Here is a 144,179-nt window from a genome sequence, read left to right as displayed (position 1 = left end):
ACTAATCTAAGATTAGCTTGAACAAATCCATAAATGGGGAAGGTTTCATTTCTGTTCAGCAATGTAAATGAATGATAGTGGACTATCTGGATTATTTAAATGTAGACCAATACATGTCACAAAGGCCTACCAAAGTACTGCCTGCAGAAAGGAGTTCATGGATTGATTTTGATTAATCAACTTTTCAAGACATTTTTTATGTGTACAAAGGAAATGCTTTCGAGCTAATATCTCTGCTTGGACAATTATCAAGAAGAACATGCTGTCATAGCAGATTTCACAATATTTATTTTCCTTGTTTCTTTTATTTATTCCCAGTGGCGTCGCCTGTCCTGGACATTCCTGGCTCTAGCCCCGAACATTTCTTATCAAACCCCGAATGATTTTCCACCTCAGAAGGAGTTTACATGAACTGAGCTGCCTTATGACATTGAAGAAGGTAGTTTTGTAATTTCCTGGCTTCAGTGAATGCAATACAGGTACAAAAATATGACCAACCAGAGAGGTATTTTATAGTAGCGGGAATCCTCCATGTTTTATTGGCTGACAGCTGTTTGCTTTATCCCTAATCTGAACTTTGCTCTGCTATTATTTTGAATTCGAGTAGACATCATCGGGGTTAAAATAGATATCAAATTATTTTATTTTCAAACAATTTTTATTTTATGTAAAGAAGATCTCTTCACTTGAGGTGGCTGCAAATGGGCAGCGAGTCTCTGGGCCAACACATGAAACAGGTAAATAAACAAGTAATTAAACCCCTGTATATCTTCAAAATGATATGAACAATAGGGAGATCATTTGTGACAGTACTTGATTCTACAAAGGTTAGGCTAGATATGCTAAACCGTTACCTATGGTCTTTTCCGTTATATACATTTGTAACAAATCTAGTGGTGATGTATGATTGAGACTGGAAAACATCTGGAATTTCCCCAAATCACTCAGGAGGAGGCGCAGGATTAGGGTTTTCCAACTATCCAGAAAGGATAAATGTATAACATTTCATCCTTTGAGTAGCATATTTTATAATTAAATTATATAATTGACCCAATCTCCCCTAACAAATTACACTTAAATGCTAATCATGTTGCAGAGTTCAGTTTCCTTTGAAGATGATCTTTTGATGTCATTAATTATGATCAAAACAAAATTAGCATATCTTACAGAGATTTGAGAAGACAGGACAGACTGGAGAGCTTAAATAAATAGCCATTTTTACTGTGCTGGTTCACTGAGCTGTGGGCTCAGCTTCAAATGTCCCCAGTTTATTCCTCACTAAATGTGTCAGTGTCATGTCTAAGTGTTCAGCTACTCCTAGACACTTCTATATGCCTTGTTATTTCGACTATTCAGGTTTTGAGTTTTGTGAAAGAAATCACTGAACTTTAGTAGTCATCCTGTTAATGAACTTTACATTTTATTTTCGACTTTGACCTGTCGAGGTCTTTGACTTTGCAGCAAGTTCTACATCTGATAAGGACTGAGTGAACATCAAATAGAATTCAAAGGACTCACTGTAATTTCCATGGTTTCTGTTGTCACAGCTGTTTTGATAGGGACTGTTGCAATGCCATTGGCTGAGGTCAAGCCAATGCTGTTACCAGGATCAACCACCACAGCAACACCTTGTACTGGACTGTTATCATGATTTACAACTTCAACCTGTCATAGAATAAATAACATCAAACCTATGATTCCTCTTTTTGTAAATAATTTACATTTTAAGACTATCTATCTATCCATCTATCTATCTAGAGAATCATGTAAAATCTTTTTTTTACCGTTACATCAAAGGTCATTCCTGGTTTAAAATATTTGGAAGATCTCTTAAAATGGATGGAATAGGGTGATGTGGTAATCTTGATGCTTCTTAATTCTGCCTCCACCATTTCCTCTCCTGTTTGTGAGATATACATGTTATTCATACCTGTACCATAAGTAATTCAAGTACTTACTTATACCTTAGAATAGTATTGATTAAAAAAAGTATTATTAAAACAAACACACAAAATCACAACCAGACAACCAGTACATGAAAAAAAAAAAAGGCCTCGTGTATGAGAGGAAGGGATCTAAATATCAAAACAAGGACTAAAGCCACGAAATTCTAAAAATCATGGACAAAATAAATCAAATAAAATTACAAGCTAAAAACTAAAAAAAAGACTAAACAGAAACTTAAACTACAATACAGTTTTTGCTTTCTTTATTCTTCGATGATAGAATACCTTGCATAATCTTTTCTCATTGAAGTGGATATTTAGTGGTTGCAGCCTATTTGAACCTCTTTATGGTCACCTATTAATATTGTTTTTGGTGGTATATGGTAGTCATAGTGACTTTAAAAAAAAAACATAAGGACATTTTTGTCCAGTACTGAAATAGGCCAAAAGTTCTGCTCAATGATTCATTTATTTAAATCAGGTGTGTTGAAACAGGAAAACATGTAAACCTGTAGGATTGCAGCTCTTGCGGGAAGGAGTTACCTACCACTGAATTGGACAAAGAAAAGACTGAATGGTGATTAGTATCTGTGACTCGTATGTGCAACGACAAGTTTGTACATCTTACCGCCCTTTGTCAGCACGCTGACTGCAACAAATATGGAGCTCCCAACCAGTGAATTTATGTTTGGAAAGGTTTGTGTGATGTGTTCCTTCAGCAATGTGACTGCTCCTTGACCTTCAACAATCTAAAATGATTTGATGCAAAAATAAGTCAGTTGTGGCTCCTTTTTCTTCCTAGAATATGTAAAGCAGTCATCTCAAGCATGGATCAATACATTACTGTTTAAAAAAAAAAAAATCTACAATGAAACTGCGATTTGTGAAAAATAAGCAAACTGCACATTTCAAAGTTTGATTGTTTTTATAATGTAGATAACAAAAAATGTTATTAAAAATAAAAAGAGTGAATTTGTTTTATTTGTATGGAACAAAGGGTCACATGCTCACCGGGACTGTCTGGGAAGAGTCCGGAAAGCTTTTTTTGAAGTGATCTTCTATCAATCCAAACACTGCATAAGCTGTCCCAACCACATGTTGGCCAAAGGAATAGCTAACACCAAAAGTTAATAGTACAATCAAAAAACTCTCAAAGCAATTAAACTTTTCATTATCTCTTACCATTAGAATTAAAATCAGGATCAAAACTCAGTCCCTTCATCCATGAAATAAAGACTTCACTTACGAAGTTTTGATGTTGACTGTCAATGCTTCTCTGTCCACATTGAAGAATAAGCTGGAAGGAGTCAGTTCAACTTTAAAACTGGGAGGCACTGTTGAAATAAAAAGAGAAATTTGTTTGCTTTTTTTGTCAATCCAGGTGAAATTGGACTTTTTCCGCGGTTTTACTTTTTTTAACAGGGATTTACCATATTCTTTGACCTCAAACTCTGCAGCAAAGGTCTCTTGTGGATTGCTCTGGAACATTGCCACCACTTTCCACAGTCCGTTGCTACATAAAATCACATGAGGAACATATTATTTCTGTAATACTGGATATAAAACACAATTTCTGTTACTGGGAAATAACTGTCTACAGGTTGTTCTTTTTAATGTTGTAGCTCCCTCAAAACATGCCTAAAATACCTTTTACAATGAAAAAACTCAGTAAAAGACTAACTGATCATAACATGCTGATATTTGATAGATATTGAACTGACTAAGCTAAACCACAGACTTTCTCTAAAAGACTATTACCTGACTATTTCGGGAATCTGAAAATCCCCGTGGCCAATTCTTGAACTCAGACTGATGGAATCAGATGCTAAAGTGATGCCCTCTGGACTCTAAAAAAATAAAATCAAATCCGATAAAAGTATATTCAGCATTTTGTACAGTTGCATTGCAAAGTGCTTTACGACATAAAAGCAATGTCACCCACACAGGATGCCCAAACACATAATCCCACCGCTCCCTCAACCCTCGTCCAACGAAAATAAAACTCTGCATTCGGGTTTCTTTCTCTATGTTTGGCTTGACACCACTACAATGAAAAGAACAAGTTTCTTTATTGAATCAACTTTAAACAAACTCTGCTTCCCGCTTCTCATCTTTTCAGACATCGACGTGAAGTTTGTGTTGTCTCTTTAGTTTCTTTATTTTGTTGTTTAGTTACCCTGTGTATTGTAGCCAATTTAGCTTCCTTTTTATTTGCTATACCGATACCAGTATCGGTATCGGCTCAATACCAAGTGTGTGTACTCGTACTTGGTATTAATAAAAGTGTACCAATACCACACTAGTCAAGGTAGCTCAGATATGTTTGATGACATGCTTCAGACATATTTTTAAAAAAATAAATGCCTTGAATGTTAAAATGTGACATTTTTCGTTACACTAAAACAGTGATCCTCATTCTTTAATTCAACAAGAGCTGCACTCAAGAAGAGACTTCCCACCCCCCAAAAAAAGCATTCCCATGCTACGTATCCTGCTACGTTGCCAAATCAGTAACATTCAACTTTTTAGCAAGGAATCGTTATCCTAAATATTGCACGGAGTAATGGCATTCTTATGCAGCAGTATATGGTGAAAATACAATAATACCTCTGGAATGTGGGTGTGTCTTTCTCAATGTATATACAGAGCTACTGATGGAGCAGCTCTGTATATACATTTTTGTGCAGCTGAAATGAAATTTCAGATATCGGATTGGAACTCCCAAAAGGTGGATCAGTGCATCCCTAGTCGTTTCCTTTAATTCAACGTCCTATCTTTCATTCAGTTAAAGTTTTTGGTTCTGTTGTGTTCATGCAAGTTGTCTGCCTCCTGGCTCTGTCCCACAGTTGGGTCCCCACACTTCCACGGTCCATGACACATAGCATGGATAACCACATAAGTGCCACTTTGGCTTTGATTATAATTTTGAAGTACCAGTTCGACACAAGCACACTTTACTTTTTTTCAGCAACTGATAATGAGAAGAAAGATAAAGTACCAGAGACAGGAGGCAGGAGAACATGTGGAATATGAGCATTATCGGAACCGGAGAAGGTAACGAGCATGCACAGAATGGTCGGCATTAACTTGGAGCTGATATAACATTTATATTGTTGAGGTATCAATCAATTCAGAAATAAAAATGGGACTAAACCTACCACTTTCTTCAGAATAAAGTTTTATGTAAACGTGGTCATTGAAGATGTGCTACGAGTGCAGCTTGTAAGTTTATGTACAGTAGATACCGATATGTATGTGATAAGATTTATAAATGAATTTATGTACTCATATATTTATAAAGGATTTACTACATTACCATCAGGTCAACTCTAATAAAAGAATTATCTTTTTCTGTCACCGGTTCCATATCAGGTGTCACAGCAAAGATCCTGTAGAGGACTGTCAGACAGAGAAGTTGGAATTATTTACATGTATTTGCTTCTTTTTTACGGTGGCTGACGGGTGCAAACACGCTTCATATAGAAAAACAGATACATAAAAGTTCAAACGTGCTTCATATAGAAAAACAGCTGCATTTAGGAATAGACATGCAAGCAAGACACACCGGCATTTATAGCAGAGCGCTGCAAATCCAAAAATGTATTGCTAAAAAAGAAAACCGCGCTGCAACTAAAGAAATGAACAGCGAAAACAGTATTCACAGTTCATTTCTTTATTTGCAGCGCGTTTTTCGTCTTTTCCATTACGTTTTTGAATTTCAGCGCTCTTCTATACATGCAGCGTTTCCCACTTGCATTTTTATTCCTAAATGCAGCGGTTTTTCTATATGAAGCGCGTTTGCACCCGTCGGCCACTGTACTTTTTTGCTTAAAAGCTCTTTTTCATAAGATGTGGTGCAACATATTTCATAAACAACATATAATGGCATTAAAATATTGATATGTATGCAATCTATATTACAGTGTGCACATCTGTTTTGAAAGATCCCAGAATCTGGAACACTACTTATCAAGAAACACAACCAAACAAGAGAAAGCAAAGAGCTCTCCAACAGATCAGGAGCATAGATGTGGAAAAGTACAAATAAAAAAAAAAAGTTGGTGGTTGTTTGATTTATGTGTGTTATTTAAAAAAAGAAAAAGGTCCTTATCATTTAGCTTTACACGTTGTAGCCATTTTTGAGAAGAAACTTTAAGGTTCTTGCGTCTCAGAAAAATTATATCCAGAACTCACCTTTGCTGTCCTGAGTATAGATGGTCTTGTCTGTCTGGATGAAAATGCTACCAGAATGGAAGGAAACTAGCACAATTTTTTCCAGCACTCGACCAGGGAAACGTGCTTGCAGGCAAACATAATGCTTCATGTCAGGATCTTTACTGAATTCTTCCACAGGGATCTGAGGATAAAGAAATCAGCAGATGTTAGGGCCAGAGTGGGACAAAACAAACAAACTAAAAAACTCAGGCTCATGTCATACATCCATCCACACCAACACATGTAATGCACTCATATGATGAAAAGTTAGTGCATGCATACACACACACAAACACACACACACACACGCGTGCGCGCGCACACACAGACACACACACATACACACACTTAGCATTTTACTCTCACTTTAAGATTTTATGTTCCAAAACAAATCCAGTTTGAAAATCCCAGTTCATCTGTGACAAACTACCAAAGAACAGAGGTGGTGGAGAAATGGTGTGCTGGTTGGCACTGCAATTTCATTGCAGGGGTCACTGGGTTGAATCTCCTTTATTATCCCTTTTTATTTGTTTGATTTTTCCTTTAAAATTTGGAACCCAATAATGTCCTGGAAGTTTTGCATTTTATTTATCGGTTGCTATGTAAAATTGAAGTATCTGTTTACCTAACATCAGTATTTATAATAGTCCATTCAGATATCAAGTCAACAGAGCTTGGAATAACGTAAGTTGGAGCATATTTTTGAAACCAAACAAAGAATTGTGATGAGTTCTAGAAATGGAGTAAATAATACCTTTATTCTCCCAAAACCTTGGTAGTTATTAGCCTTAGATAGTGCCAAAGATGTGACTGCCAGGAGTTTGTCTGTGGATGGATAATTCATAACGGCTATTTGCACAGCTATGTCATCTTCACGGTCGTAATCTTGAATCTCCACAAAGATGTTTTCGGCTGTTCCTGCTCGCAGCAAGCTGGGAGCAGACATCACCTCCCTGAAGAGAAATGACAGACAGTTTGTATGGATGCCTACATGGAAAAATCATTGTTAAATGATTTTTGGACTTGTAGATAAAACTAATGTGTCCATTGATGCCCATATTTATAAAATAGAATTGTTGTGTGTAAGATATGACTAAAGACACCACTTCCATCATGCATTTCCCATTGGCTGGAACACTGTTTAAACAATGAAAATGCATTAGTAAGTTTAACTAAAAATATGTTTATGAATTACCTGTCATTCCAACCAGTCAATCAAGTTTGTCAGAGCAATGTATTTTTTTTTATTAAGTTACTTAAAGTGCAGCACATTTTTATATAATAGAACAAACCATTAAACTATTTAATTTATTAATTTATTTCATGATTCCATACTGGAATATTTAACAAGTTTGTAAGAACAGTAAAACCAGAGCTGCAAAAAAGTCAATTTTCAACTCAGATAGGAGGGTTTTAGAAGAACATGTAGCTATGGTTAGAACAAGACAATGACATACTGCGCTAAAATGCATTTGAAGCATACATATTTCAAGCGTTTTCAATGATGGTGTTGTGTCAGAGTAACAAAAAAACAAACAAACAAAACAAAACATTAAATATCAAGCCAATAATAAAGGAGCACAAAAACGTTAGAGCTCTGTCAATCTAAAATATATTTTGAACTGGAAAAAAAGGAATTTGTAAGGCTCTACTTACAATGGAGATCCATCAGTCAAGGAATACAATGTAGAAAGTGCAACAAAGGTCTTCACCAACAGCTGGGTCCAACACATCCTCCTATCTGAACCCATAACTGCAGGATGTGGGACTCTGGCTCTGTGACACACTCTTATCTATTTTCTATTGCATGCTCCTCCTGATCCACCTGCCTCATCCAATTACAGAACAGTATGAAAAAGGCCTTTTGCAATAACTCCTTGTAAGTGGAGGTGGTGTGAACCAAAATGCAGGAACATGAGGCAGGATGCAGAACCAAGATGTTTTAATCCAAAAAAAAAAACCTCAAACAGGGGAAACCAGTGTAGCCTATTATCATTAACGTTAACCTGTGATCCAATGTCGGAGCGACAGTGGGTGTTTTCAGTTATTAATTTGCTGTGTCCTTAGACAAGCGGACGATCTCGGGGCACTACCCAGCCCTAAATTTGTTATACAGTCAGGCAGGGAATACTGTAATATGACAATGATATTTGTCTAATAACAGATAACCATCAGTCTCAGAATACGCTTAACATAAGTTCTCGTCAGAGGGAACAAATCACTTCTCAAAAATTGATCACGCTACCACGACTTCTTAAAATATAACACACTTTATTAAAAACCACACCAGTTAAAATCATCAGGCACAAATGAAATTAATGATGTAAACCAGAAATAGCGTCAGCAAGCCTCAAATACTGAATTAGCCATGATGAGAGAGAGAGAGAGAGAGAGAGAGTATGGAAGCTCAAGACGAGCCAACAACAAAAATGTAAAATAAAATTATTAAAGGTAAAGTTATGTAAGCAGCTTACATAACTTACACAACTAGGAAGGTTGGAAAGATGGCAAGTCTAAAGAAGTTAACTAAATATGTCAGGGTAGACTATCAGGCGGATACCGGGGGAATGGATTTAAAAGACACCAGCTGGATCGGAGACAGTGGAATAATGGGTCAGCCTTACTTCAGCGCCTTGGTGGTCGAGAACCCGAACCTTGGGTCCAGTGGGCAAGAATTCTGTGGTCGTTCTGATACTTGTCCAAAGGGGACCTCCGCAGAAATCAGGAGCTCACCGGGAACTGCCTGGTCCGACTCCGATTAGAATCCACGGGTCACGGGTGCCGGCAAAGTCCTGGGATCAGCTGGAGTAGTAACATTCGGGTCGTCTGTACGTTACTGGTCACAGTCTTTGTGGGCTGGGAGAGCAGCTTCGATGGCGTGTCAGAAGCAAAAATTGTTTAGCCAGAATTGGATGAGTTTCCTGGTGTTGAGCAGTCGAGCGAGCTTACTGTATTAAAAAATTTTTTAGGGCTTTCATTGAGCTCTGTTTTGGAGATGTGTGGATGGACTTCCTTTTGAAGTAGAAAGTCATGAGTCCTTATCCGATTCGGGAGTTAATTAAGCCTTGGGAGGTTGCTACACCAGGCTAGACCAGAAGACAAGCAAACACAAGCAACGTACCAGCCCTGAGAACATGAACCAAGGGCTCCAAGCTTCCATATAATGCCTTTTTCCCCCTCCTTTCTTTAATCTTTTACTGTATCCTTTAAACATGTTGTTGGTTTGTTCTTAAACCACTCTGCTGTAATGCTTTTATGTTTTTATGTAAAGTACTTTGAATTGTCTTATATACATATATATATATATATATATGTATATATATATATATATATATATATATATATATATATATATATATATATAAGGCCCCCGTACTCCGATGACTACGTCTACAACAAGGTGGTTTCCCCTTTCAGACCTTCTCCAGGTCTTCCTTGAGGGTTTGGTACTTCTCAAGTGCTCCATTTTCCTGATATTTTCATTGTTGGGGATGGATATATCGATCCCTACGGCCTTCCTCTGCTGCTTCTCCATGATCATTATGTCAGGTGTGTTGGCCACCATTATCTTGTCGGTCTGAACTTGAACTTGAACTTTGGACTTGGAAGAAAAAAAAAGTTTCTGATAAATATGGACAAAAAAGTGCCACTGAAGTATTCTGTGAACAATGTTTGCAGGGCTGCACTGTCAGCCTATTATTTTGCAGCCCTGTACAGTAAGTATACATTACTGAAGTCAGAAGAGTGTGAAACATGTTGAGATTACAATACTTTAAGCAGTGTGTTTATTTTGCGTTTGCTGAGTTTTGCATTTCAGTAGACTCTGCAAACAGAGAACTGAACATTGGTGAAATGTTTTGTTGACTTAATACTGGTATAAGGAACTTTGGTCAAGCAGATAAATCATTCAAACTTTGGAAAATCTGAGGTCATGAACTTTTTTTTCTACCAATTTGCTCAAATAACATATCTGACTATCACGGCCTGCTGATGTTAGTTCAACATTGGCTTGTCTTCCTTTTAATTCAAAATTAATAATTCATTATTGACCAGGACTCGTCTTTTGGCTCACATTTAAAACAGGTTTCTAAAACCGCCTTCTTCCACCTGCGTAATATTCCAAAAACAGGGGCATCTTGTCTCAGATAGATGAAGAAAAATTAGTCCATGCCTTTATTACTTCCAGACTGGATTACTGCAATTCCTTATTTATGGGTTGTCCCAAATATGCCCTAAAAAGTCTCTATCTGATCCAAAATGCAACAGCAAAGGTTCTGATGAGGACGAGCAGGAGAGATCATATTTCACCATTTTTAGCCTCTCTACACTGGCTCCCTGTTAAATCCAGGATAAAGTTTAAAATGATTCTCCTCACACATAAAGCTCTCCATGATCAAGCTCCATTGTACATATAATATCTTATAGTTCCATATATTCCAGATAGAGCACTTCGCTCTCAGACTGCAGGTTTACTTGTGGTTCCCAGAGTCTCAAAGAGTATGGGAGGAAGTGCCTGTGGGGATTCAGCTGAGGTCGCTAGCAGGATAAATGACGGGACACTTCGTCTTCCTTTGACTGTTTATTGACATATAGTCATCATTACAGCTTTACGTTGCATAGCCGTCTCATTCTAACTCAGCTATTCTTCTGCCCAGCTAACTAGAACTTCCTTCTTGCTTAGCATAAACATTGCTGCCACCATGTGGCCGGGAGTTGCCACAGCCCTATAACAAATTAACAAATTAACAAACACGCTGTAGTCTGCTTATCCATTTCAACTAATAAACAAACAATTAGTCTGAAACACACAACAGAGCCTTTAGCCTCTCTTATGGAACCAGCTCCCACTGTGGGTTTGGGAGGCAGACTCCATCCACACCTTTAAGATCAAGCTGAAAACCTTACCTTTCAATGATTCTTAGGATATGAGCATCTCTCCTAAATTGGAGTTTGCATGTACGGGACTCAACTCTCCAGGTTATGCTCATTGCTCTTATAGTTATGGGTAGTCTAGCCATCCATTACTTATATAGCAATGGGGATGTTACCTGATGCACTGAGAAGTACCTCGCTCTATTTCTCTAATATATTAATGTATATGTAGTGATCTTGGCCTTCCAGGATTAAAAGACATTCAAACTGGATTAAACAATAGTTGTCATTTCTTTCTCTGCAGTAAGATTGGTCCACACAGGACGAGAAGGGTGACCATTTGACCCAAGGGAGGACACCCAGAGATTTACACCCTTCTCTCTCTACAGAATGCGGCTGTATCAACAAAGAGCATTTCTAAGTGGAACGCAATTTATAGTTGCAGGTCGGGAGGATGCCGAGAGTCGCATCTGACCAAACCCTGGTTCTTGTCAAAAATGACACCTTTCATCAAAGTACCAGACTTCATGGCGCCAGAACAACCCCCTCCCCTGACTGAGAAGGAGACTGGAAAGACATTCAAACTTCTTTCCCCAATTGAAGGAAACTTTAGATGCTTAACCTCATTGATCTTATTTCACAAGTTGTCTAACCGATTTAACTTAGTCTAAATGACTGTGGTTAATTGTTTTGATTGAATTTCTTCTTTTCCATTATTTTATCTTGATTTGTGATTTAATTCTTTGAACTGATCACACATGCATATTAATCATAAACACTGTATTAAATATTGTTGATTATGTTTTCCAAGCTTCAGATCTCTCTTAAGCTACTAATGTGAATGAATAAAATGTGAGTTTTCCTTTTTAGGATTTATTGGCCGATGAGGACGAGTCATGACAATTAATTAATCCACCTTTAATAAAAATACATGTAGCCAATCTTTTCATGTGTGAAAGTAATACTATAAGTTAATGCTTTTCTCCCCAGCAAACGAGGAGTCTGCATAACTCTGAAAGAATGTGATTTGATGTGTATTGGAGTCAAACAAAGTAAAGAAATTTGAGTATCATGTTCACATTAATGAGATGCAGAGGGAAGGAACTAGAGCTGACCTGATTGGATAAGGTTGGTCAGCCTCTGACAGAAGCAACTCATGATTGGCTGGAAGTTCGAAAGGCGGGTCTGTTTAAATCAGACTGGCAGCCTGACTCCCTTAGTCTTCCTCTCAAGTTTTTGTCTTCCTCTCAGCTTTTTGTCTTCTGTTTAGTTTCTTTAGTCTTTGGTCTTTCGTCTTCTTTTTCCTTTTAGTGTTATTTCGTTATAAGCCTTTTACCTCTCCGTTCTTCCAAACGGGAGAAAGTACAACAAGTGTTTATTTGTAACCAGTCATTTTTCCCGAGATCAGTAATTAACTCGAACCGTAGCTCCAACTTTTCCCACTGTGTCTTTACACGTAAAATCTGGAACTATCTATTTTTGGGACAATCTGAATCATCATCACGCCGCTCTGGAACTCCGCTGAATGGACCCAGAAGCCCAGAGTAGCTGCGTAGACCTACTTCTTCTGACGACAGACGGTCCATTTCCTGGAGACTCGCAGTCCAGGAGAGAAACACCTGGCCCGCCAGCTCCGGAGATCCAGCTTCCAAGTAGGATCTGATAGCGCTCTGACATTTGTGATGTCCCAAACCAGTACATCAAATTCTAATTAAATAATTAAATTTAAATTCTTATCTAAATTTAGAATTATTGAACACGCTCTTATCAAAGATTTAAGTAAGATAATCATCCTGATTTATTTGCTTAATTCCAACCAGTTTCTTCCTGCTCCATCTCATTTAAGTAATTTCAGCGTTCCTTATTAATGTCATAAATGAAATTCCATGCAGACAAATTCATTATACCATCTCACCAATAACCTCTCCATCATTGCTCATTTTCACTGTTGTATGTTTACCATCATTGTAATAAATATGTATAATCAATTCATCCGTACTTGTCATAATTTCTGAATGCACAATTTCTGGTTCATTCGTTCTTAGAATTTACTCCTTTAAATTGAGACTTTTTATTGAAATGAGAGTATTTCAGGAGTCTCATCTGCCTGAATCTTAAGTTAATTAAAAGTGATGAGTGGTGCTCCAAGGTAATTAATAAATTAAGAATTAGTAGAGTCATATTCCGCTACATATAAATATATGCCAATATTGCCGTCTCTAAATTATTTCTCCTTTTTTCCATAGGTTTTCCTGATTGAGTGCAGTTGTACATGTTGATCTGTCTTTCCTGTCCTCTCCACCCCAACCAGTCGAGGCAGATGGCTGCCTTCCTGAGCCGGGTTCTGCCAGAGGTTTTCTTCCTGTGAAAAGGGAGTTTTTTCCTTCCCACTGTCGCCGCGTGCATGCTCAGGATGGGGGATTGGACCGAAGTCATGACTCGATGCAATCAGTTAGTTTCTATTATAGGATATGTATGAATTGGCTTGAAATGATGTGTATGTTGATTTGTGTAAGTAAAGTGCCCTGTGACAACATTGTTGTGAAGTGGCGCTATACAAATAAAGTTGAATTGAATTGAACTGAAAATTAAGAAGAACGTTTTCTGAGTAGCTGAATAATGCTAAAACTTCCTTGATCCTCCGAATCAGGGTGTGATATCTCAGCAATGTGTGAAGTTTTTATTTAAAAAGAAAAGAAGTCCAGTCCTGTCAAGTCCAGTCCAGGCCTTTGCAATGCCTGCTGGGGGGCATTGCGGTCTCTGGCATGACTGGCCTGCACTGGCCTGCAGCGGGCGGCTGTCTGGGCTGGCCCCACTCTCCCTGGTGCAATGCTGGGCTTTCCTGTGGAGGTGGGTGGCTCTTTGGCCTGTGGTGTCCTGGGTTCTGTCCCTGACTTACAGGGGAGTTCAGTGCCCGGTGGGGCTGGTGGGTTGCTGGCCATGGTCACCTGGGGCCTGCGTCCTGTGGTGCAGGAGGGGGCCCTGGCGGTGGGTGGCCTCAGCCCCGTTACCTGCATTGTTTGCTGGTTTCCTGGGGCTTGTTTATGACATTTTGTTCAGTTTTTCTTTTTCCTAATAATTTTTTTTCTGTCTCTTCATCATGTGGCCCTTTTTTTTTTCCTTTTTTCTCATCCTTTCCCTCTACTTTTTTTCTTTGCTCCTGTTTGGTCCAGCAGTTATAAGCTGAAATAACAGACTTATAAAATAAAGAATAAAGCTTAAGAATCAAGGGGAGCCTCATATTCATGGGCTATTCTTAGAAGAGTAAATATTTTTAGCATAACATGGCAGCCAGACCATCATTCTGCTGTCAGGATGCTGGACAGGACAAGTTAACAAAAAAAAAAAAAAAAGTGTGTGAGAATTGCTCTCATCTTGTACTTCACTAACTGAATGCAAACAACTGAGTATTGATTTCTGGTGCCTTGCTATTTAAGCACATTATTACCACGACAAAGAGTTACAAATATGAAAATGTCAACCACTGGCACAAGTTGGTGTCCAGTCAGATGATGAGGTGCAGAACCATACATAATTCTGTTTACTTATTGATGGGGATAAATTATAAGCATGCATTTGGTACCGAGCTGCTGCTAATAGCTAATGCCATGTTGTGAAATCACGTGACTAGAGGGAGTGTGTTCCGGATTGGTTCAACACATCAAGACTATTCATCCATCCATCTTCTGTCGTTTATCCAGGGTTGGGTCGCGGGGGCAGATACTTAAGCAGGTAAGCCCAGACGTCCCTCTCCCCAGCCACATTTGCCAAATCTGCGGGAGGGATCCCGAGGCGTTCCCAGGCCACCCTGCGGAGGAAACTCATTTCATCTGCCTGTATACAAGACCGGAACAGAGTCCGCATTACTGCAGATGCTGCACTGATCTGTCTGTCAATCTCATGCTCCATCCTTCCCTCACTTGTGAACAAGACCCCGAGATATTTAAACTCCTCCACTTGAGGCAGGACCTGACTCCCGACCGGGAGAGGGCAATCCACCCTATTCCGGCTGAGGACCATGGTCTCAGATTTGGAGGTGCTGATTCTCATCCCAGCCGCTTCACACTCGGCCACGAATCGCTCAAATGAAAGCTGGAGATCACGACCAGATGAAGCCAACAGGGCCAACTCATCAGCAAAAAGCAGAGACCCAATCCTGAGGCCACCAAGCCGGATCCCCTCAACACCTCAGCTGCACCTAGAAATTCTGTCCATATAAGTTATGAACAGAATCGGTGATAAAGGGCAGCCTTGGCGGAGTTCAACCCTCACTGGAAACGAATCTGACTTACTACCGGCAATGCGAACCAAGCTCTGACACCTGTCGTACAGGGACCGGACAGCTCGTACAAGGGGGTCCGGTACCCCATACTCCCGGAGTACCCCCCACAGGATCCCCCGGGGAACAAGGTCAAACGCCCTCTCCAGATCCACAAAGCAAAAGTGGAATGGTTGGGCAAACTCCCATGCCCCCTCCAGGACCTCAAAGAAGGTATAGAGCTGCTCCACTGTTCCGCGACCAGGACAAAAACCACACTGCTACTCCTCAATCCGAGATACTATCCGGCGGACCCTCCTCTCCAGGACCCCTGAATAGACCTTACCAGGGAGACTGAGGAGTGTGATTCCCCTGTAATTGGAACACACCCTCCAGTCCCCCTACTTAAAACGGGGGACCGCCACCCCAGTCTGCCAGTCCTGGGTCACTGTCCCCAATGTCTCTGCAGAGATGTGTCAGCCAGGACTCTGGGTGGATCTCATCTACCCCCGGGGCCTTGCTGCTAAGGAGCTTTTTAATCACCTCAGTGACTTCAGCCCCAGAGATAGGAGAGTCTACCCCTGAGTCCTTCTGCTCTGCTTCCTTATCGGAAGACGTGTTGGTAGGATTGAGGAGGTCTTTGAAGCATTCCCTCCACCAACCTACAACGTCCCGAGTTGAGGTCAGTAGCTCCCCATCTCCAGTGTACACAGTATTGACGGAGCACTGCTTTCCCCTCCTGAGTCGCCGGATGGTGAACCAGAATCACCTCGAAGTCTTTCTCCATGGCCTCGCCAAACCCCTACCATGCCCGAGTTTTTGCCTTGGTAACAGCCAAAGCCGCATGCCGCTTAGCCTGTCAGTACCAATTAGGTGCCACCAGAGTCCCACAGGCCCGATAGGACTTTTTTTTAAGCTTGACAGTGTCCCTCACTGCTGGTGTCCACCAACAAGTCCTGGGATTACCGCCACAACATTCACCAATGATCATATGGCCACACCTCTGGCTGGCCACCTCAACAATAAAGGCATGGAACACAGTCCATTCGGACTCAATGACCCCTGCCTCACTCTGGACATGGTGGAAGCTCTGCTGAAGTGGGAGTTGAAGCTAGTGCTGACGGGGGACTCTGCCAGATGTTCCCAGCAGACCCTCACAACACATTTGGTCCTGACAGATCTGACCAGCCTCCTCCTCAACCATCTGAGCCAACTCACCACCAGGTGGTGATCAGTTGACAGCTCCGCCCTCCTCTTCACCTGAGTGTCCAAGGTATGTGGCCATGATATGACTACAAAATTGATCATCTAACTGCGGCCCAGGGAGTCCTGATGCCAGGTGTACATATGGACACTCTTATATTCTAACATGGTGTTTGTTATGGACAATCCATGACGAGCACAGAAGTCCAATAACAAAATACCATCTGGGTTCAGAGGGGGGAACATGCCTCCCAATCACTCCACTCCAGGTCTCACTGTCATTGCCCACCTGAGCATTGAAGTCCCCCAGCAGAACAATGGAGTCCCCAGAAGGAGCACCCTCCAACACTCCCTCCAAGGACTCCAGAAAGGGTGGGTACAATGAATTGCCAATCGGTGCATAAGCACACACAACAGTCAGAACCCATCCCCCCATCCGAAGGCGGAGGGAAACTTCCCTTTCATCCAAAAACCCAAATGTACAGGAACCAAGTTGGGGGCTAAGGAGAATGCCCACACCTGCTCTGCACCTCTCACCATGAGCAAACTCCAGAGTGGAAGAAGGTCCAGCCCCTCTCGAGGGTACTGGTTCCAGAGCCCAAGCCATGCGTCAAGGTTAGTCCAACTATATCTAGCCAGAACCACTCAGCCTTGCACACAAGCTCAGGCTCCTTCCCTATCAAAGAGTTGACATTCTGCATCCCTAGAGCCAGTTTCTGCAGCTGGGGATCGAACCGTCAGGGTCCCCGCCTCTTGCTGCTGCCCAGCTCACATTGCACCCGACCCCTATGGCTCCTTCCTTAGACGGTGAGCCGCCATTTGTGCCATACCATCTACATGGGCCCCACCCATGGGAGGTGGGGCCCATGTAACCCTTTCGGGCTGAGCCCGACTGGGCCTCACGGGCAAAGGCCTGGCCACCAGATGCTCGCTCTCGTGCCCCACCCCCAGGCCTGGCTCCAGACAGGGGCCCCGGTGACCTGCATCTGGGCAAGGAAACATTTATGCCCATGGTTGTAATTATCATAGGGGTGTCTGAGCTGTACTTAGTCTGGTCCCTCCCCTAGACACCTGTTTGCCATGGGTGACCCTACCAGGGGCATAAACCCCCAACAACATAGCTGCTAGGATCTTTGGGACACACAAACCCCTCCACCACGATAAGGTGATGGCTCAGGGAGAGGACACATCAACACAAACTGTTTAAATAATTAACAAAATAAAACAGAAAATACAACAACCAGCAAAAATGTCTTTTTGGGCAAAATCTGTGCAGGTACCAGCCCCCTCCACTCTTCGCCTGTGTTATGGACAGTCATGGTTGCGAGACATCTGCACACGTCAGAAGACCGCATCTTTTAAAGATGTCTACTGCAGCTACCTGGTACATGTGTCCTCAAGTGAAAGATGTTTACAAGGCAAATTGTACATTGTGTCAGCCGAGCACGGTGGACTGTCCGAATCTAACAGTATGCATCAGGAGAGACTGATCATTTATTTGTATTCTGCATTTTCCAGTGTTGTATGATGACATGACTTCTCTTCAAGTCATGAGACAGGCAGCAAACAAATACAGTTCAATATGTAGGCTAAGGATTAAACAAGGGCATTTCATGCAGGACACGCAGCGTCCACACCCTGGTCCCACACAGTAATCATTTTATCACAAATGTAGGTGCTATCAGTGGCAGTTTAAGTTATTCAATTATTTGAGTTCTAAATTACAATATATGTTTGTTAAGAAGTAATTTCTTTTATGTTATGTAAATTGTAATAGTATTGAGCCATTTCATATGTCAGGGGGAACCAAAGTTTCAATGTTGTTGAAGTCAGGACATATTTTGGTGGTGCTCTTTAAGCAGCGACAAGAGGCTGCATGTGGTCCGGAGAGAGAGAGAGAGAGAGAAGAAGAAGAATGATTGATCAACAGCAAGTATCGCTTGGGATTTATGCACCCGAAGAGTTAGTTTAACCCCCCTTTTTGGTTTAATGCGGCCAATAAGTTCTCACGGCATGGTTTACGTCTGTGAAAATAAATGCCAGTAACAGAAGAACGCCTTGTGTCTGTGTTTAAACCGAGGGGTGTTACAACAAATGTTAATTTTTTTTCAAAACTGGCTGAATTTGCTAAAGTACAAACTATTTTATGTTGGCCTCGATTTATTTGTATAAACAACCTTTGTCAAGCTACAGAGCATTTCTCTCATTCACCTGTCAAAAGCAGCTGATCTGAGCCAGCTGATTATCGCATTGCTTTGGTGACACCCTTATATGACGGTAATGGAACTTGCCCAACTAGCAGTGACCACGGTATATGAATGTGTCATCCCACTCCTCCTCTCCTACCGCATGCAGATGAAGTGACACAAGTGTTATTTTTTATAAAGTTCAATGTTTGCACTCTACACAATGAAATCTTTAAGGTTAATTTATTACATAATATCTAACTATTGTGCAAATGGCACTTTATTATATAGCATTATATAGTATTTTCCTCATATGTTAGTAGAGATCCATGTAATCACAGCTTTATGAAGCCTAATTAGCAACACTTTAAGTCCAACAATGTTGCACAACAAATAATGCATTCATGTCTAATAAGCATTTCAATCTATAAGATTGATTAATTGCTTACTTGTCACTCCTTTACTTAAGACACTAGCACAAAACATACCACTGTTGTGGGTGCCCCACCCAACTGGATTGGGGTTGTGGTGGGTGTCCCTTATTTTAATTTCTGAAAGGTGGCAACCCTTTTACCAGTAGCTGTCCAGCAGAAAGCTGCAACCTTCTGTCAATTTTGAAGTTGTCGTCACTCATCACTTGTCTTCATCTGGTAAACAACATGGATGCAGACTCATTTTCTCCAGGTTATTCTTTCTTTTTTTTTCATTTGGCAATATTTTCCTGCATTTCAATGAAAGTAGAATGATCCAAAATTGTCTTTGCTTGTCTTTCTCCTCCTTCTCTCATGGCAAAACATGGGGGATCACAGATAAAACGGTTAAGTTAACAAGTTTGTCCCTTTTTTAAGATGGTGATACAATATGAAAGTCTTCTGTTGGGTGCACCACCTATGTATTTGTAAAAAACTTGTAGGAATACAGAGAATACTTCTCATTGCAGCTTGTCTCTTTGATTTTGGCATAAGTAACAATTGTCTACCACTTACCCACAAATTGCCATATGCAATTATATTTCAGTTTTAATCTTAAGATTAAGGATAAATTGGATAATAAATTTTGTAATCACTACATTAAAAAATAATTTAAAAGGAACGCAAACAAAAGCAGCAAAGTCCACAGTTTTGAATTAGTGTCTTTATTAAAATAATACATTATTACTTTGAAAATTTTAACCAAATTGAGAAGACTTTACAATTGATAACATTCTCTAGCAAATGTCTAAATGCTGTCACTTTAGTAGACTGATGAAGATGTTAACACTACTTATGACTCAAAAGGAATTATGACATATATTATGTATTATTTATGAGCTTGTAATCAGTGTTTACAATTGAATAAAGAAAAAAATTTAGAAAGATTCAATAAAACCCAGTTAAGGTTTTGTTTAGTTTCACTTCATTTGACATCCAAAGATGTCAAATTGCTGCTCCAGCTCCTCCATGCCCATGCAAGTAGGTCGGTGTGCGTCAGTCTGACACTCTTTGGTAACTTTGGGCCAGTACTCGATCCAGCTACTCTCACCAAGCACGTACTGGAATCTGTGCATAGAAAAGTGCAAAATCTGCTGTATGTTTTTGGCCACATATGTTTAATATAATCTAACATGCTGGAATTAAAATAGTTAAAAAAAAATACAGTAAATCAGAGTTTTAACAAAAATAAATGTGAAGAACTCTAATTTTTATAGCATTGTGCAAAACAGATATTTTTTAAACAATAATTTCCCTGTTTTGTTTTTGTTTACCCTGATAAATAGCTTGGTGCAGACTTTACATGTTATCTTCAGTCAGGGTTTCGTAAACATCACTCTACAGAAACTACATAACTGAAAGTGTCCAGTGACATAATATCGTCTGCTGATTCAGGGAGGTGTGCAGTATTGGTTCTGCTGGATCTGTCTTCAGCCTTTGACACCGTTGACCACCAGATCTTTATTGAAAGGCTGCGGGACCTGATTGGGATGTCTAGACCAGTTTTGAGGTGGTTAACCTTATTGCAAGGGGGTAGAAGCTTTAGTGCCACCCACATACTGACTATGCCAGGCAGCTTGTTCTGTGGTGTGCCCCAGGGCTCCGTTTTAGGACTGCTTCAGTTCTTATTGTACATTCTTCCTCTTGGTCAAATCATCCAGCAGTGTAAGGATGTTTCCTATCACTTATTTGCTGATGACCTCCAGTTCTACTACTCATTTATAGCATCTGAAACTCACAAATAGAGCTCTTTACTTAACTGTCTTTCAAAAGTAAAGCAGTGCTTAAGTGATAACAGCCTCGAACTTAACTCTGATAAGACTAAAATAATTATAAACTCTACAGACAGTGAAATCCCCAACATTAAGCAACATTTAGGCAACCTGAGTTCTTCAGCCAAATCCAAGCTGAGAAATCTAGGGGTAATATTTGATGAGGCCATGTCATTGGAACATCATTCAAGACAGTTGGTTAAAAATGGCTTTTTTCAACTGTGTAATATTGCAAAGCAGAGACAAATGATGTCTAAGCAAAAATTTGAAATGATTATTTGTGTCCTCACAGTTAGACTACTGCAACAACCTATTCACATGCCTTAACAACAAAACATTGGCTCATCTTCGTCTTCCTGAACAAAGTGGAGCTTAATTAGATGTTTTTTAAGAAAAATGGGTTGTTTATCCAATTATCAGTCATTTGAGCTAAAGCTGATGTTGTGAAGTGCCCTTTACAGTTTACATGCTGACTACTGACTTTGAATTTTCACTAAAATACTCATTCATTTGATCATAAATTATTTTCTTCATTATTGCACTCAAGACTGGAAAAATACTTATCAGCTGATTGTTCTTTCCAAAGATGGAAAGAACAAGCGCTTTTTTAGAATTTATTTTATTTCTTTATAGAGGCACTATATTAGCTATGTTTCAATCAGCAAGGTCAAATATCTTTTTAAACTGACATTAATTATGTAGCATGAAATTCATTAGTACATGTAGGTTTTCATTTAATAATGCATAATGTTGTTTGGTTGGTGGGGAGGGAGCTAAGTGGGTAGATAGATCTCTGATGGGCTCAGGGTTTTGCTTAAAAAAACACAGACAAAAACATTTAGAACGATACTGGGTGGTGGATGGTGTGTGGTAGGTGGGAAGGGTGATTGATGTGATCCAGAAGGTCCAAAAGCCACAAACATATCCTCTACAGACCCCTGCCAATACTGATAGGACCAGACTGCTCCAGACAAAACCACTCCAGTGCTTCCCCCAAAGCCAATGCCAGACACCCCAAAGACACTGACACATCCATCCCCACAGTTTATTTACAGTCCTGATAGGTGGTATATGTGTATGAGTAAAAGTGAGTGTCTACAGCGTGCATAGCTTTTATTTCTGTTTTAGTTTAATTTTTACGTGTCCTAAATCTAGTTGTATTCTTTTACAATAACAATGGATCTGAATCACAACAAACTTACGATGTGTCTTCTTTGTGAATATCAGATGATGATCCCATAATCAGGAAGTCTTTGCCCAGTCCCAGACTTAAAAACTCTCTGCAGTGCTGGTAACTGAGAAATGTGCGAAGTTTACCTGCCGGAGCTAAATCTTTGCTTCCTATAAGAGATAATACAAAGAAGAGAATATATTAGTAAACTTCATGGTAACAGGGCACATGAGGGATTATTACTGTTGCACACAAACACTTTTGTTCATGAAGTTGTTCATAAACAGTCAAACAAATAAACATATCTGGATTATAACACAACCAACAATGTTTTCACCAGTGGCAGCTGGTGACAAATAATTTGTGTTAGGTTGTAATGGTTTATTCTTTATTTTTCACGATTGTGTATTTGGGCCCGACACCAGGGGTGTGATTTTGATTGACAGGTGTAAAACTGATCCACTTGGATAAAAAAAAAAAAACAAATAACCCAAAAACAAAATGTTGACTGGCCAGCAACTGTCAGATTGACGATTTGCAGTCTTAACCTGCAAACTGTCAATCAAATGTAATGTGTGTGTTCAGTAATTTTTGGAATAACATTGCATATCTATCTATCTATCTATCTATCTATCTATCTATCTATCTATCTATCTATCTATCTAAAGGTAGACTTCTTGATGTGGGTGGCCCATTTAACAGGTCAGCGCTAGCTGTCACATTATTTTGATGCTACGACAGATAAAGAACAAATTGATATCTTAAACATTGTACTTGAGATAATTAATAAACAACAGCAAGAGGCAGGGTACACCCTGGACAGGTCACCAGTCCATTGCACAGCCCACACAGAGAGACAAACAACCATTTACGCTCCCACTCATTCCCAGGGAAAATTTAGAGTAACTTGCATGTCTTTGAACAGTGGAAGGAAGCTAGAGTACCCAAAGAGAAAACCTGCACATACACAGGGGAGAAAATGCAAACCTGCCCTGCACCAAGACTAAAACCAGCAACCTTCACACTGTGAGGTCACAGTGCTAACCACTACACCACCATGCAGCCCTGAAATTCACTTACTTCAACTTCAACTTTGAAAAAAAAAAACTTTAATTGTTTTTTAAGTTTGTCAGAACTGTAAAAACCATAGAAAAGAGATGAATGTACCCACCAACTTTAATAGCTTTCAGTACCCGCATGCTGTAAATGTCAGTGTTCAAACCATCCTGAAAATGTTCCACCCTCACTTTATAAACTGAAATGAAAGAAGTTGAAAATTAACTTAATGAATATCTTTCTCACTAACTCAGTCACGAAGTCATACTTAATCTTACCAAAGTCTATTTTGCTGGTACTTGTTGATTCACAGGCTTTTCTAGTGCGCATATCATTGCTGATGCCCTCCTTTTTTTGCTTGCTGCAGTTCTCTGGAGAGAAAGAGAGGTGAGAGAATAAATGCACACCTGATAATTAAATGTTTCAATAAATTTTGCACAAGTTGCTGTTCTCTAACAAGGAGCTTAACGGCAAAAATCACGGCAGGTGTGTGATCCTTGAATTGACCAATAAATGTCCTGGTTCAATTAGAGCTGGTGTTTAAACAGTTGTCCTCATCATGCTGTTCACATTTTGACATCATGAGACCAAGACGACGCCTAACAATGGAACAACAGTCCCTTGCCATTGCGATGCTTCAAACAGGACGTTCTCAGACAGAAGTGGCCACTGAGCTTGGAGTGTCACAGAGTGTCATCAGCAGGTTGCAACAGAGATATGGAGAGACTGGAAGAGTCACAGAAAGGCCTAGAAGTGGACGTCCTTTGGCCACATCCCGTGCTGATGACCACTACATTGTGAACACTGCCCTGAGAAACCGGATGATGAATGCCACTCAACTCCAGGCACGTTTAAGAGAGGTGAGAGGCACCCAAGTGTCACATCAGACCATTTGAAACGTTTACATCAGTGTGGTCTGCGTGCTAGACGACCTGCATGGGTACCTGACCACACCACGAGGCACAGGCATCATCGTCTTGCATGGGCCAGGGAGCATTTACGCTGGACGAGGAACCAGTGGGCCTCAGTGCTGTTCTCTGATGAAAGTCGATTCACACTGAGCAGAAATGATGGCCGGCAACGATGTTGGAGACGTCAGGGAGAGCGCTATGCATCAGCCACTGTTGTCACCAGGCGAGCTTTTGGTGGTGGCGGTGTTACAGTGTGGGCAGGGGTGTCCACTTGGTACAGAACTGCCCTACACTTTGTGAATGGTACAGTGACAAGCCCATACTACCTGAATAACATCATTAATCCAGTGATTGTGCCCCTACATGAACAGCACAGGCCTAATTTCATCTTCATGGACGACAATGCTCCTGCTCATCGAGGCCACATCATCAGGGAACGGCTGTTGGAGACTGGTCTACCTCAAATGGAATGGCCTGCACTCTCTCCAGACCTGAATCCCATTGAAAACCTGTGGGATCAGCTGAGCCGTCGTGTAGAGGCTCGAGACCCTGCACCCCAGAACCTCAATGACCTGAGGGCTGCCCTTCAAGAAGAGTGGGATGCCATGCCTCAGCAGGCAATAAGTTGCCTTGTGAACAGCATGAGACATCGTTGTCAAGCTGTAATTGATGATCAAGGGCACATGACGAGATATTGAGATGTTCAAATTTTTTGTTGTGGTGTAACTACCATTGTTGTTACCTTTTGTGTTGAATGAATTTTTTGAGATGAGGAAATCAGTCGTGCATCCTTCTACTTAAATGTCTTACTTTTATGATATTATATCACTGTAGCATGAACATATTGCATTTTCCATAAATTTCACCTGAAAGCCAAATATCCCTAACTTTTTGTGAGTAGTATATTTACATAGCAGCTTCTTAAACTATTTGTAATATTTCAGTCTTTTCAGCTGTATAAGCTAAACATAGTAAAGGATACACTGCACTAAAATGTCAAAGCTTAATTTCCAGTTAGACCATACCTTTATGTCTAGGTAACATTCTATGGGCCAGTAGCCCATTTAGGATATTCAGAAATACACAGGATTCTCACAACATTGTACCTTTTTTCACATAGACATGCATGTATAGTTTGAGCATGTGGTTGCTGTTAACCAGTGTAATAAACCAGATGGTTTTGTCGATGTTTAGATTCAAGGATATATCAATTCTAATTCGTCTGCATGATTCGGCATGCCCAGATGCAACCTCAACTTTCTGGACTCGGTTCTTCCAGACCAAGATTGTGTTTACACTCGACCACTCCAATGAATGAGACCTTTGAAATCACATTCTACTCTCCACCAAAGGCAGCACTGAACCCAGAATTACAGATGGAGAAGACAAGGGACATACAACGAAGAAGAGAACTCATTCTTCTGTTGGTGAATACTGAATAACTTTGGTTTCTTGGATATACCAGCTCAGCATGGAGCTGCATGAGATTCTAGAGGTCTTGGGTTGATCAGAATTCTATAAAGACTTTTTCTGGACTCTTTTGCATCTGGCTGCAAGCTATTTCATAAGCAAGTAGTCGTTCCTCATGGCCATAAGGTTTGATTGTGTTTACCTGCTAATCAACAATGCACTTTGTTTTGTTCTTGTATTTGGTCCACTTGAAACAGTCCAAGACCTGCAAACGCAGGTGCTTGCAGGTTTTTACAGCTTGTAGGTGCTTCTTTGATTAAAAAAAGCATTTATCTGCATGTTCAAAAGGTACCAAACAAAGCAAACTATCCAGGCAAACAAACAATTATTCTAAAGCATCACAAGACTGTTTATTTTCAATATGTAATTATGTGACTGACATCCAAAGTCATGAACTGCTTTGCAGGACACACTTCTGATTATTTCTCAGAGCCCAAAACAGAGATTGAAAGACTTAAAAAAATGTGTCAGGGATGTTTTTTCCTCTCTTTTTCAGCCCAGTCCCTTAACACACTATTAATACAACCTCCTACACTTTCAGTTTAGTGCTGTATCACAATGCATCACTCAGAATGGCAAACTTGCCACTTCTCCTGAACCAGTTTGGTTCACACCTCCAAGCCAAGGCTCAGGGCAAGGCATATTCCTAAGTACCTAGCAAACTCAGGTCTTGCTGATGCAAATGCTGCTTGTGAGTCTTCAGACATCATGGCTGTCAAATTAAATATTTTGGCTTTGACTTCCACCGATACACTGAACATCAAACCTGAGCAGTTTGACTAAATGCAATATATGTTTTCATGACAGATTCCTTATTCACATCTAGAACATTCCTTAAGTAATTAGTGTATGTTACCTTCCGCACATATACATTCATCGCTTGTGCAAAGCCTCAGGATCTCTCCTTTTATTCTTTCTGGGCGATAATATTTCACACAAGGCTTCCCTGTAACACAGAAAGGTAGGGTTTATTCATTTATTTTTATAATGCCAAGCCACATAATCATAACACACTTCTGACATCAAACATCTTAAAATACATTCTGTGTTTTCAAAAAAAAGGAGGAGCGTGGGGGGGGGGGGGGGGGGGGGCTTATTGAAAATGTTACATTTATTCTAAAATGCTCTTTTCTTTGGAAGAAGCAGAAACTTTCATTTGTTTATTTTTTTCTGAAGCTGCATACGTTTTCACACCAAATGAACTACACTGAAAGACTTACTGTTGTAATATTCATAAATGGACACAGCAGCTGGTTGCAAGACGCCTACTTTCATGTCCTGTTTGATCCTGAAAGAGATTTCGTCTCGTCGTGTGTTAGAGACCTGTGGAGCAGGACAATGACAGAAATGGGAATTATTTTGTGAGAGATGCCTGCAAGATCAACGTTCCCGTAATCTCTAAAGCCTGCTACATACTCCACGAGAAGCAAGAAATTTTTTTCTTGTTCTCAAGGCCCCAAGAAGAAAATGATTTGTTCTCGCGGATACGTTTGAAGACAGTTCTCAACACACTGGGCTGCAGAACTTTTTTTCTTGCGGGGCTCCAAGAAGTATTGTGTGATTGGTCGGACATTTGAGGTGGGCGTGCTTAACACGGAAAAAGCATGAAGCAGAGTTGCTGCTTCCGCGTTTTTGCTATTGCAGGTAAAACAGATTGTTTTGATAAAACAGCTGATCGAGGTGGTGAGAAAGTACAAAGATTTTTGCATGTGGCAATAAAACACACCCAGCCGCGTGCACAACCCGCCCTGACACAGACGAAGTTGCTCGTTATATATGAAACTAGAAAAGCACTCAGAGAGTGGAAACCTCTGCAAAGCACAATGTTAAAGAATCCTTTTAAAAAATTCCTGGATCCAAACGGTGATCCGGATCACCACCAAAATTTAATCAGTACTTCATTTTTACATTTACACTCTTGACATTTTTTGAAAAATACACCCGTAACCTGTTGAGTTATCTTGAACACAAAGACGCCGGGGAAAACAACACCTCCTTGATGGAGGTAACAGCCGGGTTCATTGCACATAAAAGCAGACATCGCCCCCCGCAGTGATCCCTCCCCGCTGCAGACGTGCTTCTTGTGGAGTATGTATGGACCTGACGACAAAGACTTTTTTCTTGTTCTTGCAGCCTTGAGAGCAAGAACTCAGTTCTTGCTTTTTGTGGAGTATGTAACAAGCATAAAACAGTCTCGGTTTGGGGCATCAGATATGCGTTTGAATGTAAGAAAGGAAGCTGTGGTGAAATGCTTACCGAATCCAGATAAATCATTAGAGAACTTTTGTCTGAGAGAAAGGTGTCTTTCTCATACTTTGAAATAATCGGGTATTTTCCTGAAGACAACTACAAGAGTTTAAAAGTATTGTTTAGTACAACAAGGTTTGATTTGGAAACAGAGTGAACCTGTAATTTATACAGGTTATATGTAATTGTGCAGCTCTTACTGCTTGCAAGTCCATCGGGTTATAAGTGTAGCCAGTCGGTAAACCAACATCCAAGATTATCATTGATCCATTGCTGTCCTTGCTCTTATACCTGCACAGAAACAAAAATGAAAGATAAAACAAAATCTGAATGATCTAAATAAAATCTAATAAAATTAAAAGGCCTGTTAAAAGTTCACACATATTTGATGCGTAATTTTAAGCAGTACGGACACAGATTTAACAATTTGGTTAATTTTTTATATAATCCAATACAAACAAAGTAAAAATAGATCAAAAGTATCGCAAAAGTCAAATAAAAAAAGATTAGAAATTAAATTATTTTGTGCTGTGACACAAAATGAAAATTCAATTCTTATACTTATTAATTTGTCTTTTCTAGACAAAATTATGATTATATTGTGCAAATTGTGGATTATATAGTCAATAATTAGTAAATTTGTACAGGGGCATAACTGAAAGGTCGGGTGCCTATAAGTGCTGCTAAAAAGCAGATTCTTGACAAAATTACCTTTAAAACTTTGGATTGTAAAATTTTTCACATTTTTATTCTAAAACATTATTTACTGACTCCATGTCTGACTGATTGATGAGAACACCAAAGCAGAGTACTGATATATCAAAGCTGACGAATGGACAGGATGGTGTGTGAACGCAAACTCAGTATAACAGTCACACATTCATACATCTACTTCTGACATAAACAGCAGGTGATATGTTGTTTATGTTCTACTGGGAACAAACATTGGTTTTATACTTTTTATTATTGCCATGACAAAACATTTCGATCTTTCTTTTCTGAAATAAAACTGTAAATTGAAATTGTAGCCTTGTAACAATCAGTCACCAGTATTTATAGTATTGAAAATGCTGTACAAACTATTGCAGGTTAAGACCCACGTCTTTTCTTGGTGACAGCTTCAGTAAGGTGGAAACTCAGATTAAGTGGATTGGCGTACAGAGAAAAAAACAAAGTTGTTCAAACAGACGTGAGATATGTCATGTGCACAGTATATTGTATATTGAGCCGCACTTAATATACAAAGACAGGAGGAGAGCCACCACTCCCTTAAAAAAAGTGTTCCCATGCTACGTATCCTGCTACGTCACCAAATCACTAACATTCAGCTTTTTGACAAGAAATTGTCATTCTTAAAATTGCACGGAGTAATGGCATTCTTATGCAGCAGTATATGGTGAAAATACAACAATGCCTCGGAATGTGGGTGTTTCTTTTTCAATATATATAAATATATACAGAGCTACCGACGAAGCAGCTCTTTGGGTGAGTCCGGCGCAGCTGAAATTAGCCAAAACTGGCAACTCTGATAGGGTCAGTTAGGGCCGTCACAACAGAAAAGTTTTAGCAAGCAGCCTGCAGCTCTTGTTTGTGGAGAGAACTGCACTGTTGATGATCATTATGACTTGTTTAGATAGCATTTTTAGAAAGCCAGTGGCTGCTTCACGAGCTGCAAGTCAAGAGTCAGGAAGCCGCATGCAATGAGGAACACTGCTCTAGAGCCTTGATTAACCACACCCACTCAAACATTTCTAACCAATCACAGAATTGTTCCCGGACAGAGAAAAAGTTGTGCTCAGCTTGTGTTGAGAACAAGCCACAAAAACTCCCAAACCAAGGTCACAAGAACAAAAATACATAATTATTTTTGCGGCCCTTGTTTTGAAGGTCTTAGCTGGGTTTCATTTGTTTTCTTGCAGTCTGTTATTGCCGAGTAATGACCTTAAAGGGCTTAGTGACTAAGCATTATTACATGTACACCTATATTAGTTGGTGATGGTACTTACAGAAACTCCATCTTCAGCTTGTATATTTTTTCATTTTGTTCCATTTTTTCTGCAGAGAAGAAAAACTAAATAAGTATGAGTATATAAACCAAAAAGAACATATGGGGCAAGTTTACCTGGGATAAGCTCCACATTCAGGTCAAACATCTCACAACCTGCATCCTGTTTGGTAGGCATAGCATAATAGAGTGACACCATCTAGCAAGACAAAAAGGCATCTGTCAAAATTCTCAAGGCTTCAGTGTGAAAAACCCTTTTACAATCACAAATGCGCAGTTTTAAAGATTCATTCATTCATTCATTTTCTGAACCGCTTAATCCAATTCAGGGTCGCGGGGAAGCTGGAGCCTATCCCAGCTGGCTTTGGGCGACAGGCAGGGTACACCCTGGACAGCTCGCCAGTCCATCGCAGGGCCATTTTTAAAGATATGAACTAAATTGAGTTAAATTGAGGAGCAACCTCCCTCAGAAAATAACAGCTGCACACATATTCTAACTTTAATAGACTGTGCTTTTTAAATATCTCAATTATATCTTCTCAATTTGATTACGATGACATTTCTGTTGACACTAGCAAAGGCTAAATAATATGCAGGAGTTGTGTTTACTCTTTAATTTTGCTTTCAGAGTTTTTCCTCTTTATTTCAAACTGCAAATAAATTAAAATAAAGTGAATATTTGTTACAATAAACAAAAAAAGCAAGCTTTCGAAGTTCAAATAGAATTTGGGAAGAAGTTGAGCACTTATCTGGTCCTAAATCCTTTTATCAAAAACAACTTAAAGTAATTTTACTTTCACAACATCTCTTAACTAATTTTAAACATTATATCCTTTCGCTTACAAAATACACAATGGTACACACAATAGATCATAACATACAATATACATTACTTTCAACAAATATCATTATTAGCCTCATATCGTTTAATCCATAAATATTTTATCTTTTGTTTATCTTCTGTTTTTATATCCTCTCCTGAAGCTGTTCTAGGATCAAACTCCTCTTGTGGAAATACAATATTGCATTTGTTCTCAAAGCTGTTTTTTTTTTTAACATGTATGTTTCTCTCAGGTTGAATTTACTCTCCCTCAAACTGGAAAAGCTTTTGGATACTGTTAGGCAGTTGATCATTTTTTTAACTTCGTACAAAATTTGAAGAATCTTGAATTTTAACAGATCGTTAACTTTTAATATATAATTTTTTTTTTTTTTTTAATTTTAATTTTTTTTTTTTTTGTCTTGTCCAGCATTTAGGCAAGCAGAATGATGGTCTGGATGCTGTGTTCTGCTGAGCAAATTTTCTCTGCCAAGGGAAGCTTTATAGATATAATGATCCCCTTGACTTTCTGAATTTTTATTTTATTTCTATGTTTATTTTGTATTGTTGTTTGAATTGTAGAGTTTGTACTGCTGGACCAGAGAGGACAGACAAAAGACAGAAAGAGAAAGGAGAAGAAACACCTCATAAGAAAAGGGAAAGAGATAAAGGGAGAGAAAAGGGAGAGAAAAAAACAACAACTAAAAAATAACCCAAAAACAAAAAGAAAGAAAACAACCTACAGATGTATACATACACACATACAGGCACACACATACATATACACACACATACACACGCATACATACACATACATATACACACACGTATACACACATAATATATATATATATATACACATATATATACATATGTACACATATACATATACACATACATACATATACACACACACCTCTATGCACACACATACACACACATACATACGTACAAACATATACGCACTTGCCAGTATTAACACATATACATACACATACAAGCCAACTTTAGATCATAGTAACTAAACTATGAATCTAAAAAGTTAAATATAAATGAGAAACAAACAGAAATGAGAAAACTAGCTGCTGTTAGTGAATAAAACTGCGTGACGACTCGGTGACTGTGTCACATGCAGAACATGCAGAGTGGAACGTGTTCCGGAAAAGGTGATCATGCCAGTGTGACCCTTCCCACACAAAGGCAAGAGGCACGCCAGGAGTACCCCCGAGACCAGGGCCATCGGCAGCCATCCCCAGGCGCAGACCCCAACCGCCCCACCCCGGAGCCAGCCATGCACCGACCCAGGAGGAGGCAGAGGGGGGTCCCAGCCAGAGTCCCCCGCAGTCAGGGGGAACAGGCCCCAGCAGGCCCGGACCAGCGAGGACCGGCCCCGCCGGGCACCGGCCACCCAGGGCAGACAGAGCGCGGGCCCCACGGCCCCAAGAACCCAGAAGCAACCCCCCACCCCCGCAGGCAGAGGGCCCAGCCCACACCGACGGAGGGCCGGGATCCCCAGACCGCCACCGAGCGGCAGCCAGGCCGCACCCCAGTGCACCAGCAGCGCTCCCCGAGCACCAAGACCCTCCATGCACCCACGCACACAAACACACACACACACACACACACGCACACACATGTGCACACACACACACACACACGCACACACATGTGCACACACACACACACACACACACACACACGCACACATGCACCCACCCACCTACCCCCACCCACACCCACACGCATCCACACTTCCTCCTTATATAATTATTTAATATATAATTTAACAAATAATGAATTATTTGGTTTTTTATAGGTTTAGTGTGTTAATATTCTTATGGTTTTTTTTAAAGGAGAAAAATATAATTTATATATAAAATAAACAATTTATTGTTGACTTGTATGTTTTTCCCCACATTTCAACATAACAAGTCATGTATGGCATTATGAAGGAACAATAAAAAATAAACAATGACGACTCATTTGAAAAATATTTCACTTTATGATAAACATACATTTTTGTACGTAATTTTTTGAGTTAATGCAGTGTATATGTTTCCTCCAACTTAGTTTCTCACCTATCAATAACCAAGATTTTTTATTTCTGACACTCTCAAGTTGTATTTTAGTTATCACAAGATTCTTGTGTTGATTGGTCTTTTCCCAAACATTGTATTTTTAGTTTTTATTAAAATTTAATGTTGCTTTATTTACACTTAACCAAGTCTTTAGTTTATTAGGTTCATATCCAACAGTCACCAATAGCGCCTCCAAATTGTAGTTACAAAGTGGTACCATCTGCAAACAAAATAGTTTTTAACAAACTGGTCAAAATAAATAATAATAATCCCAAGACTGAACCTTGTGGAACTCCGAACTTTATTTTAATTTATTTTTATTTAATTTGATTTATTTTAACATACTGTCCTCTGTCATTTAGATAGCTACCACGTCAGCTGGGGGCCACTCCTTTAACCCAATATATTTCTTTATCAATAATTCATGATCTAATGAATCAACAGGTTTTTTAATTCCACAGATATCCCAGTAGTGTATTGTGTCTTTTTTTTTTTTTTTTTTTTTTCTAATTGGAGCATTTCACTCTTCCACAAACTCTATGAGGGATAATGTGATGGTTTGGTTTTTCCTGCAGCCACATTGTTGATAATGTAAAATAATTTTCCTCCGCCAAGGTTTTATTCATCTGTTTGTTTGTTGGAAATGTGAAAAGGGAGAACAGGCCTTTTTACAGGCCTTGGCGGAGGTATGCACTCCTAAGTGCTTTTCTAGTTAGGTATGAAGTAGTCCAATCTGATAGAATTATTATTTCTAATATTTTAGAGAACTGAGGAAGTAAAGAAACTGGCTTGTTTCTAAAGTATCTAAAGTAAACCTTTGATATAATGGTTTACTTTTGAAACCTTTATCTAAAGTCTCTTTCTCATCAGTATATTTTAAGAACATTGTGTCCATTAGCGTTTCAGCTGTGTTTTTGTTTATTAATTTTGTCACAAGAGGACAGTATTTATCATAAAGGTTAATTATTACTGTTATAAAAGTATGGTAGGATTTATCAACATAATCCACGTATCAATTAATCCAATTAAAGATCTTTAGTTAATTTTTCAGTGCCTGTATTGATTGTTCTTTTACTTGTCTTATTATTTTGTACACATAGAGCATACTTTTTCCATTTTGAATCACAATTTGCTTTCTTTGCAACTTATCAACAACCCAAGCTCAGGTTGGTACATGTCATCAACAAGTAATGTCTAAACATGGCATTACTGATTAACACGGAAGGAAGCTTTTCGTGCCAACTTTCCTGTGATCCTGCCAATAATCAAGTGTAATTTGAGATCATCTAATGGTTTTATATAATTCATGACCATATTTCCCTTAACTACATATGCAGCTCCAGGTTTTAAACCTTTAACTGCCAATGTCAGCCAATTTTTAAACCAAACTGCATCATTTTACTTACCCTGAAAACAGCTTCTCCTGTTCCATTAGCACTCACTTGTATATCCTTGTTTATACCTTCAAACTGTTCAGATTTAAAACAGTAGAAAAAGTTAAAAACATGTCAAACCTTTGGTGTCTTCTTAAAGAAGAAGGAGGGACAGCATAGCATGCATGTCTGTATTTAAAGTTTTTGAAAAATTAATGATACAAATAGATAACCATTGAGGTATTGAACCAAGTCTGGCATTTTATAATAGCATTGGTAATGTCAGAGAAATTCAGTGTTAACTGCACAGCGTTTGAGTGCTCGATGCCTCTTACTTTCTTTAAACTGTGCTGACCAGACCTAAAGATGATAAATAGCTGCAAACTCATTTAAAGATTTATATTTAAAGCAAAAAGCCAGATTTTAGCATGTGGTAGTGAAAGATGTAAACCGTAACAGGGTTGTTTTCTTTTGCTTAGGAATGTTACAGTTCACTGATGTAACTTTTCATGCGGTACTGTTGTTTATAAATGTTCTCACCTTGGATGATCTTGTTTGATAGTGATTTTTCCTGTTAATTCTGTACTTGTTTGCCAGAGACCTGCCAGGTAGCAATATGTTTACATCCAGATTGTACGCTGGTTCTTTTGCATTGGTCCAGTACTCTGCTACAGCCTGGTACACCATTATTGTAGCCTGAAAATAAAAATGGAATCAAAGCATCAACTACATATTTCCTGTAAAAAAGTAAATAATTAGATAAATTAGGAAACAATTGTAAAAGCTTTGAATAAAAAACACATAGTAGCATTCCTAAGTAGAGAGTTACATTACTTGAGTTGATCCGTATCCTCCACCCGCCTTCTGCTGTTTACTGAGCCATCTCACAACATTTTTGGCATGTTCAAAGTCCTATGACAACAGCACGTAAACATTTTTCAATTATTTTACTGAATGTAGTTTGTGTGCGTTTTATTTTCAATTTCAACTTATTATTGACAGACTTATATTTTAATTAAATGGACATACTAATGTTTCTTTTTTTTTTTTTTTACGTTGGTGCTTTTTCTAAAAGTCTGTGAACAGCGCTTTCATAAACCTGGAGGATTAATAAGACTGAATGGAAAATGAGATTGCTGACCTGAGCCTTGACAAGTGCAAGAAGAGCATAAGCTGTGGCCTCCAGTGTGTAAATATTTCCCTTAGGTACTGGCCAGTGAGATTGATCTGCAGACAAGAAACTTTTCTTCATTTATTATTGTTTTCTGTTTTTTTTTTCCCCACATACCTCGCTTGAGACAAACTTAATTTTTAACCCCTGAAATTGAAAAAAATCCATTGCACATTTAATATAATGAAGTTAAGGGTTGGAGGTTGAATCACAACTCCACCACAGGGAGGGCAAACACAGAAACAAACAAATCTAGAATTACCTTTAAAATCAAAATGCATGTTATTTGAACTGTGGGAGGAAGTCAGACAACCATGCATGGAAGGGAGAGAATGTACAAACAGAAAGGCTCCAGCTGAGGTCCAAACCTCCAACCTAATTGCTCTTGTAAAAGTACTAACCATCATAACCAGCAGTTAATTACAAACCTGGGGAAGCATGCCTGAAGAGGATTTGCTTGTTCAATTCGTTTTCATTTGCCAGGGCGTATGATGTCATTGTAACTGCATAGGGATTGGTGAGCCTGGGAAGTCGCCTCTTAAGATACGCAACTGCTTTTTGTATACTATTTGGCAGACTCTGTAAAAGGTAAAGACTGCTTATTAAAATACTCACTTACTAAAAATACATTCATATAATGTTAAATACTATAAAGATACAACAATGATTTCAGTTCATATTCATCAATAGCTTTAGTCCAACCCAAACAATATTAGTAGTAAACTGAGAAAAGAGAAATGCATCAAGATAAAAAAGGTTGCAAAGAATACGCTGTTTAGTTTGTCTGCTTACATTAACTTTTGGAGAACATAGTGTTCGTGACTCCTGCATTGCAATCAGGCAGAATGCTGTCATTGAAGCATCTGAATCTACACCGCCTACATCACCCTATGCATACAAACAAACAAACACAGTCACATAAATATCCATATTTTCTGTCATTTTAAAAATGATTTTAATAGAGTTATGGAAACTACTTTACTTACAATCATGGATTTCTCATACACACTTCCAATCTCCACAAACATTCCATCAGGTTGCTGTGTGTTCAGAATGAGAAACTTGATGGCGCCGCAGATCACATTTGAATCAATCACCACAAGTTTATCGGACATTGTGAACACCTTGGCAACATATGCAGTCAGCCTTCAAGTTGAATGAATTATACAGAAAAGGACACTTAAGTTGGGGGGGAAAAGGTAGTTGGAACACTCCTTCCAAGTGTTGTTCTACTTGTACAGACAGTGAAATATTGCACTCAATAGCTTATCTTTTTCTCACAATAAAGAAGGAAAATATGCAAATATTTCAGTAAAAGACTGAGTTTTTGAGTTCCTCACCAGGTGGTGGACTTCCTCATTGGAAACATAGCAAAGGATCCATCATTTTTACGATACTTGAGTTCTTTCTCATAACCTGGATAAAACCAAATACCAATACATTTTCCTGCAGCAGTTCAACACTTTCATAAAAATAATAAAGGTGTAGTTCAGAAAAGTATGTTGTGCAATACATTCTTTTTAGCTAATAATGCCTTATTGTAAAAGCAAACAATTACTAATAACTCAACTAATTAACACATACCACCTTACCAGATTTTATATGTCCTAGAGCTTTGTTGCGCTTCTCAAAGCCCACATCTTCCCACATGTTGGTTTTGTCCAAATATGTAGTAGCAATAACGGGCAAGGTCATCCCAATCATGTTTTGCTCTCCACAGCCAGTGGGCTCTTTGATTAGAGAGCCCATAGACTCCCCACTGATGCTGCTCTCAAAAAATGAACTCATCTGCTCTATTCCTGTGTGAACACAGAACAGATAAAAGTCAACATGACCTTTGTAGACAGTTGAAACAAAAAACAGCAGCCAGCCAATCAGGTTAGTCTGTTCTGCAACTGGCAAAACACAAGATTTAAGCAATTATAAAGCTAGGTTTTTCATCAGGAATCTGGAAAAGAAAGAGGGGAAAGGAGGAAGAGGGAAAGAAAAACAAGAAAGTAGTATATGATAATCCCCACTGGATAAATTAGACCTAGTTGTAGAGTACATATAGGGCCGCCTTTACCGACTGTTGGGCCCCTGAGCTAAGAATTTCTGTAGGCCCTGTCCGGTCCCCCAAATGTACCAAGTCTCATTACAGGAAATAATATCCAGGTTTACACTGAGGTTTTCTTTATTTAGTTGTATAGACATTAATAACATGACCATAAAGAACAACATTGAATATTATAATGAATGAATAAATAACAGCAACAACAGATCAAACAACCTTGTGAAGCTTCCTTAACAAAAAGTAGCTTATCAACTTTACTTTTCAGACACTACAGCCACAACATGTGAAAACCTTTCACTAAACACTGTACTGTCCTTTTTAGAAGCACTTTCTTCTGGTCTCTCTGCACAGAAAGCTGTGATTATGTCCTTAAAATCCATATTATAAAGAATGTCAGTGATCATACTGACAATGTTTCCCAGTTTGAGGCTGAAATATGATCTTGAAAGAGAGTTTCTGCTGTTATGTGTGCTCCGATGCAGACATATCATCTTCATTTTTGAAAAGTCATCAGTGGCTATTGCTCTCCCACCCAGATCACAAGTGCAAGATACACCTAACTTTACATTAGTAAAAATATATAGTTTAGTATATAGTATATATGTAATTTGTCTATGTATTAATAAAGTGAGTGTCTACCTATCTGTTTAGTTTCTTTTGCCATTTTTCAAATTTTTTATATATTTTATGTTCTTCATCATACTGAAAAATATCTGAATAAAACATTGAGTGAATGTTTTTATTTTTATTTGATATTATTGTGTCATGGTTTACTATTTGAGTTTGTGTAGGTTGCCATGGGGAACTCGGGGCGCAGTCTGGAGCTTCAATTGCGACCACCTGGAGCCCATGTTCCGGGTTGATTATCCTGCTAGGACAGCCTGCTATTTAAGGACAAGCTGGAGCTCCAGTCTTCGCCAGATTGTCTCTCTTTACTGCGTGGTAATCAGGCCAGTTCTAGTGCTTATCATTTGACTCATAGCTCAAGATTTCATTTTTGTTTTTCTTTGCCTCCTCAGCCAAACTTCACCAACCTCTTGTGCCTGCCTGCTCGCCCTGCCTCAAACCAGGACCACCCACCACAACCAGCGATCACACCCTGGTAACCTCCACTCTCACCAGAACTCCAGTTATCTGAGAAGTTCATCCCTGGCCCTGGACCAGACCAACAGGAACTGGTTACTAAATAAATACTTCATTTACCTCTCCATCTGTGCGTTCTGCTTTTGGGTCCACCCCTCCACCCCGGTCTCTGACTGTGACATATTGGTGAATAACTACGGAAGCGTAGAGCTGTCATCCTAATAAAAAAAAGTTTATTGTAAAAACGTGAAACGTATCAAGTTATAATGTGATAGTTTATTGTAAAATTTTTGAAACATATCATGTTATGTAATGTGATAAGTTTACGTTTATTGTAAAAATGCACAACCACTTGAAAGCTGGAGGGATTATATCTCTCGGCTGGCCTCGGAACGCCTTGGGATCCCCTCTGCAGAGTTGGTAAATGTGGCTGGGGAGAGGGAAGTCTGGGCTTCCCTGTTTAGGCTGCTGCCCCCGCGACGCGACCCCGGATAAGCGGTAGAAGAGGGATGGATGGATGTCACTTGAATGCAGCTAAGATGATGTAGTTTGTATTCATAGTGATTCTCGTGCTGTTCAATATTCAATCAGAAATTATGCCACGTCATGGGGATTGGACCCGGACTCATTCTTTCTTCTGTACAGACCCATGCCTTTTAAAACTGTCCTTAAAGTATGTATACTTATTATAATGCCATCCAAAGTGTTCCAAAGCAGCAAAATTTCACAATGTCTCAACCCAAGTATGAAGAAAAACTCTATCAAGTCCTGTAAATGAGGGGACTTTCAAAATGGCGGAAAGGCGAGCGGTCGCATAAACCAACAGCTCCCAGTGGGTCTGGCTCCCCCTGTAAACTTCACAACATTTCAGAGACAAACGTAGATGGAAAATATGCCAGGAGGAAATAACAGAAGAAAGAAACGAGGAAAGACACAAGTACAACCCGAAGAAGACACTTTATCGCCGAGTGAAAGTGAGGATAGCAACACGGACGCTAGCAAGCTAACCGATGATGATAACATGGAGGCTATGAGGGTTAGCATCATTGCCGAAATACAAAAAGTACACACGGACATCGCCAAAGAGCTATCAGAAGCAACGGGGCAACTTAAGAAAGAGCTTAGTGACTTCAGAGGAGAAATTAATAACAGGCTGGGTGTTATCGAGATGGACATGAAGGAAGTGACAAATAAGATGGATGAAACTGAAGGCAGAGTTGCTGAAATGGAGGCTTTCAGCGCGGATGCAAGAGATGTATTATCCCACACACTTGAACTCAATGAACATCTTCAAGAGAGGCTGGCAGATCTAGAGGCACGCTCACGCCGAAATAACATTCGAATACACGGCGTAGAAGAAGGTGCCAAAAAAGATGACATGTTGGGATTTGTGGAAGGTTTTATTAAAGCTGAACTGGATCTCCCCGACCACCCACTTGGAATACAAAGATGCCATCGTTCACTCGCTGCTAAACCTCCTCAAGAAGCCAACCCAAGGTCTATAGTTCTCTGCTTTCTGGAGTTTAAGACTAAAGAGCTCGTGCTCCAAACCGCGTGGAAGAAGAAACAAATCCAGTACAATGGGAGACGTGTCTTCTTTGAACAAGACTACACTACCGATATACTGGCCAAGAGAAGAGCATATGCCCCCATCAGAAAAACGCTGAAAGAAAAAGGCGTGCGTTTCCAGACGCTTCACCCCTCACGACTCTGTGTTCACCTCCAAACCGGCCCAGTGATGTACAGCAACGCGCAGGACGCCGCAGCTGACCTACAGAGGAAAGGAGTGATTGATGCTGGAACTTTCACTCAAGTAACAAAGCCCAAAGAGCCTGCTGCTTGGAGGATGGCACAATCTGCGTGGCAAAACGCTGGCACCTCGCGTCGCAACCGAGAGAGGATTAAGCGCATTCAGGAAAAGTTAAAGGAATTCCGACACAACGATGACCATACAACCTGACATTTACTCCTTTCTGATCACCGGTGAGATATATTTTGTTTTTGCAAATCCTCAGATGTTTGTAAACTTTTGACCCTGCTACTGGGAAACGCTTGCCTGTTCTACTTCTTATGCGAGCTGCTCTGATATACTCAAGTCAGAGGTTATGGCCCGTATTGAGGGGGGCTCACTGGTCTTTTCAGGACTCCCCTCTCATTGTAGAAGTGAATAGTACACTTAATCTTTGGAAGTCCTCTTTGTTTTTGTTCCATTTTGTTATTTGTTCAACATGTTCTATTTTAGATGGACCTACATTTTTTGACTCATATCTTATCTATATAAGTTGTTTTATCTGCTGTAATAATTCAGTTTATTGGGAAAAAGGAAATGACTAGAGAGAAATATAATTTCATTACCCTTAATGTAAATGGATTGCACAGCCCTGTTAAAAGGAGTAAAGTTATAGCTAAGATGAAACGTGAAAAACAAGATGTCATATTCTGGCAAGAAACTCATTTGTCAGATATCGAACATGAAAAACTTAAAAAATGGTTTAAATACTCATACTTTTCTTCATTTAAAGGGGGTTGTGCAAGAGGAGTTTCAATTCTTATTTCAAACAGGGTTAATTTTCAGTTCAGCTCACAGGTGGCCGATGAGTAAGGCCGATATGTGTTAGTGAAAGGTTTTATTGATCACAAGAAGGTTACCTTACTAAATGTTTATCGACCTCCCAGAAGCGATAAAAAATTCATTAGGAAGATTTTTGATTTATTATGCAATGAGATGTCCGGGGTAGTGATATGTGGTGGAGACTGGAATTTGCACTTAAATCCTTCATTGGATGTCTCATCTAAAACAAAAAAGATACAACCAGAAGTACAAATTGCTAAAAAATTATTGAAAGAGTTAGGCATGATAGATATATGGAGAGACTTACATCCAGGTGAAAAAAGTTTTACTTTTTTTTCCCACTCTCATTCAATGTTTTCCAGAATAGATTATTTTTTCATGCCTAATTATGACAGACATAGGATTATTGATTGTCATATGGGTGTTCGGGATATATCTGACCACGCGGGGGTTTACTTAACAATACATTTAGATACTGAACAAAAAGAAAGAGTTTGGAGGCTGAATACGAGCTACCTTAACAATGAAGAATTCCAGAAATATACTCAAGAGGCTTTTGAAGATTACATGTATTATAATAATTAAGGAAAACACTTCTCCAAGTGTATTGTGGGATGGTGCTAAAGCAGTCCTCAGAGGTAAACTGATAATGTGGCCATCTATTAAAAAAAAAGATAAAGAGAAACAAATTGCTGATAAGGTCAAGGAGCTTAAGTTTTTAGAAGAGGAACATCTTAAATATAACAACGCAAACAGTTTAGAACAGTTAACTTTAACGAGACGGACTTTAAACGAACTGTACGAGAGCCAAGTAGCTAAGAAAGCAAAATTTATCAAACAAAACTACTATGAGAATGGACCCAAAGCTAAGAGGTTACTTGCTTGGAGGACACGCAAACAGGAAGCCAGTCGTTTTATACACAAAATTAAAAACCCTCAAACGAATGAAATACAATATGACCTAAAGAATATACAAGAATCTTTTGTCTCCTACTATTCAAACTTATACTCTCAACAACCCGCGGCAGACCAAAACTTAATGGAAAATTTCCTAGACTCATTAGATTTACCTTCTATAGGCACAGAACAAAATAAGAGACTTGCACAGAAAATAACAGAGGAAGAAATTAGTAAAACAATCTCAAACCTTAAAGGTAACAAAGTGTCCGGTCCAGATGGGTTTCCTTCGGAATGGTACAAGTGCTTTAGGCAAATGATCATACCAATATTAAAGGATTGTTTTAATTATGTTCTGGAAGGCGGAGAAATACCCATATCTTGGAATCAAGCCCTTATTACAGTAATACTCAAACCAGGGAAAGATGCTACTGAATGCAGCTCCTACAGACCTGTATCAGTTCTAAACATAGATTATAGAATATTTACAACAATATTAGCCAAACGATTAGAAAATATAATTCCTGAATTAGTAAATACAGATCAAACAGGATTTGTTAAGAATAAACAAACACACGATAATATACGCCGAGCATTTAAACTTATAAATCACATGAAATCCAAAGAATCTGTGCTCCTTAGCCTCGATGCAGAAAAGGCGTTTGATTCCGTAAGATGGGAATTTTTATATTCAGTCTGTAATGAAACACTTTTATTTATTTTGCAGGATCGTAGGAAGTCGGCAAATAATGAACACACAAACTCTCTGCCCAATGATTAACTCAGCGTTTTATTAACCTTGCAGCACGAGAGTAAGCACATTGGTTAAGGCAGTTCCCAGCTCTTACCGTAACACGGATAGGTTGGGGAGCCCACAACCCCGGTAGAGAGTGCCAAAACCAGCTGGGCATCCTGATCAGATAGACCCGCAGCAGACTCCACCGAAGTCTGGGACTTCCCCGCTTTAATACCCCTCACTCTGCAACATAACGTGGGAGCGCTAGGGAGGTGGCCAACCATCCCCACACACACACACACCATGAGACCATAACTTTTGTTGTTTCACATGCTCAGTTTACCTTCTTCAGTGATATAAGCAAGCAGCTCTGCAAAACAGGATACTCTTCCCACAACACCATTGAATGAGGGCACACAACATCACCAATAAAGTTTATACTTCACAGTCCTAAAACGTTTCGGTTTCAATAACCAGGTTGTTAAGTGTTTAAGATCCCTGTATAGCACACCCACAGCAAGAATTAAAATTAACGGAGACTTGTCAAATTCGGTTTCACTAAAAAGAGGGTGCAGACAGGGATGTGCAATGAGTGCGACGTTGTTTGTACTGTTTATTGAACCGTTGGCGCAGGCCATCAGGGAATCCAAAAATGTTGTAGGCGTTACCATGTACAACACAGAATATAAAATATGTCTCCATGCAGACGATATTTTAATGACCCTTTCTAAACCTGATACAAGTCTAACATCATTACTATCTTTACTCCGCACGTTTAGCTCATTTTCTGGCTACAAATTAAATCTTCATAAAACACAAATATTAACATTTAACTATAATCCAAATAGAAAAGTTCAAAAGCGGCTAAAATGCAATTGGAATAACAGCATAATTAAATATCTTGGGGTCCATATACCCAAGGATCTAACAGAAATGTATAAACATAACTATAGCCCCTTAACGTCCAGTATAAAAGCAGATATGAAACGATGGTTACTGCTACCAATGAATATGCACCACAGAATAGAACTGGTAAAAATGATTATATTACCCAGACTGCTTTATCTATTTTTGGCACTACCAGTTGAAGTGCCCTTCAAGCGATTTACTGAATGGAACAGAATGATTTCAAATTTTATTTGGGACAATCACAGACCAAGGATAAAATTTGAAACTTTACAGTTAACAAGAAATGAAGGTGGCAGGGCCCTTCCTTGTCTTCAGAGTTATTATAAGGCTGCACAACTTAGGGTTCTAATTGCATGGTGTGACCCGTTGTATGATGCCAGATGGAAGGAAATGGATCAGGCTGAGATCCAAATTCCTCTTCCCTCAATTTTAGGAGACAAACACTTGTTGCAGGCACTTTTGCCCAAAATATCTATTTGGATGAAAACTCCACTAAGCATATGGCTTAAAGAACTCAAAGATAAGACTGTTGAAGAGGAAGCAAAGATCCTACACTGGCCGGCATATGACGGATCATTCATACCCGCAAGAAATGATACCAGGTTTAAATATTGGTGCAGCAAAGGTATTACAGCATATTGGAAAATTGTTACAGGGAAGGGACTGATAACCTTTCAACAACTATCAGACAGGTATAACTTAGGGAAAGAGGACTTTTACAGATATCTCCAATTAAGACATCATTTTAAAGCTGATATTAAATCCAAAAGCTCAGAGAGCAACCCTCTAATTATGCTTGTTATAGATTCATGCAAAGGTAAACTTAATAAAAAACAAATCTCATCAATATATTCAGTATTACAATCTAATAAAAAACACTCTACCATGTATATCAAACAAAGATGGGAAATGGAAGTTGGAATTAATCTATCTGAGGATGACTGGTTAAACGTGTGTAGAAATATTGCAACCACTTCTTGCTCTGATTTATGGAGGGAATTCACTTGGAAGAACATATTAAGGTATTTCATTACGCCAAGGATTAAAGAATTACAAACTAAAAACTCTATACAGGGGAATTGTTGGAGAAAATGTGGACAAACATCAGCAGGCCATTATCAAATTTTTTGGGAATGTTCCAGGATTGCCCCCTATTGGACAGAGGTGATTAGACAAATTAAGATGATTACAGGATTGCAACTGGAGGAGACCTTTTCAGTGTTCTACCTTGGAAATATACCAACTGGACTACGAAAAGAAGATAGATATCTTTTGCTTTTTATGTTGGCTACAAGTAAAAAAGCTATTACGCGGAAATGGCTGAAAATGGATCCACCGACTGCTAAGGAATGGACAGAAGTGATAAACGAAATACACACAATGGAGACTCTGACATTTTCACTGAGACATACTTCAGAAAAAGGGGAGCGCTTTTGGAGAAAATGGGCAAACTCATTAGAAACTGAAAATATAAAAGAATAACTATGTAAGATAAGCTAAATGAAAGGGAAAACAAGGAAAAGGAGAAAAAGGTGTAAAGGGGGAAAAAAAAAACAAACAAAAAAAACACTTAAAATATACATACTTAAATATACATGTGTAACCTGTGACAGTGTGGCCTAAAACCTGTAAATTGTGGTTTGTATACGTCGGTCCATCTGTTGTTCTGTTCTTTTATGTTATGTTTGTATTATTTCTGTTTGAAAATTTGAAAATCTTTCAATAAAAACAAAGTTTAAAAAAAAAAAAGTCCTGTAAATGAGCCATTTGTGATCTCATGTTTACACAATTTCCTCAAAGTCGAAAATGACCAAGTTCAAATTTTTAGATACATGATATGTTTCAAGTTTTTACTCTAAACTTATCACCTTATAACGTGATAGAAACTTTTTTTTATTAGGATGACAGCTCTATGCTTGCGTAAAAACAATTTAGAAAAAAGAAAGTGCTCAAACAAGAGAGGAGCTCTAAAATGCTGATTGTGATTTGTTTTTCCACTCTTACTACAAAGACTCATATCTCCCCTTTATGTGGTTTCTACAGTTAATATGTGGATGTTTGGTAATTTCAAGAAGTAAAACTTGAAAACCAGTGAATTAGTCATGAGTTTGTATTAAAATGTAATTCAGTTGGAAGATAAATCTAAACAAATGTTAGGTTTTCTATTTGATTTAATAGATAGAAGGAATTATCCTGAAAATGTAGCTGTTGCAGTATCCATGTACAGTTGTACTTATAAAACAAAGAAAAGGAAACAGTATAAAATTAAAAATATCAACTAAATAACTTAATGAAGATGTATATAAATAAAATAAATATGTACATAAATATGTACAATATCAGTGTAATAATATGGTACAGTGCAATATATTCCTAAATAAAATTATTTGTGTGATACTGCATCACACTGTGTATAAGCAATGTAAGTATCACATAATAGGGGTTCTCATTTTTAGAAAATGTGTCCCTTGTTCTTACCTGTCACAGAGACATGTGTGTTCGTCGGTGTGTTAGGAATCATATATGACTCTGGAATTTCACTCTTGATAGTCACCTCCTGCTTACCATCTAAGAGGAAAAAGAGAGGGAAAAAGTATGCTCGTAAACAAAATCCCATACCTATTCCCTTTTGTTGTTTCTGCTTTTTCTTTTTGGCATATTCTAGTGGGGTGGGTTTGGGGGATATCTGGTGCTGAACAGTCAATCAAATTCCAAAAAGTATTCAGCTTTAACTGTCCTTGATAAGAGTAAACCACAAATACAGTGAATGCAGCATGCAAAATGCTTTTATATAACATTCTGCATTGGCACTACCATGTTCTTGCTAATAATGCAGCATTTATGAAGCATCATTTTCAAATATGTCTTTGTCAGTGCTAAAAATTTTCTGACCAAAATTTTATGAAGAACGTCTAAATCTGACAAGACCACAAGATGTGACAACAGTGCAAAGTTGAACAGCCAAGAATGCTGAAGAAACACTAATAAAACCAATGATTCGAACAGTGATAAAAGACATAAATGTAATGCAGGATCATCCTAAAAGAATGATTGTTGATAAAATAATATCATTGCTCTTCCAAACTTTGGTTTTGTTTTTACATTAGATGACTACTTTAGTTGTAGTTACCAGTACCTTATCTTGTAAAATCTAGATCTTTTAAAAATGTGGCGTTTACATGTGCCTGGTACCATTAGAATTTTAATAAAACTGCCCCCAATTGCAGCTTCTTGAACAGTAAACTTACTTTGACCTTTCTTGGCAGGATCAAGTGTGACACTAAATGACCTTTTCTCCAGCACACCTGGAGGCTGGAAAGAGAATATGTGAACAAACAAACCAGTAGTGAAACAATGTCTCTAAAGGTACACTGTGTAACTTATTTGTCTTTACCCTGTGAGAGGGACAACAAAATGGCCAACAAAAGAAAAAGGTATAAAAACCGGGATAAAACAAGAATCTACCTCGATGTAACGTTTACCAGATAGAGGCAGTTCATGAGTGATTGCGACTTCCACAATAACGTGGAGGTCACAGCTTTCTACAGGACAGGAAACTTAATTCAAATTAACTGGGATGACTTTTCTTTTCTCCCTCTTTTCTCACACTGACATTAGCTATTAGCAATCAGCTTGTGACTTATCAGCATCAATAACCAAACAGATCATTCTTACATTACTTAAAGTGGAACTATTTTGTGCATTTCAGGCTAATTTATTTTTATTTCTGAGCCCAGAAGGGCTGGGAATGATCGAGTTATTGTCACAAATTGCTTTATTTACTTCAGACTGACCCTCTCCGTAGGCTGTCAGATCAGCTTGTGGGCAAAACGAGTGGATTGAGACTTTTCCGCATTAAGCCCCGCCTCCCACCACTGCACTACATCGGGAGAGCACACCTGCTTTCGCCGTCATTGTAACATCTCATAAACAGAAAGATTAGGCTAATATGAGCTCAATAAAAAAAAACAAAATACAATGTCAAAACATAGCATACAGCCCTACATGTTGGAACCTGAATCAGACCCTGAAAACAAAGTGGAAAACAGCAACCCACAGCAACGAATGCAACAGGATGTCTCTCTTTGGTAAACTCACCAGCCATTGTTCGAAATAACTTTATCTGACGTTTTCCACCCGCCTGATGTATTTGTACATGCCCTTGTTAACCAGTAGAAGGTAACCAATCACCGAACCTTATCCCCCGGGAAGTCACAAGGATTTCCAAGTAAAAAAAAACTCTCTAAAACGACGCGTTTTTCATCACCATGGAAATCGAACGGAGAGAGTGCTGGAACTCAAACTCAAACTTTAACATGCATTTAGGTGATAAAACACAGTGTCGTTCACATGTCTGATGAGGATTCAACACTGTAACACTGTAGAAAGCTCAGAAAACTCTGAATACCATAATAGCACCCCTTTAAACTTAAATTGCACTGTGGCTTTCAGAAAGCATTCATGATGACTTTGCAAGGCTTGTATGCATGCATAGCATATATTTTAGTTCCTAGAACAAGATCAGTAATATTTATATATATAAAACACCCTAAGCTTCTGTAAGCGGAAAAAGGGATGGAAAATTATTTTAACAATCAAAGGAAGCATATCATCTTGTTATAGTATGGATGCACAAAGCTCACAATAAACAAGGCAGCTGCCTTGAAAAAAACAGAGGCAGATTTCTGAAGGTACTTAAAAAAAACAAAACCAAAAAATAAAACTTAAACAACTAAAACAACTAAAACAAGAACTGTTTTCCAGAGACAATACAAAGTTACAAAGTTATTTTGGAGGAATTTTGAGCAAATTACGGTACAAAAATTTACATTAAACTTTAATAGAATACTGTAACCTTGTTAGAAAAAAGAAAAAAAATTTTTTGTATTTATTACTAAGTTATTAGACTATTGTTTTCTACTTTTGTTTAAATCTGAATACAACTTTGTTACAAAAGAAAAAAAAAATTACAGTCTTTCTTACCACGACACGAAGAGTCTTTTCAACTCCGTCATTATGGTACGAGTTTTTAACAGCTCCTTTGACCTCAATTTTAACATCTCCTTCCTTCATAGGTATAATGATAAATGGCACAGATCGTGTGGTTCTTGCTCCAACTTGGACCTCCTGACGGAACCACCCTTTCTTATAAGCAGCACTGCAAGCACCAGGGTCTTCTTTTAGCTCCAAGCGTACCTTCAAATGAGTTAAGAGGAAATGATAAAAACAGATTGACAATGAGGCCACTACATGTTTTTAATGTGTCCTGTCCAGCGTCATGACAACACACTGTTGGCTGCTGTGTTGTGCTGAATATCCTTTTGGATATGAGCCTCCCTTTGATTCTTAAATTGTATTCTTTATTTTATCATTTATATAATTTTTTGTTATTTCTGATTATAACTGCTTGACTGGACAGGAGGGAAAGAGACAGTCAAGAAAAAGGATGAGAAAAGAGACAAAAATTTTCAACAAAAAAAACAACTACATTTTTAGAGAAACAGCAAGTGTCTAAAGCCCTAAAGAAAATACAACAGACATCATCACAGAGAAAATAAAATCATGGATAGCTACATACAGAGCAGCAACCAATATGTGCAGGGGTATGAGTTTGTGTTGGGTGTGTATGTCTACTACATGCATATGTGATATGCATTCTTAATAAAGCATAACTTTTTTTTTCAAAACACATGCAGTTTTTTTCAGAGTGGCTCATTACTCTGTATAAAATAGTTAAAAAGTTTCTGTGTAAATACAAATGCTCAAAATGTGATAATTTAACATGCATTATATCACCAGATAAATCTGGAGTGACTGTTCAGCACAAACAAAAGGACACTTTACAATATTTCTTAGCATTGTTGTATTCAGTCTTCTTTAACTACAATAAAACATATTGGTTGTTTGGTTACTTTTGAACAGGCTAAGTGTTTATTTATAACACTTTCCCATAATGGTTACACCGTGTCTCCTTGACAATCAGTTAGATGAAATGGCAGCAACTTACAGTGATAGGCGCATTATCATAGTTGTGGAGAATTGCTTTAATTTCCAGCTGTTCTCCTCGAACAGCTGAATATGGGAGTCTGAGGTCAATGAAGAATGGCTTCCAGACTTTGACCTGTAATGTCTCAGCCACACAGATTCCTTAAATAAAAAAATTAACACAGAAAAAAAATCCAGCTCTTACTAACAGGATACACCTTTTTTTTCTTTGTGACCTCAGTCAGACAGGCCTGTGAAAGTCCGCAGAAAGTCTCAACTTTATTGCACTGTACATATGTATCTTTATGCACAGCACTACTGGTATCACTGTCAAAAGATGAAAAATGAAACTTCTTCTTCACTTAAAGAAGATAAAAAGTCCTTACCATGAGTTTTTGACAGACTAATGCCAGTAAACTGCCAGGTGGTGATAGAGTCAGGTAAAGGCACACGCTGATTAATTTGTGTGGTTTTACTGAAAGAAAGTCAGTTTTCAGGGACAGAATTATATAAATTCTAAAAGCAATAATAGACATTTTGTTTTAATTTTTTTTCTGCTGACTTTACCAGTTTTTATCAGTGTCAGGGCACGGATCCAGTAGGACTTCAAGCCAGTGCCAACTTTCAGGAAAATTGGAACGGGACACTATTTCATTTCTGTCTGTGTAACCGTCATCAGCATCACCTGAGAAAGTATCAAAAAGATTAGTTTTCTTCATAGATGGCTTTTATTTTCTCATTTTCACATTTAATCAAAATATGGAATACAACTGCCCCCATTTTTTTTAATGCATTTCTTACTGCGAGCAAGTTGTAGGACTTCTCCTTTGTTCTCGTCCTGATATTTCTTCATCTCCAGGCAACAGTGAAGGAAGGCCTTTGCACATGCTGCATCGTCAACAATGTACTCGCTGCGCCTTTCACAGGTGTATGAGACTGGGACATCCCTCATACCATCCAAGCAGCATTCTTTGTCATTTTTTTCTTCAAAATAACTTACTGACAAGAAAAAGAGTTGTGACACAAGAGGAGAAATACAATATGGTTTAAATTAATATGTTAGCGGTGAAATTCGATTAAAATAAATAGAATAAATGAATGTCTTTATAATAAATCATCTCAAATAATCTAATTTTATTGGCATTTTCTCAACCACTCAGTCTAATTAGGTTCACGGGGAAGCTGGAGCCTATCCCAGCAATCCTTGGACAAGAGGCAGGGTACACCCTGGCTAGGTCACCAGTCCATCACAGGGCCAACGCAGAAAGACTAATAACCATTAATGTTCACTTCTTGGGACAATTTAGAGTAACCAACTAAACTAACATGCATGTCTTTGGACAGTGGGAGGAAGCCGGAGTACCCAGAGAAAACCTGTGCATACACGGGATGAACATGCAAACTACACACAGAGAAGGTCACCCCTCAAGCCTCCCTCCCAGATGAGGCTTGAACCAGCAACCGTCTTGCTGTGAGATCACAGTGCTAACCAGTGCCCCTAATTTTAACTGTATAACAATAATTGTGATGGAAAAATGTTTTCTTTTTAAATTTAATTGGATTTTAGTGGACGACGGAATCAATTATTTGTCACTGACATTTTATTTATAAACTCAAGCTGAAGAAAAGTCTGGAAATATGCATTTGATTGCATTTCAATTCAAAACTGTAGAAAAAGCAATAGAAAATATCCCTGTTCAAAACCAAACTTTAAGTAAACTATTATTAATAATTAAACTATTCTTTAATTCAGCATCGACAACATGTCACAATGACAGACATTTTGAGCCAGGACAGGATCATCCAGTGGTAACTGTACATGTTTAATTTTCAGACTGGTCATGGAGGTGTGCATGCAGCTGGGAGCTGCTGCTGCATGAGGACCTAAGCTGCAGTGAGCGTTTTTGGATGGAGGGGCTGCTCAGTACCTGCAGCTCACTGTGAAAAGTAAAGGCCAGTTTATACTTGTGCAGCATCTGCATCAGGTTGTTTACGCTACAACCCCCGTAGACCTGCAGATACATGATGCGTACCTCTTCAGATGCATCCCGCAGCCATATGGAAGTACTCCCTTGTGATTGGTCAGAGTCTGAAAGTATTTGCGGATGTCTGGGTCTTATAGCTGAATGTGTAAACATTAAACATGCATGCTTTCCTATCAGTTTCTAAAAAGTCGCTGCTCATTTAAAAAAAAAAAGAAAAAAAAGTAACGGTTGTTTGGCAAGTTCTGATGTTTGTATCACTATAATCGTTCATTCATTCATTCATTTTCTGAACCGCTAAATCCACTCCAGGGTCACGGGGAAGCTGGAGCCTATCCCAGCTGGCTTTGGGCGAAAGGCAGGGTACACCCTGGACAGCTCGCCAGTCCACCGCAGGGCCACACTCCCTATAATCGGTTTTACCAAGAAGTCATGCACTGACAAATGTTCAGCATTGTTTGAAACGCTAACTGAAATTTAATACCTTGATCAATTAATTATTTTAGTTGGAAATGTTAAAAAAAATCTTAAGAGCTCTTAAAGAACTTAAAGAAGCAAACATTTTGACATCTGATACTACACAATAACACACAATGTAGGAAAAGGACTTCATCTGCAAAACATAGTGAAGGTGGAGAGAATTTCCTTTTTCTCTGCTACTATTTGCATTCTAGCTAAACCATTTTGATGGGAGCCTATTTACATTTTCAGTGTTGTGTTATGCTTGTTTACTGTTGTTTACTGTTGTTTTCCTAATCTTCCTTTGTTTGAAATTATACGTAGCTGTCTTTAAACTTTGAACGTATCTGTATTCAACAAGGTTTGATAAGTGTGGTTTATGGGTAATTTGACCTATAATTCTTACACAGGCTGGTCCTGACATCCATTATAGTGATGGCTCGTTTTCTTCTGCTGGTTGAAGGACACCTATATTCTGGAAAAAGCAAAATTTCCTGATTCATTATACAGAATTTAGAAACATTAAATGGTATGCCATTGTTTTGTAAACATAAAGGATAAGTCATATTAACATAGCAGAATTAAAAAAAAACAAAAAAAAAAAAACCTATAGTTGTGATTACTTTATGTGCGAAATAGTGTTGAGGTCTCTTCACTGAGACCTGACAAACGGGCATTTGTTTTGTCCCTTAAACATCATATTATCTTTACATTAAATTTGATTTAATATTCATCATTTATTTACTTTAATGAGAATTAATTGTTATTGCATAATACATTGTAGAAAAGCTTTTTAGTGATATATTTCTTAAAGCACTATTTGTGTGCCATTCACTTAGTTGTTCATAAATTACAGAAAGAAAATCAGACTTAAAAAATGGTCACCTGTTCTGTCAGGGGTTCCAATGAGGTTGCCGGTCTGCAACATCAGCCCAGCATCATAGAAGACCCTCATGCTGTTTTGCCCTCCACCTGCTGTGCAGCCGGGCTCATATTTTTCCACTGTTTCCCAAATCTGAGCAGAAAGTCATTCACATACAAAAAGACAATCAAACAACAGTTAGTAACATGAAAGTTCCACATTAAACACCAGATTAATGATGGTTGGTTCTGGTGGCCTCTGTTTGCCAGTAAGTACCTTTAAATCAAGCATGACTTGTCAGAGCAAGTTTATTGTGCCATTATTCACTGATTGGAATAACATGACACAAAGGAAAAAACGAGACTCACAATAATTTATTAGTGAACTGGTTTATGAGTCGTGTGATTTTTGTCAGTAGAATCAATGGGCCACTTCCACCAACCATTCTTATAAATTATTTACAAAGATTGTGGAATTCAGAAAAATGTTTTTTTCTGGGATTTATGAATCTGTGAACACACAGAAATGCTCCTACCGTCACTTCACTGAAATACCACCCCCATCTTTGAAAAAAATTTACTCCATGAATGTCCCAGTCATCTGTGACTAGTAGATGCAACAGTGTCTTTTCTATTACAGAAAATATTTTGTAAATTAATTAGGAAATTCGGGGAATTCCCTGGTCATCATTTTCACGACACCGTTTGCCAATGTTCATTCTCACCTGGAGGTTTCATTCGATTTTATGGATTGAAAAATACTTAACTAATCCCAGAAGTAAATTGCAAATGCACGCATTTGCTTTACCATCAAAGGACCCACCTGAAAAATATATCACAGTCTACAGAAGGTAATGATGATGAAAATTGATTCTACAATGTCCCCCTTTCTTCTTGGCCTGTGCACAACAAGGATGTACGTCCACATGCACCAGAATTCTGTCCAACTCAGGAGTAATTAAAATCATTTAAAGGTCCCTGTGTGATTATTTATAGCTACTTATATAAGTTTAACACCTTAAAGTTCTTCAGTTTTCATGTAAAAAAAATATGAAGAATAAAAAATACTTAAGAACCAACTGTTTTGCAATTGGAAAATTTTACTAAGTCTGCAGGTTAGATTGTACACATTAATGGAATACATCACTCCAAGTTAAAGAATCTCAGCTTTGCAAATGTGTAGGTACTTGGAAGGGAGACTGAGGAAAATACATATTTACAAGTCATGTCCAGCCCACAGGACAGCTCATACCAACAGTTTGAAAATAGTTTTCAATCGGTTTGCAGGACAAAACTTTTTAATTTCTTTTTTGCTTTCATTCATTCTTTTGGCATTCTGCTTGTTTTTCTTCCTTATCTATCATACTGCTGTCTATCTGTTTGTGCACAGTCTGTCAGTTTATCGGCCTTTTCTAGGTTTTACTTGCAAATGCCCAGGTCAGTTAGCCTGAACTTTTAACTTTCAAGAGATTAGTTGGCTGTTAATCAATTTAAGACAAAAGATGAATACACAATACAAGTACAAGAACAAATTAGAGAAAATAATATCATTCACCAACATCGTCTTCATCATGAGAGGATATTGGGGAATGAGACCCAGTGACTCCATTCATTTATCACTCCCTTGTTTGGCATGTCGACAGATATTTTGTATTAGTACCAACAAATTAATAAGGCAGGTGTATATGTGACATTTACAGTACTGCTGTCTCCCAGATCTTTTGCACTTTTTGCCTTTCTGCCTTCCTTCGGCAGGAAGGAAAATTACACGTTTGCAGTTTAGTTTACTTTAAAAAAAATAGGTGAGTGGTGCATTTATTTTATATTCACACAAGGGAAAGATGTGTAAATTAGAAACATTTTCTACTTTTGCAAAGTTATTTAGAAGCTAAATAGATGACGTCAGAACAGCTGCTGGATATCTTCACTTGAAATAGTGAAAGAAGAACATTTGCTCAATTTTTCTGTGAAGTAATAAGTTCAGAAAATATATTTAGTACTTAATAAAATGAAAAAGAAATGACCTTTTTCTGTGTCAGGCGATGCTTGTTGTTTAAGACGTAGACGGCTTTGTCAACTGCCACGAGTCCCACTGTGGCCCCTGGATCTCCTGTGACGACCAGCTGCAAAAGCTTGCGAGGTTCGTAAGATGGAGCGGCTCCATCTACTTCCAGTTTCAGCTGAATGTGGAAGGAAGAACATTTTCTTTCTAAAAATGATGCACATGCCTACAGTTTCTCAGTTTGTATGAATTTGTTCTCTAACATGATGAAATGCTCCACATGAGTGTTGGGTCTCTCACCGTTCCCATGCAGACGTCTTTCACATCGACCCAAACAGAGTCAGATACCAGTTCATTAGTGCTCGTGTGGTAGTAGGCCACAACGCGGAATGATGGCAGCATATCTTTGGTAAACTGAATTGTCTGAGCAATCTGATTTTGACGATTGTTTTCATATCGCTTATACAGCACCAGCTGACCTCTGCTCAAGATCTGCGGAAACAGATTTATTCATCGTCCCAAAATTTTTCTCATTATGACGATGCTTAGTAACACGTTTCCAATCAAACATACAAGCAGCATCAAAGCATCTCTTACCAGATATGTAATGTCATTTTTTTCTGGCTTGCTGAGAAAAAATGTGACTTTGAAGTACTGGCCTATTTCCACCTCAGCTGTATCCACACCTGTTATAATATTACATAATCATCATCAAATGTCTAGGTGATTTTTATTTGCTATTGTTGTTGTTGTTGTTTTTGAGATTATAAACATTTAGGACATAACTTACTGATGTGGAGGTAACTTTGGCTCCCAGTTTCGTAAGGTCTAGCCACCATGTAAGCTGATGCTTGTCGTCTTTCTGGAAGGTCTGGCTGCTTAGTCCTTGCCTGTAGTTAAAACATCCAACACTAAATTGATTTTTTTTTTTTTTTAAAAGAGAAGTTCCTGACTGTTTTGAAGTCACTCTCCTGTCCAGCCATTATTGCACTTGACTTGTCTTGAAAATTTACCCTTACCAGCAAAATATTGTTTAAAATACACAAATTCAAACAAACAAATAGATTTGTGAAAGCTATCTTATAGTTTTAGTGGATAACTACATTTTTAAACAGAGAAATTAGCCATTTCATTATAAAACAAACAAGAAGAATCCTTATTAAAAGTTTGTTTGTTTTTTATAATTAATATTCTTGATGAATCCCTGCGGAATCATTGTGGCCTTACAGCCAGAAGGTTGCTGGTTTGTGCCTCAGTGGGGTGTTTGCCGAGGCGTGAGTGTAAAAAATTATTTATCTCTGTGTTGGCCCTGTGATGGACTGGTGCCCTGTCCAGGATGTACCCAGCTTCTCACCCAATAATTGCTAGGATAGGCTCCAGATCCCCATGACCATTAATTGGACTAAGAAGTTAGGAAAATGAATGAATTCCAGCGGGAAAAATTCCTTCTCCATATTCAATAGTTACATTAAAACCTGTCAAGTATTCTGTTTTGGCCAGGAAACTCCTGTTTTTTACCATTCTTTTCCGCAGAGTTATTTTCCCATAAATTTCCCGGACTATTATACGAGGAGAGAATAAACTGATACGAGAAGAATTGCTTGAGAATTTCCCTTATTTTTAAATCCAGACCTTGACAGGTATAAAAACATTGGCTGCCAGGCCAGATTCCAGTACCTAAGGAGCAGTTTGGGGTTACGGGCCTAACTCAGGGGCCACAGTCGTTCACTTCAGTTACCAACCTAGGGATGTCATCCCAGGTCCCCCAGATGCAGGTACATCATCCTAATCACTGGTCTCTTGGGGCTTAGCGGCCACATACGTGGACAGCACTTTTTTTTTAAGCTCCTATATCCACAAGTCTACATATATGGGCATCATTTTACTCTAAAAGTACATAAAATCAAAAAATGATCCCTTGATTTTTTTTTCTAATTGGGTTCAAACAAGCCCAATTTACAAGGTAAAACCAAAAAAATGCATGTAAAAAAAAAAAAAAAAGTCCTTGACGAGGACAACTGCCCATAGAGTTGCGAATAAAGCATACATTTACATTGGTGGAAAAGAAGAAAATAGAAAAAAACATACTGTAATTTGTAGGCTTCTTAAGTTTGCCATAGTATTAACGGTCATCCTTGCTAGTCCACTGGCTGTCGACTTGCCCTGAACCTTTCCAGGTTCAACCTCGATAGGAATGCCTGATGCTGGAGAGTTGTCAGGATTCAAAACTTCAACCTGACAGCAAAGAAACAAAGGTCCATGTCTTTTACTCTTGTATTTTGTCTCTTATTCAACTTAGTCTTTGAACTGCTGTTTAGTTAAATATGCTCTAAATTACGCACACTCATATTCACACACACACACACACACACACAAACATGTACAGGATATAGGTCAACATAGACAGATAGATATTTATGAATAAATGTTTAATCTTTACCAAGACATCAAATGACATTCCTGGTTTGAAAAATTTGGACGTCCTCTTAAAAGAGATGGTATAGGGGGATGTGACGATCTTGATGCCTCTCAGCTCTGCTTCCACCATCTCACCACCTGTTTGTCACACATTTATCACAGTCACATACCTGGATACCATCTCAACAGTTCTCCTCACTTTAGATAGGCCTATTTTAGGGGGCGTCTCCTAGGGGTGTGGGGGCGGTGGGCCCTTGGTCTGTCTCTCCTTCTCCCGCCCCTCCTCTTCTTTGCCCCCCCCCCCACTTTTGCATGTGGTTCGTTGGTACCTTCTGGGGCCGGTGGCGGCTCCTTTATTGGGGTTGCTGAGGGCCCTGGTTGTTGGGGCAGCTGCCCTTGGCCTGTCCTGGCCTTCGGGGGCCCCGGGAATGGGGGACGTGCCTCGTGCCGCAGGTGGCTCATCTTCTTGAGGGAGGCGCGCTTCCCTCGGGACCTAAATCCCCGGACCCCCCTCCTTCCCTTCTTCCACCACATACAGGCAGGGCGTTGGGAGGCGGACACGTTGATCTGGATGGTGAGTAAGGCCATCAAGGTGGTTTCGATCGCTGCACCCAACATCGGTTCACCTCCCAGTTTTAATTACACTTAGTCAACATAACACAAAAAACACACACTGACAACACATGGACATATTTTGGGGGGCGGGCCATGCAGTGTGCGGTGGGCGGGGCTGCTTTGGTGGTCCCGCTCCCAACATGAAGTGGTTACTTCTTCCCAATTTTAACTGCAAACAACACACACTTCACAATCATTCATAAGCTGGGAGGGAGGGGGTGACAATGGGGTCCTGCCACGCCCCTATTTCTGGGGCTGTGCCGGAGGAGTTTGGGCGGGGGAGTGGTGCTGTTCAGGGGGCCTGGGTCTGGGCTGGCCTGGCGGGGGTGGGACTGCTGCTGGCCCTGGGTGGTGCTGGATCGGCTGCATGTGTGGAGTGGTGGGGGGGCATTGACAGGGGTGGGGGGTAGTTGTGGGCCCTGATCGGGGCCCCCCTATCCCCTGCTCCCTCGGGGGTATCTCACAGGGGACACGTTGGGAAAGAAAGGTGAGGGCGTGCATGAGCCAATGGATGAAGTGGTGACTGAATGTTAGGGTAGAGGGGGGGGGGGGGATCAGGGTGAAAGAATTTAGGAAAGTGGATGGCTGCTGGGATAGGAGGAAGGGGGGGTGTATGCAGATGGGTGGGGGTGCGTATGTGGGGTTATGTTGGTGGTACAGGGAAGTGATGGGGTGGGTGTACAATGAGGAGTGTGAATGTGGATAGAGGGGTGTAGGGAGGTATGTGTGTGTGTAGAGTGGGGTATGCGTGTATGGAAGAATGGGTGATTATAGAGGGAGCAGGAATGTGTATGTGAGGGGGTGTGTGTGTATAAAGAACGGGGGTAGGAGAGTGTTAGTTTGAGCGTGTGTAAGAGAATGGGTGTATAGGGTGTGTTTAAGGAGGAAGTGTGGATGCGTGTGGGTGTGGGTGGGGGTAGGTGGGTGGGTGCATGTGTGCGTGTGTGTGTGTGTGTGTGTGTGTGTGCACATGTGTGTGCGTGTGTGCGCGTGTGTGTGCACATGTGTGTGTTTGTGTGCGTGGGTGCATGGAGGGTCTTGGTGCTCGGGGAGCGCTGCTGGTGCGCTGGGGTGCGGCCTGGCTGCCGCTCGGTGGCGGTCCGGGGATCCCGGCCCTCCGTCGGTGTGGGCTGGGCCCTCTGCCTGCGGGGGTGGGGGGTTGCTTCTGGGCTCTTGGGGCCGTGGGGCCCGCGCTCTGTCTGCCCTGGGTGGCCGGTGCCCGGCGGGGCCGGTCTTCGCTGGTCTGGGCCTGCTGGGGCCTGTTCCCCTGACTGCGGGGGACTCTGGCTGGGACCCCCGTCTTCCGCCTCCCGGGTCGATGCATGGCTGGCTCCGGGGTGGGGCGGTTGGGGTCGGCGCCTGGGGATGGCTGCCGATGGCCCTGGTCTCGGGGGTACTCCTGGCGTGCCTCTTGCCTTTGTGTGGGAGGGGTCACACTGGCATGATCACCTTTTCCGGAACACGTTCCACTCTGCATGTTCTGCATGTGACACAGTCACCGAGTCGTCACGCAGTTTTATTCACTAACAGCAGCTAGTTTTCTCATTTCTGTTTGTTTCTCATTTATATTTAACTTTTTAGATTCATAGTTTAGTTACTATGATCTAAAGTTGGCTTGTATGTGTATGTATATGTGTTAATACTGGCAAGTGTTTGTACGTATGTATGTGTGTGTATGTGTGTGCATAGAGGTGTGTGTGTATATGTATGTATGTGTATTTGTATATGTGTACATATGTATATATATGTGTATATATATATATATTATGTGTGTATACGTGTGTGTATATGTATGTGTATGTATGCGTGTGTATGTGTGTGTATATGTATGTGTGTGTGCCTGTATGTGTGTATGTATACATCTGTAGGTTGTTTTCTTTCTTTTTGTTTTTGGGTTATTTTTTAGTTGTTGTTTTTTCTCTCCCTTTTCTCTCCCTTTATCTCTTTCCCTTTTCTTATGAGGTGTTTCTTCTCCTTTCTCTTTCTGTCTTTTGTCTGTCCTCTCTGCTCCAGCAGTACAAACTCTACAATTCAAACAACAATACAAAATAAACATAGAAATAAAATAAAAATTCAGAAAGTCAAGGGGATCATTATATCTATAAAGCTTCCCTTGGCAGAGAAAATTTGCTCAGCAGAACACAGCATCCAGACCATCATTCTGCTTGCCTAAATGCTGGACAAGACAAAAAAAAAAAAAAAAAAAAAAAAGGTAGGCCTATTTTGCAAAACTAATTATTTCACTGTTTTCATCAATAGGTTCTTTTGTTCCCATTTTCACTCATTTTTCCACACCCAAAAGTTGGGTTGGGACTAATAAGAAAAAAATACAAGAAGATGAAATTCTATTTGGGAACACTTTTTGACATCAGGGGGCCATGTGAGCAGTTTTTTTTTTTTACAGGTAAACATGGCATTGTATGATTGGCTGGAGGAGGAAATGGAAATATTTTTCACAAATAAAGACAAAAATGTAACTGCCATCCTTGATAGCGAAAAAACAGCAGAATATAGAGTTTTATAAGAAGTTTGAAATGGAAATGACAGAGAATCAGTTCAAAAAGCCATGTCATCCAGTGGAAAACCTAGAAACAACACTACATGGCCAGCTGGCATAGACTGGATTTTACAAGAATTAATGATTTTTTTTTTTTTTTAATTTTAGAAATATAACCATTATTTAATCTGTCATGAAATGTGGTGACTGGCTCCAAGTAAGTTAAAGAATCTGGTGCTATGATCTAATCCAGTGTAATATTATCTCAGATGATGTGGTTGAAAAAAAGCAATTGTTATATGTAATACAAATTTCATATATAATCCATATTTTAATAAAAGCAACTTTCTATTGATTAATTCATTTATTTTTAATTTTCTACTATGAACACCAGCTGTGTTACTTACCACTCCCTGTCAGCACACTGACAGCAACATATATAGAGTTCCCCACCAGTTCATCAATTTTTGGGAAGGTGTGCATAATGTCCTCCTTTCTCAGGGTGACTTGTCCATGTCCTCTGTGTACCTATCAAAATAAAATACAAAAATTGGTAAGTTTATTATCATTTTCGGAATATGACCATTTCACACAAGTATTTCCTGGAACCAACTGAGTTTGAAGCTGTATCAATTTTAAAAGATTAAGCTGAACTATTGCACTTTCAGACTTAGTAACAAAAACAAGAAATTCCAGGATTGTCGTCATTTTCCATTTGTGTTTGTGGAAAAGAACTAATTGAATGACTACATAAATAATTTAAGCACTCACAGGGACTCTCCGAAGCGATTTTGGCAAGCTCCGTTTTTCAGCCCTATTGCCTTCTTTTGTAATGACCCCAAATACAACATAGGCTGTTCCATCCACCTCTTCACCAAACACATACCTGAAACCATAAGAAAAGGGTCAACTTGTGTTAAAAAAAAAAAAAATTATACCAATAAAATTGTTCCATTTATTATCAACTATGAATTTATTAATTAAATTTGGTTCAAAATGTTAAAAAACAAAAGCTTGTCACTTACATAGCTTTAATGGAGATGGTAAGCTCATCACTGTCCACATAGAAGAAGGGCTTCCCAGGTGGAGTTGACAATGTAACTTCAAAACTGGGGAGCACTGGGAATTGAGTCATATTTTATGGTGTGTCCAGTCATGTCAAAAGGCTTACACTGGTTTTAAAGTTTAAAATTGATTTACCATATTCTTTGACCTCAAACTCTGAAAAGAAGCTTTGCTGTGGGCTGCTTTGAAACTTTGCCACCACTCTCCATTGTCCCACACTGCACATGAGCACAAAGGGAACTCATATCAAAGATTTTGTGTAATGATACAGTTACATATATGCTCCAAACACTTCAAATACCTCACCTGACAACATCAGGAAGTGTATGGGTTTCAGATTTCATCCCTGAAGTCAGTGCGAGAGTCTGACTGTCCACTACAATGTCACCAGGGGCCTAAAAATAAACAGTGTTAAATCATCTTTTAATGACTATGATTTTAATTACTGAGGAATCTTGGATTGTTATATCAACCTCTTGCACTGAAATTATTATTGTTTTAGGCAGCTGTCCATTTCAAGAGTTGCTTTCTTTCTTTTAATAAATAAAAAAAATGTTACAATATGCTGTATAGGGACTGCCTTACAGAAGATCTGGGGGAGTGTAGATGGGTGCCCCTAAAACATGCTCATGAGCCTCTAATGAGAGCCTCTTATGTCTGGTTTCAGGTTATATTTTATTTTATTTTCCATAAGGTCCCTGATATTTCTCAAATGAAAAGAATAGCATTCATGTTCAGTGTTGTGTGTTTAGCTCATTAAATAGCTAATTTATCTCATTAAAATTTTCAAACTAGGATTGTTTGTTGCATGTTTGCTACACAAAGAGGGACCACTAAATTTGTTACTTACTGGTTGTTAAAAGAACTTTTTGTTCCTATATGAGATCATTTATTTTTTCAGCTTAGCAGAATATTCTTGATCACACCAGCAAGCACTAATCTCCACATGGAAGCACATAATGGTGATGCATACCTGAAAATGAAGCTCCCCCAAAATCCCTGTGTACGTTGAGCCATGGCTATAAGTGTTGGATTTTATTTTTCCCCCAGTTTGGTTGGCTATGTAAAAGTGCAAAGGTAACTTTTTCAAGACCATGAATACAACTCATGATGTCATCAACACTTCCAGGTAAACTATTTTCTGTTCATTTTCATTCAAATAAAAATGTAACAAGAAAGTTTGTCATTTGCAAACATGCACTGTTGCTTCAGCAACACCTTCACAATAAAATGAATTGTGGATTTATGAAATAATGAGTACAATACCAAAATTTCAATGACAACTGAAGATTCTGCTTTGCTCTCCACAGGCTCCATGCTGGGTCTCAGTCCAAAAATTCTGTAACGGACTGTTTTTGGAAATAAAAAGACAAGAATGGGATTATATTAGGTATTTCCTGCAAACTTTTGACTGTTGTATTTGCAGCATGTTTCCTAATACCTAAAGGACTGGAAAAAAGGCGTTTGCAATGTGTGCAGTTTGTTCCAATATTATGTTATGAACCTAGAGGATAAAAAAAAATGCCATAAACATTAATTGTCAGTTTGGGATGGATGGATGAATGGATGGAAAGACCAATGGACCCAAAGACATTTTTCCCAGTTAATTTATATACATGTATACATGTATATATATATATATATATATATATATATATATATATATATATATATATATATATATATATATATATATATATATATATATATATATATATATATATATATATATATAGATATAGATATCTCGCTTAATCCAATTTAAGGTTGCTATCTAACAGATACTTTTGGACAACAGATGGAGGAATATCTATCACTTATCAATACATCCAATTTTAATTCTATCAAGTCTGGCAAAGGCTGAAATTGCAAAATATCTCAGTGTTAAGTTTTACCATCAACCCTTCACAGTTACACATATAAATCACAACTGCAGCAGCACCCCACCTGTCATGGGGTCTTTTGTGATCAAAGAAATCGTGTTTAACACAGGAACCACTTACTTTTGAGCCCACCTAATCATCTTGTTGTCTCAAGAAAACAAACTTTAATCGAGATAACACAATAACTTATCCTGTGATCAAACAAAAACTGTCCTCTCTATCTCAAGATGATGAGAAAATTATTCTGTTTTCTTAAAATGACGACAGTAAAAGGATCATAGTGGAGCATGGCCACTTTTGGCTTCTGTAACATCTGTATTTCTTTGCTGTATTTTAAACTATGACCTGCATGGCCCAGACAGTATGAAGACAGAATAATAAAAAAAAAAGAGAGAGAAAAGTCTGTTTTCCAGGTGTGATGCAGGCTTAGACTCACCGGTGCTACCAGGAGTATAAATGGTCTTATCTGTCTGGATGAAAATGAAGCCAGACTGGAAGGTGACTAACACAACTTTTTCCAGGGTTCGACCAGGGAACATTGCTTGAAGGACAACATACTGCTTCGTTTCAGTGTCTTCACTGAATGCTTCAGCAGGAATCTGGCGATGGAGAAACAGTGTAACTTGAAAGTGGGAGTCATTTGTACAGGTTTAAAACTTGTAAAATGATTTCTTTGTCAGATTTGTCTAATTAGTGTCCCCCTTGTCTCCTTTCTTTAACATCCTGCTGCCTGTGACCTGGAAGTCAGTGTAAGCAAAATATTTTAAAGTATGTTTCAGTGCTTAAAATGCAGGTTCAGAGCAGACAAGCAAGCAAAGAGGATGCTTGTTGGAGGAATATAGGCTGTACATCAACATTGTGCTGTATGTCATATTATTGATGTTGGTTTACAATGACTTGGAACAAGGATGTCTCATTCTTATAAGTGTTTTTTGCTTCAAATCCTGCCTGAATCTAAAAATTTTATATTCTTTAGGCCTGAAGTTGCAGGAAGCTGCTTTGATATATAGAAGTAAAAGAGGTGGACGTGGTGGGCAGAACACATGGTAGGTGGGAAAACTTAAGTAATGTATTTGCAAGTTCGACAGCTCATTACCTTTACTTTAGCAAATCCCTGATATTTGCCCGTCTTAGTGAGAGCCACAGATGTGGATGCCAGAATTTTGGCTTTGGTTGGATGGTTCTTCACATGTACTGGAACATTTATGGTATTTTGACTACTACAATCTTGAATCTCTAAAAAGATGGTCACTGATGTTCCTATTTGCATCAGGTTGGGGGCAGACATCACTTCCCTAAAGAAAAAAAGATACAGACAATATTTGCTTTATCTAGTAAACAACGTTCAGAAGCTATGTTAAATAGAGAACCATTATTTTGTTCTGTGGGTGGCTGGTTTGTACTTTCTCAACAACTTTCTTATCAATCTTGAATTGAGCCAATGTTGAGAAAACATCAGCCCATGAAGATCAGATATGCTATTTGAGCAAAATCGTAAAAAGAAAAACATGACCTCTGAATTCCTGAATGAACTATCTGCTTGACCAAAGTTCATTATTCCAGTATTAAATCAACATAACATTTGACCGTCTTTCTGCTCTCTGTTTGCTTAGTCTGGTAAGATGCAAAAGTCAGCAAACTCAGAATAAACACTGCTGAGACTTCTGGGCAATTGCAAGTCCATAGCACTTTGACACAAAGTAAATGACACAAATAAACTCAATACGCAATTCATTTATTACTTAATAACCCTGAAGCTGAACATTTAAGTTAATGTTTCTTATATTTAGACTTTTATTCATTGCATTGCTTTTTCCAGCGTTTAAATTGAAATCTAAAACTAGAACAACTTTAATGACTTGTAAAATGCAAGACATTTATTATGAGATTATTATTCTATTTCACAGCATTTATTTTTAAGTTTTAGTCACTGACTTGGCAAACCATCTAGAGGTACACAAAATTATTCTCTGTATTTCACTTTTTTTTACTTAGAATAAAATCTGTTATGAGAATTTAAACTGCAGCTGCTTCAAAATGCATCCACTCAATATTTGTCACAGGTGCAAAATTGTGTCATAAAATAATATCAGTGTAAGTCTCACTGTATGTCACACTGGCTTCCTACTCTCCAAAAAGCTGATTTTAGTTTTATTGCTGGGTTTGAGCATTTCTCAGCAACTCAAAGTATTAAACAGAAGTGATACTTTTTTTTGGCTGGTACTTTTAATAAGTGGAGTGATGAGACTTACTAAGAACTAACCCGTCTTGTTGGAATCACTTTCCTATTTGATTTAATGAGGAAAATTATCCTAAATATTTGAGCTGTAGTTTATGTGAAGTATGTGTTTTATTCTGTTATGTTTTACATTATTCATGAAGTTTAGCTGTTTATGAATGTATTTAAAATAGAATACAACAATGTATTTATATACTGTATCCAACATTATCAGATATTTATGCAAAACCAGCGTTAAGTATTATCGCCAAAAATTTATAGAATCAGCAAGAACAGCTCATTTATGTACATGGAAACACAATTCAGTTGTGGTAACCTAAAACATTGATTCATAGAATAACATTTTACTTACAACTGAGCTCCAGCAGCTGGAGAATTGAGAGAGGAAAATGCCATCAAGGCCACCAGCAGCAGCTGGATCCCAGTCATCCTCCCTACTGATCCCATATCTGCTGTCAGTTCAGTCTGGCTTTGTGACACTCTTTTATCCACCTGCACTCACTGACTCCTCCTATGCTTCTTATCTCATCCAATTACAAGAAAGCTTCACGGTGCTTTACGTTTGTATTAGGTTTTAACCAGCAGGGGGCCCCAGTGAGAACCGTGAGGAAACGATATATTACTTCTGAAGTGTCTGAGAATTTTATTGACATTTTAAACCAAACACCTTCTGAGATCTTACCTGCTTCCTGCAATGCAATTGTTAATCAGTTTCATAATAGATTAAAAACAGCAACTGATACAGCAGCTCCACTTGCACTAAAAACCGTAAAAACCAAATTGAAGCCACTGTGGAGTACTAAAGAAACAAAAGAGCTGAAACAAAACTGCAGGATAGCAGAAAGAAGATGGAGAAAAAAATAAACTTGTGGTGCACTATGAAATCCTGCGTTATCACCTAAGAATCTATAATAACACAATAAAACAGGCAAGAACTGATCACTTCTCAAAACTCATAACTGTCAACAAAAGTAATCCAAAGTTCCTTTTTAAAACCATTGATATTTTAATAAACACTGGTTTTAATAAGTCCTCCATGCAACCATCACAAACATCATGTGAGGATTTTGCAGACCACTTCAGAAGTAAGATCAATGCTATCAGATCCAATCTTTTATCTCAATGCAGTGTTGGTTTTAACAGATCTGAAGCATTGTTTTTACCCGAGGAGAAGCTAGAGAATTTTGTTCTGGTTGATACGAAGATGCTTGGTCGAGTCTTCTCCCTGCTGAATCCAACAACCTGCCTTTTAAACCCCATCCCCACATCACTGTTCAAGACATTTTATGGCTTTTTTGAGTCTGAGTTTTTACTTATAATAAATTACTCTCTTCAGACGGGTGTCTTCCCCACAGCCTTTAAAACAGCGGTGGTGAAGCCCCTTCTGAAGAAGAGTAATCTGGATCTCACAGACCTGTATCCAACTTGCCGTTTCTTAGTAAAATGATAGAAAAAGTTGTTTTTATTCAGCTAAATGAGTTTTTAAACAGGAATAATATCTTAAAAAAGTGTCAGTCTGGTTTTAGGACAAACCACAGTACTGAGACTGCCCTTTTAAAGATTGTGAATGATCTAAGAGGCAATCTGGATACACACAAACTTTCTGTCCTGGTGCTGCTGGATCTCAGTGCCGCTTTCGATACAGTAGACCACCAGATTTTATTAAACAGACTCAGATGTCTGGTGGGCTTCTCAGGTACTGTTTTAAAATGGTTTAACTCCTATCTCACAGATCGACAGTTTTTTATAAGTATGGATACATGCTCCTCAAAGACCCATAAAATAAAATGTGGGGTTCCCCAAGGATCAATTTTAGGCCCATAACTTTTTAACCTGTACATGTTGCCACTTGGGGACGTCATCAGGAGACACGGCATTGATTTTCACAGCTACGCTGATGATACACAGCTTTACATCACCGTGTCTCCTAATGACCTGGAGCCAGTTAACACACTTTTAAACTGTATTTTTGATATAAAGTCATGGATGGCAGAGAACTTCCTACAGCTCAACCAGGAGAAGACTAAAGTTTTAATCATCGGTCCTAAAGACAAGAGAGAGATCATTTTATGCAAACTGCAGAGTTTTAAATCCTCTCAGTGTGTAAGAAATCTGGGTGTTATTTTTGACCCTGAGCTGAATTTTATACCACATATCAGAAAAATTACAAAGACAAGATTTTATCATCTTAAAAACATCGCCAGAGTCCGCCCATTTCTCTTTCTTGCCAGCACGGAGGTACTAATGCATGCTTTTATTTCTAGTAGACTAGACTACTGTAATGCTCTGCTCTCTGGTCTTCCCAAAAAGAGTATTTCTAGTTTACAACTACTGCAGAACTCGGCGGCATGAGTTCTGATGAGGATCAGGGGGCGGGACCACATTACACCTGTTTTCAAGCTGCATTGGCATTTCAGGATTAATTTTAGGGTTCTTTTAGTGGTTTATAAATGTCTTAATGGTCTTGGGCCTTCTTAGTTATCTGACCTGCTTTAAAGTTTGACCCTGAGGTCCTCAGGTACCGGCCTTTTAGTTGTTCCTAAAGTTCGTACCAAAACATATGGCGAGGCCACATTTACGGTTGCCGAAGTCCAGTAATTTCTGATAATGCAAACCTGGGAGGGCATTATCTGGCTTATACCATGGTCACTCACAAAGGAAATAATATAAGATCAATTACTAATGTTGTTTTTGCTGTTAAAATAATGTCTTTCACAAGAAAGGGCAGAGTGAACTATTTAATGTCTTTTGTTGTGGCATTTCCAAGGTAACAGGTAATTTCCAAGGTTTGAGAGCACCGGATGTGCCCACATTGAGGCGCATCATCGGGTATGATGATGTGCCTCAGTCTGCACACTGAAGTCAGGGGTAATTGTAGGGAACTCAGTGTGTATGAACGTGAGTGTGTGTGTGTGCACATGGCATGCCGTCAGGTGATCGAGTCTGTAAGATAAAAGAGTGTTGAACGGAAGTGCCGTCCCCCTCCTCTTAATGGATTCCAGTGAAAATATGATTGTTTTCTGCCTGAAATGCATATTTCTTCACAATATGAAGGAAATCGGGGAGGATGTTTGTCATGTTAATGTGATGTTTGACATTGTCAGTCCAGATATTCTTTCTGCCTGTTTGTTGCTAACGTTTCTGTTGCCACGGTTACCAACTACCATTTGAGCCAGTGCACTGATTTAGAACTATTGGGCTATTTGACAGAGCTTTTTTTAACTCACTGTCCATTATCACTTTTTAACGGACACCCTGCAACCAATCAGAATCGAGTATTCACCCAGACCATGGTATAAGTAAGGGATAAGAGGTGTCCATTATCAGAAATTAATTGATGATGTGGGGGCGTAAACTGTCCGATGCGAAGTGGTTCAACTCCGCGAAGTCATAAAAATATTCACGAGGGTGAAAGCGCTGTATCTCCTTGCTTTGTTTATTTAATGTCTCTATCCTGTGACAAACCATAGCTATGTGCACAAGTACGTGTGCAAAGTGACATAATACACATAATTTTGAAACATGTGAAAAGTAGGGGCAGGTTCTATTAACAAAATTGCTCTCCGGTTCAATAGACCATTGTGGATGCTTAATGAGTATTTTTACATTTTCTCCTTCCAACACACACAAAACAGCGTGTGAACACCCCATATTGCATATTCATTGTGGCAGACATACTAACTGGATGGAGATGTGCTATTTTGCACATTTGAAAGAAAGATGCTACCCTCAGTGCACACTGTTAGCGTATCAGTTTGTATTATTTTATTGCGTTTGCAGTGAGTTTGCACACAATTTAGTTCACACAAAACTTCAGTAGATCTGGGCCTCAGAGAGTAAAGCCATTATATCAAGATAATTTGTTTTGCTTTTTGTTATAAATTTTAATTGGTTTGCAATTATCAACCTATAGAAGAAGAACTCAGTGTTATTGATCAGCTGACACACACAATTTTTGAAATGGTATTAATGTGTTTTTTTATTTTTATGTATAAATATTATGCATTCTATGACTTGTTCTTTTCTGTTTGACAAAAATATACAAGGATCATTATAGTTCATGCATTTGGCTTGTTCTGTTAACCTAAGTGTCCAATGTTGAACCACAAAAAGTAATGAGTGTCCTTGGATTTGACTGGGTAATGTTGCAATGTTTTCTAGCAGTTTTTTTAAGTTTGGTAAAGTTTCTGTTTGGTTAAAAACAATAAATAAAACAAAGTCCAACACTGAATAAATATAACAGTTCATCATTAGTCTGCAATACTGTTTGCTGTTGCTGGCAAAAAGAATGGCAAACACCAAGATACTGGAAATTACATTGACTAATGTTGTGTAAATTACCAACTATCTTGCCATTCCTGGTTGTCTAAGATACATGATTGATTGATTGATTGAAGCATATTTGAAATATGAAAGAGAAAAAAACAAATCACATCACACATAATAAAACAGGAATGAGAAGTATAACTTGTAAACTTCCTACACTTCTCCTTAAAAACTCAACACGATCCCTAAGAGTGGAATTTTACATTCTTAAGATAATTTGATGATACACCAAAGGAAGTCAATGTCCATCAATGTCACAGGACAATAAAAATGTTGTACGCCTACAAAGAAAACATTTACTAAACAAAAGAAAGTCACATAATTATAGATATATTGTTGGCAAAATTCCTTTCTGAATAAGAAATAAATGTTGAAAGAAATATACGTTGAATAGTAGACCCTCTTGACTGCTTGATAGCACGTGTCCTGGTATAGACGGACAGAAAAGTGTCTGTCAATCCATGCCAACAGCAGTGCCATCTGAAAAGAGTTACAACAGTCATTGAACTCACCAACACCCAGTCATATGGTTCATGTGGCCCTCAGCGCTGTCAGTAGATTTGAATGGTTTCTGATGGGAGGAAGCACATACACATTTAAACACACATCCCAGTTTTCTCTTAATATTGCCCAATAATGTGTTTTGATTACTGTACAGTCAATGCAACATATGAAAGCTTTATTTTTTGAAGCAGCAGAGACAACTTTTATCAGTTTTACATTTTTAGCAGAAAGAAGACGGTGAACATAAATGTAAATTCATTTACAGATTATATGTAGTGATAAAAATGAAATTTTTTCTTATGTCAGTACCCTTAATATGTGTCTTTAATTTGACATGGGAAAACACAGAGGCACAACAGTCATTTCAAAGCTGTTTTCCTCTGCATGTTAGCATTGGAACGGTACACCTTGTCCTCTTAACAGTGTGCCAGAGGTTAAGGCCTGTTTGAATTTGCCTTCACAGCTACATTCTTCAACAAAGCCTGTGTTATTACTCTGTTCCCAGTATGTACTCTTTCCAAACACCTTGGCTGTGAAAGATGTTATTGAGTTTGTCTATTTTTTCTGGTGCCAGGTGGAAAATAAGATGAATGGCAGAAGTGGTCCCATTAAAATATGTTGAACAAGTTTTAAATAACTTGAAGAACAAGTGTCTGTAGATGCTTTGAATGGTGTTTGGGCTTAATTTTTCTAGTTCATTATTTTACCACAACAGAATATGTATCTCACTTTTTGTTATGAGAACTGAATAAATACATATGTAACCCTGTTTATTGTGGTTGTAGCCAGAAAACTATTGTAAAATAGTACAAAGCATTGTCTAGTTAAATCACATTCATTCATTCATTTTCCATCGCAGGGCCACACACAGAGAGATGAACAACCACACTCACTAGGGGCAATTTAGAGTGACCAATTAACCTATCATGCATGTCTTTGGATGGTGGGAGGAAGCTGGAGTACCTGGAGAGAACCCACGGGGAGAACATGCAAACTCCACACAGAAAGGCCACTGACTAAACCAGCCAAGGATTGAACCAGCAACCTTCTTGCTGTGAGGCCACAGTGCTAACCACTGCGCCACCGTGCAGCCCTAGTTAAAAATCACATTAAATCGCTAAATTAGTTTATCCTGTCTTGAAACAACAACTTTCCACCAAACAGAATACAATAGAAAGTTTTTATACAATGTAAATATTTTGAACAGTCTCACAGAAATGGGGAATTTGTGCAATCTGGATCAGAGGGTAATCGCACCAAGCGTAGAGTGACAGCAAGAAACTGGAAAGCTTTCTGAGGATGTGATATTGTTATGACATACTGGAGTAGCAACGAATTCATATGTTTCATGATGATACAAAGCACAAGATGTAAAAAATAAAAACAAACTCTAGAAAACTGCACCAGCTGCATTTTCCTGAGGAATCCTAGAGTTTCAGGCACAAACATCAGCTGAAAAATATTTGATTATACACTTTTACAATCAAATCTTTTTTTTTTTTTTTTTTTTTTATTCTTTCAACCAATAACATCCACATTTATCCTGCAGAATAGGCTGTATCTCTATTAATACTGCTGTTTCTGAAGCTTTATTTGCTAAATCACTCCAACTAAATCAGGGGTGCCCCGCTCCAGTCCTCGAGGACCACAATCCTTGATGTTTTTCAAGTATCCAACACACCTGACTCAACTTAATCATTCATTGTACAGAACCTCATTGGCTGTTGGATCCATTTAATAGAAGCCACAGACTGGGCACATGGGTGACTTGCTGCTCTTGAGGAGTGGTAAGCCAACTACACTATAGGAAAGTCACTGTCTTCTTTGTCATTTCTGAGCGGCCATCATACTTTAAATCATTCATTGTAGTAGCTCTGACTTGCTATCTTGATTGTTTTTAAAGTACAAAGTCTTCTCACATAGATATTACCTCAAATTAGTTTTTGGTTTTTTTGTTTTTTTTTTAAGATTTCATGCTGCTTCGGAGGGTGTGTTTCAAGGAAGATTTTTCTGCATATTTTTGCTCTTTCAAGGCTTGTTATGATGAGACTCCATGGCAGCGAAAGACTTGTTTACAATCGGGATCAACTGATTAACCTCCCCCATATCAGGATCATCAGCGAAACAACATATCAAATCCCGATGGAGTTGAAAAGAAAGAGAAGAGGATGCAGACCAGGAGTCAGAGAGCGAAGAAAGCAATGGAGATTTAAACCATTTCTCCCGACCATCGTCATGGGTAATGTGAGATCGCTAGCTGACAAAATGGACGAGCTCGAGATGCTAAGAATACAGAGAGTGCAGTATTATGTGCTTCACCAAGACATGGCTGCATGAACACATCCCTGACTGTAATGTGTCTGTACCAGGCTTTAAAACGGTCCGTGCAGACCGCAGTAGAGAACAAGCTAAAGGGTGGTGGAATTGCAGTGCTGGTTAACCAGTGTTGGTGTCATCCTGGACATGTTCCTGTCAAGGAAAAGATATGCACAAGGGACATCGAACTGTTAGCTGTGAGCTTCCGTCCATATTATTTACTCAGAGAGTTTACTTGCATTATTCTGGTAGCGGTTTATACAATACCCGGTACCGCGCCAGACACAGCCTGTGACGTCATCAGCTCCATCGTTGCCCGGCTACAAACAGCATCCAAACTCATTCATGGCGATCTCCAGAGACTTCAACAACATCTCCCCCTCTGCAACTCTACCAACATTCCAACAGTTTGTCAGCTGCTCCACCAGAGAAAATAAGATCTTGTACTTATTTTATGGAAATATGAATAATGGATACAGTTGTTCTGCCCTACCTCCTTTAGGAAGATCCGACCATAATCTGGTTCTTCTCACCTCCACCTACAAGCCCATCGTTCAGCAGCAACCATCACAGACTATCAAAATCTGGTCTGCTGAAGCTGAAGATCCTGTTAGAGGAGGCTTTGAGGCTACAGACTGGAACGTCCTCTGTGAACCTCATGGTGACGATATCAACGCCATGACTGAGTGTGTGACAGATTATATAAACTTATGTGTGGACAGCATCGTCCCAACAAGAACAGTGAGGTGCTTCCCCAATAACAAACCCTGGATCACCAGTGACCTGAAAAAGCTGCTGAACATCAAAAAGAAAGCCTTCAGGGATGGAGACAGGGAGTTATTGAGGGCAACACAAACACAATTTAAAATACAAACTAAGAAGTGCAAGGAGGACTACAGGAAGAAGTTAGAAAGTAAGCTCCAGCAGAATAACGTGAGGGATGTGTGGTCTGGAATGATGAAGATCACCAGCTATAAGTTAAAGGGGGACCAGCCTGATGGAGGTCTGGACAGAGCTAATGAGCTGAACATATTCTTCAACAGGTTCAGTCCACCCCTACCTCCAGCCCAACAGACCACACACCCTCCAAAAGCCCACTGCTTTCCTGTCACACCTCCTGTCATGGAGCAGAACACATCTTCATCTCCCTCCACATCAGGACATCCTGAGACCTCCACCTTGTTTGTGTCTTGCAATCAGGTTATGAAGCAACTTGAGAAACTGAACCAGAACAAGGCTGCAGGCCCAGATGGTGTCAATCCCAGAGTTCTCAAGACCTGGATCTATGACTACCTCACAAACAGACCACAGTTTGTGAGACTGAAAGGTTGTGTGTCTGAGATGGAGGTCAGCAGCACTGGTGCACCACAAGGAACTGTACTCACGCCATTCCTCTTTACACTGTACACCTCAGACTTCCAGTACAACTCTGAGTCCTATCATCTGCAGAAATACTCTGATGACTCTGCAGTTGTGGGTTGTATCAATGATGAACAGTGAAGCAGAGTACAGAGAACTGGTCAGTCAGTTTGTTAAATGGTGCGGTGACAATCATCTTAAATTAAATACCAGCAAAACAAAAGAGTTTTGCTGGTATGACTACATCTCCAAGAAAGGTCAGAGCAGACTGTACTTCTTAAGAAAGCTGAGATGGTTTAACGTCTGCACCAAGATGTTGCATATCTTCTATAAGTCTGTTGTGGAGAATGCAGTCAGCTTTGCAGCCATCTGCTGGGGTAGTAGCATCAGAACCAGAGACTTGAAGAGAATCAACAAACTGATCAAGAAAGCTGGTTCTGTGCTTGGAGTAACTCTGGAGCCGCTGGAGCTGATTGTCCAAAGAAGAATGCTGCACAAGCTGATGAAGATGATGGAGGATTCTTCACACCATCTCCACAACACAGTGATGAAACAACAAAGTGGGTTCAGTGAGAGGCTTCTTCAGGTCCGATGCAAGACTGAAAGATACAGAGGATCATTCCTGCCAGCAGCCATCAGCCTCTGGAATAAGACCTCCTCAAATTAATTATTATATACTACAATATTGAATTTTCCTTTGGGAAGTAAGCGTTTTCAGTATTTTCAAAATTTTTCATTTCATTTCACTCAAGGCTTTGTACAGAACCTGGAGTTTTGAGGCCCAGTGCTGAAGAAACTCTTTTCTTCTTCAGTTTCCTCTGAGTGTCATGGATTTGCGGAAGAAGAAGAACAAGAACAAAAACAAGAACAAGAACAAGAACAAGAACAAGAACCACCACCACGTAACGGCAGGTGGAACCAGGAAGCCAGGGCATGACACTGAGGTACTGATTTCCATGTCATTGTCCTTTCAGCTTCCTCACGTTCCTTTGAATCTCCGTGTCTGATTGTGTGGTTTTAGGCTGTTTACTACAAGCCAGCAGTGTTCTCTGTGCACATTTCCACAGACACATGTACTGTTGCATCAACAGCCTATCTCTTTACGAATATAAGGATTTTTCTTTTTTTTTGAAACCATAAACAGAATGAATGAATGTTAAGGAAATGATCTCTTGTATTTAAGTGGCAAATCTTATGGAAAAAAAAAAAAATAGCCTATATTACAGAACAACAGTTAGAAATAAAGTGTGTATCTTTTTTTTCTTTTTTTTAAATTATTTCTTAGTTTTGGTCTATTTTATAATTCATTCATTCATTTTCCGAACCGCTTATTCCATTCAGGGTCGCGGGGAAGCTGGAGCCTATCCCAGCCGGCTTAGGGTGACAGGCAGGGTACACCCTGGACAGCTCGCCAGTCCATCGCAGGGCCACACACAGAGAGACGAACAACCACACTCACGCTCACACTCACTCCTAGGGGCAATTTAGAGTGACCAATTAACCTATCATGCATGTCTTTGGATGGTGGGAGGAAGCCAGAGTACCCAGAGAGAACCCACGCATACACGGGGAGAACATGCAAACTCCACACAGAAAGGTCACTGACCAAACCAGCCAAGGATCAAACCAGTGACCTTCTTGCTGTGAGGCCACAGTGCTAACCACTGCGCCACCGTGCAGCCCCTATTTTATAATTATTTAATTTATTTCACCCATTGAGCTTTTGCTATTAGTCTTGAACTTCTAATGTACTGCCTGCACTAATTGTGATTGGCTTTAATATTACTTTTTTATTAAACCCCTACATCATTATTTACGTATTAATGCAAACTGTCCCACAGATGTATCATTACAACCAAGAAAAATTTGCATACCATCAAGGTGCTATCATTTTTCAACTATGTTCCTTTATAAAGGTATAATGAAAGTAAGACAAAGCTATTTACGAGTTCTAACTGCTTGGCAATTTAGAGAGGAAAATGTCACCAGAGCCATGAGCAACAAGTGGAGCCAACTCATCCTCTCTCTTAGCCTGTCTTGTTTTGAAGAAATGCACGGGTTCCTATACTACAAGTAAACTACTCCCACCTATTGTCTCAAAACTTGAAAAGTGTGTTTAAAAATTGCATCTTTGTGTATTTCTTTAGCTAACCTTGTCATCTGTATTCATAGAAACAATTGTCTGAAACAAAAAGTTGCAGTCCACAAAAAAAAAACTCAGAAACATCTTTGGTGTTATATTATGCCTTTATTTAAACAAAAAATTGTAAGTTCTTCAGTTATTTTATTCGAACTGTTTTGATATCTCCGTGCATATACACTGATATCCTGCTTTGAGATTCATTATTTTAAGTTTCATAGTGCTAAGCAGCTGCTGAGTGGGCCTGTTTCCTGATAGTTAGGAATAGTTTGCTGCAGCAGTTTTAATAAGTCTGGACTCAATGCATCACTTTCAACATGACACAAGTCATAACTGGAGTAGCATTTAAAGGTCAGACTGAAGCAGATGGCAGATGACAGTACTGTCAAAAGATTCTTATGCCGTGGATTCCCGCTGCAGTTTTGTTAAGCATTGGCAACATTTATTTATTGCTGCATTCATGGGATCACCCTTTCATTCAGCCATTCATTTATAGTGGTGGCTGTAGTTCAGGCAGAAGAGCTGATCGATCAGAAAATACCTGCTTGGGTCATGCCACATTATCTGCCCTCATACAAACTGCTAACAGATGTGAAGATAAAAACTAACTATAGTTAAAGTTATAACTTCACATTTTTTTGAAGAGTTATTACAACAATGACTGGTACTACGTGAAGCAATTTTTTTTTTTACTGAGTCCACCATTGTTTTAATATGATTGGTTACTTCTCATGATGCCTTGTCAGACAATTCTCATTGCATGAGGGCTTTGGTGCTTTACCTCACTTTGTATAATTTTCAATAGCAAATACTGATGCTCACATGGTGGCTCTCTCCATCACTTTCTCTGCTCTCAGTTCATTTCTGACAGGTAATGTATTCCAGTGATGCTAAATATTTCTTACCTAAAGACAGTTAATGACTTCTGTATGCTATGAGCTTGACATCAGTTTTCACCAAAGAAAAAAAAAAAAAAGACAACAAAATTGAAAAATTAAAATGAACTTAAAATCTAAATTAAACAAGTAAAAGTAAGATTTTATTCAGTTAAGTTTCATTTCTGTAGACAGCCATGGTCCTCTATCTGCTCTTCGAGGGCTTTCATGCCCAAGCAAATAGGTCGGTATTCAGCACTCAGTTGACACTCTGATCGTGTGGGCCAGTACTCAACCCAGGTATTCTGACCGAGCACATACCGCATCCTGTGCAGAAAACAAAAGAACATTTTTTTTTTAATGCAGGCTTTCTAGCATTCATTCGAAGGCAACAGTACAATGAAGATCAGCATAGAGCACTGTAAATAAAAGTAAATCCTCTGATGTGAATGAAAATTTGCTAATAGATGTTTTAGAATTTAACATACATGATTTGGTCATTTACAACATACAGTGCTGAGATAAAACACACAAAGAACTTACTGTTGGTTGATTAGATGAATATCTGATGATGATCCCATAATCAAGTAGGTTTTGCCGGTTTCCAGACCTAGAACTTCTCTGCAGTGCTGATAACTCAGGAATGCACGAAGCTGATTTCGAGAACCCCTGTCCTTACTTCCTGTAATTACAAAAAAAATAGTCCTTTTTGATGAAAGGAAAATAGAAGAAATAACCACACAACCAGATATACATCCTAACATTTATTGTATCAAACACAAAACCACTGAGGAATCTAAAAAATAAGTTGTCAAATTGTAACAAATGTGACCTAATTAATCCTCTTAAAATAGCTTCTTCCGCCAGGAAGGTTAGGTTGAATAAATCTTTAACAATACAACCAAACTTACAATAAAATAAATAAGTAAACATGTTTTGTAAAAATCATTCAACTGAACAAGAAATACAGAGAACATTAGATTATTCCCACCTTCCTTAAGGACCATCAGTATCCGCATGGTGTACAAGTCTGTGGTAGAACCATTCTGCACAAGGTCCACTTGCACTTTGTACACTGAAAGAACAGAAGTGTGAAATTGTTCACTCAGTGTGTTGCCTTCTCAGTTACTCTAAATTAAAATACACACACATACACACTAACCATAGTCTATCTTGCTGTTCCTAGTTTCACAAGCCTTTTTAAAGCGGTCGTTGTTGCTGACACCATGCTTCTTCTGATAGGTGCAGCCCTCTGGAAATGAAAGAGCGAAGAGGCAATATATGTTAAACGCTCCTAATAAATATCTGACAATAATAAAAAATAATAATACAACTGACCAAAAGAGCTTATTTAATCACTTTTTAAAAATGTTCAACACATAAATTTTCATATATGGATGTAATGGCACAAATATCCCGATTTAGATTTGTTGGATGTCAGCATGGAACGCAGAAAGCAGCATACTGCCTTACACCTCCATAAACAAACACTACAGCCCAGCCTCAGGCTGGATGTCATGGCTAGTGACAGATTTGAGGAGAAACCAGAGCTTGACCATCCTCTTCTGTGGTTCAGTTTCCTGCTTGGTAGCACTGATTTCCCATTGAAGTGTGTAAATAAAGAGAGAGAAGTGGATGAGATTAAAATCGTCTGCTGGCTTCTGCCAAGCTGTGTGTCCTTTCACATGTGGATGGTAATCCGCTCTTGCTGAAAACTCATTCTCCAACTTTTGGAGACTGACGTGTAAGCAGGTATCCTTTATTATGGTGTGTTCAGACCAAACACGTTTGGGCGTCAAAAACGTTCAAAATGCTGAATGTTCAACGCTAGTCACTAAACGGCCACTTTTGTGTCCGACGCCCAAAACGCTCCCACCGCTCATGCCGCTTGTCTGGAGCGAGCGGCAAACGCGGCGGAAAAGAGAGGGGGAAAGGCGGCTAGAGAACATTGTCATAGGGCAGTGATAGTCAATGTTAATGCAACTAGAGCCGCACTCAGCAGAGAGTCGCCGAGTTTTTTTTTCATTATTTTTACCCTTTTTTTTTCATTCACATTTACCCATTTGTATTATTGTATTAATCAGTTTATTTTTATACATGTGCAATATGTCTGTGAGCTTAATATGAGTTTCTCATCACAGTAAAGGATGCAAAATCCCGAGGAACACAAACTGACAGGTCAAACTGAAAATACTTAGCTTTTTTAATTAGCTTGACAAAAAGCCTTCTTTTTCAGCTCAACCAGCTGCACTCTTTTCTTCCTGAAGGTTGTGAAGTTGCTGCAAAACACAGCTGCATTTCAATTACAAATTTTCGCAATATAAAAGTGCTATTTGTAAGTTTCAACAAACAACAGATGCGATTTGCCGGCGTTTTCATTGAGCAGTGCTTCGTGCATTAGCCTCAGTTCTTGTAAATTTTGTATGTCTGATGAGATTTGCAGTTTATGCAAGGTAACCACGTAGGGGTTTTCTACTTGCTCCAGAGAATGTGCTGTGGCTTGGAAAAGCCACAGCACATTATGTCTTCCTCATTTCAGTTTGCCCAAATTTTTTGTTTGAATAAAACAATTTATTAAAGTTATTCAGACCAAGAGTGAATCTAGTGAGCACCATGTATACATACTTGCCATAAACATGGTAATATAAACATAGAAACAGCACAACCAGCTTCTGTTGTATCTGATTTGCATCTTATTTCCTTTTACTAATTTATTGTAAAACTCAAAAAATTTGCTGTTGTTTGTTCCATACCACATCTTTACTGGAAACGAACTGGTCACATGACTCCTTACATCTCGTCTGGGGACACATAAATGCAACTAAAGTGTTTCCATTCCACTTTAGTGATACATTTTTATACTGAAATGTCTGAAAACCATCTGAATGAAAACTTTTTACCGATAGTCTTTTTTCCAAGTGTAGGTGTTTCCATTCTGGTTTTGCGCAATTCTAACCCACGTGTCATTCACTCTATTACCCACCCCTGTCAATCCTCCCCCCTTTACTCCCTTTTACCTCTCGCCTACTTCTTTGCCCTCCTATAAATCAGCTGCAGGGAGGGAGTAAGCACAAACTAACCAACATTTTGCACATACTATGAAAGAGTTTAAGGGACATGTAGTCGAGGTTCAGTTCTGCTGTTTTTCTTCAAGTTGATTTCACCAAATGTTTAAGAGATTGCTTAACACACTCATGCAAGATGTTTTTCTGACCACATTTATTATTTGAAGACAATAGCTTCCCAGCATCCCCCCAGTTTATAATGTTTGGACATTTCTTAACCAAGTTTCAGAAGTTTCTGCATAACCTCAGATATTTTTTCTGCTTGATTGATGCCAGTGACTTGACCCTTCTTAAACATACTAACAACCACATGATGTGCCTTTCCATGGTTTTTTTTTTTAAAAGAAATAAGAAGATACTCATCAGATCAATATTTTTTTTTACAGCTGAAAGACAGTCACCCTTTCAGTAATTATCAAGTAGGAGCCCCCGTTGTTGGTCAGGCATTTTATAGGTTCATTTAGTTCTCAGATTATGGCTATGGATCTCCACTGAAACAGAAATCAGACAGACTGCAACTACTGATTTGGCTTCATAATTTTGTTGCAGAGTTGGAGAGTTTAAAATCGATGTTCATGGGACTTTGCAGTGCTAAGAAAGTAAGTTAAGATAATTACGTCACCTTCAGCACATAGGCATTCCACATTTTCCTTTGTACAAAGTGTCTCGAGCGCTCCACTGCTTCTCCCAGGGCGGTAGAATCTAACGCAATGTTTCCCTGCAACAAGAAAGCATTACATACTATTTAATATTTAGTACTGACTAACCATAGCAATAAGATATGGAAACTTAAATATCTTCAAACATACTATTGCTTTAAAACTACAAAAATGTACTCCTCAAGCCAGTAAAAAAAACAAAAAATATTTAAATGTTAGATTGCACAGAATCTCTTACAATATGTTTGTAATGCACTGCAAAGTCTTCTTCACTAAGTTCAACACATCAAGAACCTTACTGTTATAGTATTCATAGACTGAGACAGCAGCTGGCTGCAAAATGCCAACATTCATCATTTGATTGATCCGGAAAGAGATCTCATCTGGCCGTGAATTGGAAACCTGTGGAGGGCAGCAACAAAAGTACAGTATGTCATCTTTACACGTCAATCATTCATTCATTTTCCAAACTGCTCAATCCAATTCAGGGTCACAGGGAAGCTGAAGCCTATCCAAGCTGTCTTTGGGTGACAGGCAGGGTACACCCTGGACAGCTCGCCAGTCCATCTTAGGGCCACACAGAGACGAGAGAACCCACACAAACTGGGGAGAACATGCAAACTCCACACAGAAAGGCTACTGTCCAAGTCTGCGCAGCCAATAATTGAACCAGGGACCTTCTTGCTGTGAGGCCACAGTGCTAACCACCATGCCACTGTGCAGCCCAACTCAAAAGTTCAATTTAAAAAATATAGAAATGTTGATCAATCACCACTTTAGCAATAGATAGACAGACACAGAGCTGGCCCTCGTACTGAACATATTGGCACTTAACATAATAATAATAATAATAATAATAATTTCCCAAGTCATTAGATTTTTAGAACTTTGCCTTAAAGAAGAGATGATACGAGTATGATCAATAATGTCAAATAACAGCGTAATTCAGGAGTAAATTATCTGCTTTTTCAAATCCTCTTCTATGTTTTGAATGAATGCATGAGAACCACCACAGAGGTTTTGATTATATGATTTGGGATATCAGGGTTGTCAGACTTGTGCTTTCACTTCAACCCCCTTCCCCCTCTCACTAAGCAAAAAAAAAAAAAAAAAAAAAACCCAAAGAACTGACTTTGTTCAGGTAAATGATGAGGGAGCCTCTGTCGGAGAGAGCGTTAACTGTCTCATATTTTGAGATGACGCGGTCGCGACCTTTAGACAACTGCACACAGAAAGAGGTGAAAAACAACTTGTTAGTGCGACTATGATTGATATTTAAATAGCATTTGCCTGTTTGTTTTATGTTTTGTATGCAGCTCTTACCGACTCCAAGTCATTTTTGTCAAAAACGTAACCAGTTGGTAAACCAATATCCAAGATTGTCATGGCTGCATCACGTTCTTTGTTCTTGTATCTGCACATTCAATAAGTGATAGATAAAAAAAAGATGTTTAAAAATTTATTTTCCTTTTTTTGCACATTTTTACAAGGAAAACTTAGGTTAATATTAAGCTGTTAACAGGAAAGCAATAATTACTTAGTTCACATGGATGTTGGCAATCAAAAGGAACCTTAACTACTAATATGGCAGGAATAAACGAAAAAGTGTATGTATATATATATATATATATATATATATATATATATACACATATATATACACATACACATATATACATATATATGTGTATACATATATACATATATATGTGTATACATGTATACATATATATGTGTATACATGTATACATATATACATATACATGTATACATATATACATATACATGTATACATGTATGTGTATACATATATACATATATGTGTATACATATATACATATATATACATATATATACATATATATACACACATATATACACACACATATATACACATATACATATACACACATATACATATACACACACACACACACATATATATATATATATATATATATATATATGTGTGTGTGTGTGTGTGTGTGTATATATATATATATACACACACACGCACACACATCATATACACATACACACACACACACACACATATATAAATATATATATATATATATATATATATATATATATATATATATATATATATATATATATATATATATATATATATATATATATATATGGGCATGTCGAGAGGTGTACATGTGATGATATACATTGACAGGAAATTGATCAGCTTCAAAATTATTTCAGTTTGAGGTTTGAAATAAAACTGGAAACGGCGAGGTTTCATCTGCAGTACTTGCATTGTTTTATATTATATATATATATATATATATATATATATATATATATACACACACACACACACACATATATACACATATAATAATACAACACAGGGAATCAGTACCAAAAAGAAACCAAAACCAAACCTCTTGCCCTTTATTTTCACTGAACTTAAATCAATGAATAAGTTAGCTCAACACACAAAGATGCCGTTAGTGTGTACCTGAAGCAGGTCATATATAAAATACAGTTAAATATGTTGACAGTACTTACAGAACATCAATTCTCAGCTTGAATATTTTACCCCTTTCAGTAGCTTTCACTGCAAAAGGAAAATTGTTTGAGTGTTTAGCTCTTATTTTATTCCTCATAGAATGGTGAATGCAAGAAAAATAAACATTCAACTTATTTAGCTACAATATAAACCAACAACCCCAAAAAAAAGGGGAAAATTACCTTCTTCAAGTTGCACCTTTAGATTAAACATCTCACATTCTCTTTCCAAGTTTTCAGGCAGACTGTAATACAGTGACACCATCTGCAAAAACAAACAAATATGCATCTTACATCAAAACAAGGATATCCATAACCTCAAAGATGGCTTTATTGGATGTATTCCCTCATTCTCTGCATTATAAAAATGTAAATAGAACTGGCAGTAGGGGGAAAAAAACACTAAAATATCCAACCTTTCCATCAGCCACATTGCTAAGTTTGACAAAAACCCATTTCAACTGTTAAAATTGGGTTTGTTTTTCCGTTTCTTTGTCGCCAGTTCCAAGTGCTAGCAGGTAATAAAGAACAGGGCTAACAGTTGTTTTGTCTTCAGGTAGACTTTTAAGAGGCAAATGAGCAATGTTTTTTCTAAAATATTGTGTCAAAATTACCACCACCTCATCAAGGATTGAAAAGACATACCTATATGAGAAAATACTCCTTTTACCTACCTTAAAGACTCCTTCTCCGTTTCCAGTGGCAGTCAGGCGTAAATCTTTATTGACACCGTTGAACTGTTGAGATCAGATTAATTTAAAACAGTCATACACAGATAAATATATGTAACCCGGCTGAAATATTAAGATGTTAAAATTAAGATGTTAAGATGTTTTAAATAAATGGTTCATGACTGATTAAAAGTCTGATATTAAGAGGCTGTTAAAATCTGATAAGTCTGTTTTCATTGTTTTGAATAACTGTTTAATGTACATGTTCAGAAATGTTTATTTCAAGATATAAAAAAGGGGAAATATTGTGTATTTTCTTTTGTATGAAAACAAAAATCTGTTAAGTTGGGTTGTTTTGGTCATGTGACCTCACGTGAGCGCCGTGGGGGAGAAGGAAAAAAGAGAGAGGGCGAGAGACGAAGGGAAAAGTAAAAGACGCTTGCCAGAAAAAGGGTAAAAACAGTTCTTTTGTGGTGGAGACACAGCTTGTTGCGCTGGACATTGAGTGCTTGTTTTTCAGGTCGTCAGCCTGGCGATCTTTTACGAGACAAGTAGAGTAAGGACAGATGATTTCAGCACGGAGTTATTCCCTGTCTCTTACATACCGAGGCTGCCTCACTAGCTAAGCATAGGCTACAGGCGAAAAACGTGACTGAACTGAAAGCATGCAGCTGTTAGCTAAACCAGCTAGCCATGTAGCTGTTCGTCAGTTCGCGACTTGGAAACACGAGTACGGAAACCAGAGAGCGCTCTGAGCTGCCAGGTACTGCTCAGAGTTCCTCTGGCAATGTGGGACAGCCGTGATAGACTGGATGGAGATCAGTGTGGAGACCTGTATGCAACGTCATTCTCATCTGCACTGAGTGGACTGGACTGAGACATTGTTGGAGCAAGGCACTGTTCTGCTTCATTTTCTTTAGCTCTGTTGAGTGAACTGACGACTAAGTTTTGGGTCCCTATGATCACGCGCAACGACTCAGGTCTGCAACTGTTTTTTTCTTTTCTGTTTGTGTAAAAGGGGTGCCGGCTTTATTTTGAAAGGGCTACATACACATGAATCAGGATGGTTAAATGATTCCTGAAACTGAATAACAAACTGAGAAAGAAAGTGAGATAAAATGACATAAAATGAGATCTGTATTTTTGCAAATAAATATTTAATTGTTAGTGAAATAAGAAAGTAGTAATTTGAAGTGGGAAATACACAGATAACAAAAACAACTGCAGTTTATTATTTATAGCAGTCAGCTTTTTTCATTTTAGTTTGATTTAATTTTCTTTCATTTTCTCATCAATTAGTCAGAGGGCTTTCCAGTCAGTTTTACTACATAAATGTAAAGTGTACTAATCACATTATGTTTTTAATAATAATAATATCAAAATAATACCATTTTAATAATGAATAAAATAAAACGTAAACACTGTTAGGTGTGTTTGTTTAGACATGAAGAAAATACATACACTACTAGTTGAAAGTTTGGACACATATTTCCATTGGATTTAATGGTAGTGTGTTTCCATACTGGTAATGTGTGTATATGGTTTTGTACTTTTGTTTCTTAAGTCACTGGACCATCTAAGTCAGGACAAAAACAAGATTAGGTGATGAGTCTTTTGTTTTGTTTAATCACATGTATGGAATAAAACGTGTCGTGTCAGACAGCAGAGTAGTGATGAGGCTGTTTCCATACACGAGTTCTCACCTTGTCTGTTCTTGTTCTGTAGTGATTTTCATTGGTGAACACGTACTTGTCCAGCGATGTCTTGCCTGGTACCATCATGTCTATATTAAGAGTATATGCTGGTTCTTTGACAGTGGTCCAGTATTCTGCTACAGCCTGGTACACCATTATGGTAGCCTTAAAAGAGAAAAATTACCAAATGATTGAAATAAAATTTTCTGGGAAAGAAAAAAAAAAAGAAAAAGAAAAATTTAAATGTTTAAAAAATGTAAAGTATAGTGAGAGTTACTTTACCTGAGTTGAACCATAACCTCCATCTATCTTACTCTGTTTGCCGAGCCATCTCACCACAGGTTTAGCCTCTACGAAGGCCTTTAACAAGAGCAGGCAAGAAAGAAAAAACAAATTTTATTGATTGTGGATTAATTTCCAGATACCCTAAAGGATTAATTTAGTTGATTTAAAAAACGTATTGATTTAGCAGCATTTCCACAATCCCAGTGCTTTCATAAACCTTCACACGATATTGAACACACATTCACAATGGCACTTGTTGGTCCATTTGAAACAAACTTCAGAATAAAGCCAATGCACATTCATATTCTGGCGTGGACCAAAGAAGTGAAATCTGGTTCTTTTGAAAACTGGGGGTCTCACTTCACTTGTAATTGACACCAGATGCAGTTCTTCATCAGTGTGACAGCAAATGGACCATCCAGTCAACCAAAGAGAGAATGTGACCTACAACTTGTAGAGCAGCATGCTGCATAATTTACTTCTTTTCCTGATTCTTATAATGGAAAGTTTTGTGAAAACTATTTTAGGAGTAAAAACTAAAGTAAAGCGCTATGAATTTATCATTAGTTCATGTTCAGTGACAATGAATGAGCTGTTTTTGGTCATTGCAAATCATGAGCTAGATTTCCTTTTTTTTGTCTTCTTGGTCAGCAACAATTGTTTTGGGGAATATCTCCACAAGCAAGCAGTAGTTGAAACTGCGTCACATTCAGGCAGTTTGGTCCTCCTCAGTTAAAGTACAGTGTAAAAGCAAACCAAACCAAGCAAAGGTATGAAATATTTTTTGGAATTCCCCACCCAATCATACCAAATCCCCTGGTTTGTCCTGGTATGAATGATTTTACTGGAGACTGTGGAACTGAAATGCTGACCTGAGCCTTGACAAGTGCAAGAAGAGCATAAGCAGTGGCCTCCAGTGTGATAATGTGTGTCTTTTCTGCCTTCTCTACACGCCAGTGGGATCGGTCTGGATCAGAGGAAAACATGCACATATTAAATCTACTGGATACTTATATATACTTATAATTATATATATACTTATAATTATATATATATATATATATATATATATATATATATATAAATATAAATATATATATATATATATATAAATATATATATATATATATATATATATATATAAATTTAGTAATATTGTATCACAACCTGGGGCAGCAAACTTGAAGAGGATGCCCTTGTTCACTTCATTCAGTTTGTTTTCATTTGCCAAGGCATATGATGTCATTGCAACAGCATACGGATTGGTGAGCCTGGGAAGTCGCCTCTCCAGGTAGGTTACTGCTTTTTGTATGCTGTTTGGCAGACTCTGTAGGAAATACATATTATAAAAGGAAATGAGTGACAGCAAACTTTTAGAAACATAAAAAAACTGAAATATACTTCGTAATTTTATATTAATTGATGGTATCATATGATACTCATAGTTATTGCTAATTAATTTGCAATAGTAATTTGCGAGTAATTCCAAGAAACATCGTTTTTAAAATTGTCATTCATAAAAGAGGATATAAGAGAAAACACAGTGTTTAGGTTAAAAAACTTACTCCAACAGCATCAGTGCAGAGTCTTTTTGACTCCTGCATTGTAATTAGTGAGAAAGCGGTCATTGAAGCATCTGAATCAACTCCGCCGACATCCCCCTGCACACACACACACACACAAACAAACATTTATTTATATTTAACTTGTATGGATGCATCTTTTTGGATCAGATTTAGAAACGACATCAGCTGAAATCCCTCCACTTACAATCATTTCTTTGTGCCACACATTTCCAATTTCCACGAAAACGCCATCAGGTTGTTGTGTTTTTAGAATAAGAAACTTCACGGCGCTGCAGATCACGTTTTTGTCAATCGCAGTGAGCTCATATGACAGTGCAAACACCTTGGCAACGTAGGCAGTCAGCCTTAGAGAACAAAGAAAGTTGGAGTGCAGGGTATTGAGGTGAGGAAGAAACTGTGCATATATAGTATCTTTTCATTACACAGAATGAAGATATGTCATGTTATTTTCAAGTTAATGGTGCCTTACCAGGTGGTGCTTTTTTCTTTCATAAAAACAGTAAAAGAGCCATCATCTTTTCGAAACGAGAGTTCTTTATAATAGCCTGGACAAAACAAAAAGACAATCTTTTTGCTTGCAATTTAAAACATTTTTAATGAATATCAGTCACTGAAGAGTAAAGTTTAAGGAGAATATATGTATGTATCTAGCACCTTCCACATTATTGTGATAGCATCAAATTTCTCATATCATGCTTTTAATCTTTACAAGCTTACCAGTTTTTATATGTTGCAGGGCTGTGTTGCGCTTCTCAAAGCCCACTTCTTCCCACTTTTTGGTTTTATCTAAATATATGGTTGCAATGACAGGCAGGGTCATGCCTATCATGTTCTGCTCTCCACATCCATCAGGCTCTTTAATCAAAGTGCCCATAAACTTCCCACTGATGGCATTTTCTATTAGTGTACTCATCTGTTCTCTTCCTGTATGAACACAGTAAAAAAAAAAAAAGCCATGTGACGTTTGAGATAGTATTTGTGAAAAAGAAAAAGGTTTTGCAGGGGCATGTAAAACTTTGCCTCCTCCTGGTGAATGTGAAAGATATGCACACCTTGTGATTTCAGACATCTATGAGTTCTCTATCTATAAAACATGTATGATCTTAGCTGCAACATTCTGAATAATCTTTACAGACTACACATGAGGAGCAACTTAATCTATGTATTATTTTTTATGTAAATATGCCACTTCATAAGTGAGTAATATGGTTGAGGTTAGTGGGAACAGGGGGACAATGGAGTGCTTGTTCTATTAATGGTTATGTTTTTACAGGGGTTAAACATCCTTCCTCATTTTAACAATATTCTGTGTGAAAAACATGGGAGCAGTCAGGTAATTTACTGAGTACTGGTGAAATGAATGCCTGGTCAACCAGCTCCTGGAGGTTAGAAGGATTATGCCCAGTGAGCTTATCTGACTTTTGGATTTGACTTTTAGATTCCCAAACCAACCTGTGAAACTATACCCCAAACTGGACTATTGTAGCTGTGTTTTTTTTTTTTTTTTTTTTTTTTTAAAAAGGTCAATATGTTTTTTAAACAACAAAATAAACAGTCTGCACAAAGAGACACTTTTGGTGGATTCTGGTACACATGGTTGCAACCTGCGTCTGCCAGTTCAAGTCACTGTCAGTATAAACGTCAACGTATTTGACTGCGTGCAAACATCTTGGCATTCATGTCAGGTTTCGCCAAAAAACAACTTTGTTTTTACAGTTACAATACTAATTTATCTGGCACGTACTGGCACAATGTGATGAAATGAAGTAAAATGGGGAAAAAAAGGACTGTTTTTCTTGACTGTCTACCTTCTAAAAACTCTACAAAGAATTTGTTAATGCATGGCGTATGGATTACAGTTTTATTCATGTTTGAATATCTGTAAGTTTTTTTTTACAATGTGTGTCTTCATTCTGAAACTAAATTAATATTTCATGTTTGGCATCCTAGCAGATAGTTACAATTTTTCTCTGGGTTTGATGAGTTTTTTTTTTCTTCTTTTTTTTAAATTTAAAGGTCTGTGTCTTTTGGTAAACTCAAACTTGATTCTTAACAAAATCTCTTCCAAGGTTGCACTTTATCTTCATCCCTCATTTAAAGTAAAAAAAAAAAAAAAAAAAAAACATCTGTGTGTGCTTATCTGCACACATTTGTGCAGAACATTGCAGATAACAGAACAGGTTGGTGGAAGGAGACTGGCATTACTGGCATCCTTCTACACACCAAGAGTTTACGTCTGTTTTCCAAAGTATGATTATATTTAATTTCTATAATATATAAATGATAAACATTCACTGCTGCAGCACACAATTCACTTTCAGCTCTTGGGAGAATTAAAATGTCACCTGTCAGAGAGATTAATGTGCTCATGGGTGTGTCTGGAGCCAAAGCCGTTAGTTGAATTTGACTGTTGATCATTTCCTCTTGGGTTCCACCTAAGAGGAGAGACAGCAAAAAAGCATGTTCACGATCGGAAAACCAAGCGTGACAAGTGTTTGCTTGTTGTCAAATCTGACAAAACGAGCTCACCTGTCTTGCCAGGTTCTAGTAAAACAGTCTTTTCAACTTCAACTAGCACACCTTGAGGCTGGAAAAACAGTAAGAAATGATCAAATCCAGACAGGAAACATACAAACTCACAGCCAAGTTCAAATGAGAAATAATCACACATATTAGATTGAGATGTAAATACAACTCCTAAATGAGTATTACACTGAGTTGAACATTTTAGGGACATAAAATGGTTAAATGAAAGAGCTGCAATGTGTGGGTCTTACCACTACAGGAATCGTCTTCTCAATGCCATCCCCGTGGCGTGAGCCTTTAATCAGCCCTCTGACCACTATTGTAATTTTGCCGAGTTCCAAGGGTATGATGATAAATGGTACAGACCGTGTACTTTCTGCTGCGACCATGACTTCGTCCGTGAACCACCCTTTCTTATATGCTGCACTGCACACACCTTGTACCTCTTTTAGCTCCACACGCACCTTTAAATAGGTTGAGATTGAGAGATTCACACAAGAGGGTGATAGTCAGATTATGGAAAGTTAAATAATTAACAAAAAATAAAAAGCAAACATCTCTGTGGGACACTGTGTCTAAACAAGTGACTGAGTGCACAAAGTGATGGAAATCATCATCTTCAGACATATGCACATTAAGCACCCAAAACACAATATGATGTATTAGTTTATATTAAGTAATTTGTTGTTTATGTATAGAATGATCAAACACTTTCATCATTGTTCAGGTTAGTTGCTGGTTTCTGCAGAGATATAACCTCCTATTATAAATGTAATAGTAATAATTTTCACCTTATCACTGTGCTCTACCATGGAAGCTGCCTTGCTACCATAGCTTGTTCATACTGACTGACTCAGTTTTGTCAGGCCATATTTCTCCTCCTCTCTTTTGCTTGCTCACACACCTTCACACAAATAACCTTCAAAATGAAGTTGAGAAGCTTCCCAAAAAAAAAAAAAAAAAAGAGGGATGCTGATTGTATCAAATACTTAGGGGTAATTCTACAATGTGACTTTGCATTAAAACTGTGCTTTGCTTTGTGATCTAGACTCTGCGTCGACCGTTTCAACCAGGGGTGTCCAGGCCCGGTCCACAATCCTGCAGGTTTTCCACGTTTCCCTGCCTCAACACATCTGACTCAAATGAATCAGTCATTTTGAAGAACTTCATTGGCTGTTGGAGCCATTTAATGGGAAGCCAGGTGTGTTGGAACATGTTTACATCTATAACCTGCAGGACATCGGCCCTCGAGGACTGAGTTTGAACACCCCCAGTTTAAACCATGTAATGCATGGCTCTTTGTTGTTTGATCCTTACGGGACAATACCAAAGATAATTCTGAATACACACGATTACAAAGAATGGCTTTATTGTATCTCCTCTTAAATAACCTTTTTACAGTTCCTCAATGTTTTACACCCCAAGGTTTTATAATTACTGTTAAATATTTAGGCTGTTCATGTAATTTTGCACATAACTGGTTCAAACTTAAGCTTTTGCATAGTGATGGTAACTTGACAAACTGGTATGGCAGAAACTCACAGTGATCGGATCAGGGCTGTGGTTGTGGAGGATCGCCTTAATTTCCACCTGCTCTCCTCGGACAACAGAGTATGGATGCCTGAGATCAATGAAGAATGGCTTCATGACAACGACCTCCAGCGGTTTACTGACACATATTGCTTAAACAGAATGAAAACAGAACAAAAGAAGGAAGACAAGAAAACAGTCATTGCCATGTAAACTTAGATGTAGAACGATAAAGTTTTATTATTGCAGCCTACTTTAAGTGAATGTAGGGCTACTGTGTGAGAAGCTCTTGTCCGAGTTTGTGATACAATGTTTGACAGGTTTAATTTCTAAAATATGGTTTGTTGTCTACAGTATGTGCAAACTTAAATGGAAAATATTTAAAAAGCATCAACACAGCTGCAGTTTGTCAGGTTCATAAAACGCAAAAAGTACCTTTTGAGTAATTATTTCAAGACACAGACTTGCAACTGAGAGGAGTAAAGGCCTGTACAGAATGGACTCACAAAGACTGCAGTATTCTCTGTTTCAGTTCCTTTAACTATGGTATGGAAAGCCAAGACAGAAGTCAGTCGTGCAAACAAACCGTGAGTTTTTGATAGACTGATGCCAGTGAACTGCCAGGTTGTGATTGAGTCTGGTAATGGAACCTTTTGCTCAAGTGATTTGGTTTTACTGAAAGAAAAGACAAAAATGCAACCCCAAAAATTTTATTTATTTTGTGGAGGAAATTAGTTTTTTTTTTTTTTTTCCTTGTGTAACTAAGTTCATTACGTCTACTCAACATTCCTTTGACTGCCCTTACCAGTTAGGTTCAGTAGGAAGACAATCCTCCAACTGGGTATCCATCCACCACCAACTTTCAGGAAAATTGGAGCGAATTGTTATTTCAACATCTTCCTTGTAACCATCATCTTTCTCACCTGAAGAAGTTGAAAAGGACATCGGTATTTTTCCATGTGTGAAGGCTATAAATCAAATTCCTGTTTCCACTTACTTCCAGACCACCCCCCCCTTAGTTCCCATGTCTTACTGCGAGCAAGGTGTAGGACTTGGTCCTTGTTCTCATCTCGATGTTTTGCCATCTCTTCGCAACAGCGCAAGAAGGCTGTGGAGCACTCCGAATCATCAACGATGAACTCGCTGCGCCTCTGACAGGAGTATGAAACAGGGACTTCCCTCATTCCATCCAAACAGCATTCTTGTTGTGCTTTGTTGGTGGGATATTCACTTACTGGAAGTGCAAGAGAAGCAAGGTTTTATGCTTAAAGTGTAATTGCACTTGTTTAAAGGTGTTCAAATTATTCAACATAATTGTCAAATTAACTAAAAAAGAGACGAATGTCTGTCTAATGAATTTATATTTACAAAAGCACAGAGTGGATTAACCCTTGTAGGGAAACAGATCCAGATGTCATGTCAGATGTTACAGTAAAAACTCATGTGTAAAAACACTTGTGGCCTCACTAATAAATGAGAATGTAGTTCTTCAGCATTCAGTAAATGCATATGAATGCGAATGCTGTCCACTAACCTCCCTAGTGCTGATGCTGTCTTGGCATTTGTTTGCTCTCTTACTCTAAAGTAAGTTGTTAAAGAACCTCCATGTCATGTAGCAAAGTGATTTATGAATTATTTGAGCTGTGATTCTTACACAAACTGGTTCGGACATCCATTATAGTGCTGGCTCGCTTCTTCCTGCTTGAAGAGGGACACTTCACTTCTGGAAATGGGAAAACAAGAAACAATCAAACAGTCTGGCAAATATGTTTATAGACTATTAGGATATTTGGATAAAGAGGTAACACTGACAGTAAAAACAAAAAAAAAAGTCTTAACTTCAGTGATGTATGGAAGAAATGTCTTCTTGGGCAAAACAATGCAACTGAACTATACTTTAAGTGAGAACTGAAAGAAGTCTTGAGCTGTAGCATGTCTTATGCTGTACATGTACAAATGACATCAAACTCCCGACAAATCTGCTAATTAGCCATTGATTTGAATCAGATGTATTGCAGTAGGGAAACTCCTAACATTTGCAGGACTGTGGCGCTCGAGGACCGGAGTTGCCTACCCCTGAAACTAAATGCATAAAAAGCGCTTTGTTGTTTAGTTACTGTATACATTGTGTAATTGTTTTTATCATTTGAATATAGTGTACTATGGACTCAATGCATGTATGTATTGATATAATTGTTTTTTCATTTATTGATTGCTGTTTCAAGATTTTATTAATTTTCAAATTTCTTCTAGTACAGCTAGATTTATTTTCCATTAAACAATAATTATGAACAAGAGAAAAGCCCAGTGGTGATAAAGCGTGCTTCCTTCAAATCCTTTGCATCTCAGATTTTTACTGTGAAACAAGGAAAAGGGTTAACTTTTATTTTATTTAATCTTATTGTCCCCCAAATTGTTTTTTTTTAAATTTTTGTTAAATAAATTTAGAACATTTTTAGAACATGCCTTTTATGAATAATGTCTATGGGGGTGATATGACTACCTGTGAAATATAGCGAACTAAGAAGTAAATGCAATTTAAACATAAATGAGAATAATTTGGACTGACTCATTATTGGCTTGAAGCAGCATTACACTTTAAGCAAAACTTAAAGCTGATTAAAAATAACAGCAGCAAAACAATGTTCTAAAATCCCGCAAAGATTAAAGGATATTTCATGTCATTAAGTAATTAATGGATTGCTGGAGTACTGTTTAAAAATGGGCAGATTCTGAGTAAAAAAAACAAAAAAACGGCCATTTAATCAACAATTTGGTCCTTGCAAATAGTGGAAAAATATTATTTATATTTATTTAAAAAAATATATTTCCATTCTCCTAAACAAGGTTGACACTAATTTATAATAACATTAACTGTAATCCAACATGCATTTTTTTTGTGAAATCTCTTCTAAATAAGTTGTAGATAATAACAGAATTTCCAAGACATAATATTTGGCACCTCTAGATTTATTTTGTCCCTACAACTCACTTCAAATCCTGTGTGCCTCAGGTCTTCCATCGTTGTGCCTGTACCAAAAAAATCTGCTGCTCAGTTCAGCGCTAAACACTGTGATCCAGTAAAAACTAATCCTGAAACTCCATGAACTGGGACTGCCTACTGCTCTGTGTTTCTGGATCAGAGACTCCTATAGGCCTCAAGAGGTGAGATTTGAGGCTCTCACATCTTCCGGACTGACCCTGATCACAGACACAAGGGTGTGTGCTCACCCTGGCCCTCTTTACCCTGTTTACACATGACTGTTCTGTTATTCATTCCGCAAACACGGTTGTGAAGTTTGCAGACAACACCACAGTAGTGGGTCTCATATCAGACAATGATGAGACTCACTACACTGACTACAGAGAAGAGATCCAGCACTTGACAGGAACAACCTCATCCTAAACACCAGCAAGACCAAGGAGGTCATTGTGGATCCAGGTGAAAGGAACACACCCTTCTCCTCATTCATAGGGAACAGGTGGAGCATCCGCATTTACACATCCACATTATGCCTGACATCACTGGGTCAATGCTTACGTCCCACCTGGTGAAGAAGGCCCAACAAGGGCTCTTCTTCCTCAGGAATCTCAAAAGGACTGAAATTGCCACCATAGAAAGCATCCTCTGAGGGCAACAGTGGGGTATGGGAGCTGCACTGCACAAGGCAGGAAGAACTTGGCCTGGGTGGTGAAAATGGCACAGGGGATTGTGCACCTCTATCCCTCTGGAAAAAGGTGAAGAAACAGAAGAGCTCACACTGACAGACTGGAACACAGCTTCTTCCCCAGAGCTGTGACATCCATTACCCCATCCCTTCACACATTCACCCACAGACTACTACAGCGCTAATACTGTAAAGACAAACAGACACTCACACGACACTAGACTATAACACTGTGCAACATGCGTAATATTTTACCTGGTCACGTTAAAGATTTGATTTGCACTGTTGCTTTGTTATTTTATTCTGCTTATTCAGTTTTTATACTAGCATATTTAAATACCTTAAGCATGCTCCTTTTTATGTGTCTAGCGAATGCCTTAAGCTAAAAACTGCTGAACAAAGTTTTGTTGTGCCTGGCACAATGACAGTAGTAAAACATTCTTGATAAAAACTCCAAATATTTAAATATTAATTTTCTTAACATTTGTGAAATAAAGTAAAGAAATATTTTACTTTGTATCCATTTGTCATGATGATTAAATGATAAATCTAAACTGTGTGTTAAATATGTGCTTTTACCATTGTTGTAAAATTTGAAAAACAAATTCTTTATTTTGATTTACAACAAAACAAAAGAAGTAAAAACAAGAGATTTTTCTTTTTTTTTTTGGAAGGGAGGGGTGTGTTCAGGGAAAATTCAACCCCCTAGTTGTTCTGTATGTCCATACATACATTACATATGATCATATAAAAGACTATGAAGTGTGAATGTGAAGTTTTTTTTTACAGATGGCAAAGCACAACATCACTGACACCTAAAGGAAGGTAAGAGTTAAGACTGTAGGGGGTTCTACCTGTTCTGTAGGGTGTTCCATAGTCAAAGCCGGTCTCCATCATTAGTCCTGCATCATACAACACAGCCATGTTGTCTTTCCCTCCGCCTGGTGTGCAACCTGGGTCGTATTGTTCAACCGTGTCCCAAATCTGAGCAGAGTGGAAGTTAATCAGACTCAACATATACAGGTAGTTCGTTAAAGTGCAACATAGAAACTGAATCTGTAACCGAGGTTCTATTTTGTGTTATTTGCTACTTCATGTTTTTAATCATTCTTGTTACTGAACAAGGACTCGTGTCTTCATTGATTTGAACATTTGTTTCAGTTGTTATGTTTCAAACGTCTGCAACTAGGTTCTGTATGTAAAAGCTAGATATTCAGCATTTTTGGCTCAACTTTGAAGACAATGAGAATTCAGGATCAGCCCTTAGAAAGAAAATTTTATTGGCCTGAGATGGTAGTGTGTGTATCGCTCAGCATGTATTTTTCTTTCATACATTTACCATGCATGATCATTTTATGCACACAGTCGAAGGCTTGAGTTCAGTGGCATTACTGGCCGATTTTTCCGAGGCTAAAACTGCGGATGTTTTGAGTCTAGCCCAATGTTACGACCCCAGTGGTGTCTAGGGGAAAAAGGGGGTTGCAACACAAAAGAGTGGCAACTAAAAGTTCCAATAAAAGGTGGGATTTTATTTACAGTGATTCAAACCAAGGAAACTAAAGGGTACAACTTAAAACATCCTGTGACAGGAGCAAAATCCACTAATTAACAAAACTCCAAAAGCTAAACCAAAATTCTGTAACCACAGACCAAACAAAACTCAGACAAAGACAGCAATTAACAAGAGAAAAGCCAAGAACCAATCTAAGCAAATCTGCTATACTACGGCCATCAACGCCAAACCGGATGTGGCAAACTGTGTCACCATCAGATACAACTGCTCTGAATGACAGTTCTGATTGTCCTTAAATAGGCAGGTGTCATCATCTGTGGCCAATGTGGAAGGAGCCTGCACCAATGTCCACCAATCCCGAGCCAAGGTGGTACAGGTGGAGCCAAGGGATGGCAGCCTATCAGCTGTGGACTCCGGAGTCTCTCCATTTCCAGGAAGTCCTGCAGACCAGATGACTCAGGGCCATAACACCCAAGTAGCCAAAACCAGTGTAAGTCACTGTACATAGATGCTCTCAAAATAAGCTGCTGCCCGCTCTGCCACCCTGCTCTGTGGTTTTGTTCCATTTTTTTTCTTCAGCCCCAGAAACACACACTCACTCACAATGCCACAAGACAACTGGCTGGGCTGTGGGATGGAGGCAATGAGCAGCTGATCTAGATGCTCAGGACACAGGCAGACACGGTGTTGTTTACAGCGCAGGATTAAAACTGGGGTAGGTAATCTTTCTCAGACACTTTTTTTTCTACTCTGGGTGAAGTGGTTCCTCGTCCTGATAGTAGTATATACATTTTGTAATCATGAACAATAAAAAATAAAAACTGACTAATCAAAACATTCGGACGGAAATTGAGTTATTCATTTCTTATATTTCATATGCGTCTTCTCCCGGCTCCCCTCCTCCCCCTCCAGCAGTGCAAACCTGATATAAATAGCGTGTTAGGATGAAATACAAAGTAGTGAAGTAGAAACTCGGAAGACAAACACGGCTGAGAAAATCCCGGGAGGATTTCCCCAATCCTGCTCCGTTTATTTGCCTCCTCCCGCTAAACATCCGAGAAAGAAAAATTGTTGGTGAAAAAAGCTGCGATTAAAAACGCTTTGGATCACGCAAGGAGAAACATGGAGACACCCCTGGTTGAGTTGGACACATGTAATCATGAATTTCTTGTCTTTGTCTACTTCTTGCCTGATTCAGTCTGACCCGAAAAGTTAAGTTACAGTTCATCATTTCCTTATTATTTTTTCTGACATATTTTAAAATTATTCTTTAGCCATTATAACTGGCACCTCGCAGTTTGTGTCTTCAGTGTATTTTATATAAAGTCGTTTTCTTAGAGTGTTTTCATTCCAGGGCATTTTGATAAATCTCAAAGTTCTCAGAAAAACCCTTACTAGCATCTAGTTTTAGGCAAAGTCTTACTCTCAAGCTAAAACTAACTTATCTTTTAAAGTCAATTGCATTCAGAAGGTTTAGTAGGTTAGGGAATGGTATTTTAAGGTGACTGATTATGTTGAATAATTGGGGTTTGAATAAGCTTATTTGTGTATTTCCAAAACGTGTTTTTTCTTACAGTTTTCAACTAGGTCTGGATCATTTCTGATGGTGTGGTGTGATAAACTGAACAAATATTCTCGTCTCACAGACTTGGTGTTAACTTGACATAAAAGATTGGAATAGATAGTAAAGTATTTACCTTTTTCTGCGTCAGGCGATTCTTGTTGTTTAAGACGTAGACAGCTTTGTCAACTGCCACCAGTCCCACTGTGGCCCCTGGATCTCCTTCGATCTTCAGTTTGAAAGATGTGTGAGGTTCATACGATGGAGCAGGTTTCACCATGCTCAACTCCAGCTGAAAGATGAAGAAAGTGCTGAGTTATGTTTGATAATAGTTTTATAGAAAAATTCCCACGTTCTCAACAATCCTTGTTCGTTTACACAGACATATGTTCAGTTTAACCAATTCACGTGAGTGTGGTGTCTCTCACCGAGCCCATACAGGAGTCCTTTACATCAACCCAAATTGAGTCTGTTACCAGTTCACGATCATTTGTGTGGTAGTAAGCTACGATGCGGAATGATGGCAGCATGTCTTTGGTAATTCGAAGAATCAGAGCAATCTGCTTCTGACCTTGGTTCTTGTATCTCTTATGGAGCACCAGCTGACCTCTGCTTAGGATCTGGGAACACAGAATGACACATCAATACACAGGACTACAATAAATGCACGACTCAATGATTGTAAAGCATCCCTTACCAGATAAGTTATGTCATTTTGACTTCCTGGACTGCTGATAAAGAAAGTCACTGTTATGTCTTGTCCTATTTCAACCTCAGCTGTGTCAACACCTGCATTTACATTTCACAATTAGTGCAATACAATGAATGGACAACTGTTGACAGTTACAGAGTTTTTAACCACAGGCTACATTTTTTTAAGGAAATAACTTACTTATGTGGAGGTAACTGTTGCTGCGGCTATAATATGGATGGGCATACATTTCTACTCTCGCTTGTCTGTTTGCTGCAAGTCTGGGTATTTCGGACGCTGCCTGTAATAGAGTTTTTATGGTTACTTTCCCAGTCTTGATATACTACTCCTGCCAGCAATGTAGACTTTCAGAAATATTTATCAAGCTGTGAAAGCTTTGTTCTAGTGAAGGCTGGTGAACTACATTGGTTTGGCAATGACTTTCAACATGATGACAAAATAGGTAAAAATTAAACTGGCAATGATGGGGAAAAACAAATCAAAGAAATTTCTTGAAGTCATACTGTAATTTTCAGGCTCCCTGAGTTTACTGCTGTGTCAGCAGCATTAACGGGAAGCTTCGCCATGCCATTGGCTTTTGTGCGAGCTCTAACTGATCCAGGCTCAATCAACACAGGGATGTCCTCTGCTGGAGTTCCGTCTGGATGCAGAACTTCAACCTAATATAAAGAGAACAGAGCTATGTTGGCACGGAACTGTCAAACAAGACACTTCAAACAAGATATTACTATAAAAAGTTGATGTTAGAATAAATGAATTTGCATTGTTTTGATTTATAGTTCAGCATGTAACAGGATTATCTCCCATTTTGTTTTTAGCTTTATTTTCTTTATGATACATTTTTATGTTTGCTTATGATGGACTGTGTTTATATGTGTTGGACCAAAGACGAATAGCTGCAGTTTTGCTGGGGATCCAATTAAACGGAATAAAGGAAAAATAAAGACAGTATCTGGTTTTACGCTGCATTATAAAAAAAACTTATGCGGATATATATCATCACTTTACCATGACTTGAAATGACATTGATGGTTTGAAATATTTTGGCGTTTTTGTGAAAGTGATGGTGTAGGGTGATGTGACGATCTTGATGCCTCTCAGTTCTGCCTCCCCCATTTCACCACCTGTTAGATGAAAACATACATCACAATTATGTTACAAGCACACATGTATGTATGTATGTATATATATACATACATATATATATATATATATATATATATATATATATATATATATATATATATATATTAGATATAGATATAGATGTATGTATGTATGTGTGTGTGTGTGTGTATATATATATATATGTGTATATAAATAAACAGAAGTCTTTAGATAACATATCAAAATATATGAAGCTATAAAACTATCAGGCCTTCCATACTGTTTTTCAATGCATATCAAATGCATACTTTGCTTCTCATTATAGACATGTAGACATGTTTTTACATGAAATTCTTAATCCACAATCACTCATGCAAATTCATTCATTCATTCATTTTCCAAACCGCTTGTTCCATTCAGGGTCGCGGGGAAAAATTTCCCAGCTGGCTTTGGGTGACAGGCAGGGTACACCCTGGACAGCTTGCCAGTCCATCACAGGGCCACACAGAGAGATGAACAACCACACTCACGCTCACACTCACACCTAGGGGCAATTTAGAGTGACCAATTAACCTATCATGCATGTCTTTGGATGGTGGGAGGAAGCTGGAGTACCTGGAGAGAACCCACGCATACACGGGGAGAACATGCAAACTCCACACAGAAAGGCCACTGACCAAACCAGCCAAGGATCAAACCAGCGACCTTCTTGCTGTGAGGCCACAGTGCTAACCACTGCGCCACTGTGCAGCCCTCTCATGCAAATTACAAGCTAATTTTTTTTACGCTAAAAAAGTTTTTGTTTGTTTATCATTTTTAGAAAAATGCTTGCCGTCTCACCAAGCTTTTTGCTTGTGTTTAAAAAAGAAACCAATCTATCTTGTTTGCAAACTCCAAAAACCAGAAAAAGATGCTACAAATGTAACCTAACGACCTAACAACATACCAATAATTAGAATATGATCTTTGAACAAATGAATGAATGAATGAATGAATGAATGAAATTTAGCTAGCCAAAAGCTTTAGCTAACTTGTAAGCTCAGAGAAGAACACACTTGTCTTTCTTACCGCTGTCTGTCAGCACATTGACAGAAATATAAATGGAGCTCCCCACAAGGGCATTGATGTCTGGGAAGGTCTCGGTGATGTGTTCCTTCTTCAATGTTGCTTCTCCTTTACCTTTATAGATCTAATAACACATAATACTCAGTACATGAATGTTTATTGTGTTGTTGTATTTTTTCTCCTGAATAAGTGCATTATTATTTAGAACTACAATTAACCCAAAAATGACTGTTTAAGAAAAAAAAAATCTAAAACTCACACTCAAGTTAAGTTTTCTTTAGAAAACATTAACATGGGCATGCTTCAAAATATTTGTTTGCACTTGACAATGAAAATGAGGAAGACATATCAACAAAAACAACTGGTAATCTAACATATGAATCAAAAGTAGAATATCATGCTCACTTTGACACTCTGAAGAGAACCTGGAAAGCCTTTTTTTGTGTCTTCATTTATAATCCCAAAAACAGCATAGGCTGTTCCATCTACTTCTTCACCAAACACATACCTACAACCAAAAGATAAAAGTCAACCAGATTCTTGTTTTTCTTCCAAAGGTTTCATCAAGCTTAGTTTTGAAATCTACAATGCAAAAACATTTGCTTACGTAGCGTGGATAGTGATGGTTAGTGTGTTGCTGTCCACATAGAAGAAGGGGCTCCCAGGTGGAGTTAACAATTTGACCTCAAAACTGGGGAGAACTGTCAAAGAGCGTACATTTTTGGTGTTTCGAATTAAAATATTTAATTATTTCATTGGTTTAAAAGACTAAAAAAAGAGCTTACCATACTCTTTGACTTCAAACTCTGAAAAGAAGACCTGCTGTAGGTTGCTTTGGAACTTTGCCACCACCTTCCACTGTCCCATGCTAAGCATATGCGCAAAAGGAAAACATTTCAAGTCCAATGACATGTTGATGACTACATAATATATTGTTATGCACATAATTCAGAGACTTTTACATGTTGTAGAATACCCCACCTGACAACTTCAGGAAGCATAAAAGTATCAGAGAAAATCCCATTTTCTGGTGAGATGTTATCAGATTTTATCACAATACCTGTAGATGTCTAAAAGAAACATAACAAGGGTTTTAGTTCTTAACAGCTCTACTTCTTGTGCTGCATGGTGCTTTTCCTATCCATGGTACCGTATTGCATGGTATTAGTTTTGCATCTCTTCAGCAGTTTTCTATTTCATGGAACCAAATCTATCCTGCATCTTAGACATGGCTCCAAGCGAGCCTAGTCATTATCATGCAACACGCCGCAGAGGAGATATTAGGGCAACTATCATCAGCGATCAAACCAATCTCTACAGATGCACATGTACATCTACACATTTCCTCTTTGCACGGAAATTTTTGAAAGCCTGGTGTATAATTGACCACATAAATAACAGAGAGTGGTGTAAAAAAAAACACTTTAAAGACTGAGACTGATGTAAACATGAACATGTACACCAATACTAAGTTTAAATTTACAGATCAGTTCATTTTTTAACTTTTGGTGGAGCTGAAAATAGCAGCAATCAGTTGTAGTGACCAGCAGATATTCAAGCTCCAGTGAACAGAAAGTCTACCACAGACTTATTAAAAGGGTACTCCTTACTCCTCTGTACTCCTCACTGAAAGTCACTCCGGATGAATGAAACAGTACTAACTGTTACAAAAAACAAAACAGGAAAAGATGTATTGAGTTGGACCTGACTTTCCCATGTAAAGAAAAAGCACCATTTGTCAAACTTCCAGGTTCAATATTGACAAAACATGATTACTCTTTCATGAATTTGACATTTTGCTCCTTAATACAGATCTTCAATGTAGGTTTTTGAAATATTGACTTCAGTACCTCAATTTCAACCTTTATTGACTTTGTGTCGGACCCACTGCCCTGCTCTAAGGGCTCTATGCTGGGCTGCAGTGCAAAGATCCTGTATTTGACTGTTAAAGAGACAGACAGGATTCCATTCAGCTTCATCTGCACAGTGCCAGTTCAGGATAATGTCATTTCAGGGCATTTCACAGACACATCAGTTCAAATCAAATCATTATCAATAGCCTTACGGAAAACCAACAGACTGCATCTATTTCTATTTCTATTCTATTCTATTCTATTCTATTCTATTCTATTCTATTCTATTCTATTCTATTCTATTCTATTCTATATTCCAGTAGAGGGCATCATATGGTGCTGGTCAGAGTAATGCTGCTGCTCCCTCGGCTGGCAGTCCATCCTTTTGGCACCTTTCTGTCTTAATCTAGTTGCATTTTTGTAACTGTCTGTATATAGAATCAGGTGTAGTTTTTAAGCTGTCTTGTTTAATTTACATTCAATTGTGTGTGGTTTTTTTTTTTTTTTTTTTTTTTTTTTTACGACTTCTTTCTCCGTCTTCCTTTCTGCCAGCCTGCAGTTGCAAATAAAACTTGAAAACATTTTAACCAGTTCTGCCTAGTTAAAAAAAATAAATCTACTTCTCCTACTAGTACTACCACTTACTACTACCACTTCTACTAATAATAAACATCATAATAATCCTTAATCATAATAATCATCACCATTCTGTCCATTTTTCCAGCATTATGGACTCACCAGTGCTAGTGGGAGTATAGATAGTTTTGTCGGTCTGGATGAAAATGTAGCCATACTGAAAGGTAACTAACACAACCTTCTCCACCACCCGGCCAGGGAACTGTGCTATAAGGTAAACATACTGCTTTGCCTTGGGATCCTTACTGAATTCTCCAGCAGGAATCTGACAAAAGAGACAATGAGTGCATTAAAAAAAAATTATGTGCTTTGTTGTACAAATGTATTTTGGAAAAAAATAACAATGGCTTTTTTAAATGCAGGGTAGAAGGTTCACATGACACAAGGCAGGTAAACAAATCAGAACTCCCCCCACCCCTCCCCCACTCCATACTCATCTTGCAATAAAATAGAAGAAACAGAAATAAAAAAAGAAAAAATGAAAAACACATTGGTAAAGGCAAGGCATAAAGATTTGGCAGTTTGTTTTGTCTCATTCTCATTAATTCTACCTGCTACTGGAACATCATTCAATTTGGCCTTTTAAGAGAAATTTAAAACATTGTGAACAATCTTGAAAAGGCATTTAATATTAATAAATGTTTCTTGCATTAACTTTTCCATTTTTTTCCCCTCTTACCTCTTCCACTCATGTTACCCTTGAGAGGGAAAAATGAGTCATTAGATGAAAGTTTGGACAATCAAGAGTCAGTCAGAAAGATTATAATCATCTCTTAGTTATTGACCATATTTGGAAAAGTGTGGTGAAGAAAAGATGGGAGGAGAATTTAGTAAAGATTTAGGAAAAGTCTCACATGTGCCCATGTTGGTCTGCAGGAAAACTATAAATGCATCATAAATATCCAACACATTTTTTAGCAGACGAAGTGATTACGGTGGTGATGACTCTGAGCTGATCATTTACGGTACAAAATGAAATAAAAACAACATACAGTAGCTGGGAGGAAGTGAAGTGATGTGTTACCGTAAGTTTTCCAAAACCCTGGTAATTGTTTGCACTGGTGAGAGGCACTGCTGTAGACGCCAGAAGTTTGCTTTTCGTTGGATGGTTCTTCACACTGATGTCAACTTGTTTGTTATCTTGACCTTGATAGTCTTGAATCTCAACAAAGATGTTTTCTGGTAGTCCTATTCGCAGTATGTTAGGAGCAGACATCACCTCCCTGCAGAAAAGTGCCACAGACAGACAGATATTTTTGTAGTATTGATTGTAGAAAGGTAATAAAACTGCTGTTAAGGAGTTTTTGGACATATCCATACTTAGTAAAAAAAATTATTCTGAAATCTTAATATTAACATATAGATCTGAAACACAATATCACACATATTCTCCACATATGCACATGTAAGTTGTGAGGCAGAGGGGTGCTGCTAGCTTTAAGGCTCACTACACACAGCATTCCTTGAAAAAGTAAAAAGAAACTATGAAGGTAATTCTTCCTGGTTTTTAGGAGCGATTAGTTAGTTATTTAGTTAGTTTCACAATGAAATATGGCATGGTTCTCTGAAGAAACATGCTTAGTAAAACCATTTGACTGGCTTTGTGTGAACATTAAAGTGTTTGGATTTCATAAACACAGCTATCGGTTCAAGTTCCTTTCTTGTGCCTATACCCACCCACACGCATACACACGCACACACATGCACACGCACAAAGAAACAAATACACACAGGCCCATATAAATTAAAGAAACAACACCAACAAACACAGATACACAACACAGTTAGTCCATGTGGCTGTTGAACAGTTTCTCCTTCCAATGTTTCCTCAAATCCGAGGTATAAGGACAGCTGCTCAGTTGAGGGTTTAGACGTGCATGCTGAGATGTGAGGGAGTGAATAATTTTTTATTGCTCTTATTCATCCCTTTATTCTCTGACAGTTTGTCTGAGACTTCGACTTCAATTCAGCTTTATTTGTATAGCGCCATTTCACAACAAGGTCATCTCAGGGCACTTAGACACATTAGTTCGAGCCGAATCATGGCAAACATCTTAGTCCGGGAAAACCAAGATGCATCCACTCTTGATTTTGATCCAATCCCCCATCCTGAGCATGCATGTGACAACAGTGGGAAGGGAAAAAGTCACTTACTTGACAATTTCTTGTTAAAATGATGCAGGAGAGGCTGTAATACTAAATTCACAAACAGACACTGCGTTGCATTCTTTTATATTAACAACAGAAACCTTAAATTTATTTTTCTTTTGGAGTAGCCACAGATCCCCCCAAAATGGATACAAACAAATTCAGCAAAGAAACAGGTAGATTATAAGTTCCAATATTTACTTAACAAAAAGATCAGAACTATTATTTATCTAAACTTAAGTCCATTGGATCAACAAAGCTTATCATGTTTCTTGTCTCTGTTTACCGAGTCTGGTGAAACACACCACTAAGCAAACTTGAAATTAAATATGTTGCAATTTACTGGCAACTTAAGGATCAAAGTTCATTCAGTTGCATAAAACAAATACTTAGCGCTTCATTTGATTGGTCATGACTTCTGTGTACAAAGACTTTTACTGTGTTCACAGGGAATTTTTTTATTGAAGTGCATTTTTACACATTTAAGATTAAATTGAAAATTCAGATTTTGTATTTAAACTCTGTGTCATTGATAGGCTCTTTGTTATCTGGTTGTTTTTTTTTTTTGTCTTGTCCAGCATTTAAGCAAGCAGACTGATGTTCTGGATGCTGTGTTCTGCTGAGCAAATTTATTTTGCCAAGGGGAACTTTTGTAGATGTAATGATCCCCTTGTATTTCTTGATTCTTATTTTATTTTTCAATTTGTTTTGGATAATAGCTTGTATTACAGAGTTTATGCTGCTGGACCCGACCGGAAAGGACAGGAAAGGGGCAGAAAGAGAACAGAAAAGAGAACATAAAAAAACAAAAAAAACAAAAGAAAGAGATCAATGCATACATGTATATGCACATACATACCCACCTACATATATATGTATATACACTCGCACATACATTATATATATACATATATACATACATACATACATATACACATACATACACACACACATATACATATATATATATATATATATATATATATATATATATATATATATATATATATATATATATATATATATATATATATATATATATATATATATAATATACATATATACACATATCCATACACATACATACATACACATACACATAAGTACACACACATACCCACCCACACACATAAATATATACACCCACACAAGCCAACTCTAGATTCGTGGAGAACAAAACCGTTGACAATCATGAGGACCAGAAACTAGCAAGTTAAGTCAAAAAGACAGAAAGAGAGGCACCTGCTGTTAGTGAATAAACTTGCTGGATGACTCAGTGACTGTGACACATGCAGAACATTCATGCAGAACATTCAGAGTGGAACGTGTTTAGAGAAGAGTGATCATGCCAATGTGACCCCGCCCGCCTACAGCTAGAGGAAGGCCAGGAGAACCCAGAGACCCGGGTAACCGACAGTCACCCCCAGGTACAGATCCCAACCCCCCCACTCCAGACCCAGCCATGCATCTGCCCAGGAGGTGGCGAAGGAGGTGCCCAACCAGAGTCCCCCGCAGTCAGGGGGAACAGGCCCCAGCAGGCCCAGGCCGGCAAGGGCCGATCCCGCCGGGCACCGGCCACCTAAGGCAGACAGAGCGCAGGCCCCAGGGCCCCAAGAGCCCGTGAGCAGCCCCCCGCCCCCGCAGGCAGAGGGCACAGCCCACACCGACGGAGGACCAGGACCCCCAGACCGCCACCCAGCGGCAGCCAGGTCGCACCCCAGCGCACCAGCTGCGCCCCCGGGTACAGGACACCACCCCCCCACCAACAAACCACACACACATATACATGCATACCCCCCCCCCCCCCCCCCCAACACGCACTCCCCTCACACATATATATATGCATACCCCCCCCCCCCCAACACGCACTCCCCTCCCCTCACACATATACATGCATACCCCCCCCCCCCCCCCCAAACACGCACTCCCCTCTCAACCCCCATCCACACAACCTTCTGCAATCCATGCACATCATCCATCACATACACAACCCCACCCCACCTCTACTCACTCACCCATACCAAGTCACACGAACCCCAATCGCCCCCGCCCCCACACACGCTCACCCCCCCCCCCCACACACACGCTCACACCCCGCCACCCCATCCCTCTACTTCTACCCAACCACACATGCCCCACCAAACACCCCTCCACCACCCATAGCCCCCCTCCAAACTTCACCCTCACTCACACATCCCATTCCGCATATACACCCCCCCCTACACACACACACACACACACACACACACACATATACCCTCACTCCTCCAACACAGGCACACCCCAATACAACCCACGCGCCAACATACCCCTCCACACACACATCTACTCATCCTCACACATCCCTATCCCCTACCCACCTATATCCCCAACCCTAATCCCCCCCCAGCCATCCCACCATCCATCTGTAACCCCATACACCCACTCCCACACATCCTCACCTCACCCCTCCATCATGTCCCATGTGAGATGCCTCAGAGGGGGCAGAGGACAGGATGGCCCCGATCAGGGCCCCCATAATTACCGCCCACCACTCCCAGCGTCCCCACCACCACCCCACAGATGCAGCCGACCCAGCACCCCCCCAGGGCCGGTGACAACCCTCCTACAGCCAGGCCAGCCCAGACTTAGGCCTAATGGACGGCACTCTTCCCCCACCCGTACCCCCCCCCAGTAAAGCCCCGAGAGCAGGGGCATGAGAAGACCCTATCGTCCCTGCCTCCCCCCCGCTTATGACTGATTGTGAAGTATGTATTAGTTGCAATTAAAATTGAGGGAAGTGCCACGCGGTGTTGGGAGAGGGACCACCTAAGCAGCCCCGCCCACCATACACCACATGCTCTTCCCCCTAATCATGTGAGTCGTCAGTGTTTTGGTGTTTGGTGTCTAAGTGTAATTAAAACTGGGAGGTGAGCCGAGGCTGGGTGCAGCGATCAAGACCACCTTGATGGCCTTTCTCACCACCCAGCGCCACGTGCACACCTCCCAATACCCTGCCTGTGTGTGATGGGGAGTGGGGAGGAAGAGGGGTTGAGGGATTTAAGTCTGGAGGAAAGTGAGCTTTCTTCCAGAAGGTGAGCCGCCCGCGGCACTGGGCATGCCCCCTACTCCCAGGGCCCCCCAAGGACCAGGACAAGCCGGGGACAGCCATCCGCGTAACCAGAGCCTTCGGCGACTCTAACCAGAGAGTCATCACCGACCCAAGAGGGGACCAACTCACCACATGCAGAAGGGGGGCATGAGGACAAAGAGGAGGCGGGGCGGCAGAAGGGGAATCCCAGACCGATTGTCCACCGCCCCCTCACTCACAGAGGACACCCCCACCTGGGGACATGAAGTCCCCACCTTGTCCACACATCGGCACTTCACACTGTCTCAGCACACACCTACAGCCACACACACACACACACACTTCCGGACACATTCAGGTCCACCCAGCCACCCGTTCAGCCCACCCTTAAAACCATCCTCCTGACCCCCACGTCACATCCAAATCTCCCCCACTCCCATCCATCATATCTACACTTATCCACCAACCTACCACACACATGCACCACCCACTCCCCCATACATACACCCCTGCCCCCCCCCCCCCCCACACACACACAGACAGCACGCCCCCCCCCCCCCCCCCCCACACACACACACCCGTATACATGCACCACCGCCACTCCCCACATACACGCATCACCCCACTCCCCTACACACACGGCACTACCCCCCCCCCCCCCCCCCCCACAGACACCACGACATCTGTTTTGATTAAAAAAAAAAAAAAAAAAAAAAACAATAAATACATGCCTGGGTGAGACAAAAATCAATATTCAGTATTTCTCTACACAAGAATACTTAGCACTTAAATGGCAAATAAGTGTAAAAATGGCAGTTTGCTACCAGAAGTGCACAGACTATATATATATATATATATATATATATATATATATATATATATATATATATATATATATATATATATATATATATTATTGAAAAGACAAAATCTTTTAGGAATAATTTTGTTATATCTTCCGAGTAGGATGCGGTAAATTTAGATTGGGTGTGGTAAAAAAAAAAAAAAAAAAAAACCTATAACCTATAGTAGTATAAAGTGTTGTTCTAAGGAATACATTGATAAATCAATGCATTTCTATGGAAGCGTAGAGCTGTCATCCTCATAAAAAAAAGTTTGGGCATTATTACGTTATAACGTGATAGTTTATTGTAAAAACGTGAAACGTATCACGTTATAACGTGATAAGTTTATTGTAAAAACATGAAACATACCATGTATCTGAAAACGTGAACTTGGTCATTTTCGACTTTAGATGAGGAAATTGTGTGCGGGGCGGATAGATTACAAATGGCTCATTTACAGGACTTGATAGAGTTTTTCTTCATACTTGGGTTGAGACATTGTGAAATTTTGCTGCTTTGGAACACTTTGGATGGCATTATAATAAGTATACATACTTTAAGGACAGTTTTTAAAGGCATGGGTCTGTACAGAAGGAAAAATGAGTCCAGTCCCCATGACGTATAATTTCTGAATGAAACTTGAGCGGCACGAGAATCGCTATGAATGCAAACATCATCGGTGCATCCAAGTGCCATCTATCCATCCCTCCTCTACCGCTTATCGGGGGCAGCAGCCTAAGCAGGGAAGGCCCCCTCCCCAGCCACATTCGCCAACTCTGCGGGGGTCCCAAGGCGCTCCCGGACCAGCTGAGAGATGTAATCCCTCCAGCGTTCAAGTGGTTATACGTTTTTACAATAAAACATATCACGTTATGACGTGATATATTTCACGTTTTTACAATTAAACTATCACGTTATAACGTAATAAGGCCCAAACTTTTTTTTCATGAGGGTGACAGCTCTACGCTGTACATTTCAATGCAGTTTCCAGTGCAGAACAAAATATCTGTAGTGAGTTGTTCACATATTATGTAACTATACTTTAACAAATTATTAATGTCTGCAAAAGCAACATAAGCATGCATAGAATAATCAAGAAAAATAATAAAAGTATTTATAACAAACATAATTTTATTGTTTTTTTTTTAATCTGAAGTCAGTTTCAATGAGGCAATAAATGGAGGTAAAATGTTTGAAGGAGAGGCAGGACTACTTACAACTGGAGTCCAGCTGCTTGCGAAGTCAGAGAGGAATATGACACACAGGCCACCAGCAGCAGCTGGATCCACCTCATCCTCCTACCTGATGCCATGTCTGCTGTCTGTGTGGACTCTCCGTCTCTGATGCTCTTTTATCCATTTGCTGCCAATGCTCCGCCTACACCCACAGTCAATTCCAGTTAAGACAGCCTCACAATGTTTTCTGTTTAAAAAAATAGAGATTTCAATATATAAGCAATAAAAAAAGGAAAAAGTAAACAGTTTTATCACACGTTACCTGTTTCACTGTATAGTATCAGCCAACTTTTACACATTTTTGTGTCTCTATTTTTATTTATTTATTTTACATATTGCTACCATCAAATTTAACCTTTTTTTTTTTTTTTTTTTTTTTTAAATAAAAAGACCCATTTTTTCATCTAAAGCATGTAACATATTATGTATGTATTTTTTTTAAGTTGGCTGAATATAATATTGGCCTGTTTGACTTATCTTTTTTTTAAAAACACATTTTCCACAGCATCTAAACTATTTTGTCGTCCCTGTTCTATACATGCATTTGTAAGAGAACAATGATTAAGGTATTTAACATTATTGAGTGGAAATCGGTTTCAACACCTCATGCAACACATTCAGTTTACTTAAATAAACAGGAGTTTTTATCATGATAAAGTTTGACAAACTTTACACCCAATTTTTATGTTTTATTCTGCAGTAAATTTCAAAACAAATAAACAAAACAAAAAAAAAAAATACAACACAAACAAAAATAGATGCAAAAGGACCACATAAATGCACAAACAGAATACTTCTCCAAGGCATAGGAATAAATAAGTGCATAAAATATCATAATAACATTCCATTGCAAACTATTAAACCATAAAAAATGCTTTAATTAAATAACCTGATTACAATAAGTTAATATTACAAGAAAAAGTCTACTTATAAAAAGTAGGAATCAATCAATCAATAGTTTACTTCATTAAAAGATTAAAAAGCACACAAAGTGAACGAGGCCCTTTCTTTGAGAGGCAAATGACTAAACCATGACACAAAATAAAAGCTCAAACAAATGAATTAAAAGCTTAATAAGAGGTCCACCGTTGTTCTCTCAATACGAAACAAAATAATCCCTGATGTGCTGAAACATGCTAACAGAATTCCCTGAGCCACATTTTTTCATTTTACTGAAGGAAACTATACTTGTCATGACACATAAACTTCTGCACCAGAACAAGACCAACACCAGCACACCAGCAGCTGATCGATCACACTGATCAGCTGATAGAACAGAGAGAGGAGCTTCCTTCCACTGATCTGTAAAGTCAAATTAAAGAATTTCATAGAATAAAAACTCCAGTGGGTTCTGAGCTGTCTTTATTCTATGAAATCTGAAAGTTGACACACAAGTTGTCCCCTCACTCAGTTCATCCTTATGGCAATGTGCCCAAACAAAGAGCACACACACACACACACACCAGAAATGCAGGCATGCAGCGCTTAAAGAGATCAGAACTGTTTGCGTAATGCAGAAAAGTGCATTCCTAAGCATGTTACATACTCCTCATAAAGCCAGAACTTTTTCCTTGTTCTTGAGAAGAAGAAATTGGGATTGTATTTATTTATTGTATTTTTTACTGTATTCTGAGGAATAAAAGACACTACTTCTGATACACACTCTTCCTGATGAGAATCACACAGTAAGCTATAATGGAGGTGTAGAGCAGATGACAACAAATACAAACGTTCAAAGTACAATCTGTGCAGAATCAACAAGTCAGAAAGAACACCAAACTTATCATCTGTCTTTTTTATTAAAAGTAGCTTTTTTTTTTTTTTTTTTTATCTCCAAATCCCTCCAACCTGAAAATGCAAACATTTGTTCCTGTTTAGTAAAACTATTTTTCCTTTTGCTGAAAATATGACAAAATCCTTCATGGATCTATCTTCCTGTCCACAAACAGGACTTCAATCAATAGTTTAAAGTTCATCACAGTTGTGCAAAGCTTCTTTGATACTTTGTGGAAGGGCTCATAAAATAGGCCAGAAAGTTTCTCAACACTAAATAACCTCTCGGTTTGCCAGTAGTTCAAGCAAAGACCTTGAACTACAGTCAATAGACTGGTTGAAACAGCCAGCTATTTAATTCACAATGGTTCTTAATAACAGTGGCTAAAAAATAACAAAAACATGACAAATATTTTTAATTATGTATGCATAAAATAAAAGTGCAGGTTTATCAGTTTTTTTTCTTCTGTTTTTTTTTTTTCTTTCTTGGAATAATGATGTTGAATTTTAACAGCATGATGATATTAAGATATATTTTTCTTGCCATTGGGATGGAAACTATGGGCATTTTTTTAAAAACATAATTTTTTAATAGTATACCAAATGAATGTGGTAACCAGATACCTGTCATTCTTTCTATTGATTATTAAATAAATATTGATTTGTTCCATCTGACCAAAACTTGATTTGATTGGGAAGATTAGGTAATCATCAGTGAATCAACAACGCCTGATTATTTAAACTTTCACATTATTTGGACCACTTTCCGAAGTGATGGAGAGGCAACAATATACCACTCAATGCTATCAATTAGGCCAAGCCTAAAACCTACAAATCCTTTGAACAATGGCTTCAAGACTCAAACTAACTTCATGTCAGGTTTTTCTTTTTAATGTTGGCTTTGAGTCCTCTCGCTGTGAGGTTATTTGACAAAGGCACGGTCATGAATTTTTCCTCTGTGTGTTTGTCTTGCATGGTTTAGCCATATCAGAAAAGCAGCAGCTAAGGAATAGATTTCCTTAAACTACAAGCCTCCAGGGCCGGACTGCGGTAGTGGAGGCTTGAAGCATCAAGTCTTCCTTCAAAGAAATGTCCTTCCTTCCCATTAAATAGATTTTTTTCTGAACTCTGCTGGAATTTTGGTGGTTTCAGTTTTGCCTTCTATGACATTTGGCCCTTTGGGTTTTCAGTAGCATCTTTCCTACACTTCAGTCAGGACTCCAATTTGGCACGACGTAATTGATGGTTGATGCCATTTGGCAGGTTGGGTCAACCGAACATGTTGTATAGAAGACTGTTTTCAGGATTTAAAAAAATTGTATAAAACCAAGTATAAAATCTAGTTCATGAATGTATTTTATAAACACTCACACACACACACACACACACACACACATACATTTCTCTGTCTTTCTCTCTCTCTCTCTCTATACATATATATATATAAAATGTATAAATACATACTGTATATATGGCGACCTGTCTGGGGTGTGCCTTGCCTCTCGCCCACTGATAGCTGAGATAGGCTCCAGCTTCCCTGCAAACTGATGGATGGATGGATGGATGGATGGATTCCCAGGAATGCTTCTAAGTACCCTCAGAGTCTTTTCAGTTCTGCTGATCTTCATCATCATTCCATTGTTTTTATTTCCTTGTTTTAGCCACATGCAGAAAAGTAACACACTTATAATTTTGGACTTTACAGAGATGTCTTTTGCTGTCAGGTATGTTTCCTTACAGGCACAACGTGTTTACTGGTCATAGTTGCTCTATGTTTTAATTATGGCCCCATGCAATGTAATTGTACTTTGCATGTGCTGCTGGATGCAGAATAATCAGACTTCGGCTTCGGCTTCTCCTGGGACCGAATTTGCTTCGGACCCTGCCTGCATTACAGGTCATGCGATAGGTGAGTACCAGAATAGTACCTCCACAGGAAACACAAACACAATTTTAATATTTACCCCTTTAACCAGAAATCAAACACTCTAATCTTATATTAACATAGAATTAGCAACATTTGCTCCTTAATGGCCACCACTGAACAATTCATTTTCATGCTTGAATAACTCACTGCTTTTACAAAATTATAGTTATTACTCATCATCCAAGAATTAATCTATAGTATGTTTTTCTCAGTCCAGAGTGTGCACTGCTTTATTTTCATATTTCTCAGCTCATGCCATATAGACTGTATAAGAAAGATGGATGGAGCCTCCAGCAGCTATAAGTGAAGCCTATGCGGAAGTGCATAAAACTGCATTTCTCCCATCATCCACTAGGAGCTGGCTCCAAAACAGGGCAAATCCCCATAGACTCCCATGTTAAAAAGACCAACTTCACGGCAGAAATAAACATGTTTACAGCATGGTTCAAAAATCCATTTTCGGTTTATAGGTAAGGTTTACCTTCATGACAACTGTGGGGGGAGTGAATTTTTTTCTAACTCGCCCGTTTAAAATGAATTTAATCTCGAAGTTCGGCATATTTAGGGGCGTGTCCTTATGATTGACAGGTACCGGACCTCACGCTTCAAGTAAGAAGCACACAGAACAACCAAGGTTTTTAATAACATGACCTAGCTTTAGCCCATGTACCTCCATTAGCTGGTTAGCTCCTGTTATCTCCAGGTTAGCTCGGTTAGCTTTTAGCTACGGGGAGCTCAGAGTTTGCTCCATGTCAATCATCTACCCCCCCCCCCCCCCCCCCCCCATACACATTTTTTTGTTTGTTTTATTAGTCAATGGAAAATCAATCACATTTAAAAGAGACAAGATGGAGCATGAGGTGACCGGAAGGTATGAAAATATATGTTTAAATAATTCAGAGCAAATGGTGACTCCCAAAAGTCAACAAAATATAAGACTCAAACATTAAGGACCATTACAATTTATTTAGAAGAGTAAATTGGTCAGTTTTGCATGTTACAGCAGTCATTTTTTATTAACAAATGTACCAAAAAGGGAAAACTGTTTGGTAAACTGCAAAACACTCCACTGAGTTTTATTATTGCTGACATGCAAACACTGTGTACTGTGCAACCATCTCCTCCAAGCCCATGCAAGCCGGTCGGAACTGTTCAGTCTGACACTCTGTTCGTGAAGGCCAATACTCAATCCAGGTCCTCTCACCAAGCAAGTATTGATACCTAAGTAGAGGAAAGAGAGAAATACATCATGTGGTGATGTACCAGTTTTTTGTAACTTAAACATAATTAAGCAAAAAATACTTACGTTTGCTTTTTCTCATCTACATGAATATCTTTGGATGAGCCCATGATGAGGTAGGTTTTACCCCTGGTCAGACTTAAAGATTCTCTGCAGTGTTTATAACTGAGAAATCCACGCAGCTGATTCAAAGGCCCAATATCGGTGCTTCCTGTAATTAAAACATAGTCAAACAGAGATAAGAGTTGGATCTTGGTAACTTGATGCATATTCTGGGTTAAATTTGCAATATTGGTGCAACATTATGAAACTTGAGTCCATTTAGAAAAATAGAAATGAGTGCTGTTGTTGAATTCATATTGATTTTTTTTTTCGACAATGCAACAATTATTTTAAAAAATTCTTAATATTATTAGGTGTAAAAAAAAAAATGTCTTATTTCCATAAAAACATCTGGCAGAACTGCTTTATACAGTCATTTTACTTTTATGCTCAGGGCATTTTCAGAGCTTTCACTATTGCCCTTGTAGTTAAATAGGCTTAGTTTTTCACTTAACATTTAAAGAAGTATTGATTTAACATTGCTATATATTTTGAGTAAAGACAGGGTGGCTTTTACAGCCTGAGTTTGTTGGAGTCTAACAACAGGAGGTCCATTGTCCATTGAACATAAACCCTGAATTCAGAAGAATTTCAAAACAAAGCCACATTTCCAGAAAGCAAGTAGTTTTTTGCTGTTGTATAAAGATTTTAAACATCCCATGCTGAAACATTATTTTAAAGATAAACACATTAGTTCTGTGCTTTCAGGTTGCTGGTGAATGATCAGATAATCAGAGTTTGCTGAGTAAAACGCTGGATTCACACTCACATGGCGTCTACGTACAACAGAGCCAGCACAGCTCACACTGGTAAAATGTGCTCTTGCACTCAAGTGTGTGGTTACACTATTGTGTTGCAGTTTCTCTTTAGTGTTTACCAAAACTCAGCAAGAAGCTATGAAAGTCCAGAAGCACATAATCACAAACCAACCCATTGCAAGGAAGCATTTCTGTGAAGCCACATTGCAAGTGGGGGCCTATGTCAGGTCCGGACGAGGTGAGCATCAGGCCTGCAAGGTATATATGACGGTGACATCATCACCAACTTTATGCAGGCGCCGTGTGAGTATAAATCCAGCTAAACCGTACAACTGAGTATAAAAACTATGGTGCACCCAACTGCTCCACTTGTGGAGATTAATAATGCCCTAAAATGGCTCTAAGACAAATTCTCTTTTTGAAATCTCTAAATAAACTTTTTTTTTAAAAAATTTAATGAGTTTTCACCAGTACTTATAGTAAATTAAAAAAAAAAAAAAACTAAAAACTTTAAAATAGCACTATATACATTAGGTATATAATACAACCTTATATGCCGTTACCACAAATGCAACAAAATATGATTTGTTTAATAAGATTTGATGTAGCAGCTAGTGATTAATGTAAGATAAAGTAACATGCTGATTTACCACAAATTATTTATGTATATTACAAAAGATAAGGAAAAAAATATCACTATATAAAATATAGATGTGGGTTGTTGTTTTTTTTTCTAAGCTCTGCTGGACATGTAAATAAAAAAACATTTGTCCTTTTAACATAATAAACTGTGCCAAAAGAAAACTAATGAAAAATAAATAAATATATGTAGATATATTAAAGAAGATTATTGTATAATTGTATTTAGGTTCTTAGACAAAAAATAGTTTGAACTTAACCATTCTCACTAGTATGCTACACACTTTAAAATACTTAGAGATGATAAGAAACTGTGATTATTTTACTGAATGTAAACATTTTCCTGTTTTTGGAAAGTGTCTCACAAATGATTCCTGATATTTAATAACTATTTTCAATTTGAGTCAATGCTTGATAGTTAAAATCTGTAGGAGTAGACTTATGTAAATCTATGGGTTGTTAAACCTTTGCTATGACCACCTCTTGTTGGGGACCAACAAGCAGTGCGATTTATGCATGCAAAGTGGTAAGACTAATTTAAAAAAGGGACCAGTAAAGAGATAGTGCCCAAAAACAAATAAAACGAAAAAAAGCACTACAGAATGTTTGAATGAAATTAAAACTTACCTTCTTTAATAACCTCTTTTACACGAACATCATAACCGTCTGTAGAACCCTTGAATGCAACATTTTCCACCAAAACTTTGTATGCTGTGGGCAGACAATACACAGACCTTTAGTTCCCTTCCTCACTCAAAATTACAAAGCTAAATACATATTTGTTGATGCAAGAATGTGGATGCAGCACGCTTCATACCATAATCAATTTTGCTCGTCTCTGTGCTTTCGCAAATCTTGGCAGTGCGCTCGTCATTGCTGATTTTGCCCTTCTTCTGCATACTGCAATTCTCTGAAAATACAACAGATTATACAGAGTAAGTCACTGGTTTGCACACACTTATTATACAATTTGTTAATTGTAATGCTGGTTTTGTGCTTGCAACGAAAATGAGCCCTCAGATTCATTTAATTTCAGCATCAAGTTTACTTGAAATTACTGAAGTTCACATACAATACAGAAAGGCAAAATATGTACTGACTAACAGGTTCTTTACCTTCTGCACATGTGCATTCATCACCTCTACAGAGCTGCAGTAATCTTCCCGCCTCCCTCTCAGGATGGTAAAATTTCATGCAAGGAGTTTCTGAAGATGGGAAGAAAAGAAATCTGAAATGACTCGAGCTTATTCAAGTACACCTAAAACGTGTACATTTGATTAATGAAACAGAGGTGGAGAGTCAAGTCTGGGACTGAAGTTGGACATAAGGCACACCTGTCATTATAACCTTTTGGTATAAACATTTCTAACAGGAAACTAATAAGCAGATTTATGTAAAACCAAATATCTTCCACCCTCTGACGAGTAAAATTTAAAAAAAAGATTCCACATGACCTAGTTTTTCAAAAACAAATCCATCTACACCTATCCGCATAAATATGTTTTTAAGTTGAGGTTTTAACTCCCCTAATCCAATCCAATCAGAATAACCTTCTGTCTCACAACGTCACTTCCACACAACAGTCTGTGTTTTGCGCTGCTGCACTGCCTCAGCTAGTTTTTATTTACCAAATAAACACTTATTTCTTTCTCCAACCTATCTGCTCCTTCCTGTGCTCAGCATGTCTTCCCCAGCCCAAAAACCCTGCACTAGTGTGTAGCATTTCAAACACTCTCACTAATCAAAAAAAAAAAAAAAAAAAATGTTAGAAACTGCAATATTAGTTTTGAAACATTGTGAAATTATATATTTACCAATCGTGTACACTCAATGTACACATTTTCCAAATTTTCTAAAGCAAAGATATTGTTAAATAGAGAGGAAATGAGCTTTTCTAGGTTTAAGCTATCATTTAAAGCAGGAGTATGGATTTAAAATTCCCTGCATAATACAATGCAGTATCCAAATAAGGCCAGATGGCAGGTGTGACATGTTAGATGACTCATTACAACTGAAAATGACTTTTGAACGTTTGAACATTTCAAATATATTTGATTCACTCTTATAATAAAAAAGAAAAAGGCAAAAGCCAAGTAAAGCAGCATATTGCCTTTAAGACTTACGATCATAGTATTCATAAACAGAAACAGCAGCTGGCTGTAAGACCCCCACTTTCATCGTCTGTTGCATCCTAAAAGAGATCTCCTCTGGTCGCGTGTGAGAAACCTGTTGAAGGCGTAATAAAAGTGACATATACAGGACCAATCAAACACTGGGCTAGAAAGAAGAAATGGAAAAGGACAGGTATTTACCTTGTCCAGGTAGATAATGAGGGAGCCTCTCTCTGACAGAACTGTGTTCATCTCGTATTTAGCAATGGTTTTGGCACGACCTTTGGACAACTGCACAGACACAAAAATATGCATCATCGTTCCTATAAAACACATCTTGATTTCCTTACCTGCTTTTCTTAATCATTGCAGTAAAGAAAGAAAGAAAAAAAACGTACTAGGTCCAGATCTTTTGTATCAACAGTGAAGCCAGTTAGCAAGCCGATATCCAAGATGGACATTGTTGCATCACGATCTTTGTCCTTATACCTGAACAGAGATTGCACACATTATTTAAAATAATGTAGATGAAGTGGTCAAAAAGCAAGTAAACCAAAAATCTTTTTAGATTTCAGATGCTACCAAATTCTCTTTTGACACAAGCAGGAATAAAGCGTGTTCTACTTACAAAACCATTATTTGAAGTTTGTATTTATCGTCCTTTTCTGGAAGAACAAATCATTAGATATGTATTAGAATATGTATGGAAATGACTAAAACAGGAAAACAAACAATAAAAAATAAACTAATATTGAAGAGATGAATAGACAAAGTAAATTACCTTTGGTGAAATTTACTGACACGTCAAACTTCTGGCAGTCGCTTTCTTTTTCTTTGGGTATGGCATAATACAGCGACACCATCTGTCAAATCAATCATTTCCTTTATTCTGTGACTCAGAATTAAAAATATTGAGCACTTATCTAGATATTACTAAGTCTCATTGAGCAAATATTCAAAGAAAACCTGTTAATTTTTATCTCAAGTACATTTTATCACTATGGTGGCTGGGAAGTGATAAAAATTTTTTTCAAAAAATTCCATTTTGAAAACCAACTCAGAATTTTAAAAACTATTTATTTAATCACTGCAGATTAGCAGGAAAATTTAGCATTCTCATGTTTCTACATTCACTGATATTATTCTAAAAAGTTTTGCTCTTATTTTCTAAAAAAAAAAAAAAAAAAAGGGGGAAGCACAAACAGATCTGCTTTATTATGAGGCACCATAACTGTAAAGCCTTATAAACTATTTTAATATATTTATACAGAAATTGGATTTTTTTAAAACATTCATCAACCAAAGCATTGCTTGAAAAAGGCTTCCTGAAAGTGTGACAGGGATATCACTGTTAGTTAATACTTTTATTTTGATGAATCCTAATCTTGAAAGGTTCTGAAGTAAAAACAAAAAATAAATGTTTTGAGGGATTTCATGGTAGTCATTACCATCTTAATGTTTATCAGTATTAAAAAAAAAAAAAACTAAAGAAACTGTAGCACACATGGTTCGAAATGTTAAAAATCCAAAAGATGTCGTTTGTATGAAATAATGATACATGATCTTGCAATTTTCATCTTAATGGGTTGAGAAGGAAATTAAGAACATGCATCTGTGTTGGAAATCAACACAGACGATGTGTGCTATCATGCTATACTGCGGATGAAATAATGCCTCTTGCTCTTTACATTGCAATTATTTAATTCCTTCAATCCAGAATTGATGAATCTCTGCTTATTGTCCCCTTTAAGAAACCAGAAAACGATGCTCACTATTTAGATACTGACAGAAAATGCATGTGGATTCATCTAGGGTTAAAAAACAAACAAAATGAGTAAGCTCCAAACATGTTTCTTACTTTCACTGTTGCTTCTCCTGTTCCACTGGCTTTCACTTTCACATCCTGGTTAATGTCATTCATCTGTTGGAATATGTATGCATAAATATCCAGACTGGGGTAAAAAAAAAAACAACATACTGTTCATAGAGCATTATATGTGCACATGAGAGATTATGTTCAAACCTTAGATGTTCTTGTAGCATAGTGGTTTTCTCGGGTAAATTGGTATTTTTCAGGCTTTGCTCTGCCTGGTAACAAAATGTCCACATTAAGATTATATTCTGGTTCCTTAGCAGCTGACCAGTACTCAGACACAGCCTGGTACACCATTATAGTAGCCTGGGCAAGGAAGAAAGGAGGCAAAATCATGCTTAATAGTGCAACAAATTATCTTAAATAAAAACAAAAACAGAGATTAAAAAAAATTTTTTAAAAAAATGAAATAATAACTTTAATTATAATAAGGCACACATTTGGTCCAAGCTAAAATGAAGTTGGGTTTCTTTAGCAGAAACAAATCAAAATTTTCCTATAAAACAATTAAACATTTGAAATTATCAGATGGTGATCTGTTATTTTTTCAATGCCCCTTAAGTATGTAAGAAAGTAGATCCCCTGTACTATTGTGCTCTATGATTCATTGCTGGCTGTGGATATTGCACACGTCACAGCTATTTATATGCAAGGCCTTCACATTGTCGAGTTTGATATATAGAACTATTCTTGGCCTAGTTCCTTTATATTGTTTTACCCAGGTGTCCAGACACCAGACTCAGTATAGCCTTCGCTCTTATTCTGGTCCACAAATGGTGGTCAGTAGGGAGAAAACAGAACTTGGGAAAAGTGTTTTTAAACATGTTGCTTCTTCCGCCATCAATAATTTAGTAAATGAACAGTAAAACTGAATTTCTGTTTGATGTATAGACATTAAATTCAGCAGACAAGTGTAAAACATGACCACTGCCACTGAGTGATAACTTCACATTATTTGTCATTAATGAGGACTGAAAAAAACAGAGATTTTGTGTTACCTGAGTCGATCCGTAGCCTCCACCCACAAACTGTTGCTGGTTGAACCATCTTACAACAGGTCTTGCATCTTCAAAGGCCTTTTTTAAGAGGAGAAAAGAAGAAAAACAACTCATTATTTTTATGCTGAGGAATTTAACAAGATGTGCTGGCTTGGTCATAGTTAAAATTATGACAGTTTGCAAAGCTTTATGACAAAGTTTAGATTTCTGGATCACTTCTGTTTTCCTGATATAAATTCAGAATCGACTGTTTGGTCAGTTTTACTCTATTACAAATTTAATGGACATAATAGACTTGAGAAGTGTTCCATTTGTTTTGTTAGCTGTCTGTCCTATGATGAGTTGACATAGATGTAAACGTAAAACACACTTTATGTTGGACAGTCTTACCTTCGTCTTGACCAGAGCCAAAAGAGCATACGCTGTGGCCTCCAGTGTGAACTTAGGTCCCCCAGGTACTGGCCAATGGGATAACTCTGGAAGCAACACAGACTTGTTAGATATCTTTTATGCTGTCGATCATGTTCAGCTTAGATAGTGTGGCTGTGGTGAACAGCTGTGTAACAAACAACATTGCTGACAACAAACAGGACGATTCAGGATTAAAAGCCCCCAATCCCTTCATAGGTTAACAGGCTATCCATCCACTCGTTTGTCTGTCCATCTGCCCATACATCCATCCGTCCGTCCGCCTATCAATCCATCCATCCATCCATCCATCCATTTGTCCGTCCGTCTGTCCACCCATCAATCCATCCATCCATCCATCCATCCATCCGTCCATCCATCCATCCATCCACTCAATTTCTTAATCACTTGTTCCAATCTTAGAGGTCATAGGGAGGCTGGAGCCTATCCCAGCAATCGTTTGGTGAGAGGCAAGGCACGACCCAGACAGGTCGCCAGTTGTTCACCAGCAATTTTCAATCAAATTAAAACTTATTTTTAAGGAAGTTTCAGGGTTTCAGTGATATAATATGTTCAGTAAATTATAGGAATGGCATATTAAATTTTCTAAGCAACAATATCAAAAATACATGTAGCAATTGAAAATTTATATGAAAGCACCTGGAGATGCGGCCTTGAAGAGGATGTCCCGATTTAGTTTATTTTCATTGGCCAGGGCATATGATACCATAGCAATAGCATAAGGATTAGTTAAACTGGGAAGGCGTCTTTCCAGGTAGCCAACTGCTTTGGTTATACTGTCTGGCAGACTCTGGACAAATGAAAAATGAAAGAAAGAAAAGTGTAAGCATGGATGATTAACAAGAAGCTACTATAAGACATCAGTGTAAATATTAAAAGTCAAAATGAATGTCCACTCATATTTGAGAATGCTATGTGACTTGTTCTTCTTGTCTTTGGGAATGTCCAGCTAATTACAATTAATATTAGTGAATGGATAGAGATTGAAAACAGACACCTGGGAACAATAAAATCCAAGAGGAGAAGGATGAGGTGATATTCACAAAGCATTTTAGCTGATTTGTACTGTTGTTTATAAAAACCTTTGAACAGCGATAATATTAACTGATACAATCATTACACTTCAGTTACTGTCAGATTTCTGAGTAGGGTAAAGAAGAGCAAGTTTGAGTTTCCTTGACAAAAACAAAGTGTGCACACTGAAAACAACTTTATATCTGGTTGATGAGGAAATGCATGGGGAAGGTGTTCTATGCAGAATAAGTACTCACACCAACAGTTGCAGAACACAGTGTGCGTGTCTCTTGCATGGTGATTAGACAGAAGGCTGTCATGGAGGCATCTGAATCTTTGCCCCTAATGTCACCCTGTATATTCAAACATACATAAACACCAGATGTCATCCTTACTGCCATTAAAATTCTTACAAATGGACTGAATTTAAACAAATATTTTATAATAGCAAGCAGCAAGTTTAGCATGCTTTACAGAAAGAACGGATATAAAAGAAATAAGTGCACTCACAATCATCTCTCCATGGATAACATTTCCTATTTCCTTAAACAAGCCATCAGGCTGCTGAGTTTTGAGGATCAGAAACTTGACTCCATCACAGATATGTTCACTTTTCACTGCTATCAGGCTGTTGGCTAAGGAGAACACTTTGATGACGTAGGCCGTCAGCCTTGATGAAGAAAACAGATAATTCAGTTTTATTATTAAGTCAATAAAATATACTTGTTAAATAAGTTTGTCCAGAAAATGTAATCTCAATTAAAAAATCTTTAATTGCCTTACCAGGTGCTACTTGGACGGTTAGTCCAAACAGCAAAAGATCCATCTGTTTTGCGGTAAGTCAGCTGGTGTTTGTAGCCTAAAAAAACAAGCAAAGAAAGTCAGTTTATTTCAGCACCATGAGGAAATATTCTAGTTTCATCTGTGTTTGCCTACCAGCGCTTATATGCCCAATGGCTTCATCCCGTCTTTGAAAGCCAATAGCTTCCCATTGATTAGTTTTGTCCAAATATATGGTGGCAATGACAGGCAGGGTCATGTGGATCATGTTCTGCTCTCCACAGCCACCGGGCTGTCTGATCAGAGTGCCCATTGATTTCCCATTGATAGCATTCTCCACCAGTGCAGATACTTCTTCTCTACCTACATGGACACATATATAAACTATAATAAAAATCTCAAAGGTAACAGGAAGAAAACTAAACAAAGCCCCTGATCAACAGGAAGCTCACTGTTCAGGGTTTTTATCACATACTAAATGGCATAACTTTGATCGTATTGCTCACCTGTTACAGCCACCTGTGTGGAAGTGGGTGCATTTGGAACCAAATCAGTCTTTGGAATATTACCATTCAAAATTTCTTCTTGTACACCATCTAAAGACAGAAAAAAAGAGGAATCAGAGTGAAATTAAACATCCTATTCCTAAATGTCTTAATGAAGTGATTGCGGGTAAACTCACTTTCGCCTTTCTTAACCGGATCTAAAGTTACAGCCTTAGTAGTTTTAACAAGAACACCTTCAGGCTGAAAAAAAAAAAACAAATGGTGGTTCAAACATGGATGATAAAAAGTAAAAGCAGAGCATTTGGATATCCTAGATTTAATTTTTCCATTTCATCTCAAGTTTTATTTTCAACATCAGTCTCCAAACAATCTCTTAGTAGCAAAGACAAAACAAGTGTCAGGAGTGTGAAGTCGTTCATTTATAAAAACAGAAACATTGCTAGTTATTTATGATCCTCATCACTGAGTTCTGGTGGAAGCCACTTCTACTATTTGACCTTTAGCTGCTTGCATATCTTAATTGTAACCTACTAGCAACTATTCATTCATGCATTATCATAACCACTTAATCCAATGAAGGGTCGCAGGAAGCTGGAGCCTATCCCAGCAGTCTTTGGGCAAAAGGCAGGGTACACCCTGGACAGCTCGCCAGTCCACTGCAGGGCCACACAGAGACAAACAACCACTCACACTCACTCATTCCTAGGGGCAATTTTAGAGTAACCAATTAGCCTAACATGCATGTCTTTGGATAGTGGGAGGAAGTCTGAGTACCTGGAGAGAACCCACGCATACATGGGGAGAACATGCAAACTCCACACAGAAAGGCCACTGCCTAAACCCCAGCTGAGGCTCAAACCAGCAACTTTCTTGCTGTAAGGCCACAGTGCTAACCACTATTCCAGCACCCAAGCACTGCACTGCTTGCAGCTAATGAGACATTATTTGTAAAAGTTATAAAATGCCCTACATGCTGCGAGTGCCATGTGTCAAATGACGAGGCACTGAGCGTCTCATCATTGAGTAGGTAGACTTTTTGTTGTAAGAAAACAATGGCTGGTTGTCTAGTAAAGATCAAAACAAACTTTGATTTAAATAAATTTAAACTTTCTAGCGGTTAAGATCTCAGGTTGTGCTGAAGGTTTACATTTCAACAAGTCAGACGTCAAAAGAATTTCACCAAGAAACACAAAGTGGTTCCAGTCAAACTGTCTGCCTCACTTACCACCACCCGCAGAATCTTCCTGATTCCATCATTGAGAGATGAGTCCTTCACAGCTGCTTTGACCTCAATGCTATGTTCTCCTTCCTTCATGGGAATAATCACGAATGGTACAGATCGAGTGGTTTGGGCCCCAACTCTGACTTCCTGGCGATATCGCCCACGTTTGGAAGCTGCGCTGCATACATTCTCCTCCTCAGTCAGATCAACACGAACCTAAAAAATAAGACAAAGATGCTAAAAGACTGATTCCATGTAGTGCATCGAAGATGGTCTGTGTATTTAAATGCAAAGTGAATGAGCCATATCAGACAAAAATGTTTTTTAAAAATCTGTTAAACTCTGAAATCTTTTGGCCTTACTCTGAGCTTTAGTGACATGCTCCTGCTTTTGACTTACAGTGATAGTTTCAGGGCTGTAGTTGTGCAGGATTGCTTTAATTTCCAGTTGCTCTCCACGGACCGCAGAATAAGGAAGCCTGAGGTCAATGAAAAATTCTTTCCGGACAATGACCTCTAAGGGCTCACCAACACAGATTCCTTACCAATGAGACAGAGCAAAAAAATACATTTGAAAAAGTGATGAAATAATGGAAGACAGCCATTTAAAAGGTGGCAGAAACATCACTGATTTTAGTTGCTGCGTCCCCACCATGAGTGCGTGAGAGGCTGATGCCAGTGAACTGCCATGTTGTGATTGAATCCTGCAAAGGAATTCTGTTTTCCCACATTGTGGACGCACTGAAAGACAGAGACAACAGCAGCAACTTGAGGCACAGCTGCAGAACCAAAGGTTTTGCCTTCAAACCACTGAATTTGTTTACATATTATTCACCATTTAGGCATTTCAGCAGGACAAGCAGGAAGTTTGATGTCTGTCCACAGCCAACTTTCAGGGAAATTGGTGCGCGTAACAATCTCGTTGCTGTCCATGTAACTGTCATCAGACTCACCTAAAGTGTAAGTAAGATATCATTACTTCAGTTTGTCACAGCCAGTATGACTTTAAACAGCCACTTCCCAGTTCTCTATGCTGTCTCTTACTGCGAGCCAGTTGGAGGTTTTCTTCTTTCTTCTCAGCTAGCTGAGTTTCCATCTCCTGGCAACATTTCTTGAAGGCATCAACACAGGCTTGACCATCCTCGATGTACTCGCTGCGCTGCTTGCAGGTGTATGAAAGTGGGGTAGGTTTCATGCCATCCAAACAACATTCACGCTCCACGCTATCATTAAACTGACTCACTGGAAAGAGGAAGAAGGTTGTGCATGAAAGAATGACATTAAAGTTTTAAATGAAGGTATTTAGAGAGATAATTTTTCCTCAAATTAGATATGCGTATGAATCAAAGCAGAAATGTTTTCTGCATTTCCACTGATAAATAGATTTGGAATTATTGGAATTATGACAAATAACTCGATATTTGGTAGCTTCTTACCTAAGGTGGTTCTGACTTCTAATATTGTTGAGGCTCGTTTTTGCCTTGATGATGTCTTACATTTCAAATCTGAAAATACAAAACAAACAACCTTTTTAACATAATTTAGCCAGTTTAAATAGAGTTGGTTTGTCATTGGTTATTGCAAACCATAACACACATAAAAAGGAAGTTAATGGAAATGGTAAAGGCGTGTGATCAGATCATACATGTATGGCCTCTAATAAAAATTTAAAATGCCTCAAAAGTCGTTGTCTCAGTATGCTCTAGTGTTGTCTCGCAGCAAAAAGATTTGTTGATTTAGCTATCTGGTGGTGCATATCTGCAGAGTTTAGGTGTGTTCCCTTTGTTTGTTTCCTTACACAGTCCAAAACAATCTCTTCAGCCTTGTGTTAAAAGTGTGGAAAGTTAGCCCATCTGGAGTCTACCTGTCTTGTCATTCTGAAAACTGGGATACACCAGTCTCCACAGTAGAGTGAAAAGGGGTTACCTTGTCTGTAGGGAGTTCCTGAAGCAGTGCTGGACTCAAACAAAAGTCCAGCATCCAAGAACACATGCATATTGTCCTCGCCTCCACCTGGCGTGCAGCCTGTATCATACTGCTCTACTATATCCCACACCTGCAGGGTAGGAAAGCAAATAGATCAGGCTAAGAGCCGCGATGTGGAAGTCAAACATGCAACAGTCACAAATGACAAGAAGAATTTACTTGTATAATTATCACAAGCACATAATACTCATGAACACAGTGCACTTTTGGAGATGGATGGAAAAACAAGCAGATATGCATCTCATTCACTGTTACTTTTTGAGACAATCAGAAACATCTTTAAGATTAAGGAAGTCACTTTTTTCTGGGTGAGGCGGTGCTTATTGTTTAGGACGTAAACTCCTTTGTCAACAGCCACCAGTCCCACTGTGGCCTCTGGATCCCCAGTGACTTTCAATCCAAACATCCTACGAGGCTCATAGGAAGCAGCCGGTCTTGATGGTTCCAGGATCAGCTAGATGTAAAGAAATAGAACAAAATGAGAATTGCATTTATGCTTAATATCCATTGGGTATTATTAAAACCTCTCTCCTCATCTAAGATTCCCTCCGCTACATTCATGTTTTGTGCTTCACCTTTCCCATGCAGGTGTCATGTACATCGACCCAAACAGAATCGGACACCACTTCATTGTCTAATGGATGGTAGTACGCTGTGATACGGAATGATGGCAGCATATCTTTGGTGATAGGAACTATCAGGGAAATCAATACTTGGCCTTTTGTTTTGTAGCGCCCAAAATTCACCAGCTGACCTCTGCTTGAGATCTGGGGACACAGGTTTGCAAATCAGTACTTAAACATGAATGCCTGCACTAGCTCAGGTCATGGAAGACAACGAACATAGTTATAGCATGTGCAACTTGATGCAAGTATAAAATATCTCTCACCAGATATGTGATGTCTTTCTCTTGAGTTGGCTGCTTATTAAGGTTGAGGTTGATTTTCAGGTTGTCTCCTAATGCAAGCTCAGCTGTATCCACACCTTAAAGAATTGAAGAGGTGCAAAGTTTCAATGAATTAAAAGATCTCCTGCATGATATACAGTTCTTTGCTGCTGTTGCAATTATATCATTTATTTGCATTTATTTCCATACCTATGTGAATGTAATGCTTGGTTTTGGTATTGTACGGTAAAGCTTTCATTTCTGCTGACGCTTGTCTGTCATCTCTGATGTTAGGCTCCTCTGTCTTAGCCTGTAATTAAGAGCACACAAATATAAAGAAAGAGAAAAGAAATTCAACACAGAGTATAAAAGATTTCTGTTTTTCTGTTTTGATCTCTGGGAAATCATTATTGCTCTTAGGGGATGCTAGAAAAAGATAATGGTAAAGACTATAATACATTATTTTTACAATGCAAACAATGTTGTCATGGCCACCGTTTTAGCATGGTACACATAAAGATAGCATATTACAAGGAAAAGTGTTCGAATCTTATTTTGTTTTACAGTTTTTCCGCACAACAAACATCACTGTTATGGATGAGCATAGTTTTGGGAAGAGGAACATGTGAAGTTGTATTAAATATTTTGACTGGTGTTTGTAGTTTTTAAACAACCTTAGAATATTTTACACCCTATTTACTGCAAGCATGCTTACAATGATTGTCAGGCTTTGTTGTGTTCCTTCTGTGTTGATTGTTAGCTTTGCCATGCCGTTGGCTGCAGTCCGGCCCCTCACATTACCAGGAGTGACCACAACTGGAATATTGTTTGCTGGACTCTCATCAGGATTCAAAATTTCAACCTGTCATTAAGTATAGAAAATAAAATTTATTAAAACAAACAAAGAAACAAAGAAAAAAAACAATAACAAGTAGGCATAATTGAATTGAGTATCATTTAAACAGTCAAATGCTACTACGTTAGCTTTTCTTCAACCAGCACTGTCTATGCATAGATATAGTGCTGGTATATGCAGCACTATGCATAGACCAGCAAATTATAATGTCTGCAGTGGACATTATGATTTAATATACAATAAAAATAAATAGATCTTTATAATGATTTGTGTATAAACAGTGGCTAACTTTCAGAATACACAAATCCTTATAAGGATCTATCTGCAAGAGATTTGTTTTAAATTAAATTCAAAATTTTGCTGTATTTCAGGTTTAAAACAGGTAATTGGTTCTTTACCGCAACATCAAAGGACATTCCTGGTTTAAAAAATTTTGGAGTTCTTTTAAATGTAATGGTGTAAGGTGATGTAACAATCTGGATGCCTCTCAGCTCTGCCTCCACCATTTCACTACCTGCAACGGAAAGACCAACACAATAAATGAACATTATTTGTCTTTTTCCTATTTATTTCCTTAGAAGAAGAGAAAAGAGTTTAGACTTCGAAATTCCGATTTTAATTGTCAGCTCTGAGACAGTGAAGAATATGACTCACACGAGATTTAGGATATAGAAGAGACACACACAGTGTCTTTCTTACCGCTCTCTGTCAGCACACTGACAGACACATAGATGGAGGATCCAACAAGCTTTAGGATATCATCAAAAATTTCCTTGATCTGCTCTCTCTTTAGTTCAACTTCTCCTTCTCCATTCTGGACCTAATGGGAAATGATAAAGAAAAGTAAGTCTGACTTACTGTGTATGTGCATCCATAGTATAGACTACCTCTACACAACATAAATAGTGTATGTGCTTACTGGCACTCTTGAAAGAGAGTTTGAAAGGCTCCTCTTTTCACCTTTGTCCATAATCCCAAATACAACATAGGCAGTCCCATCTACTTCTTCTCCAAACAGATACCTAAAACCAAAAGATAGAAATGATTAAGGCCCACACGTAAGTGAAACAAACTAGCATGGGATTGTAAAACTGCTCTCTGAAAAAACAAATCCGCCTTTACATACGTAGCTTTGATTTTGATGACGAGTTTTTCGCTGTCCACATAAAAGAAGGGCGTCACAGGTGACAGTTTGACCTCAAAACTGGGAAGCACTAAAATGAAAAGTGTTTTGTGATTCAGCAGATGAAAGATAATTTAATGTTGTACAGATTAGTAGTCTTAGTAATTGGAGAGTTACCATATTCTTTGACTTCAAAGTCTGCAGAATAGCTTTGCTGTGGGTTGCTCTGGAACTTTGCCACCAATTTCCACAGACCAGGGCTGCACGTCACACAAGACCACATATCCAAATAATTATTGAAATAAATAATTTTCGATAGTTATTACAGAGATTACGGGAAACACAGAATACAGACTTCAGATCATTTGCAGTCACACAAAGGATTTAATCTTACACTGTCTTACAGGCAGCCATGGCAAGCTCCAAAGTCAATACACACCTAATTTATATACTCAACCATCCATCCATCCATCCACTCATTCATTTTCTAAACCACTTAATCCAATTCAGGACCGTGGGGAAGCTGGAGCCTATCCCAGCTGGCTTTGGGCGAAAGGCAGGGTACACTCTGGACAGCTCGCCACTCCATCGCAGGGCCCTCTCTGCTCTTTTTTTCTGTTAATACTTAAGAAATTTTCTTCCTACACTTGCCATTTTTGTTTTCATTTATTTTACATGATTGTTTTTAAGTGGATCTATGAATTTACTGTGTTTAGGCTCATATGTATGAGTTTATGTTCCTCTAGGCAAATTCATGTTAGTCAATCAGAACTGGTTTTTATTTTACCTGGAAAAAGAAAGGTGGAAAAAATGGCCTGTTTTTTTATGCAGTGCTGCCAGACACTCTGGAATGTTCTCATATATTTTTCAGCCACATGTTGAGCTCCTTTAGCAGCTTGTGCAGGCTCTTTTTTAGCATTAAAGGTATCATCACCAATATTCACTGTCCTCTCAGTGTTTTTAAATAATTGTTCAAGTTTATTAAACCAAAAAAATTTTGACCTCACCCATAAAGGAATGGTTTGGGTCTGGACAAGAAAAAAACCCTTAAAACATGGAAGCAAAACTTTTTTTTTTTGTTGACCTAAATAGAAAGGTGTGCAACTGGGGTAGTTTTGTGCTGCTGTCACTTTTCCAACTGAAGATAAAGCCAGGATAACTAAATTATAAAACAGATAGATCAGTCATTGTACAGATAGTAAACTCATAATAATAATGCAAAAAATTCTATTCATCAGGAATATTTACATAGTTAAACCATATCAAAACCATAAGTGTAAATCAACATGATTGTCCCATACCTGACCATTTTAACTAATTAATTTAAACTTCACACGTGACCAGATCTATTCATCTTGAAATAACACAGAAATTATTTCTTTTCTATTGTATGACCCAGGCTTAAAGTTCTGTCCATCTGGGCTTCTGCTCAGTCAGATTCATAAAAGATATTTTCCTTTTTACTGATGGCATAATGTTTTTTTCGTGTTTGAACTAATATAGGTGGCTGGAAATACAATGTAGACATTTACAACTATCAAAATAATAACAGCAATGACTTACCTGACAATTTCACCAAGCTGATAATCTCCAGAGTGAAGACCCGATTTTAGAGAAACTGAATCAAGTGGTAAGATGATGCCCTCAGGAGTCTGAAAAGAATATTACAGAAATTGTTAAATCTTGTCTTGCCAGAGGGGTTCAGTGGATGCATTTTTGCTGTTTTGATGAGTTTTCACAGTTACACCCGATTAAATTTCCTTTGAGTCTGTTCTTAAAGAATAAAACACAATACCACAAGCTCAATGGTGATGGAAGCCTCTGTCTGGGCTTCAGGTTCTCTCTCTACAGGCTTCATCTGAGGTGTCAGGGCAAACATCCTGTAATAAACTGACAGGACAAAGAGTTCAGTTAGTGTACAAACTTAAAGGTATGGGTGTATAAGTAGATGCATTTTGAGTCACATCACCCTATAAAGCAGGGATGTCAAAGTCAAATACACAGAGGGCCAAAAAAACAAATAGGCTATAAGCCGAGGGCCGGATTGGTTCAATGTTTATTAAAACATATTGAAATGATTGCACGTAGCCTATTGAACCAAGACCTAACACAGTGTATTATTTAATGATTAAATGAATAATCGGGAAAACATTTTTCAGCAGGCACACAGACAAGAACAAACTGCCTTCAAAGAAAAATCACATGTCCTGAACATTAAATGAATAAAGTAATATTTTCTTATGGCTCTGTCAGTAAGTTAAAGAGAAAACATTTTCAACAGGCAAACAGCAAAAAACCAATTTTCCTTCAGAAAAAAAATACGTTCTTTATATCAAGATAAATGCATAAATGAAACTGCATGCATTATAAACTGAAAATGCAATATTATGCTGCTCTATTATCCTACCAATTACTGCTTCAAATAGTAAAATGAGAAAATATAGAATAAATCAAATCAGTTGTGCTCTTTCTCATGGTTCTTATCTGCAGTTTCCCCTGAGTCCATTAACTGAAACATAAATATAAATGAATAAATAAAATACAATAAAATAAAATGCAAAAACATATGGCACACAGACAAAACAATACTTTCTGTGTGTTTCTTAGACGTTTCATGGTGCCTTCTTAGATTGTATTCTTTCATTACAGTCAAACTTTCTCCACACAGAAGACACACAGGTTTGCCATTTACCTCAGTGAACATGTAGTCTGCCTCCCACCTAGCTTGAAACCCCCTGTTCTCAGCATCCACCTTCCGTTTAGCCAGTTTTTGGGGAGGAGGTAGCTGAAAGTTGACATCTGCTCTGACTGCTAATGAATGATGAAGCCGAGGTCCGCTTGCTGCGCCGCAGTGAGTTCGCGGGTTACCGTTGCATTGTGGGAAATGTAGTATTGGTGCGTGCAAAACACCAGCGGGTGGCTACAGCTGCGGGCCGGTTCTAATACTAATCAAATATCATCCCGGGGGCCATAGATAATTCATTCGGGCCTTGACTTTGACTTATGTGCTATAAAGCAATATGCATCATTTATTCACACAGTTTCTTAGACATTGTGTATCACTGTGGTAAAAAACTTTGCTCAAAATCTTTTTTAAAGCCCTATCTGAAATTTGTGTTCTGTCTCCTAATTAATAACAGGAAGCAGAAGTTTACATTGTAATTTGAAATATCATACTAAATGGTAAATATACCTCCAAAAATAAGTTTTTGTGTGTCTGTGTTGCATTTTGTTAAAGAGTCTAATAAAAACCTCATATTCAAAAATCGGAAATTTTCTTAACTTTTTTTCATTTGTCGGACTTGAGTCAAAGTGTATTGTACACCATAAAACCATACAGTATTAGAGATCTATAAACATTAACCCCAATGTAACTTGTAATAATTTGTAAGATAAAATCTTGTTGTTGTTTTTTTAGTTAAGTACTCATTTGAAAAAAGAAACTTCCAGGAGGGCAGGGTTATTTGGGAGCTTTAAAAGTTTGTTTAATCAGGTGAGGGAAATCTACAGTAATCTGATTGGCTGCATCATGTAGAATCTTAGATCCAGTATTTTGAGATATTGGCACTTACATTGCATAAAAATCTGAATATTCCAAGTCCTACTCAAATGATGCCTTTCTTTTAGTGCTTCCTGTCTTATAATAGGGCTGTAATGTTCCAACAACCACTAATAACCACTAACATGCATTCGAACACATTTAATAAAATGCAGTTACAAATTCTGGTAATCTAGAGGTTTTTACTAGCGGTAGGTGTTGGATCTCATAGCAGTGAGGAAACACTGAGCTCACGTTTGCTGTTGGGTGTGTAGAGGGTTTTGTCTGTCTGTATGAAGATGTATCCAGCTTGGAAGGACACCATAACAACTTTCTCCAGGACTCGGCCAGGGAAGTGAGCTTGCAGGTAAACGTACTGCTTCATGGTGGGATCCCTGCTGAAGTCTCCAGCTGGAATCTGAAATCAGAATAAAGAGACACATCACTTGTATTTGGAGAAGCACAGACATGTCATTTCTGGTTGGTTGTTGGAAGTGGAGCTAAAAGATATATTCATAAAAAGTTAAAAATCTAACCGGCTACAGGCTGTGAAATAACCTCGGCTGGAAACATGCGTGCATGACGTCTACTTTACACGCTTTTATACAGAAATATATTGTGCATTTATCCCTAAAAGAAAAATGTAGGTAAAAAAAATAAACATATAAATGAGTATTTTATATACCGTTATTTGGCCAAGTGCCTGGAACTTTCCATCACTGGTTAAGGACACAGCTGTTTCTGCCAGTTTCTTAGATTTTGTTGGGTGGTTCATGACTTTGATGGAGACGTCGATGTTTCCTCCAGTGCAGTCTTGACACTCAACAAATATGTTTTCTGCTGTTCCCACTCGCAGCAAGTTTGGAGCAGACATCACGTGTCTGAAATAGAGATGGTCAAGTTTCTGTGATCAGTTTGTAAAAACAAAGATGTCTAACATGCACCACACGGCCGTGATTTAACAATAAATTACTCATGTTTACATGAACTTTACACTCTTTTTTTGTGTTGAAAGTGGAGGGAAGGATAGGATAGGGAAGGGAATTTTTTAAAAAAAATACACAACAGTTTAAAGAATTTAAAAAAAAAAAAAAGGAAATAAAAAGGGAAACTCAACCCGTTTTTCAATCTCTTCCCTTCAGTTTTCTTAGATTTCACTTATTAAATCTTAGAATTGCTCTGACCTTAAGGTGGATTAAAAAAAAATATCTGAGTCCCTCTTGAACCCTTTTTTTCCCTCGAAATTGTAGGAATTTCTTTATATGAAGGTTGTGAGCAGTTGTGCAGACTCTGCACCTAATGAGTGGTTCATTGATTATCTTGATTAGAATCCAACAGTTATTCGATCTCTTTTTCATCTTGACTCTAGATTCTGTTTGCTGTTTCTGGTGTAATACCCCACTATGCAAACACAAACAACCATGTAGACTAACCTGCAGCCTCTTACAAATACATAGCAAGAGACTCAAAGCTTGTTGGTCTTCATGGTGTTGCAGACTTTATTTAACACAGGTGTATATACACTACTCACAAAAAGTTAGGGATATTTGGCTTTCAGGTGAAATTTATGGAAAATGCAATATGTTCATGCTACAGTGATATAATATTATAAAAGTAAGACATTTAAGTAGAAGGATGCACTACTGATTTCCTCATCTCAAAAAATTCATTCAACACAAAAGGTAACAACAATGGTAGTTACACCACAACAAAAAATTTGAACGTCTCAATATCTCGTCATGTGCCCTTGAGCATCAATTACAGCTTGACAATGACGTCTCATGCTGTTCACAAGACAACTTATTGCCTGCTGAGGCATGGCATCCCACTCTTCTTGAAGGGCAGCCCTCAGGTCATTGAGGTTCTGGGGTGCAGGGTCTCGAGCCTCTACACGACGGCTCAGCTGATCCCACAGGTTTTCAATGGGATTCAGGTCTGGAGAGAGTGCAGGCCATTCCATTTGAGGTACACCAGTCTCCAACAGCCGTTCCCTGATGATGCGGCCTCGATGAGCAGGAGCATTGTCGTCCATGAAGATGAAATTAGGCCTGTGCTGTTCATGTAGGGGCACAATCACTGGATTAATGATGTTATTCAGGTAGTATGGGCTTGTCACTGTACCATTCACAAAGTGTAGGGCAGTTCTGTACCAAGTGGACACCCCTGCCCACACTGTAACACCGCCACCACCAAAAGCTCGCCTGGTGACAACAGTGGCTGATGCATAGCGCTCTCCCTGACGTCTCCAACATCGTTGCCGGCCATCATTTCTGCAGTGTGAATCGACTTTCATCAGAGAACAGCACTGAGGCCCACTGGTTCCTCGTCCAGCGTAAATGCTCCCTGGCCCATGCAAGACGATGATGCCTGTGCCTGGTGGTGTGGTCAGGTACCCGTGCAGGTCGTCTAGCACGCAGACCACGCTGATGTAAACGGTTTCGAATGGTCTGACGTGACACTTGGGTGCCTCTCACCTCTCTTAAACGTGCCTGGAGTTGAGTGGCATTCATCATCCGGTTTCTCAGGGCAGTGTTCACAATGTAGCGGTCATCAGCACGGGATGTGACCAAAGGACGTCCACTTCTAGGCCTTTCTGTGACTCTTCCAGTCTCTCCATATCTCTGTTGCAACCTGCTGATGACACTCTGTGACACTCCAAGCTCAGTGGCCACTTCTGTCTGAGAACGTCCTGTTTGAAGCATCGCAATGGCAAGGGACTGTTGTTCCATTGTTAGGTGTTGTCTTGGTCTCATGATGTCAAAATGTGAACAGCATGATGAGGACAACTGTTTAAACACCAGCTCTAATTGAACCAGGACATTTATTGGTCAATTCAAGGATCACACACCTGCCGTGATTTTTGCTGTTAAGCTCCTTGTTAGAGAAAGCAACTTGTGCAAAATTTATTGAAACATTTAACAGTTGGACATGTGCATTTAAAAGCTTAGAGAAGATCACATTAAGTTCACCTGTACAGGTTTGAATGCATTTTAGGCTTGTTGTGAAATTTCACCCAAAAGCTGAATATCCCTAACTTTTTGTGAATAGTGTATACTTAAATCATGTGACATATAGATTGCATTGTGGTGCAACTATTTTAATCTTTTTATCAATTTTTAATTTTGTAGCCTATAAATTTATTACAAAAAATCAAATCCCCTCCGAATAATTTTTGAAGTTGTACCTTGTGAAGATCTAAATGTATGACAAAATGTGATGTCAGTATAGAAAAAGAAATCGACTTTGCATCCTTATAACTTCAATGATGCCTCATTTTAAAAAGTACTGTGGCTCCTTTTTGTTAGAAAAGTGTTCAAGAATCCACAAGTAAGATGCAACAAAGGTGCACAAATTACATTCACAAAATGTAAAATATGACTGAGGTTTGCTCTAATCACATAATAGGAAATGTGCACTCTAATTCAGCTTTCAGCTACTCACAGTGGAGCTCCATCAGCAGGAGAAGTTAGTGAGGCAAAGGCCAGAGAGGCCAGCAGCAGGAGAAGAGCCCTCCTCATCGTCTGATCCGATCCCGAGCTGCTGTCAGTGTAAACTGAGGCTGTGCAGCACCCTATTATTATCCACAGCTGTCTCCTCCCTCATACCTCATTATAATGTCATCCCTCCACCTTCAAAGAGTGTGTCATGACACCAATGTTCACACAAACACACAATTTCCCAGCAGAAATTGAGAAATTCAGCCCAAATTTGGTTTAGCTCCTCCTTGAAGTAAAGACAAAACAGTCAAAATCAATATGTGTTTTGCATGTCTCACAAAAGTGCAGATTTCAGTCGATAGGATCACAGTAAACAGTTTTATTGCTGTTGTGTTTTCTTATTGTATATTTTTTCAGTATTTTTTTATTTTTTCTGCTTGGAAAGTTTGAGCCACTTTTACCTATTTTATCTTTTGTGAATCAGTAAACAAATGCATGATCTGACTTTTGGACATGAGCAAAGAGACACTGTGGCGAAAGTTGTATTGGGTAATTTCCAGGTAAACTGTTGGCAGGGCCTTTTAGAGTTGCAAAAACTGGGAATCTTTATGTGAAACAGCCTGATTATGGGAAATGGAAACTTATATTTTCTTTTACTTTGTACAGTTTTAGTGGAAAAATAAGTATGATTTATAAAAGCAACATGGTATTTGAATATTGACAATAAATCACTCCATTGATGTGTTTTCTGAAAGATATATATAAAGTACACAAATTACGTTATTGAACTTTAGGGTTTATTCATGGAAAATGTAAAAAGTTAATGCTACATTATTAAATCATAAATGTGAAATTTAGGTATGATCATAGAATAGTAATTCCTTCATCTTTATCACGGCAAAAGCTAATAACAGTAGTAGGTAGACTACAACATAAAATGTCAATGTTTCAACAATGTTTCATGTGTTTGGCATCATCTTGATGAGATATTGATTAAACATAACCATATAATGAAGAGGAGTGTTTCAATCCAAGCCGTCATTGACCCATAAAATTAAGTGGTTGTTTTATAGTTCGGACATGTTCTTTGGTTGTTTCTATTCTTTATTTCTTTTTTTTTCTTTTTTTTTGTACTGAATCACCCTGTTAGTGAACTGCATGCTATGCAATAAGTACTCAATAAGTATTTATAAGGTCATAGAAGTACATTTTTTAAAGGTTTTAGTGAATTTCTCACAATGTGAAAAATCCACATATCCGTCTTTCCTGAGTACTGCAGTATACAGTACATATATCTCAGAATTTTTGTTAATCCACCTAACCAAGCAGGTTTAAGGAGAGTCCATTTATCAGGACAAGAACCTTGGTACTTGTCCTGATAGTTTTTGATATTTCCCAGTTCCAACACACCAGAGTCAGATAAATGAATCTTGATAAGCTGTTGGATCACGATGACGACCAACCTGGGCATGAATGTTCCCTTGCCCGGACGCGGGTTACCGGGACCCCCCTCTGGAGCCAGGCCTGGAGGTGGGGTACGAGAGCGAGCGTCTGGTGGCCGGGCCTTCGCCCCGATTGGGCTCAGCCCGAAAGGGTTACATGGGCCCCACCTCCCGTGGGCTCACCATCTGCGGGAGGAGCCGTAGGGGTCGGGTGCAGTGTGAGCTGGGCGGCAGCAAGGGGTGGGGACCCTGGCGGTCCGATCCCCGGCTGCAGAAGCTGGCTCTAGGGACGTGGAACATCACCTCTCTGGTGGGGAAGGAGCCTGAGCTTGTGCACGAGGTTGAGCGGTTCCGGCTAGATATAGTTGGACTCACCTCGACGCATGGCTTGGGCTCTGGAACCAGTACCCTCGAAAGGGGCTGGACTTTCTTCCACTCTGGAGTTGCTCATGGTGGGAGGCGCCGAGCAGGTGTGGGCATTCTCATCAGCCCCCAGCTTGGTGCCTGCACGTTGGGGTTTACCCCGGTGGATGAAAGGGTAGTTTCCCTCCGCCTCCGGGTGGGGGGACGGGTCCTGACTGTTGTCTGTGCTTATGCACCAAACAGCAGTTCAGAGTACCCACCCTTTCTGGGGTCCTTGGAGGGAGTGCTGGAGGGTGCTCCTTCTGGGGACTCCATTGTTCTGCTGGGGGACTTCAATGCTCACGTGGGCAATGACAGTGAGACCTGGAGGGGAGTGATTGGGAGGCATGGTCCCCCTCCTCTGAGCCCAAATGGTGTTTTGTTATTGGACTTCTGTGCTTGTCATGGATTGTCCATAACGAACACCATGTTCCAACATAAGAGTGTCCATATGTACACCTGGCATCAGGATTCCCTGGGCCGCAGTTCGATGATCGATTTTGTAGTCGTATCGTCGGACCTGCGGCCACATGCCTTGGACACTTGGGTGAAGAGGGGGGCGGAGCTGTCAACTGATCACCTGGTGGTGAGCTGGCTCAGATGGTGGGGGAGGAGGCCGGTCAGATCTGGCAGGCCCAAACGTGTTGTGAGGGTCTGCTGGGAATGCCTGGCTGAGTCCCCCGTCAGAGCGAGCTTCAACTCCCACCTTCAGCAGAGCTTCAAACATGTCCCGAGTGAGGCGGGTGACATTGGGTCCGAATGGGCTGTGTTCCGTGCCTCTATTGCAGAGGCGGCCGGCCGGAGCTGTGGCTGTAAGGTCGTTGGTGCCTGTCGTGGCGGTAATCCCAGAACTCGTTGGTGAACACCAACAGTGAGGGATGCTGTCAAGCTGAAGAAGGAGTCCTATCGGGCCTTCTTGGCCTGTGGGACTCTGGAGGCAGCTGATGGGTACCGGCGGGCTAAGCGGCATGCGGCTTCGGCTGTTGCCGAGGCAAAAACTCGGGCATGGGAGGAGTTCGGCGAGGCCATGGGGAAAGACTTCCGGACGGCTTCGAGGAGATTCTGGTCCACCATCCGGCGGCTCAGGAGGGGGAAGCAGTGCTCCATCAATACTGTGTACAGTGGAGATGGGGAGCTGCTGACCTCAACTCGGGACGTAGTGGGTCGGTGGAAGGAATACTTCGAAGACCTCCTCAATCCTACCAACACATCTTCCGATGAGGAAGCAGAGCTGGCGGACTCAGGGGTGGACTCTCCTATCTCTGGGGCTGAAGTCGCTGAGGTGGTCAAAAAGCTCCTTGGCGGCAAGGCCCCGGGGGTGGATGAGATCCGCCCGGAGTTCCTTAAGGCTCTGGATGCTGTGGGGCTGTCCTGGCTGACACGCCTCTGCAGCATCGCGTGGACATCGGGGGCAGTACCGCTGGATTGGCAGACTGGGGTGGTGGTCCCCTTTTTAAGAAGGGGGACCGGAGGGTGTGTTCCAATTACAGGGGAATCACACTCCTCAGCCTCCCTGGTAAGGTCTATTCAGGGGTCCTGGAGAGGAGGGTCCGCCGGATAGTTGAATCCTGGATTGAGGAGGAGCAGTGTGGTTTTCGTCCTGGAGAAGGCATTCGACCGTGTCCCCCGGGGGCTCCTGTGGGGGGTACTCCGGGAGTATGGGGTACCGGACCCCCTTGTAAGGGCTGTCCGGTCCCTGTACGACAGGTGTCAGAGCTTGGTCCGCATTGCCAGTAGTAAGTCGGATTCGTTTCCGGTGAGGGTTGGACTCCGTCAAGGCTGCCCTTTATCACTGATTCTGTTCATAACTTATATGGACAGAATTTCTAGGCGCAGCCGAGGTGTTGAGGGGTGTTGGTGGCCTCAGGATTGGGTCCCTGCTTTTTGCGGATGACGTGGTCCTGTTGGCTTCATCTGGTCGTGATCTCCAGCTCTCGCTTGAGCGATTCGCAGCCGAGTGTGAAGCGGCTGGGATGGGAATCAGCACCTCCAAATCTGAGACCATGGTCCTAAGCCGGAATAGGGTGGATTGCCCTCTCCGGGTCGGGAGTGAGGTCCTGCCTCAAGTGGAGGAGTTTAAATATCTCGGGGTCTTGTTCACGAGTGAGGGAAAGATGGAGCGCGAGATCGACAGACGGATCGGTGCGGCGTCTGCAGTAATGCTCTGCGCCGGTCTGTCGTGGTGAAGAAGGAGCTGAGCCAGAAGGCGAAGCTCTCGATATACCAGTCGATCTACGTTCCTACCCTCACCTATGGTCATGAGCTGTGGGTCGTGACCGAAAGAACGAGATCTCGTATACAGGCGGCTGAAATGGGTTTCCTCCGCAGGGTGGCCGGGCTCACCCTTAGAGATAGGGTGAGGAGCTCGGTCATCCGGGAGGGGCTCAGAGTAGAGCCGCTGCTCCTCCGCATCGAGAGGAACCAGTTGAGGTGGCTCGGGCATCTGGTCAGGATGCCTCCTGGACGCCTCCCTGGTGAGGTGTTCCAGGCACATCCCTCTGGGAGGAGACCCCGGGGAAGACCCAGGACACGCTGGAGGGATTATATCTCTCGGCTGGCCTGGGAACGCCTCGGGATCCCCCCCCGCAGAGTTGGCAAATGTGGCTGGGGAGAGGGAAGTCTGGGCTTCCCTGCTTAGGCTGCTGCCCCCGCGATCCGACTCCGGATAAGCGGCAGAAGATGGATGGATGGATGGATGGAAGCTGTTGGATCCATTTAATTTCAGTCAGGTGTACTGGGGCAGGGATACATGCACAGCACACGTAAAAGAGTTGTTTTGGGGGTGTTGGTCAAATTAAGCACAAAGAGAGTTAATTTTTACCCCTTGTAGAGTTACATTCCTTATATTTAACACTAAATAGACAAAAAGGGGTGTTGAAAATGAGTGTCAAATCTAAGTGTTTCCATATTAAAGCTGAGAGTGTCAATATGGTAAAATCAACTCTGAACTTGTCACTCTAAACTCCCACAATCGAGCTAACACCTGAAGTGTCCATTTGCTCACCACACACCACGTTGCAGCGCAGCACGACGCAGCAGGCAGTATTTTCGCACAGCTGTGGTTTGCAGTAGACATTGTCGGTAAGTAAAATTCATTAATTGATAGATGTTTCTCTCCTTGCATTTCGTTTTATGTGAATGTACTGCCTAGGCATCATATTCATGATACATGTTAGCCTGTTAATGTTGCTTGTAAAGTAAAAAAAAAACGATGGCTAAAGTAAGAGACAGATAAAACGTTTTTTCTTTTAAGCTGTTAGATAAGCACACAAAGTTAAATCTAATTTCTACAATTGTGTTTTGCGGAATGCTAACACATCGTTAGCTAACTTCACTCCATGCTTAAAAATGTCCCGTTGTCGAGACTTGCCGTGACTGTGTGTGTGTGTGTGTGTGTGTGTGTGTGTGTGTGTGTGTGTGTGTGTGTGTGTGTTTGTTTCAGTTAAACTTGAGCAGATTTATTGGGGGAAAGGATAATCCAATCGTTATTGGCTGAAACAAAGGAGATGCTAACAAAGGTGGAATATGGAGGAGTGCAAAAATACATCAAAAGTACCACAAAGTGAAGAATGCTTTGACTTTTTTCAGTTTCTTCAAGATGGTTTGTATCAGGTTTATTTTACTAAAAACATTCCCGAACGGTTAGAGCTCAATGTAATTGTTACTGTATTTCTTTCAGTCTCCGAAAAATTTAGTCTGCAGCCTCAACATTTCACTGAAGGTGTGCTTGTGTTGGTGGACACATCAGGGACTGAAGTTGATGCGGACATATTTGATGAGCTGTTAAAGTCTGGAGTCCAAAGCTTCAAAGTGGGCTACAAAAAGCAACCAGTTATGGGTAAAGACCCCTGATTAATTTTTTAAATGAATAAAACCCTCTTGTAATGCATACATTTTATAAACATCTGTATGTTTACTGCGTTTTATAAAACATTTCTTTTTTTTATGTTATCACATTAGATGATGCAGGTGACACAATGTAGATAGATAAATACTTTATTCATTCCCAGGGGGTGAAATTCAGGGTTTTCCAACAGGTCCTTTAAAACAAATGGAATTGTTATTTATATTGGTTTATGTTAAGGTACTCTTATAAATGACTAAATGTTAAATTTATCAGTTTTAATAGTAAGATGTTTGTGTTATTCTCCTCTTCAAAATTTTAGATCTTACAATTAATTTG

The 144,179-nt window shown here is 38.9% G+C and overlaps 3 protein-coding genes across 3 annotated transcripts; all 3 read right to left on the bottom strand.

Moving 5' to 3' along the window:
* Positions 1 to 20,070: 20,070 nt before the first annotated feature.
* On the bottom strand, positions 20,071 to 65,909 carry LOC306773049 (complement C3-like; the record flags this gene model as incomplete). Its single annotated transcript, XM_079262752.1, has 36 exons — positions 20,071 to 20,218; positions 22,125 to 22,263; positions 23,428 to 23,520; positions 26,751 to 26,853; positions 27,978 to 28,068; positions 34,640 to 34,749; positions 34,888 to 34,965; positions 35,195 to 35,280; positions 35,653 to 35,803; positions 36,017 to 36,112; positions 36,211 to 36,370; positions 36,565 to 36,640; positions 36,817 to 37,023; positions 45,953 to 46,042; positions 46,723 to 46,786; positions 48,458 to 48,670; positions 49,482 to 49,621; positions 49,846 to 49,934; positions 50,027 to 50,144; positions 50,261 to 50,458; positions 51,399 to 51,548; positions 52,786 to 52,915; positions 54,786 to 54,941; positions 55,064 to 55,255; positions 55,361 to 55,449; positions 56,926 to 56,998; positions 57,204 to 57,319; positions 60,701 to 60,821; positions 61,065 to 61,179; positions 61,319 to 61,412; positions 61,494 to 61,576; positions 61,665 to 61,753; positions 62,625 to 62,707; positions 63,678 to 63,840; positions 64,338 to 64,536; positions 65,833 to 65,909. 36 exons carry the CDS (start codon positions 65,907 to 65,909, stop codon positions 20,071 to 20,073), a joined length of 4,380 nt encoding a protein of 1,459 aa, XP_079118878.1.
* An 11,270-nt stretch (positions 65,910 to 77,179) lies between these two features.
* On the bottom strand, positions 77,180 to 104,873 carry LOC306773042 (complement C3-like; the record flags this gene model as incomplete). Its single annotated transcript, XM_079262742.1, has 42 exons — positions 77,180 to 77,327; positions 77,544 to 77,682; positions 77,992 to 78,075; positions 78,163 to 78,252; positions 81,024 to 81,126; positions 81,857 to 81,946; positions 82,048 to 82,138; positions 83,251 to 83,299; positions 83,434 to 83,515; positions 83,925 to 83,987; positions 85,625 to 85,780; positions 85,898 to 85,975; positions 86,773 to 86,867; positions 87,068 to 87,227; positions 87,466 to 87,561; positions 87,671 to 87,830; positions 87,956 to 88,031; positions 88,204 to 88,410; positions 89,832 to 89,921; positions 90,016 to 90,073; positions 90,264 to 90,476; positions 91,555 to 91,694; positions 92,129 to 92,217; positions 92,348 to 92,465; positions 92,576 to 92,776; positions 93,197 to 93,265; positions 95,084 to 95,170; positions 96,065 to 96,194; positions 98,421 to 98,576; positions 98,713 to 98,904; positions 98,982 to 99,073; positions 99,177 to 99,276; positions 99,527 to 99,655; positions 100,005 to 100,120; positions 101,172 to 101,292; positions 101,574 to 101,676; positions 101,776 to 101,869; positions 101,954 to 102,036; positions 102,150 to 102,238; positions 103,019 to 103,110; positions 103,760 to 103,922; positions 104,682 to 104,873. The coding sequence occupies 42 exons, from the start codon at positions 104,871 to 104,873 to the stop codon at positions 77,180 to 77,182; spliced, it is 4,884 nt and encodes a 1,627-aa protein (XP_079118868.1).
* Positions 104,874 to 115,734: 10,861 nt separating this feature from the next.
* On the bottom strand, positions 115,735 to 138,233 carry LOC306773034 (complement C3-like; the record flags this gene model as incomplete). Its single annotated transcript, XM_079262727.1, has 43 exons — positions 115,735 to 115,876; positions 115,962 to 116,106; positions 118,022 to 118,105; positions 118,212 to 118,304; positions 118,510 to 118,599; positions 119,518 to 119,620; positions 119,707 to 119,796; positions 119,904 to 119,994; positions 120,134 to 120,170; positions 120,287 to 120,368; positions 121,364 to 121,426; positions 121,529 to 121,684; positions 122,377 to 122,454; positions 122,767 to 122,852; positions 123,445 to 123,595; positions 124,077 to 124,172; positions 124,330 to 124,489; positions 124,603 to 124,678; positions 124,756 to 124,962; positions 125,106 to 125,195; positions 125,282 to 125,345; positions 126,331 to 126,543; positions 126,727 to 126,866; positions 126,979 to 127,067; positions 127,162 to 127,279; positions 127,371 to 127,568; positions 127,763 to 127,831; positions 128,253 to 128,382; positions 128,611 to 128,766; positions 128,888 to 129,079; positions 129,202 to 129,296; positions 129,409 to 129,508; positions 129,914 to 130,060; positions 130,453 to 130,568; positions 130,754 to 130,874; positions 130,974 to 131,076; positions 131,181 to 131,268; positions 131,355 to 131,437; positions 132,741 to 132,829; positions 132,973 to 133,067; positions 134,971 to 135,133; positions 135,401 to 135,596; positions 138,157 to 138,233. The coding sequence occupies 43 exons, from the start codon at positions 138,231 to 138,233 to the stop codon at positions 115,735 to 115,737; spliced, it is 4,962 nt and encodes a 1,653-aa protein (XP_079118853.1).
* Positions 138,234 to 144,179: the final 5,946 nt, after the last annotated feature.

This window comes from Telmatherina bonti (assembly GCF_933228915.1).
Source record: "Telmatherina bonti genome assembly, chromosome: 3".
Taxonomy (NCBI): Eukaryota; Metazoa; Chordata; class Actinopteri; order Atheriniformes; family Telmatherinidae; genus Telmatherina; species Telmatherina bonti.
The sequence above is the reverse complement of the archived record's forward strand: the minus strand, read 5'-3'. Positions and strand labels throughout refer to the sequence as shown.